The 143,534-nt window shown below is 46.6% G+C and overlaps 2 protein-coding genes across 2 annotated transcripts; both read right to left on the bottom strand.

The window, feature by feature from the left end:
- Positions 1 to 7,743: 7,743 nt before the first annotated feature.
- On the bottom strand, positions 7,744 to 63,757 carry NTSR1 (neurotensin receptor 1). The gene is made up of 4 exons (XM_054644661.2): positions 62,900 to 63,757; positions 25,557 to 25,758; positions 15,180 to 15,270; positions 7,744 to 12,505 (listed from the first exon to the last, which is right to left on the bottom strand). Exons 1-4 carry the CDS (start codon positions 63,563 to 63,565, stop codon positions 12,256 to 12,258), a joined length of 1,209 nt encoding a protein of 402 aa, XP_054500636.1. The 5' UTR covers positions 63,566 to 63,757; the 3' UTR covers positions 7,744 to 12,255.
- Positions 63,758 to 91,109: 27,352 nt separating this feature from the next.
- Positions 91,110 to 118,113, bottom strand: SLCO4A1 (solute carrier organic anion transporter family member 4A1). Its single transcript, XM_077187312.1, has 12 exons — positions 118,027 to 118,113; positions 105,922 to 106,915; positions 104,206 to 104,296; positions 103,193 to 103,314; positions 102,322 to 102,433; positions 97,870 to 98,024; positions 97,009 to 97,204; positions 96,286 to 96,451; positions 95,537 to 95,709; positions 95,073 to 95,137; positions 94,419 to 94,567; positions 91,110 to 93,627 (listed from the first exon to the last, which is right to left on the bottom strand). Exons 2-12 carry the CDS (start codon positions 106,763 to 106,765, stop codon positions 93,478 to 93,480), a joined length of 2,223 nt encoding a protein of 740 aa, XP_077043427.1. The 5' UTR covers positions 106,766 to 106,915; positions 118,027 to 118,113; the 3' UTR covers positions 91,110 to 93,477.
- Between the last annotated feature and the right edge of the window lie 25,421 nt (positions 118,114 to 143,534).

The raw sequence follows: 143,534 nt of genomic DNA on the forward strand, positions 1-143,534 counted from the left end.
AAGGCACAAGAAGTGCTGCCTCCCCCCTGTGAATCAGAACTGAGACATCACCTGCACAAGTAATTGTATTAGTTTTGAATCAACAATGAGCACAAAGGATAAACAATTATCTACTTAAGTTCTTCATCCTTTTTGGTAACATTATTGGGCAGAGTAATTGAATTACTGCTGTCTTCCCATTTGTCATGGGGTTTATGAGACACCCTTTCTTCCTGTCCCCCTGCCTGTGCCATTGTGTGCATGAGCCCTCAGCCCAAAGGGCCCCTGGCTCTGCAGGAGGGGTGGGAGCCTTGCTCAGAGCTGCCCTGGTCTCCACCTGCTCCTGGGGATGTCAGCTGCAAGCTCCTGGTGTAGCTTAGAAGGAAACACGATCCCCAGCAAGGGGATGGGAGCAGAGAGGAGAAATGTGGGAGGAAGGAAATGTTCATGCACCTGATGCCCTCCTGGAGCGCTGCAGGGCTGATACCCAGAACTAGAACTGGGCTTTTCAAAGGGATGCTGTAAAATGAGCTGGTCTCCTCTTCCTGGAGAGCTTTCCTTCAGGTGAGATCCAGCTGTGGCTGCACAATCCCCATGGTGGGGCTGCAGTGTCTCATAGCCCACACCTGGCTGTGCAATCCCAGCCTTGCCTGACTTGGATTTGATTTCTCTGCACCTATAGAAATGTTGTGCATCAGAACTCAACATGCATATATTTATGTATAATATGATATAAATAATGTGTATCATTTACATATATTTATATAACACCTATATAAGAATTATGTTTATTTATATAATATTTACATTCATTTTTGTAATGTTTATTTATATTATATTTATTTATAATATATTTATATATATTATATATAATACACATTATATATAATACACATTATATATATATATATATATATATATATATATATATATATATATATAAAAAATTTTTTTTCCACCACAGCTCATGAATTATTTGAAATGAAATCCACTTTTCTGCATCAAGGTTTTTCTGGTACCTCTGGTTATGATGAGGTCTCAGCATTTGACTTTTGAAACATTAGACTTTCCAGCAGCACAGAACAGTTTAAAGGAAAATAAGGACTCTCAGCTATGAATATTTATGGCTAGAGTTGAATTGTATTTCAGACTGCAAGTCATTATTGCTGGGAGAACAGGAGACAGAAGGCAATATTCAATTTATTAAAATATTTTCTCTTTTGTGCCTTGATCAGTGAGCACATTTATTTGAAAGTTGTGCCCGTTTAAATCTCAGTACTAAAATCTTATTAAAGCTACAGTCTTACTAAATAAAACAGAGCAAGGAACAAGGCTATCCACAGCACCAATAAGCCAGAAATATTTCTGCTCATAAACACTAAAAATGTACAGCTGACCCAAGCTATTTTATAGAGCAGATACTTTGATATGAACAGAAACACAAATTATTCTCAATTTCAACATTCATGAGGTAGAACCACAGCTGCTCAAGTGAAACTTGTACTTGTTAATCCTAAATAAAAGGAGGTGGTAGGAAAGATGTGAATATTTGCACCGGAGATGGAATCAATCAAACCCAACACGCCCTCATTCTGAGGGTCCGTGACTGAACATTTCTTCCAAATTTAATATTTGGAGCGTAGGGATGACCTTGAAAACATCTGTGATTGAAAATACAAATGTGGGAAGGTGGGCACTGGTAAAGATGCAGATTAAATGCTCTGGAGCTGTGTTTGGCAGCAGGAAATCCTGAAACCCTTCCCAGAATTGGGAGTTTGTCCCTCTCCCATGTATCCCACTTGTCCCTTTCTCCAGGTGAGTGTCCCATTGCTCAGCCTCTGCAGCTCTGATCCCCCACCTCTGCTGAGCCACCAGGAGTTTTTGCAGCTTTCCCATTGCTGGGCAGCTACAAGGGAGACTCTAAGGACAGGAGATTTCCTCAGGTGCTCTGAGGAGCTACCACCGAACTGAACTGAAGCAAATTTCATCTGAGCAGAAGGGAAAGTGTCCTCAGTTGCACTTACGAATAATTGCTCTACAAGAGAGTTGAGAACAGCTAAAAAATACAGAACTCTGGCCAAAAAGAGCCAGGGATTGTGGGAACAGGCATTTGCTGGGAGATGTGAGCAAAGTTAACTCCTTGCTCTCCGCTTTACTCTGATGCTTGGTGAGGGGGTGATTTACTGGGCAGGTTGGCAGGGTTGTACCTGTGCCTTTGCTTCATCCCACTGCAGTGGGTGATCCTCTGCCCAGCCCTATTTCCCCTCCTTTTTGTCACAATCCTATTCTGCATTTCTCTGTGCACAGTTAAAAACCTTCCTGAGAAACGTGATTTGTGTATCACAAGAAAAGGCTCAATTTCAAATAAACACGCCTTACCCTCAGTTTTAAAAATTTTCATTCCAACAAAGCACCTTTCCCATGACATCCTCTGATTCATTATTTCATTTTGGTCCTACAGCTCCTAATTCTGCAGCGCTCTGGTGCCAACCTCTAAGGAAGCCTGTTGGTTTCATCAAAGTCGTGCTGTGACTCATGGTCCCTTCTTACAGAAAACAGGCTTTTCCTCCTGATGAAGACAACCAATCTTCAAACCCTGTGGTGCCTTCTGGAGAGATGGATATGAAGCACAGGCAGATCCTGAGCCCTGGAGCTGATCTCCCAGGAAAATGAACAGCACCAGGGGATGAATTGCTGTAAACAAGTGGAAGTGAGACTTTGGCTGAAGAGAAAAGCTTTTAACTGATCTTTTAAAATGCAAAAATCAGAAAGGAGCAGAATGTATTTTTTTTTTCCTTTTCCATTTTCCAGTGTTTTCTTTTTTTGTTGTTGCACATTGATGTTACAACTGTATTCTCCCTGGGAAAATCTGTGAATCCTTTGGCTGACGTAAAGTACAGAGAGCAAATAGAATTGCCATTGTGCACTAATGGTGCCCACACTTTCTGAAGACATTTGAAATCCTCTGTACCTTTTATCCTACACCCTAAGCTGATATGGCACAATCTCCCTCAAAGCTGAGCTTTGAAAAGTCAGAGTTTTTGGGCTGGGGGGAAACCAAAGTGAGATACCCACCCTGCAGAAACCATTTCTGCCTTCATCTCCCTGTAGAGAGGTTCATTAATTTTGCATTTTCTGATGAGTGGAGCAGAAATAGCCCTCCCCAGTTTTTATTTTAATGTTTATCTCTGCATAGCTTTGGCTTTCCTGCTCACCACAAGTGTGAGGCTGCCACTCACACACTGACTCTTCGTTGAGCTCAGTGATGAAATGTTCTCCCAGAAGAATCTTCCCCAGGGATCAGAGGAGAACAACGTGGCTGATCTCCCAGAGATCAAATCACCCTAGGGCAAGGGGAGGGGAATTTTCACCAGTCAGCCATTCTAAGACAAAGACATTGCTCTCCAAGGCTCTTCATGGTGATGTTCTTCACAGCCAGGTTGGACAGGGCTTGGAGCAACCTGATTTAGTGGAATGAGTCCCTGTCCATGGCAGGGGATTGGAATGAGATGATTTTTAAGGTCCCTTCCAGCCCAAAGCATTCTGTGATTTAATCGTGAGGAGCTGATTGAGCATGAGCTAGTGTATCCTTGGAGTGAGACTGGCAGCAGGGCAGAATGTATTTTTCCCTGTCTCCAAAATTCCATGAAAACTTTTTAAGAGACAAAGTGAAATCTGCAAGTGAATGCCAGTGAGCTCCAAATTATAAACAACATATTAAAAGCACTGAGCCATGCTGTGATAAAAGCTCTCACCCCTGTAATATATACAAAAAGCAAGAAATATTGTCCTTTATTCAATAAAAATCAGTACCAAACTCTTTATTTCTTCCAGACACAATCTATGAACTCTTTTATGATGTCTCAATATACGATTTCTCTTTTAATCTGGTCAGCACCTCTGGCATTTAAGGCTGGAGCTGTGAACAGAATGAAGAGCATAATTTTCCCCTGCTAAACGAAATGTTTCAAAAAAAAACAACTCAGAAAAGAGAAACAAACAGAGCTAGGTTGGGTCACTTACAAACACAAACTAGGTTTCCTTGCAGATGCAAACAGGTTTATACCAGTTGTGGAGGTGGGCATTCATCAAGGCTCAGAAATGCTCCACGAATTTGTGTTTTGTTTCATCTCAGAAGCCCATAGGCTTGTGCTTACATCAGCCTCCTGAAGGGTGCTCACTGCTTTGGGCAAGAGGATTAACCAGTCTGGCTGCCTTGCTGTGGTATCACTGGTGACCAGCTTTAAAATCCCTGTACCATTTGCTTGCTCTGGTCTAGCTCAAGCCCAGAGGAAGGAGAGGGATTAAGTGTCAAATTCTGAGTCAGAAAGCACCAACCACAACATCAGGTATTTTCCTGGACTGATCACAAAGAATGGCATTTCATGCTTGTGTTGATGGTAAGGAGAAATTATTCATATTCCAATTGCTGGTCTGAAGGAAAACAAAAAATGATTGATTGCAGTAATGTGAAACTTTGCAAGAATTCATGCTCTGTGTGGGAGCTGTGCTAATAATGCTGTTGGCAGTCATCGCTGCTTTCCAGTTGGACAGAGGAACTAAAACATTGAAAATGTCAGGTGCCACAGATTTCCTTGCAGCTCCCCGTGGCACTGCTGAGGTCAGCCCCAGTTAATGGAGTTTGTTGCTGTTTGGGTGTTTTTTAAATTCAGCACACGGGGCTTCACCTCCTGCAGTGTGCAGGGAGCAGACCCCAAGGATAACAGGAGCACTCTGAGAGCTGCCAGGGGCTGTGACAAGGCTGCTGCTGCTGCTGTTGACAACCAGAGAGAAGCTGCCTTTTAATGGCTGAATGCTGGCATGTTTTGCTAATACATGTCTTGGAATGGAGGCTTAATATAGCTCATGAGGCACCTGCTGATGCTGAGTGAGGGGAAAGGTGGAGATGAGTTGACTGCTGGGAACGCTGGGGTTTGAGCCTCTGGTCTGCAGGATTTCATTGCGGCCCTTGGGTGAATCCCACAAGTTCCTGTGCCTGAAATCCATCCCTAAAATGAATGAGCTCCATTGCAGTGACAAAGGGATGGAGTGGGCTGGGTTGCTGAAAGTGTCTTAATGCTGTTAAATCTTGGTAACAATGGATACTACATCTCTGTTATGTTTGTGAAATTTTGGGGTGCTGGTGAGATCTAAATCTACCCTCCCTCCCATTCCCCCTTATCCTCTCACTCCAGGGTCTTGTAAAAACTGGAGTTTTTACCCTCTCCAGCTCTCTTGAAGCCTCCTTAAGTACTGAAAGGTGTTCAGAGTTCTCTCTGGAGCTTTCTTTTCTCCAGGCTTAACAACCCTGGAGAAACCATCATCCCAGGTGTGACTGCAGCACCCACACATGCCCCTATACACTCACTTTTTGGCCTTTCTCTTTCTCCTTCTTGAAGCTCCTGGCTGGCTTGGCTGGTTTACATCACCAGTGATAGGGTGTTTAGCCAACTTTGCTGCTTCTCTATTTAGATTAGATGTTAGGAAGAAATTCTCTGAGGGTGGGGAGGCTCTGGCACAGGGTGCCCAGAGAAGCTGGGACTGTCCCTGGATCCCTGGAAGTGCCCAAGGCCAGGTTGGATGGGGCTTGGAGCAGCCTGGGATAGTGGAAGGTGTCCCTACCCATGGCAGGGGGCTGGAATAAGATGAGATTTTAGGTTCTTTCCAACACAAACCATCCTGTGATTCCATGGTTGTGTGATCCTTTCCCCTTTGGCTGAGTGAGCCCAGGATGGGGCTGGCAGCCCAAGGATGCTGGGCTGGCTGCTCTGTGCTCCCCTGGCATGGTTTTGTTCCTAGAAAACAACCTCAGCAGCTTGGTTTGGCCACCCTGAAGCACTCAGGCCATGCCTGTGCCTGTGCTTTTGGAGGGGTTTTGCACTCGAGTGCCCAAAATCACATCAGGTTCTGCTTTGTGCTTCCCAGCCCACAGGAGGCCTGGAATAATAACTGTGATGTGCTGCCTTATTGCTTAAATGCCCTCATGAATATACTCCAGTCTGATCTACTGTTCCAACAAATTCAATAAGGCAGAGCAGGATTTAAAGATATTTTAAATAAATTAACTTCTGCATGGATGTTTATTAAGTTTTATGAAGCCATTTACTAAAACGTAACATTTTTTTCCGAAAGGTGCCTGAAATTTTCCCCTCGTGAACTATGGAAATTGCTTTTATAATTGAAATGAGAAATAAGGGCCAAGTTCAAAGCATTCCTCATGGCTCGAGGCACAGTCCTTGTGCCTTTCTAAAGGAAAAGAAGAATTATTTAACTCTCCACATTTTCTGTTTTCCTGCACATTTCTGGGGCGGGACGTGGTGCAGGATTGCGTGACACAGGGTGGCTTGGGAGGAATGGGAAGCTCAGCTTCCCAGGATTTGGCTTTTTCAGGGAGTCAGCCCTCAGCTAGACAAGTCACAAGCAGACAGCAATGTTTTGCACTCCAGCTTGAACATGGGCTGGATTTCTGCACAAACCATGGAGGCTCCACTGGGAGCCCAGCACAGAAATCTCCTGCAGGCAGGAAACAAGGATGCTGCCACATGCTGTGGATTTCCACTGCTGCAGACATGAGCTGTGAGCTGAAAATACACCTCTGGGCAGAGCAGGGCTGAATACCAAATCAAAGGATCCATAAAATAAATGATTTTCATTCTTTAGTGCTTGATGGTGTAGGGACAATAGAGGCTCCTGCTCTTCTCGTCTGGAAGCAGCACCAAAAAGCCTTTGGAGACCATTTGAGTTAGGTTTTAGAAGATGGATTTTCCAGGCATGAATAATTCCAAATATTTAAATTTTATTCTCTTGCTGCTTTCCACGCAACCTTTCCTTCTATCAGAAATCAAAACAAAAGGGTTGAATGGTTAAAAACTATGAAGATTTTATGGCTCAGCTCAGCTGTTGCACAACAGAACATTAACCAGGAGCTGCAGGGAGGATGAAGGTGACTGATTTTTGCTCATTTAGTGTAAAGACACCTTAATATTGTGGGTAATACCCAAGCATTCTGTCCCCACAAAATTACATTTGTGTTAGAAAAATAAATGCCAGGGAGGAAGAGGATCACACTAAAGATGGGAGGACAGGAGGGGAAATCTCACTGTTAAAACACAACAAACCTGCTAATTTTTCATCTTTCTTCGGGGTGAGGATTGTTTTGGTGTGCCCCTACAGCTCCCAGCCCCAACCTTCTCAGTTTTCTGGGCAAAGCTGCTGCAGAATAAGGGCCAAGATACAACATCTGTAACATCTGCCCTGCAGCAGGGAACAGCAAGCAGGGGAGACTGGCAAGGCAGGAGCTCAGACCCTGCAGTGCCACTGGGATCCCAGCACTTGGAGCTGCTCAGTCTGCAGCTCAGATCTCATTATTCCCACACTTCAGGCTCCTGCACCCCAATGCTCCAAGTCCTGGATGCTCCCAATTGCTGTGCCCAACAGCAGAGCAGGACACAGATCTGATGCTTTTAACAGATCCCAGGAAGGATTTTCAGGACAAACATCACTGATGGGAGCGCCCTTCACACCTAACCAGCCCCCCTGCTTGTCTGCTGAGCTGGTCAGAAGCAGCAGCTGATGTTTGGATGTGTTTGAGCTGCAGAGTGCAGGGACAGGAGCACCCAGGGCCCTTCTGCAGAGGAGCTGCAAATCCCAGTTCAAGGCCAATGGGATTCCAGCAGTTTAGACCCCAGGCAGGGTGTCTGTGCTGATAGCCAGGCTGTGTGATAGAGGCACACCTGACACTTCAAGCAAAAAACAACCCAAGCCTTAAATTTGGATATTTATTTCTTAGGATCAATAAATGACAAAATAAAATACCATACAGTACAAAGGCTATATCAGGAATTAACCATTTCAGTACACTTTGATCAGTAAATACAGTATCAATAATAGCATGTTACACTGAAAGAGTGTTTCCCATTGCCATACAGGAGGATTCCACACCCTCTTCTTTCCCTTTGTCACAGAAAATATCACAAAGTAGACACTGACACACTTTTAACATTCATTTTTTCCCCATTGAGCAACAGGCCACAAAAAAATAAAGCACATCAACATTTTGTATCTCAGAATAAAATAAAAATAAAAAGGTGCACTTCAAAAATATTTGCCATAAATACAATATGTGCAGGACTATCAGGTGGCACAGCTGGGGAAGGACTCTGGACCACAAAGCCAGGACACAGCATCATGAAATTTTGGATCAGCAATTTCTACTTTTTAAGCAAATCCAGACTGAGAACAGGAAGAGTGGGTGAGCTGTGATATGTGAAGAACCAGACAGAGCTCCAGTACACACAGCTTTGGTTAAAGAGTCACCAAAACCACAGCCAGGAGGACGCTGGGCTGACACAGCACACCCAGGGCTGCTTCACTGGATGCTGGAAATGCAAAGGTGCTGCTATTGCTGTGTTCACAGCACATGCCCTGCCAGCCCTCCTGGCTGGTTTCCCATTGAGTTCTCTCCTGAAAAGCTCGCTGAAGTGAGGCTCATGCACCTTACAAAGACAGACAAGCTCAGCAGAGCATTCCTGCGCTGATGGACTGGCCCGTGGTGAGACCGTCCTGTCTGGGGGAAATTTCTGAATAGCAAAATGACTTTATAAACCTGATTTCACACTCTGCTAAGCTGATGGCTCTGGAAAGGGCACTCTGAAGAGAAACAAAGCCTCAAAATAACGTTTGAAGGGGTCACTTGATGGACTCTCTTCAGAATGGAATTTCTCAGAATCCATCTGGCAGCACTTCACATCTGCGGGCTCCACAGATTTTAGTCTTTTTTTAGTCAAAACAAACAGCTCCAAACACAGGGAATTTGCATAGATGAGCAGAGGCCCCAGCACTCACCTCTGCTTTGGTGAAGAGTGCAGCCAAAGCAGGGACACAATGGATGGGAGTTCTTGTTCTGTCTAATGGCAAAAACCATTCACACCAGATTAAAATAAAAAACCTCGTTGAGTTAGCAGTTCAACCATTGTTGAAAGGCATCTAAAGAACCGTTTCTCTGGTAAATATGGGGCAGTTTGTACCTTTTTCTTCTCTACTGTATCAGCCTTCCTTTACAAGGCCGGGATGGACAGGGCTTGGAGCAACCTGGTCTAGGGAAAAGTGTCCCTGCCCACAGCAGGGTTTGGAACTGGCTTTGGGTGCTCTTTAAGGTCCCTTCCAACCCAAACTGTGCAGTGATTCTCTGGAAATCACGAAACCATCTGGTTTGCAATCAGCTATCCTCACTTCTTTGAGCTCAAGGGAGCCACACCTCTGAGCTGAACACAGCAAAATCAGGTGAGGATGGGAGAGAGGATAAACCAGCTGTAACTTACACTGCTCAGCTCAAGGTTGTCAGATTTGGCCAGTGGAAGAGGTAGCTTTGAGCTGCAATCTCAGATTAAGGCCATGGACCCAGGTCTGCTTTTCTGTCAAACTGCAGGAACAGAGCTGTAGAAGTCAGCAAACCCCCTGGGTAAATCCCCCAAATCCCCCCAGCTCTTCAGCACTCGAGTGGCCCAAGAAACACTGTGGAAAGAGTTTATGAGAAGTTCCCTTTTACTCCAGCTTTTTCCTGCTGTCATATCAAACAAAAAATAAACCTGCCAGTTTCTCTGAGCTGTGATCAAATATTCTGTAAGCTGCCTGTGTATCTCAGTAGTGAAAATCTAAACCAAGCATCTTATGTGAAAGAACAATTTTTGTACAGTGTCTTCCAAGATAATCAAGCACATTTCAGCAGGTTTGGTGTTGAACAAGTGTAGTAATAATGTTTAATATTTCAAAGCAAATGAGACATGCAGGGTGTTAAATGGTAATGAAAGTCAAAGCAATGCAGTTACAGCTTCCCTGGGAGGTTACAGAGAGCTCCTCCCAGCTGCTGGCTGTATTTAGAGGTGAAGTAAAAAAATGTGGGTAATCCAGAAACATTTGAAGTGTCTTGCCTGGAAGGCCAATGTTAAATGTGTGACATCAAGACTCCTCTTTCTCTCAAGGCAGATTTTTTCCCCTCTCCTGTTCATGGCACCTGGATTTTGCCACTAGGCAGGATGAGCAGGTCTTCTTCTTCCAACCTGCCCAAGCATTTCACACACACCATACACACAAAATACTTGCTTTTTTCACAGATTTCCTTCTGAAGAGATCGGTCTCCCTTATTCCTCTTTGTTTCAATTTATTTATTTGTGTGCCACTACCTGTTTTCTTTGTCAAAAAGGAGTCAACAGTCCACGAGCAACAAAAGTGCTTGGTTAAATATAATCTCTGCCCTCTGCTTGGTACAACCAGGGCAAGAAATCACAAGAAGGCATGACAGAACAGAGCTTGCAGTTTGGCTGAATCAGAAGGAACTGAAGCCCCCCTGGCTTTTATTTTGAGCCCTTTCTTTTGCAGGGTTTCTGTACTAGGCATTAAAATCACCTCCCATCCCTGGCAGGTGTGGCTGATGGGCTGCCATGGTGGCCAGCTGGGTACAGGTTCTAAATGACAAAATAAAATACCACACAGGTTCTAAATGCCCCAAAAGTTGTCACTCATCACCAAAACCTCACAGCAAATGCCCCCAGATGGGTGTTTCCTCTTTGTGCTGAGCCCAACAGGACCTAAACCACAAGTCCAGCAAGCTGGACTCAGTGATTCTTGTGAGTCTCTTGAGCTTGACCTGTTCTGTGACTCTGTGATGCAACATCTGCAGCAGGAGATGTCACCAGTGGTCCTGGTCTCCATCACTGTGTGACCCTCACTTGGGCCAGCCCTCACCTCTAGCACTGTGGCTCCAGCTGGGGACCACAGGTGCTCATTTGCTGAAGGGTGACATGGGCAAAGCCCAGAAAGCCAAACTGAGCTGCCTCTTCTGCTTTGTCACCTTTCAGAGGCAAGTCCTGCTCTCCTGATGACGTGTGGTACGAAAGGGGACACCAGGTCACCACCAGCACAGGGTGATTGGTCAGCTCCAGGTTTGTGCAGGTCACTAAAGCCCTTCAGCTTGTCCCAGAGCCCTGTTATTTCAGTACCAAAGACTCTGGAGCAATTTGTTATATCATATAAGGGGGCTGTTAGAGGTGGAACCATATGGGAGAAAAGCTCAAGCTCTCCTTACCTCCTCTCTCAAATTTCAAAGAGAATTTTCAGGTCTTGTTTCTGTTCCTCTGGCTTGTTAAAGGAAAGTGGGTTTAGAGCAAAGACTCCCCAGTTTAGAGTTTCTTATGCTCTGCATTTGAACTATGTAAATATTAGGGACACAGATAGGTGTGCCAACGGTTCTGGTAGCAAAAAGTAATAGAAGAAAAGGTATAACAAGAGGACCTGGTGCCTACAACTGCTATATATGAGATGTCAGCCTTGTGGAAATGGCAAGGAAACAAGTAAAACTGGAATAAGAATGGGAAAAATCTGAAGGTCCCACAGACCTGGGGCAGATTGCTCTTATCTCAGCAGCCTGGAGCCCTCATGAGCTCAGAGTTTTCTCAACTCTTAATGCAAGCCAGCAAACTGTTCTCCCCAGTAAAAAATAGGATTTGGCTGTATGGCAAAAGGAAGATTTTTCCATTTCTGTTCATTTTCAGCGCTCCATCTGGGCACAGCCTCTGCATTCTTGACTTTGCCAGAGACTCTGCTGCAGTGGTGCCAAAGCCAGGCACTGTGGATGCCCTAAAGCCAAAGGTGACACCTCTCCCCAGGCCACAGCCACCCCAGCCTAGGTAAGGCATCATCTGTTCTTATTTAATTTCAAGGAGCCAGAGAGGCTCTCTTGAGCACCTCAGTCATATTCCTCACAATGGAGATATATTTCTAAAATAACCACCTGGCTCCCTGAGTTTTCACTCCTCGTTCATTGAACATCCCACAGATGAGCACATCCATTCTCCAAGAACATCCCTTTCTGTTCAAACTTCTTTCTCCTCATCAAACTCTCTGCTTGGTGCCACCAGGAGATGTGATCTCAAACCCTTGGATGTGGACACGGCATCTCTGCACTGAGAAAAGGATGAAATGCAGAACAGTTTGGCCTAAGTTGAACACATTTTGGCTTCCCAGTTAACACCACATCTGGATTTATGCCAGACTGAAGTTACAATACATGTAGACATTACTCACAAGAGGCAAGGCCAATGCTTGAAAATAACCTCAAAGTTACTGGCAGAACAAAGCCTATTTTTTCCAACAAAAACGACTTTGCTAAACACATTTGTGTTAGGTGAATTTGGAGACCATGCATGAAAGTCACAGAGGCCTCTCTCAAGTTTTGACTCCACGATGAATTGTGTTTCTCCTCCTCCTCCTCCTTTGGCTTCAGTACGTAGTTTCCCTTGTGACCTGGCTGGAAAATGTGTGGTTGCTGGAGATGCTGTTGGATTTCCTGGTGAAGGCCAGTCGTTTCTTCTTCTTCCTCCATGGCAGGCACAGGATGGTGAGCGTGGAGAGGAAGATCTGGCGGAAGTTTGCCGACACCAGGTTGTAGAGGATGGGGTTGATTGCTGAGCTGACGTAGAAGAGGACATTTGTCAGCATGTAGAAGTAGTGGTAGAAGTTGTAAAGGAAACTGGAAGAACAGATGAAAGAGAAAAATCTGAGTGTGAAGAACTCAAAGTCACAAGGCTGAGAGAAACATGAGCTGCTTTCCAGCTAACCTTCCTAGGCTGCACACATGAGCTCACCAGAGGTGCCTGGGCCACCACAACCCACCTGCATCTCCAACTGGAACTGGTCAAACATGGACCAGATGCCTCTGTGAAGATACTGCCCCACTCACCAGCAGTTAGAGGCTTAGTTAAGCCCTGGATCCAGACAAGATATTTACCTCATGCTCTCATTTTTCTTTGGAAGCAATCATTCTGGAACCCAAGAAGCCAGATGGAAATTCGCTTCTGTGTCGTACATACACATTAGCTTGACTTTTTTGGCTGCAGTTCTGATCTACAGAGGTTGCAGAAGAGCCAAACTCCAGGAACAGATGCAGCTCTCTCCTCCCTCTGGCAGTGAGAGCAGCATCAGCTCATTCAATGGGTCCCTGGGTTGGGATTTGTCCATGATGTGGGACAGCATTTCCTGTTCTGGGGGCAAGCTGATGATAGCATACTTCTGAAACACATCCTAACCACCACAATTTAATGTTTTCAATTAGAACTGGTTGAAAATGTTTTATTATCTTTTATGCTTTTGGCTATATCTTTCCTTGGGCCAACTGAGAACAACAGCCCTGAGCTGGTAAAGCATTTATAAACACCACGGATCTCATTTTCAGGAAGATGTTCCTCAGAATCATTTATCTTGGTGAAAATTGCAGATCTTTTTTTCTAGTCTGAGCAGTGTCTAAAAAAAGATAAATAGAGGAGTGCTGGACTATGTTGCCCATCTCTCCACACCCCTCAGCACTGCCAAGGACTGCATGGCCCATCCAGTTCTTACAGAGTTTCTCTGTGTAGTTATGAAGAATTAATACTGGAAAAATTTCTTTTCTTCAGGGGCAAGGTACATGTGTTTATAAATGAACATGCCAAGCTGCTGCAAACTCTTGGTTAGCCACCAGACTGATAGTTCACTAACATTTTGTAAATTCAGTGTTTTCCTAAAATTAATCATGGTTTTAAAAAGAAGAAAAAAATATTATGTGAACACAGCCACAATGCATAAATTCCCACTAAATGCAGACAGACTTCTCTAAACCTCTTGCTCAAAGCAAGTGCAGTCATTACATAATTGAACAGTGCCTTAAGTGCTTTTCATATAGAAAAGCAAAGGAGAAACAAGAATTTGTCCCAGTGTGCGCCTAGAGCTCTGTTTTCATGCCTGAAGATAGATTTTGGATTTTACAGTGGCTGGATCCACAATCCCATTCAGCAGATTGCTATATCCTAATTTAATGTATTTCCAGTCTGGAATTGATAGAATTTTAGCTTTTTATTGTTGTTCTGCTTTTTGGTATTGTAGATTTTTTTTCTTTCCCTTGAAAGAAACATTCCTGGTCTCAGGGAGAAAAGGGATGTAGCATCATGGGAGGAGACACAAGAGAGCATCCCTTGGCATCTCAGCCTTCCTCAGTGTGTGTCCCCAGACAGCATTAGCTCTTAATGACATATTTAAAAATAATAATTAGTTTGGTGGCTGCTTTGCTGGAGAGCCTGGCCTGGTGCCTCAGAAAGGAGCAGGGGATGCCTTTGCACATCTGTGAGCAGTGTCCGTGCAATTATCCCGGAATTCTCTGACAATCTGGACATTTCCTAATCAGCAGCAACTGCTGGCATTTCATTTTGATCCACTCCCTGCAAAACCCAGTGAATAACCTGGCCCAGCCTCAGTAAATAGCACTGGCATTGCCCCACCTGTGCCATCTCCCCTGTCAGGGAGGAAATGTGGCCTCGTGGAGCTGAATTGTGTGCTGACAGGAGCTGCTGCATCTTAGGGCTGGGGATCAATATCTCTGGCACAGAGACTGAAATCCACTCTGGGTGTACCAACCCCCCTGTCCAAATGTCATTTCATCAAGGGCTGCCAGACTGAAGCCTGTGCTTGCAGCCCTCAGGAGGAGGAGGAGGAGGGGGAGGAGGAGGGGCTGATGATGCCTTTTGGTTCAAAATAATGCTTCCTGAGGGATTTAGGTAAAACAAAATTCTTAATTTCCCTGGCAAACACTGAGACATCCAAAAGAAAAAACAAACCAAAGCAGCAATTTGGTTTTTGTGATGGAGTTCACAAGGGTCTTAGGATGAGGGAAGAGAGGAGAATGTTGACTCCATGTTTCAGAAGGCTTGATTTATTATTTTATGATATATATTATATTAAAACTATACTAAAAGAATAGAAGAAAGGATTTCATCAGAAGGCTGGCTAAGAATAGAAAAGGAATGATAACAAAAGCTTGTGACTAACCGAGACAGTTTGGACAGCTGGGCTGTGATTGGCCATTAATTAGAAACAACCACATGAGACCAATCCCAGATCCACCTGTTGCATTCCACAGCAGCAGATAACCATTGTTTATATTTTGTTCCTGAGGCCTCTCAGCTTCTCAGGAGGAAAAAGTCCTAAGGAAAGGATTTTCCATAAAAGATGTCTGTGACAGGTTTTGAGACTTGAACCTCTCGGCTGGAGAGCGCCTTTGTTCCCAGATCCCCACCTCCACCTCCACACCTGGTTTGCCCTGGCATCCCCAGCCCCAGCCTGAGCCCCCAGCCTGTCCTGGCATGGGGGGACCATGTCCCCAGACTGTGACTCACTCTGTCCAGTGGCTGGAGGGGACATAGCAGAACATGAGGCGCCGGATGTGGTAAGGGAGCCAGCAGACCACGAAGGCAATCACCACAGCACCTGCAAGGCAGGAAAAAAAGCCTTAACTTTGTGAGCAACTCTCCATCAGGCTGAAAAAGGGACCTGTCTGCTTGGATTTAATTGCTGTAACTGTTTTCCTGCAGCCCCACTTGTTCTTGTGTTGCTGTAGTGCAAAGAATTGATAACCCTGAGGGACAAGCAGCCTGGAAATGTCTGTAAAAACAAGCAAAACAGAAGTAACAGAGAACATCACTAAGCACTGGGACAGGGACATGAGGAGCAGCAGAAGGTACAGATGAAGCACTGGCCATGCCTAGTTCCTGGCTCAAAGGAAACTCTGTTTGCATCTGTGTTTCACGCCCTTGTGGCACAGGGTATTTTGTCCATGGTACTCACAGGGACAGCTGGTGTATGTTTTCCATCCAGGTAGACAGGGAGCCAGGCCCACTCTAATCCCATTAGTTTGTTACTACTGGAGCCACTGGCCACAGTGCTGAGCATCATTAAACTGCTCTTTCTAGTGGCAGGGCTCATCCTTTTGTTCTGCATTTGTGCCATACCTGAGATTACAACGTGTTTGGGTCTGGACTTTGTCATAATAAAAATGATCAATTAAAGGGTAAGCAGAGAAAGACACTGTTGCTTTTTTCCTTTCCAGATTCTGAGGGACGTCAGACAATTGAAAATAAAATGCAACAACTCTGAGGCATAAAAGTGCTCTTGATAGAGTGCAGTTGTCAGTCTGGATTAAAAAGCAGATCTATCAGGCAATCGAGAGAAAGATTTGTTTCTTTTGTAATACGTGTTTCAACTTCTGTATGGAGCAGCAGGATTCTGGCAGAATCCTAGCAGGAAATAAGGAAATCTCAGTTAAAACGTAACACAATAAAAGGCAAGAAGAAAATAAAAACTAAATAAAATAATTAAGTTATTTTTGGTCCCAAATTTGCTCTACAGACAACAGGGACACATCACTCTTGTCCTTTATGTGACCTATAAGGGGCTGGGAAGCAGCAAAGCTCTGCTCCAGAGTAAGGTACCACAAGTGCAATCTGAATTTGGCACGTAGAACCAAAGGCTGAGGGTTTTCTGCCTTGGGATTGAAAATATTTATGTGGATATGTCCGAAACCCAGACACTGTCATCCCACAGGGACCAGGCTGTAGCTCAAGATGTGCTTCCTCTTGGATAATGCAGTCCAGGAGGAATAAGTCTAGCTGTGGCTGCATCTCCCCATCACTGATGCTTAGCAAAGAGGCACAGGAGAGCAGAAATTAGAAAATCCCTGGTGTCCAGCTCCCTACTCACACCCTACTCCAACTCCATGAGCTCCCTCTCTCATTAAACACACAGCTAACAGGGGAGAAGGTTCTATTCCATGATGCATGACAGCATCTTCCAGGAATGCTACAAAAGCCATTTATCCAATAAAGATTTAAGCAACTGAAGGGACATGTTTTGGAAAGAAGGCTAGAGGGTCTGTTTTTATTCTCTTGTCCAAGTGAATTCATTTTTTCAAACTGTTCTTTGGCTGCTCTGTGGCCACAGTGGTCACAGATGTAACTCATCACCAGACAGCCTGCAGCCCTTCGGATGCCATCAAGTGAATGAATCTGACCTGTGTCTGATCCTTCCCTGAAGAGGGGACTTTGATGGGACTTTGGCAGGAGAGCCTGCATGATGTGTGGCACAGGAGAGGTGGGACATCCCCTGGGAGCTCGGTGGGAGCGTGGCTGCCTGCCTTGCCCCTTCACATGTCTGCTTTTGGCCTCCTCCAGAAATCCATTTCTCTGCTGGATGGGCTCTTGGGTTGCCCTGGATGGAGCAGCCCCCCTGTGATTCTCCAGGAGATCCCTCCCAGGGGCTGCAGGAGAAGCAAAACTCTCCAGCCTCTCCTCCTACACCCGTCAGCCTCGGGCTGAGGGGAACGAGCCAACACCACAGCTCCAGCCCATCTGCTCTCCCAGTCCTGCCCAGCATTAGCTGCACTTTCAGGCTGCAAAAGCAGCTTCCCAGATGCCTCCAAACACAGGTTCATTCAGGCACATCTCAATTTTTGCAGAAACCTCCACACTCTGGCACTTCTCAGCTGCTCACCCCTGTGTGCAGCTCTTTAGGAACGGCGGGATCCAGATTCTTTCCACAGCCAATTATAAGAATCTCACACATCTGCTTGTTAAATTTACCAACACGTTAAATGAAAGTGGTTTTCTCCTGGTAAATGATCTCTGCTTCTTCTGCTGCTCAGGCAATGCCGTGCCAAATAATATGGATCTATAGTAACAAAAACACATATTGAGAGAAGTATCTGCTTAACATCAGCAATTAAGTAATCTGTGATAATTCTGTAATATCACACGCAATCACTCTACAATTAAATCTCTATTAAACATGTGAAGTGCACTGGAGACACTTGTGGTCTGATTTGGAAGTCCCAGCTGGGTGACACACTGTGCAGTTCTGTGCTGCACAGATTAGGAGATCCCGACCTGAATTTGTCACCCTTAATCCGTATGTTTTCATTTTGTCACACAAGGGATCAGGCAGATTTAGGGTGGCAATCCTGCCCTCCTGGCTCCTCTCCCCTGGGAGGAATATGAAACATGAGACTGTGTTTACTTTCACCTAATACAGAATGAAAATTCCCTTTTCTCCCAGATACCTGGTTCCTTTTCCTGCTGTTTTGTTCTGCCTGTCAAAATGGTTGAGCTGTAAGACAAATCCTGGGCATGCTGTCTGCCAAAATGATTTTTTATTGTTGTTATGAGCTCCTAGGATGTGTTCTTCATCATCAAAAGCCCGACACATGGGTTCCTTTGGTGAAGTAAGAAGGAGCAGATCAGCCTGCTGGAGCTGAGCGCTGCAGGGGAAGGGTTTGACTCAATATGTGATGGGGTCACTGTCCAGGATGGTGTTTGTGAGGTTGGAGATTTCCTGCCTTTATTTTTTGAACTAAAAATAAACCAGACACATCCCTCACTTCTAATTAATTCAATAAGGTTCTAATAGGAGCAGAGCTGCTCCATGAGCTTCTGATATTTCCCATAATTGAGCAAATGAGGTGCCAAACCTCAAGGCTGGGGAGTGGATGTGGGACCCCAGCAAGATGATCCCAGTGTGCCAGGGGTGGCAGGGAATGATCCTTCCACCAATGTATGCCCTCATTTCCCTTCTAAATCAAACTCCCAATTTAAATGTGTATTAAACCATGAATTATTACATCCTGTGTTTTTCTATTTTGTCTTATAATGGCTCTTTTCTCTGCCTGTTTGAACTGCATGCCAAGGAAGAAGGGGAGAGGAAGGAGGAGTGGCAGAGGACGAGCCCTGGTTTGTTTTTCCTTCAGGAAGTCCTGCAGAGAGAAACATCAATTCTGACTGACATCTTTTTCATTGTGAGGAGATTTAAACTGTGCCAGTCTCTGCTCTCAGACTCAACTGGACATGGCAGCAATCCTGGAAGTTAAATTTTATTGAATCACACTGAGGGTTTCATTTTGCCTTGTGCATACCCTGGGCTGAGGCTGGGGCCTGCCCTGCTCCAGGAGCTCCTCTGGGTTAGCGTGGGCACAGGGCAGGGCACCATGAGAGGGGAGGCCTTAGTTTGGCTGGTTTGGCTGAGCTCAGGAGTGGGCTCAGGAGGGGTTTGCAGCCCCCATGCCCTGGTGGGGCCATGTGGGGTTCACAGTGACTCAGAGCGCTGGGACGGTGACGGGTGAGGAGCCACAGAGCTCTGACTCACCCGGAGCTGCTGCGGCACAAAGCTGGGCTGGGCTGGCGTTCTCCTCCTCCTCCTCCTCCTCCTCCTCACTTCATCTGCTCCAGCCCCTCTGGGATGCTGAGTCACAGCCCTGCAGCCCCAGGCCGGCCCTGGGCGAGGGTATCCCTCTGTTCTGTCCTCCTTTCTCCAGGAGAGGCAGAAAAGGGAAGCTGCTCCTCCCTGCTGCTGCTAAGGCCTCCAGAGAGGCTCGGATCCATCCTCCCTTGATAGTTTTGTCCAGGCTATTTCAGCCAATTTATTTCTTTTTCTCTGCACTTGAAGGGGATCTGAGCCACATACAGATGTGGAGCAGCACAGTGGAATTCCTGAGCAAAGGCAGGAGCTGTCTGGGGAGGCCTTGGCACCCATGAACAACAGCTCTCAGCTTTTTGTGTGCTTCAGACTCATCCCCAACACTGCCCAGGGGGTGCACACCCACAGCTGGTACTAATGAGGTGCACAGAAGGTTATCAGGGTGGTTTTTGGATAAACAATCCTTGTATATCCCAGCCTCCTGGGCTTTATGTACTTACTTAGTTGATGCCATTACAAGAGAAGCTCTCCCAAAGAGCTGTTTGATCTGAGAGGTGGTGAAAGCTGGGCCAGTGCAGGCACAGCTGGCACTGCCTCCCTCAGCCTCGAGGTGCTGTTTATATTAACGTGATGCTCTACCTGACAGGCTCTTGGCAATATTTATATCAGCAGGCCCCAAAGTAGGGGTTGCAGGAGCCCAGTAAAATTAAGACTACTTATGCTGGTATTTGGGTCATAAGGCTGTGGAATAAAGGATTTCCATAAAAGTCAGTAACAATCAGCAGGGTTTGGGGACCACCAGCATGAACCAGGAGTACTCAAAGAAGAAACTGGGAGTAACAGTGAGCTTGAGAAGTCCTCAGCTCCTTTAAATACCACTGAAAGCACACAACATTTGCTGGATACAATCCCCTAATTCTCCTGAACGTATGATCAAAAAAACCCCAAGTTATTCTTTATTAGTGAAAGTGAGACAGCACAGAGAATGGAAAAACCTTTTGGCATTCAAAATCAACATATTTCACCCAGACTATATTCTCCAGTCCTGATTTTAATGGCTTCAGATGACAGATTTGAAAATAGATGTGAATTCCTTCCCCAGCTCACGCCAGTGGTTAAATCATCCCCTGGCACCTGTTCCATCCATAAGGGGCAAGGCAGAAAATACAGATTAAAGCTGGCCCATGGACAGGCACTAGCAAGCAGCACAGCACTGCTGTCCCAGTGCCTACTGGGGTCTCTTCCCAAGTTTCCTTCTAAGGTAATTATTCTTTTGGAAATTAGAGAAGTTGCTTGGTTCCATTTAAACTTCATTCATGACATTTCCCCTGGGGATGTCTGGATTTGATTTTTGGAGGAGAAGAAAAAAGGAAGAGAATTTCCTCTTTGAAAGGTAAAGAAGGGATTCCATTTTATCCTCACCACGTTCAAGTCTCTTTCTATTTGGTGAGATCCGGTGTAACCTGAACTGGCTTCCTCTGCAGCCCTTTCTTCTTTCCCCTCCAGTTTTGAGTTTCACATATCCTTTGTTCCTCCCAGAACAGTTTCTGCTCATCAGAGGGACCCTGGAGCTGTATTCACTGCATGCTTCCACACTGACTAAAGCCCTGGCCTGACTTCATGTTTAGAATCACATTAGTTAACTTTTTAAACACTCACACTGTCACGGCTTAACACCTGGAAAATCTGCTGTGAGGGCATGGCCAATGCTGGAGTTTTCTGCAGAGATGCAGCCACAAGAACCTGCAATTGCTGCAGGAATGCTGTGCCAGGCCAAGCAAAGGGACAGACACATCTTGGGAGAGGGGAAAAAAGAGACTCCATGCCCCAAGAGGTGCAGCCACCCCTGGTTTTGCTCCTTGGAGGGTGTTCATGGAGCACTCTGATGCTGCTCATTTTATCTCACTTGGCAGGCTGCAAAGCAAACCTACAACTACAAACATCTCTGGGAAATATATACAATTGCTAAATAGGTAATTTATCCTCCCAAATTTCAGTGTGACACTTCAGCTGTTAAAATCAGCTTCCACTCAAGCTTAATGCCGCAGGGGTTTTGCTGAACTCCACTTGGAGTTGCTCAGACTTTTTATTAGAGATACAAACTGCCGTGAATTTTGTTCCTTTCTTGAAAAGAAATGATTCATGAGCAAATAAATCTGCTTTCCTTAGAATACAGGAATTATGAAATACAACTGTTTAAGGAGTTTTAGACTGGTGCTCTTCTGTGTATTGTGGCTGCAAAGTATGAGCTATTCCTGTCTGTAGGCTGGTTAAAGTAAATCTCATGGCAATATTCTCCTCCTGAGATGAATAACTCCGACTTGGAGCATTGGTGAGGAGAAATGAATGGACTCTTTAAAGTGTTTGTTCAGAAGGGGAATTATTAATGCACAAATTAATGAAATACATGGATACATCATTAATTCTTGGCCTTTTTCTTGTATTACTAGATGAAATATAGAGGCCTCAATAATTTAAAAATTCACAGATGTTCAGTAAAAAATGCATCTTGACTTCACTTGCTAAGAGGCATTTTACTGAAGCATCACCCAGCCAGCTGTGGGAGACTGAAGGATATTCTTTTAATTGGCTAAACCTTTAAGTGCTTTATAATTGCTTTCACTAAGCAGCTTCAGTGACAGAGCAAACGCTACCTGGAACTGATTACATTTTAATAGGCTTAGCCAATGTCCCCCGTGCAAAGCCTCCCCTTGATGTCCATCAATTTGTCTCAGTGTCATTATCAGAGCTCAGCTGTGCCATCCAGTAACTCCTGCCTCCCTTCCATCCACTGGGAATGGTCTGACAGGCAGCCAGGAGCTGCTGAGGGCTGCCTGGAGGAGAAGGGGCTGCAGGCAGGGGTATTGGTGGGGGTATCAGTCCATGCCACCAAACTGCCCCCTTCCCAAAAGACATTTTGGCTGAACAGGGCTTTCATCCTGAGCCAAGCTCAAATACACCCTGATTTTTGAGCAGTAGAGAGAATTGGGGTTGGTCAGCCTGGGGCTGTTCAGTGCCTAAAGGAGCTCCAAGCAGGCTGGAGAGGGACTTGGGACAAGGGCCTGGAGTTACAGCACAGGGGAATGGCTTTAAAGTGAAATAAGGAAGGGTTAGACTGGCTATTAAGAAGAAATTCTTCCCTGTGAGGGTGGGCAGACCCTGGCACAGGGTGCCCAGAGAAGCTGTGGCTGCCCCTGGATCCCTGGAAGTGCCCAAGGCCAGGTTGGATGGAGCTTGGAGCAGCCTGGGATAGTGGAAATTGTCCCTGCCATGGCAGGGGTGGAATGAGATGATTTTTAAGGTCCCTTCCAATCCAAACCATTCCATGATTCTATGATTGTTCTGGGGGGTGTGTGTGTGTGCATGTGAGTATTTAAGGTTATTTAGAATTTTATCAAGTGATTGGCACATCAGGCTGTGCAATCAGAAAATGTTCGTACTTCTGTGAAGCATCACACAGCTTTGGGAGACTCAGCATTCCAGGGCTCCAGCATAGCCAAGGAATAGCAACACAAACTGCAGGTGTTTAATGGAAGGAATTGGATGGGTGAAGGAGGGTGTGCAATCTCTTGGTGGAAGGTATTTTTAACAATTTTGCCCTGATATCTTCAATAAAAAAGCTGGGAAGCTGTGGGTGCCTGGAGCCCTCTGAATTTGAATCCTCACACCTGAGCTCTGACAGCAGAGAGGGAATGGCAATCAGGAATCTCTTGCTTACTGACTTAATGAGTTGGCTCCCAGGCAAGAGGCCTGACACATCCCTTGATCCTGATCACCCTCATTATTTTGTACATGACCACAGTCAGACAGAGCCAAGAAAACACACAAATGCTACCAAAAGGGAGGAAAACACTGTTGTGGATGTTTTGAATGAGGCTGTTAGCCTGGCCACTTTTAGCTCTTATTTCAATGTAAACAAATACTTAATCCCAGTACATTTGGAGCAGGGAAGTTTTTTGCTGCTCTGATCTTACCCAACAGCTCTGCACACCATGAACCACAAAAAATTGTTTTCTAAGCACTGCTTTTACAGTTCTGAAACATTTCACCCTTAGACCTAAATCAGCCTTCTCTGTACCTCAGGCCAAAGTTCACTTTTGGAAATGGAAAATTCTTCACCCCCATGAAGCTCTGATACTCTGCCAGCAGTTTTATAGGGGGGGACAAGTGTCATTTTTCTTTTCTTCCATAAATGAGCCCAGACTCTGTTCATGATTTTGGCTGTCATGGATGCCAGGATAAATCATGTGAACCCTTGTGTATTCTTTGCTACTTTTCAGACAGCTCAGAGACCTGGGTTATCAAAATGTAACTCATGAGGAACAGGTGACAAAAGTGTGAACCAAGCACCTCCAGTAATAAAAAAAAAAAAAAAAAAAAAATTTGTATCTGAAAAACTGAAATGCACAGGATTTAACTCCCATTTGCTGGATAAAGAGAGCATTTCTGCATGGTGGAGTGAATCACAGACAAAAGTGAGGGAGGATTTTTTTATTTGCTGGATCTTGCTCAGCACAGAAATGCAGCAAACAGCTGCCCTCTCATTGCCTTCCCAGCAGGGAGGGGAGCTCAGTCCTGCTGCTGGGCTGGCCCTGAGGGGATGCCTGGAATATCTGGGCATCCCTGCACAGGGAGCCCCCATGGTGCCACATCTGACCCACTTTTGAACCCCCTCAGTCTCCAGACTGAAACCCTCACTTTTGCCAAATATTCTCAGCTTTTGCAGTACACAGCAAACCCAAAAATTTGCCTGGAGAAGAAAAAAGAGGAAGCAGAAGAAGATGAAAAAGAAAATTACGCTTATTGTTCAGAAAGTGAAGGGTTGTTTTTCAGTGCCTCAGAGGAGATGTGGACCTGTGGGTGAGGGGTGCACTTCCTCCAGTGCTGAGAAATGCCAGATGTAAATTTAGGTTTCTCTGCTATTATTCATGAAGAGCTCTCTCTTCTTGATGATCAAAGAGGATACAATACTAAAAGGAGAGAGAGGGAGAGGTGTGTGAGGTGGTGTAGTAGAGTGAGGAAAGGCAGCTTCTCACTTCGTGGCAGCAGACAGAAGTGTTAAAAAACAGAAAAGGATAGCAAGGAGCAGGGTCCTGGTGGGCTCAGTGGGGAAGCAAGGCTCCCTCCTCACCCACCCCTGGGAAACAGTTCATTGGGTGCAGAGACAGTAAACAAACACAGTCCAACGAGGTAATTGTGGGGAATTTAATGTCCCCTCTGTCTTTCTTTCCTTTTTCTCAGTGGGTGTTTTCCAGTTGGGAATGCACACGTGGCTCACCTATGGCACAGGCAAGGAGTGCAGCATGGGATGCATTCCTTGTGAAAAACAGCTGGGAAAGTGTCATGGAGGCTCCTTGTGCCTTCTCTAGGGATTATTCTCATTGGAAATGTGGTCTGAGCCAAAGCATTTCAAATACCAAGATGCCCCATCCCTGGAAGTGTCCAAGGCCAGGCTGGACAGGGCTTGGAGCAACCTGGGATAGTGAAAGGTGTCCCTGCCTGTGGCAAGGGTTTGGGACTAGGTGAACTTTAAGGTCCCTGCCAACCCAAACCTTTCTAAAAACATCAGAAAGTTTTCTGCTAACAAATTCTCCCCATCTCGTGTTTGAAATCACTATGGGCACCCTTTGTTAGATATTTTGGGTGCTATTTCTGAGCAGCTTTTGCCTTATCCTCTCTAAGGTTAAGCTACCAGATTCTTTGGTCTTTTCCTCAGTTTATTTAATCAAGACATCCACTACTCTGCAGTACAGCTCAATTCCTGAGTGCAGGATCTTTTATTCAAGCTCTGTCTGAACCAGAGCTATGCAGAAAAAGGGAAGTAATGAAACAACACAAGCAAGGCTTAAATTGCTGTCGACTAAATCATTAAAATGCTGGGTTGGTTTTGCTTTTCTAGAGTGAGCAGGTCTGCTCCTTGGCTTTGCAAACCAATGAGAGGAATAGTGGATTTGTCTTTACAAATAAGCTGTGGGTCTGCTGGTAGATAAAACCAGCACTGGGAGAAAAAAGAAACAATGGGAAGGATTCCACTGATTGATGAATGGAATAAGACATTTGCTTTTACAAATAAACTTTAGGTTTGCTGATAAATGAAATTAGACATTGAGAGATGAAAGGAACAATGGAGAAGAAAAACCCCTAAATTCAGTAAGAATAAAAAATGAAAAGGGAGGGTTATACATTAGAGGGGAATCTTTGGGATCAGGTATTCTGAGAAGTCTGAACCACTCAAGTACATCAGCCAATGGGGAAAGAGAGAGGGAAATTGGAATAAAAAGGGAGGCTGCGTCCTCCAAAAATCTGAGAGATCCCAGGGGAATGCCCCATGGCCTCTCCCTTTATTCGAATAAAGTAAAAGGACTCCTCTTTCTCCTTTTTGGACATAAACCTCTGGTGTTTGTGGATTAATTTTCCTAACACCAACAAGCAAAGACAAAAGGAGAGGGCGTTTTGGGCTCAAGTGTTTTCCCGTTCCCACCTGTTCCTCTTGCAGTCCCATCTCTTTATTCCCCAGGGAAGGCCATACTCACGCAGGACCCTCACGCCGTGCTTCAGGGCTTGCACTCTGCTGGGCTCCATGGACATGCTGAGCATGGTCTGCTGCCCGCCAATGGTGCACACCTGGTTCTCCTGGGCCGCCTGCCTGAACATCACCAGCAGCTGGTTGGCGATGATGGTGTTGAGCACCGAGATGACGACCATGGGGAACACGAAGGAGATGAAGGTGTTCACCTGCAGGGGAGGGATGGGGCACAGTCAGGGAGAGGAGCAGCAGAGCGGGAGGTTGGGTTTCATTTCTCAAAGCAACAGAGGAGCAGCCTGCAGTGGAAAGCTTTCCCTCCTCTTACTCAGCTGGTTTTGGAGGTTTGTTGTACAGAGGGAGAACTCGAACGCTGCTGACGCAGGTTCGTTCATGTCAGTGAACACCCAAAAAAGGCAAAATCATTCATGTCTAATCTGTGCAGATCATTCATGTATTTTCCCCTTTTCAGTGCAGTTCATTGCCAGAAATGTCTTGTCTGAAACATGCCATTGATCTTTTCATCTCACAACCAGCAGGATGCTGCTTAGCTCTCATCATGCATAGCATGACTTCTAAATAACAGTGTGTTATTGTGTTATTGTCTTTTTCCTGCATTATGAGCCCTCCTTGAGATCTTTTTAACTATCTTTTTTTTTGTCTTGTGTCCTTTCCTTGTGGATTTAATGACAGTGTTTTGTTACCTCATAACTACGTTAAATAAACCTTGTGCCTTAAAGGATTAAAATTGATCAGAATAAACAAGTGGAAATTGTAATGTTTTTAGTACAAATTATTTGATTACTACAGTTTTGATAAAATTAAATGGAGGATCAAATTAAGCAGTGATTGAATCAAGTGGAAGTCACAGTTCATGTCAAATGCAAGGCTTTTGGGCTGTTTAAAAACCCCAGTGGAATTGAGCTTGGCAAAGTGCAGCCCAGGGAAACAGAGGCATGTGTAAGGCTTGTCTGCTCATCTGCCATGTGGGATGGGAGCTGCTCTGCAGAGCCCCAGAGCTCATCCTCTCTGCTGGGTGGCACAGGAGGAGGCTCAGCACATCACTCAGCTGAGTGTGGAACAAATGAAAAGCCCTTCAAATTTTTAGAATTTCAAAATATTGACAAGAATTGAACCGTGCTGCAAATAGCTGTGGAAGCAATTGTGTTAGAAATGATAAAATGACAAAAAGATGGAACTGTGAAACTCAAGAGGGAATTTGCTCAGTGGGAGGGCTCCAAGGTAGGCCAACTTCTTCCCTAGACAGGGACTTATCTTTCACCTCAGTGATGCAGGACACAGAACAACCCTGCACTCCAAGCCAGCGCCAGGTCCCTGTGCACGTTGCAAAGCCTCACCTAGGGACAGGCGCTCCATCTGCTGGGATGGAGATATCCCCTCTCTACCCACCCACCCCTCTGGACCATCACCACGGTGGGCAGGGTACCCTGTACACCCCGTTCCTGGTGCAGATCTGTGGCCTCTGTGCTCTGGGGGGATTCAGAAATGCTGGAGGTGAATGGGAATCACCCAACCACACCCCCAAGATGCTGCAGGGCATCCGTAAAAGAAATGAGCAGCACATAAGCACAAGGGAGCAGAGGCACATCAGAAACACTTCATTTTCTTTGTCCATAGATCTGAAGCAGAAACTCCTCTCCTGGTGAAGACAAGCTTTGTGGTTGTGGCCCAGGTTTTCTTTGGATGGATCAAGCCTCTGTACAACCTCGTGCTCCGGAGCTCAATGTGTTAAGCGAAAGCACCAGCTGGGTTCTGTCTCTCTCCCGCATGGTGAGAACATCCTCTCCCGTTGATGCTGGTAATAACAGCAGAGCTCCTCTGCGGGCTGAGCGAATTCCTAGATACACCCCACCACTACAAGCTGCTAATGGCCTCTTTTATTAAGTATAAAGCAGTTTCCTATGCTTCTAAAAGATCTCACAGCCTCCCGTATATAAGGAAGAGTTATCTTCAGGAGTTGCCTCCACAGGCTAAGACAGATCATTCAGCAGTAAGGACCAACTGTTTAACCCTTGCACTGCAGCCAGGCTGAGCTGGAGCACATGGGGGGAAATGATTGCTCAGATTTACCAGGTCAGACTGAGACATGAACCCTGCAGCTCCTCACTCCAATTTCTGTGGCTTTAGCTGCAGAATGCCCTTCCTCTTCCCCACTGCTGAACAATGTCTGCACATCAGCAAAATGCACCACTTAACTCTGGAAATGTTTCACTCTGTCACCTGAGATTCAGGATTTATTGGTTTTCATTCTAAAATTTTGCCCTAGCTGTAAATTACACTTGCCTGATATAATTTTGCAGAACTCTAAAAGTCTTTTCCAAGCTGTCTTAAAAGCCTTGATTCATTCCATAGTTGCATTGTGAAGTCTTTTAAAGAGCTTATGAAACTGGATAGAATAGCATTGACTTTCCCTTTCAGGAATTGTTATGATAAAAGTGGGAATATTGCATAGTTTCCATCAAAGGCTATATTTAAAGATTTTTTTCCCTGCCTTGATTTGTAGCAAAACTCTCATATATTAAAAAAAAAAAAAAAAAAAAAAATCAATATTTTCCCCAGTAGCAGAATGTTTTAATTTGTTGAAAGAATTATGAATTATTTGCAAACACAAAGTCCCAAAGTACATAAGGGCGAGAAAAGCCAATTTTCCTAAGAAAACCATTTAAATTCCCTGTTTTTCTGTCAAGCTGCTTGCTGGGAGCCCAGCACACTGTGCACATCAGTGCAGCAACACTTCATTTTCAGGTGACTTTGCACACTGCTGGAGCTGGTGCCTCCAACAATTTCTCAAAGCCAGTGGAAAATTTCCCACCTGCTCAAGAGGAGCTGGTCTGGGGTCCCAGGACTACATACTCGAAAGTTCAGGAGAAGGAAGACTTTTGGAGGTGATTAATGGGATTTTTTACAGTGTCTCCAACATCAGTGGCCACTTTGGAAAAAGATGGGGTTGGGATCCCTACTAGAAGACAAAACTTTTTTTGTTAGATACATCTGAAGGCAAGGAGGGTAAAATTTGTGAGTATTACACCTGTTTATGGGTCACCTTTGCTCCCAGCAAAACTCCATCACCTGAGCCACCTGCAGCTGGCTGCTCCCATGGTCCATTAGCAAAAGATTTTGGACAGGCACAGAAAAGATGAGTTAGATCTTGGAGAACTGGTTAAAAGTAAACACACTGGGCTAAAGGCTCTTCTGGACATTCAGTGGCAAATTCAACACTGTAAGTATTTCTGATAAAAACAGCCAAGAATCAGAACCACTCACAACAATTTAATTGAAAGAGTTTTGATGAGAAAATAGAAAGTGTTCCAATACTGAGAGCATAAAAGATGAACACAGGTCTTGTGTTTTCCCTCATGCCTTTTTTCCAGATAAGTAAATAAAATGCCCCAAAGCCAGTGAGGCAAGAAATGCTGGTCCCAGCATCAGCACAGTGTAGTGCATCCCATGGAGCAGCAGCAGGAGCAAGGCCCCTGGAGTGGGCAAGGGGGCCAGCTGAGATGAAGGGACAATTTTAACCCTGGGTTGTGCCAGGGATTTTGTGTCAGAGATGAGAGATGTTCCCTTGTAGCCTGATGAGTGAGGGGAGAGCAGAGCCAATCCTTGCTCGCTGTCAGCTCAGCCTCTCCAGGGACACAGCCCCTTCCAGCACTGAGCTGGGATGCCCAAACAGATTTGCTCCCTTTCTTTCCAGGGCTGAGGGAAGGACAATTGAAATGGAGAGAGAAGTGTGGATGATGAGGAGCTGGGAAAATCTCATTTGTACCCCTAAGTTTCTGTCATAGCTCGTTTCCCCGTGCACACCTGGGGAATGCTGTGAGATGGCTGCAGCCTCCCCATGCTCTGCTGGGGAGGATTCTCAGGGCAGAGACTCCTGGGGAAAGGGGTGAGAAACCCCAAATGAGCTGAAAACTGACTCAGGAGGAGATTTGTCCTTGCTGGTTTCCTGGAAGTGACGAGGGAGAGGGCTGAGGATACAGCACATCACTTGATTTGTGGTTTTGAGCAGATCTATTAAACCACAGAGCCACACTTTAACAATATACCACATTCTGGTTCACCTCATTTCCAATGGAAATGGAAAGTAAATTATCCTCCCCCTGACTGTGGAGGCAGTATTGTTAGCATATGTCAATCAGGGAAGCACATTCTGCTACAACAACATTTGGCTGCCAAAAAATCTTATTTGACTAAATGTACTTTACAAAATTACTGGTTATCTCACTCGGTAGCCAGAATTAGCATTTTTTTAACCAGCCAGTGGATAATTTCAGCCATTAATAAGCACAGTACTGCATTCCAGGATACAGCAATCTGTGCAAGACAAAGCAGGGCAGGGGAAGGTACATTGTGTTGGAATGCCAAGGGGAGCATTTGGCAATGGCGCTCGTGTTTGATGTTCACAGGATGTGTCTGATGAAAAAAAAAAACATCCACAGGGTTTTTTTTCCCCACAGTAAATAAATAACCATGTAATTAACCCCACCTTTACATTAGCTCTCCAGCTCTCCATGCCAAGTGTCTCAGGACTGTCAGGTAAATGCCATTCCTTAGCTGCAGCAGGACAGGAGAGGTTAGTGTTTGTGAGTGATAGGAGAAAATAACCCTGCTTTTGGAGCCAGTAACTGGCATAGAGAAAAGCATGGAAGCTGGACAACTGCAGCCTAGTAAGGGAATTTATCTCCTCTGGAATTTTTTGAGGGGAGCAGTACTGCAATGTGTTGGCTCTGGTCCTTGCCTTGGATCAGGGCATCCTGGGATGGGAGCACAAATGCTGGGTAAAGAGGAATCTCTGGCCAAGTGCCAAAGCCTGTGTGTGTATCTGGAGCTCTACCAGTGCATTTGAGCTCGACCTTTGCAGGCTGCCAGGTTTCTCTGGGGCAGGTTTGCCTGTCACACCTCATTTCGGGCAGCTGCTCTCTCAGAGCCCTGACAGCGTGGCAGGGGTGACACAGCTGTCACCCTTGCCCAGAGGCTGGCTGCTGTCCGGGCTGGGGGGCTCTCTGTGCCCTCTGCAGACACTTTTGGTGGGGATGGTGGAATCCTGCATCCCTGCAGGGCTCCCTCACAGCACCACAGTGACACAAACCCCACTGAGCTCAGGTGTGTGAAATAACCCTCGCTTTTCCTCCCAAAGAGGGACAGGATGCAAATATCTGTGTAGATCCAGGATATAATAGCCCATTAGCTTAATGAATAATCAAAGAAAAGATACCAAAACCCAGCTATTATTTTTCTCTTTGAAGCACCTTGATAATTGGCCACAAAAGCCTCTGTTTGTTACATCCTGATATACCCCGTGCCTCTTCTACCCAGCTAGAGGTCAGTACACATTGCACACACGTTATCCAAGGTAACAGAGTGTGGCTGTGTGAATTGCTCTGATCTCACCTCAAAGAGCTGCCCTGTCCACCCCCTGGAGCTGCAGGAGCTCAGAGAGGCTGAGGAGCACCATCCCTTGTGCCTCGGGGAGACCTTTTCAAACTCGCTGAGTATCAAGCCCCAGACATTTCAAAGAAAGGTTACAGTGATGGAAAATGTGTAGCCACCAGTCACAGGTATTGATGTCAAATTGTACGATCAGCTCTGGGTTAAGAGGCAGAGCCTGAAGCCAGGACACAGGGGGTGGATGGCAGTGACAAGCAGCTGAAGCTCAGGAGCTGGGGCAGCGATGAGAGAGTGAGCATGAGCACAGACACGAGCAGGACAGCCAGAGTTTTTCATCCAGGGGGAAAAAATCCCCAAGAAAAGCCTGGAACACAAGCCCATCCTGCCCAATCCATTGCTGATTAAATAACTCAGCAGGTTTTGTTGATCTCAGCTGGCATCACCCGCAGGAGCTGGAATTGGCCAAAACTCTGTATTTCAGACCTCTGCAGGATCTCCAGCCTTGTCTCTGCTTTGGATGTGCTCTGGGAACAGGAGACTGCAGGTACTGGTGCTGAGGTGAAGAAAGAGAACAGATAAATCTGAAGATAAGCGATCAGATGGAACTTCTGGATGTTCTTGGGTCACTGGACTGGTTCCTGTCCCTGTGCTGCTGCTGCTGCCCTGCAGCCATTGGTGTCCCCGAGGCTGGAGATCCTTTAATTGCACAGCAAGGACAAGTGAGCATCTGCTCCTGACACATCCACTTACTGCTCTACTGACTGAGGGAAAACCCCTCCAAAGACAACCCAGAGGATAATGCACAAGGCTTGTTCTCCAGCTCTGGCTGCTCCAGGCTGTGGAGGAGTTTCAGGTTTTGTATTGGTAGATATTTATACCAGAAGAAAATCTGTGTTACTACAAGGCTTGGGGTGGCAGACTGCAATCTGTGCTGTGCTTGGAGATCTACAAGGTGCAGGTACCTATGAGAGGAATAGAGGATTTGTCTTTACAAATAAGCTGTGGGTCTGCTGGTAGATAAAAGAAACAATGGGAAGGATTCCACTGGTTGATGAATGGAAAAAGATCTTTGCTTTTACAAATAAACTTCAGGTTTGCTGATAAACGAAATTAGACATTGAGAGATGAAAGGAACAATGGAGAAGAAAAAACCCTAAATTCAGTAAGAATTAAAAACGAAAAGGGAGGGTTATACATTAGAGGGGAATCTTCAGTATCAGGTGTTATGGGAAGTCTGAACCTCTCAAGTACCTCAGCCAATGGAGAAAGAGAGAAGGGAAATGTGGCTGGGAAATTGGGATAAAGAGGCTGCATCCTCCAAAAATTTGAGAGATCCCAGGGGAATGCCCCATGGCCTCTGCCTTTATTGGAATAAAGCCAGAAAGATTCCTCTGTGTCCTTTTTGGACATAAACCTCTGGTGTTTGTGGATTAATTTTCCTAACACCACCAACCTGTTGCACAGCAGGAGGACGTGGCCATGCACAGGGTCCTCTCCTCTCTCTGTGCTGGCTGGGTGCCTCCAGAGCTGTCTCCAGCTGGATAACACCAGCCTTGAACTCTTCCAAAAGGCTTAATTTAGCTCAAGCATTGAGATCAGAGAGAGGATCTGCTTAAACTCTGTTTTCATTAGCATTTTGTGTCTGCTCCACAGTAGTGATGTTTTCCTGGCTTCTCTCCCTAGATCTGTGGCCATCGCAGAGAATAACCAGGCAGTGTGGATTAAGGTTTTAAGAATAACCAACGTGTACCATTTTGGAGCCTGTGTGTGGTCCCACACTGATGAACTATAATGGGAATGCAGAGCAGCTAATGATGTTGAGAAGTTGAGTTAATCACACACTCTGCAGGAGTTAATCAGATACAGAACAGATGGAAATAAATTGCGTACTGACAAAAAACATCCATCATATCCATGGCAAAAACATTCCCATTCATAAACTTCCCTCCTCGGAGAAAACATTTGTACATAAAAAACAACATCTGATGCAGAACAACTTAAATGGGCCTCTTGCTCATGGTGGGTTGGGAAAGATGTCAGAGCCCTGAATAATGGTGGCATTCCTGAGCATGGCTGCATACCTGAAGGATCATTTAACCTCATTTCTATGCATGGTTACAGTGCTGTGACCTGAACTATTTTCAGATTTATTTATTTATTGTAAGTAACAGCAAAAGGTGTGATTCATACATAACTGTTTCATATAAATCTTATTTTTCCTAATTGTATACAAGGGTAATGCCTAAATATTGAACTCCCTGGGGACCTCAGAGCTTTTCATTACCTCCTTAAATGCCAGAGAACCTACTCCATTATCACTGTTTTTTAGAGAAAAATTCCTCCTTTCCTGGCCTTTGCCCATAAAACTCAAACTTGAATGGCTCTCCTGATTCCTTCTTCCAAAGAGAAAGAAAAACTGAAATTCAGGAAATCCTGGGAATAATGGACTGGGGAATAGACAAATTGGAAGCTTCTAAGGTTTATCACTGTGCACTGGAAATACCTTGTATATGATGGATACTCAGCTTTTCCTCTTAATTAAACTGAAGGAAAAATGTTTATTTAGAAAAATGGAAGAGTAATCAAAAAAAGCCCAATGCCAAAGGAAAAAACACCCAAAACCAAATAACCCAAGATCTTTCTAGGATTGAGCTTGATGAAGGTGATGAATGTGGGGCCTTTTACATCTCACTTCACTTAATTTAGGGCCTCCTGCCACTGATTTAAGAGGGATATGTGGAATTTAAGAAGGAAGGGGTTTGGTGTGGGGCAGCTGCTGCCTTCCTGTACCTGGTCAGGGAGGACAGAGCAGCAGTGAGGATCCTCCATCACATCATCATTAACCCAAAGCTTCAAATCCTCCCCACCTCCTCCCTCAGGAAATCTGAGAATATTCTGACCCACAAGGATCACCGAGTCCAGCTCCTTCCTTCTTCCTTTCCTGAGACTGGCACAGTGAGCTACAAGGTAAATTAATTCAATTTAGCCAATTTTGCTTGCAAACAGGAATAAAGTCAATTCATATGCTGTCAGTTTGCTGGCCTCAGCCTGGCTGCTCAGATCCATTGCACTATTTAGGGCAATATTTTTGGTTGAACAAAAACTCAGTGAATAATGTTCATGCTTTTCCCTTTGAACACACAGGTCTTTGGTACCATTTCCCCCTCACCCTACCCAGCAGCTATGTTCTACTGAAGGGGAAATAATCCTTCAACTTCAAATGACAGACTGGAAATACACTTTAAATAATTTACCAGTGCAGTTGGATTTCAGTTCTCACTATCTGCTGGTATTTTGGTTCCTGCTTGTTTTTGCCAAAGGGATATTGCCCATTGCCTTTCACAAGACATTTGGGTTTCTCCAGCTCTGCTGCTTGTCATCCCTCTAAAGAATTTAATAAATGTTCACACAGTGCCTAATGCTCCTGACGGCTGAGTAATCCTAATCCAGATTTTGCAGTTATTTTCTGCTTATCCTCTTTTGGTTCTTCTTTCCCACTGGCTTGCACAAGTTGTGGGGGCTCATGGGTGGACATTCATCCAAAGGAAGTGTGCATGGTGCTCCCTGTGGAGCAGGCTGGTGCTGGTGTTGAGTATGGCTGACGATTTCCTTCTCAAACCCCAGGAAATCAGCTTCTTTCCTGTGTTCCTCACCACAACTGCAAGTGCCCAGCACATCTGACACTCCTGTGCGGCCTCTGCAGCCTGGGATGCTGCAGGAGGGGCAGCCACCACAGCCTTAAGGTGCAGGTGTGTCTGGGGGCACTATCACCACGTAAATAACTCACAGCAGCTGATTTTGTGAGCCAGCACCCAGATCCTTGCTGTCTAACCCGTGCCTGCTATTCCATTCTCCTTTGGCTCCTGCCTGGGATGGCTGTTGTCATGAATGAGACTGCTATGCTTGGATATTTACTCAAAGGCAACATCAAGAAAAATATTCAAACCCTGGTGACAGCCAATTATCCCCCAGCTTCTCTTGTTCTGGCAATACTGAGTCATTTCATCCCTCATCATCAAAATGGATGCTTTTTTCCCACACGGGTATGAAGTCACTTGCAGTGGCTGTTTCAGGATTCGAGCTGAACAGTCTGCTCTAGCAGGGGAACAAAGCCAGAGACACGAGCACAGGAGCAAAACAAGCAGAGATTTCTGCCTGTGAAGAGCAGCAAACAGTTGAATCAAGTGGTGCTTGCTTTCTTTCTTCCTTCCTTCCCACACTCTCCTGGTAGGTGGATCATGACAGAGAAACGTGTGGGTCTGTTTGGCTCACGTGGGGCTGTCACACTCCAGGTTTACACTTGCAATGAGTGTGTAATTTACTTGGAATGAGCGTGGAAATACAAAAAAAATACAAAATACAAAAAATTTGGAATGAGTGTGTAAATAAATGAGTGTGGAGCACTCGTGTCCCTCTCTGGGGACAGTGGGCAAAGCTGCAGTGGCTCCTCTGTCCTGCCCTTTGTGGGGAAAAAATGAGGGTGCAACCAGCAGCTGGCTGAGAGGAGAGCAGAAACTCATTAGAGCACAGGGTGATTATTAAATCAGCTCCATTCCCCAGGATGGTGCTGAAGATTTAAGATAAAGACTTTGTTATAAACCAGCCTTCAGCCTGATGCATGAGGTACACACTGCAGGACGATCCAAAGGAAAGTTAATTTAAACAAAACCCCAAAGAAATGGAAAGAACAAATCATTCTCCTATTGAAAAACACGTTAAACCCAATTCAGAACAATTCAAAGGAAAGTTAGGTTCAACAAAAACCCAAACAAATGGAAAGAAAAAATCATTCTCCTGTTGAAAAATACTCCAGACCCAATTCTGGTTTTGCATTTCTGCCAGGTGAGGTGGAGGTAGAGGAGGGTAAGAGATGCTATAGTGTCTGAGAGACAAGTAATGTCATGACAAAAAAAAATTTATCTGTTGAATTACATTTCAGGATCAATTTTTCTGAAGCTTTTTGTAATATTTCACATATGCTGAAAAGTCTCATTAATACAGCTGGTAAAATAACAGCTTGTCTGCTTAAAGTAATTAGTAGTTGACAATTGGGTTGAATTTTAAATCCACGAGGAGCTTTGGTTAGCACTAATAAATGTTGATTAAGGTAGCAATTAAAATCTAACAATCTCTCTGGGGGTCTGAACTTAAAAGCTGAAGTTTGGAACATACCTCACTTTACAGAGAAAATGCTACAGTTCCTCCCCAAGCTGCTTTATTAAGCTGTGGCAATGTGGATTTTTATTTCCTTTGGTTGCTTTTCTTTCCCTTTATTTATTTTTTTTCTTTTCTTTCCCTTTTTTTTTTTAATTTTTCCCAGTTTACACCAATTAATTGCAGCCTAAAGTAGAGCTTGGGCAGCCCCAGCACCTCTCCTGGCTGCCACAAAGACTTGGGGGCAGTGGTGACATTGAGCAGAGCGAGGTTTGAGCTTTCTCTCAGGAAATGCTGTGGGACCCTGCTGATGTCCCTGTTCCCATGGCAGTCCTTCCCTGCAGGCTGTACCTGTCTGTCCCTCTCCCCAGCAGGCTCTGAAGTGGGCTGGAAAAATCTCCAGCTCTCCTTCCACAAGTTCTGCCTGGCAAACCCAGCCAAGAGGGGAGGCCAAGCAGAGCTCATCCCTCCTGATCCCATAATCAGGGTGATTGGATCAGCTGCCAAGGAAAAGTATTGATAGGCAGAGTCTTGAGGAAGACAAAAATTCTCTGTCTTTGTTGCACTTGAGCGGGGTGAGCAAGGCAAATCACAAAGCACATTTTGTTTATAGGCTTCTCTTGCTGATTTATCATCAAGGCACTATTCATGGAGGGCTCAGGTTCTTTGTGATCTTACTTAGCCTGATACAACTTCAGTCACTTCCCTGCATTTTTTTCTATTTGGGAAGTCAGGAAGCACATTTGTATTTCATGGAGCACCTTCTTTATAACGGCCAAATCCTTTTGGTTGTTTTCCCTCTTGCTGTGGGCAAGACATAAACTGAACACAAAACCAGATTTGTCTTTATCACACATTAGCTCTGTGGCACCCATTAATTACACTGCATCCCCCAGTTTTTAAGATGAATGCCAGTGAGGGAAAAAATAGGAATACAAAGTGAAATGGGAGCACCTTGGTCCTGTGGTGCTCCTGGGAGTGTTGGTGTTGGTATTTCTGCTCTGCCCATGCCACTTAAATCAACAGCCTTGTCATTATATTGTTTCCCAGGGCTGCTCCTGCTGGCTTGGGGAGCTGCTGAAATGAGCTCCTTTTCCTGCAGGGTACTTGCCATGGCTGTGAAGGGAAAAACAGACCAGCAGAAAATTTGTGAACATTATGGACAAACCCAGGGAGTGTTCCTGGGGCAAGGCAGGGAGGTCAGAAGGAAACTGGGTCCCTCTGGCTTCCCAGGTCTCCTGCTGAATTCGGTGGCTGCTGCTTGGTCCTGCACCAGTCCCCAGCATCCCCAGCATCCTCAGGGGATGAAACAGCCTCTGGGAAGGAGCTTTAATAATCATCATAATTTTTAGGAGCTTTCTTAGCCCAGCCTGTGTGATCTGAGTGTGGCTGTTGGTTTCTCCATGGAACTGTGTGTCCCTGAGAACATTTCCTGAGTCCATTCATTGTTAGGATATTTACAGGAAAAGAGAGCTGGAGAACTGAAGATGTCAGGAGCTGGAGGAGGAAAAGAAATAAATCCAGAGGGTGGAAAAAAAGCCCATTCACTATCAGTCAATGTGTCTATCACTCTTTTTTCCCTTTCTTTTCTTCTGTGTTGTAAGGATGAAATACAAATGGCTCAGAGAAATGGGGAAAGGAATGCAAATAAAAGCTTCAGAGCCAGAGACATTCAGAGCCCTTTTTTTTCAGAGCAGGCTTAAGAACTGGTTGAAATTGTCCATTTCCATTTGAGTGAGCAATTTCCATGCCTGAAGCTTTGGGACAGGTCATTTTCTCTGCAAGATGGACACAAGGGTTGAACCAGCTGGGAGCTGCAGCCACAGAGGGGCACAAGGGTGAGCAATGGTTTGGGTACCTTGGCACTGCAGTTTTGGGGTTTTCAGGGAAAACAGCTGCTCTGAGAGGGTCCCCAGTGGGCACAAGTCATTCTGGACATCTCCACAGCCAATACCACCCTGCACATGGATGCACCTGTGCCCCAATGGGCACTCAGAGCTGTGGAGACATCACCTGGGCTCTGGGAACGTTATTGCATGGAAAGCCATGAGCTCCTGAGGAGACACCAGGGTGATTATTCATGCACAGGCTTTCAAACTACTTGAAAGGGCCTATTTAATATTTTTACAGTAATACTATGCACTCTGCTGCTCTTACGGTAGAATTACAGGTGTCATCCTGAGGAGGTGTGTGTGGGGGGCAGGTTTTTGGAGAAAAGCCACTTTGCCAGGGAGACAAGACAAACAAGGGGCTGCAGAGAGACCTGGCATCTCCAAGGAGCTCAGAGCATCTCCTGGTTTCAGGCTGCTGCCCTGCCATGGAGATAAACCAGCAGGGAAATGCTCAAATCCCCATACTAGGGACGGCATGGAAGGATCAAGTGACATGCAGAGGGAGAAATCCTAAATCTGGCACAGGTGGGGAGGAGAGCAGGGATGAGCCACCTGTCCCTGGTGGCAATGTCTCTGTTGGCCAATTAAAAGCCACTGCATTGAGCAGGTCAGGTCCTAATGAGCTGTGGGTCCAAAGTCTGGCTGGGCAGCTGGAAGACCCCATAACCCCAAATCCACATGGTCTTTCAGAAAATGAACCCAAGGCAAAACAGATCGAGGAGGTCACGGCTCTTTCCTGCAAACCACAGCACAGGCAAGCCCTGAATGCTTTCCCATTTCTCAAAACTGATTTTCTTTTTTCCAAATTAAAGTACAAAATGAACATGTGAGACCAAATGCTGTGGGAGCAGACTGCAAATGAGGCTAATAGGCCAAATGTCAGATTTGTTTCTGCTGAGGAGTCATTACTGAGCACAGACTTTATGTAACCTGCTTTGCTCTAAAGCATCATCCAGCCAGCTAATGACTGGCATGAGAAAGATGCTTTGCCTGTGGAGTGGCTTCTTTGCTGATATAAATTTCTCTGGACCTTACCCCAAAAGGTTGAGGTACCCACCTGGCTGTAGCCAGCATTTGAGGTTGGCTAAAAGCTCTGATGGATAAGGGGACCCTTAGGTGCTGGGTAGAATTCTTTGGACTCTGGATGGAGCAAAGATATAAACTGCTATTCCTCAAATCCAGATCCTGATTGCAGGTTTAGGAGAATCTCCAACCATTTCCCCATGGCACCTCCAACTCCTGCAGCACAGTTCACAGGCTTTTAACAGGTGGGTTGTTTTTCAGCTTTACCTTTCTCAAAACCACAGAGCTCCATGGAGGAATGGCTGAGAATGTTGACCTGGAGCAGGTATCAGCTTCCAATGTCCTGATCTGTGCAGTGCAGGAATCAGGAGCAGAATCTCTGCAGGCACCCGTGGTGCTGTCCAAGGCTCTGAGCATCCCCCCTGCTCACAGAGATGTTGCAGCTGCTGCTGCTGGCACTTACCTACACTGGCCTGTGCTATGCATTAACCAAAATAATTTCCTTTTTGAGGCACAAAAATTTCAGTGCAAAAATTGCTGCTTTTATCCCTAAGGCAGGCTGCCCAGACTCAAGGATGTCTCAGGTAGGAACCATTCCTGTCCAAACAGTTGTGGAGGCAGATTCCTTGCAAAAAAGGAAGTAATTTAGCAGGATGAAGTAATCACAGTGTCATGAATGCAACCAGGATTTCCCTGTTAATCACCTCACTGTTAATTAAGGGACCATTTTTTTATTAAAATTAATTCTCATCTTTTAAAAATGTATCACTTAAAAAGGGGATGTACAGAAGTGTTTATCACTGATACCCTAAGATGCTAATTTCCAAATGTTATGGCTTGTAATCAAGTTTAATTTTCTGACTTACCCTCCAAAGGAGAGGCTTTACACCAGTTTTGACATTTAAATTACCTTGGATTTGCAAGTCCAATACTGCCATAAATATTCATAGCCAAGAATCTACTATTTAGCCTTGGATTTTTTTAATATTTTTAATTCACTACCAGCTCCAGAGTGAGCTGAAGGTATGAAATGCAGCAGATTTTCTCTGGAGCATCTGGCTCTGCTACCCAACATGAAACCCAGCCGCGCTTCTGTTTGATGCTGCCGAACAAAAATTGACAGCAAAACCATCCTTTGATCCTTTCCCTTCCATCTCCTCACAAAAAGCTGCTGTGAGGGGAGGCTGCTGCTGCTGTTTTGGCCCATGCCATGTCCAGCCCTGCACAGGGAGGGCAGGCAGAGCATTCTGGGCTTTCACAGCCACACAAACACAGCAGCTCTGCTCCTGTGGGAATCAGGAAAACAGAAACTTCCCCCCAGAAATGGAGGGTTTCATCTGCAGCCTTAGAAGAAGTTTAGATTGGTGTAAAAATATTAAGCAAAAAAACCCCAAAACAACAATCTTTTATTATAGTTGTAGGTGAGAATATGCCTTAAGTAAGTGAGAGACTGTACTGATAGGATGGTGAAGGGTTTATAATGTAAGGGTGTGGAATAAGCTGAGAGTTTAGAAGTTATAACAGAAGCATCTGTGTGCATGTGAGTTAGAAGCCCATTAGATAAAAGTATCTGCAGTGCAGTAGAAGTAAGTAAAGGTGATAGGTTAGAAAAGCAAAATAAACCCTGTGGCAACTCTCTATTGGGTTAGAAACTTTATTGCCTTGTAAGAAAGAACTTGTGACTATTCTTGAGCTATGCCTAAATGCTTGCTCCTCTAAAATCTCACAGCCTCTGAAATTGATGTTTATCCGAGCAATAAATCCTTCTTAGCTTGAAAATAGCCCCATCCCTTCATTTCTAGCAGTGGCAATGATACACTCACCCTGAGCGTGGCCACAGGGAGGACAAAGCCCAGCTGTGCCTGCTGAAAGAATGCCAGGCTTGGGGCAAGGAGCCTTTCTGGTGCTGTCTGGCTGTGACAGGGAGCTCACTGTCCCTGCCCTGCCCAGGTGACAGCATCCCAGCCCTCAGCACACTGGCCTCAGCTCTCCCAGGTGAAGGCAGCAGGCTCCAGGCCATGGCAGGGCCCCTGTCCCCTCTGGCAGGGACAGCAAAGTGTCCTCCTGCTGCTGTCCTGCAGCCCCCACATCCATTCAGGCTGTGACACAATTTCAGGGACCAAGGAAAAGGCTGTGCTGGGGCTGGCAGCTCTCAGGGCTGATGTGCCAAACTCCCTTCTGTCACCGTGCTCACAGGGGTCTTAAGGAAGAGATGAGGATCTGACTCCATGTTTCAGAAGGTTTGATTTATTATTTTATGATATATATTACATCAAAACTATACTAAAAGAATAGAAGAAAGGATTTCAACAGAAGGCTGGCTAAGAATAGAATAAGAAAGAATGAATAACAAAAGCTTCTCTCTCGGACAGAGTCTAAGCCAGCTGGGCTGTGATTGGCCATTAATTAGAAACAACCACATGAGACCAATCACAGATGCACCTGTTGCATTGCACAGCAGCAGATAACCATTGTTTCCATTTTGTTCCTGAGCCTCTCAACTTCTCAAGAGGAAAAACCCTAAGGAAAGGATTTTCCATAAAAGATGTGTGTGACACCCTTCCCCTTCCCTGAGCAGAAACCCAGTGAGAAGCAGAGCTGAGATGCTCCAGCCCCTGCCCTTGTCAGTGTGGGTCTCTCTGGCTTCAGTCTCAATTTCTGTCTCAAAATGTTCTAAAGATGCTCCATTTTTTCTCCAGCATATTGTGAAAACGGGGTCAGTGTGGGATGGGAAGAGGGGCAGGATCAGCTCAGATGCTGAGCAGAGGGCTCTGAGAATCCCCTCAGAGCCAACTCTGGGGCACAGAGCAGGCAAACACCTGCACACATCAGTCACAATAAAGGGCAAATTGGCTTCATAATGAAACATTCTCCTCTTTTCAGTGACTGATGACTTCTTCAATTTTTTTTTTTTTTTTTTTTTATATCAGGTACACTTCAAACACAATTAGTTTCTCCAGTCTTTTTTCTTCTTTCAACAATAAGGCAGGGACAGAGAAGCAGCACTATTACTACCAATTTCTTAAAATAATTTCTATTTGCAAAAGGCTAATAAAAATTTGAGATACACTGTGACCCTTAAACCAAGGAATTTATTTTAATCATAAACATCTACTTCTGAGCTGAGCCACTGCCAGGGCTTTAACTAACACAAGATGGACTTTGACACTGCTTTTATGGCAGTTGGATACCCCCAGCTCACCTCCACCCCAGGGACAGTAAACATGTACCTCAAATGTACCTCTGCTGCTGCCAGGAGTGTCCTTGGCTTCTTGTGGGGGCATCTTTGCCTTACAGCTACACTGAGAGATTGATTTTCTGGTACAAAACTGAGGTGTCTGCTCCTACGTGAGATCAAAGAAGGACCTGCTTTCCCAGGAACTCACCCAGTTCTTTACTTTGTCCTTGTTTGCTTTTCATTTCAGTTCAGTATTTTAATAAAAGGTATTTACCTACAAAATAATAGTTCACAATGGATGACAGGCTCACTTCTGATATTATTTACCTCTTCCTTTTGAAAAGGAATTTTTGCAGTAAAGCCCCATTCAGTTGGGATCTGAGTGTAGCCTCAGAAACTCCAAGCTTTGAAAATGTGTGATGGACCACAGAAGACCAGGGATGCCAATTTCAGGTCTGTTTCTGCCAAAAAACCTAAAAAATGTTATTATTTGGTGGGGTGATATTCCCTCTGGTCAGTGCCTTGGACTAAATTTAATCCAGGACAGCAAAGCCCTTCCAGATTCACTTTCCATGAAGGACCAGACATGAGAAGGATGAGCATCAAAACTGGTGAAATGAAGCAATTCAGCTCTGAATTGTTCACAGAGACTCCACAATGGTTAGAGAAGACTCATAAGAAAACCTGGACTTTGTTCTCCCAGATAACTCTTGGCAACGTAGAGGAGATGATCCTGTGTCACTCTGGTAGGAAAAAAGACATGACAATGGCCTGAAACTTCTTGATTTTTGATTCAGTAAAATCTGAGAGTCTTTTAAGTGACATGTTCTCATAAATAATTCCATCTAATGGAAGATACTTTGGTAATTGCAGTATTTTAATTTCAACCCTTTAAGTGCAGAGAATTCTCATTAGCACTCAGCATTCAGGTACTGCAATGAATTTTCATGGAGAGAGAGTAGCATGCACAGTGCTGAAATGGTGGAGCTATGATGAATTTATGCATCATTTTATGGACAAAGATATTAAGTGATTCATTAAGCAAAACCATCCATTCCCTTCTGGGCACAAGAAAGTTTTTATTATTCCTGTTCTTCAGGTAAATAGATGGAGGCAGAAAATTACTAGGTCTGGCCTAAACCTCTTCTGCCCAAGCATTTCCACAGTGACTTCCTCTGGTTTGTAGCAAGGTTTATTTATAAATGAAGCCTCCAAGTGACCTTGGAGAGTCTGACTTTCCATGCCTCAATCTAACTCCTGTGCAATATTGCCTTGACTAAAGGCAATAAAAACATCCACAGGGGAGCTGAAATGCCAGGCTGGCAGACTGAGTGCATGAATATTATAAATGAATGAAGCAAAATTTGGATTTCAGGACAAAAACTTGCCTTTCCACCAATTCAGGGAGAACTGGGCCTTGTCATGGTTGTTCAGAGGAGTTTTCAGTATTTTGGAGAAGCGACTCCTCTGCTGCCGAGTGCTGCCAACTTGGAAACCAAGCCATGGAAATTAAAACATCCATGTTCTCAATTGTTCCACTGGCACTGGAAGAGCTGAAGGAGGAGGAGGGATATCAAATAAGGGTGTGCAAGAACAAAAGTGCTGGTTTCACTCTGAGCTCTGAGCTCTCTTGTGTAGCAATGACTCACAAAGTCTCGGGCAAGCGGCACTCAGCAAAGGTGACACCGTGGGCAAAGAAAGAAGAATCATGGCACATTTTCCTTCTAATTGGCTCCTGTCTTTAAATTGGCTTCAAAACTAGATGTTAGCAAGGAGATAAATGCTGCTTCCTTCATCTAAACTGCAATTAAATGCTGGGAAAGGTGAAGCACTGCAGGTAAACCTGGTGGGAATCACAAACTCACAGACTGGTTTGGGTTGGAAGGGACCTTAAAACCCATCTCATTCCACCCCCTGCCGTGGGCAGAGACACCTTCCACTAGATCAGGTTGCTTTGAGGTCTGTCCTGGTTGTGGGCACCTCCAGGAATGGGGCACCCACAGCTTTTCTGGGCACCCTGAGCCAGGCCCTCACCATGTGAGAAATTCCACTCAGGCTGTGCTGAGTTACCAGCTCAGAGAGGCACCACTGGGTTTTGTCTAAGATAGAAATTAAGCATTCCCCAAAGCCAGCTGCCTGCTGAGCTGCTGTTTGCAATCAGCAGGTGGGTGATGGAGACCAGGACAGTGGCCAAAGGCTCAGCCAGCCCAGGGGAATTGCAGAGCCTCACTCCTCACTGCTGCAGGTGTTCTCCTGTGGGCATGGGCAGCACACGCTGCTGCTGCTGCCTCCTCCATTACTCACAGCTCTCAATCACTCCACCTTCTATTTCCTGGCACTGCTGCATTTGGCTAAAATGCTACAGTGACAGGTCTATGGCAACTTTGACCACTTTTTCAGGTTCACAGCTTACACAAGAGAGTTTAGAAGGGCAGGTCCCAAGGTTGTGGGCATCCAGCTCCACACAGGTCACTGCAGCTGCACTTGTTAAAAGCACACAAAGCTGTTGCCTCTGCAAAAATCCCATTTCAGTGTAATTATAAAGACATTTTTGCATGAAAAAAGGTCGTTTGTATGAATACATGCATGGACCAGCTTTAATTCTAAAGGTAGAGTTCAAACCTAATTTGAGTGTGTCAAAACTTCACAGGTGAGGACCTCTCTGTTGCTGCATAGGCATTCAGAAATTCTGCTTTTCTGCACATCTGTAGGATCTCTGCTTTTTGGTAAAGCAGAGATCCTACAGATGAAAAAAAAAAGGGATTGGTCTGATCTTTAATGATACAGCCAGCCTCAAAACCTGAGAACCAAAATAAACACAAAGAAGGAGAGACAGCAGCCACTTGAGTGCTATTTGGATTAATGCATTTAGAACAAATTAGAGACCTTATTAAAGACTCTTCCCCCAGGACCTCTCTGGTCTATACCTGAAACATGCAAGGAAAAATGTTTGATCTTTAGCAGTGAAGGAGCAAAAGCAAAATAAATTTCAAAAAAAAAGACCCACTGAAGACAGATACTTCAAACAAAATGAATCAAGAAGATTGTGCCTAACTTCTAGAAGTAAACTTCTAAGTATCAGTTTACTCATTTATTATGCATTAATTAAAATGCTTAAAAAAAAGTGGAACCTGGCTCAGGGAGTGATGAAGCCAAATCAGTTGTGCTTTGACTCATCACAGTGACACAGTGAAAGCTGTACAAAAATATTACCAGGAAGATCTGTTTGGAGAATTTAAGATCTTAGTGAATTTAAGGAGTTATGACACGCAGTTGTAAGGCAATGAAAAGTACAGGGACTGAGGAGATGTGAGAACACAGGTTACAAAAGCAACTGAAAAATGCTTTTGTCCTGTAAGAGGTTTTTAATAGCTGAAGCAGTTCTCATTGCCTTGACTAAAGGCAATTAGGAAAAAAAAACCTAATAAATGAAAAAGTGAAAGCAAATCTTGTGGCCCTAGAACACTCCTGTGCCTGTGTCATGAGCTTTGAATATCTGCTATAACTCAGAGCTGCTCTAAGAGCTTTTGCAGTGGTTTTGGACCCCTCTGCAGAATGAAGCCTCTAAATTGAGGGTAAAACCCTGTGCTTGTACTTCTGGAGGTGCCTGGCTCCAGCTCCAGCAGCTCAACCAGTCACCCATGAAGGCAGAAGGTGAGGAGTTACAAACCTGGACACAGCCCTTGCTTAGGAATGCAGCAGTTATGGACAAATAATCTCCTAAGAGAGTGGTGAATTTGATGCAAAATGAATTTTTGGAAGGAAACCAAAAGCTATAGGTCATAATTCAATATACAGTGCAGCCCAAAAGGGGGGAAATGTTGAACTATTTCAGTGTTTTCAAATAAACACTTGTTTTCTCCCTAAAAACACCAACACATTTTGTTTCAAAATATTAAATAAGAAAATATGTTGATCTCCTGCTTTATTTCAGAATTGTTCTAAGCTAAAGCAGAAAGAAGAAAAAGATGGGTTTTAATCCCAAAATGAAGCAAAGTGATCCACCCCAGCTCGAATAGAAGCTCAATTTGCCCACAAAGTGCTGTAGGTTTAATTTGATAACCCCAGATTAATTGCTTTGTTTGACTCACCCCTGATAAATTTCTTAATTCATTCTTGGTTTGACCCGAGATCCTTTTTCTCCTTTGAAAACAAATTATTTCACCATGGAACCACAAGCCCCATCATCCTCCCACGTGCAGGAGGAGCATCTCCAGTGCAAAGGGAGGAGGAAGGAGGGATGAAGGCTGCAGCCCTTGGGGATCCCCCACCTGCTCTGATGTCATCTGGAGCCTGCTTGCCCAACATTGCTCTGGGTTCCTGCCACAGCAGAGAAGGTCAGGATTCCTCCCAAAGCATTTTGGAGAGTGCTTTTGTGAGCCCAGCATTTGGGTGCAGGGGTTGTGACAGCAAGAAAACTTTGTTTTCAAGCATGAGCCACCAGTGCCTTCAGAGCACTTTGCCTCTCCCGCCCCCATCCAGAAAACAAAAACTGTAGAAATGAAGAAACTTCATCTGGACTGAAACAAAGGAGGAGGAAACAGCCTGTCCTTTCATTTTGATGGATCTTTCTCTGCAGGGAGTACTGAATATCTTCATTTTCCAGGTATCATTTGGTCTCAGATTAGTCATTCTTGACACAGGCATTTTCCAGCCAACAGATTAGGCTTCTCCTACTGGGTGCAAAGTATTTGGATGTTGTCTTGTAAAATAAGTAATTTCCTCCCCCTCCTTTTTGCCAGAGCAGTGATTACTGCTCACTGGTTTAGGCAGTGAAAGAGTGGGTTATTCTAGAAAGAATGAAAAAATAAAATAAAACAAAATCCGGGAACATTTCCATTTCCCTCAAAGCTTGCTTAACTTGTTTTAAGGTTTTATTTAAGGCACAGAATGGTTGACAATAAAATTATTTCTCTGAGCTAGGAGAGGTAAAGCAGATTGTTACACACAGGGAGAGGGGAGCTGACTGCTCTCATAAATAAGTCAATGTGTTACTCCTGCAAGACTGGAAGTGGAATGACAGCTCCTCCAGATGCTGATGCTCCAGTTCTCTGTGACCCTCAGGAAACTGAAGTTTGCTAAAAATACCTTCCAAAAGCACACGTGCTCCAGGGCTGCACAAACCCTTTGGAGCAGGGGAGGTTTAAATGGGCAGATCCCAGCTCAACCTTGGGAGCAGGGGAGGTTTTAAATGGTCAGATCCCAGCTTAATTTTTGGAACAGAAGAGGTTTTAAATGGCCAAATCCCAGCTCAAACCCCTCCATCCCCAGCTGGGCTGGGTCTCACACCTCTGCCCCCAGCTCTTGTGCCCAAACCTGCAGGAGCATCCTCCCATAGCTGGGGGCTTTGTGGCCAGAGAATGGGGAGCCTGAGCTGCTGAGCCTGCCCAGGGTGGTGGGGATGGTCCCTGCTGCATCCTGGCTCTCTGGGGAGCAAATCTTTGCTCTGAGGTGCTGCTGAGCCATGCCACCTTTAATGGAGATTATTTCAGGTTTCCAGTAGGGATGTTTCCACACGTGCCCAGCCTCACTCTCCTCTCTGCCCTCTCTTGACACAATGAGGAGGCAGGTGATAAAACACAGCAAAAGTTAAAGGCAAGAGGAGATGGAAGCCCATTAAATTCTAAACGAGAGCTGTGTTTTGGGATGAACATTCCTTCACTCCTCAAAATGCAACCGGTGCCCAGGCAGTGGGCAAGGACATGTCACCTTCCCCTCCTGACACCCAGCAGAAGAAATAAATCAATGTCATCTGTTGTCATCAAACCCCAGCCTCTTTCTCCCCTCCCTTTGCAATTTGATGTCTGAGATGCATGAGGAAGAGGAAAGCCCAAGTGTGACAGGGTGATTAGTGCTGATCTTTACTCACACAGAGAATAAGTTACCAATCAGCCAATCTGTCCCTATCTCCTTATTTAAAATGCAAACTAACATGAAGGAAACAATAACATTTTAATTAGATGGAAATAGAAAAGCTACAGGAGAATGCCATTGTTGCAGGCTGAGGTTCCTGAGCCACATGTAATTACTTTGATGGATCACACACTAAGGGGAGAGTTACACAGCACAGTTTCCACAGCACTTTTTGCACCATCCCCTCTCTTCTCACTTTCAGTGATGCAAGCCAGGGACAGCTAGGGAGGGAAATGATTTTCCTTCCAGTGCAGCAAGGAAGCCTTTTGGGAAGCAGACCCAGCCCACACTCCAACCCTGCCTGTTTTGCTTTTAAAAAAAAGAAGAAGAAAAAAAAAAAAGCCTCAGTGCTCCAAACCAAGAGATGCCCAGAAAGCATCAAAAATGGAGAAGAACATGTAAACCATGATGGAAAATAGAGCAAAAGAAAGGGAAAACTGGAAGTAAAATAACTCACGAAACTTTTCACAAGTATAAGGATGTGCTCTGACAAGGAAGGCTGTCACAGACTGTCACTGCACTCTGGTGTGGTCCAGGGCTCAGCCTGGCTCCCCCAGACTCAGAGCAGCTTCAAGCCCAAATTTTGGAGAGGCACAGCCCAGAGCATCGAGGCTTTCGAGGCGGGGCCTGCTGCCAACACAAAATGTGTCACTGTGAATCATCCACACACCAGTTCCAGACTAAAAACTGTTCCCTGAATCATGGGGAAAAGCACAAATGTTCTGCTCTGAAACAGAAAATTCACTGACTCCTTCTTGAGCCAAAAATAGGGAAAAGAGTTATGTAATTCATTTACTTTGAAAAATAAGCATTTCAAAGTTATCTAAACAGCACTAATAACAGGGAGATCTCTGTTTATTTAATCAGTCCACTTTTTGCTGGGCTTGGTGCTGGTGCTCCAGGCAAGTTTGTCTCGTTCACCTTAAAACAACTTAAACACAAAACCTCACTCAACAGCTGTGAGAGGCTGGCAGGGCAGCAGCTCCACTTCACATCTACATTACTGCCTCAACCATGTGCTCCTAAAACCATCCCAGCTTTTGTTGCACACCACGCTGTGAGCAGAAAGAGAAGCTGGAAGCATTTTGTGAGTAAGTCTTGGAACAAGCTGTTTTCTTAGGAGTGACCAGTCCACATTTTTTTTCCACTGGTTTGCTCCATTTCCAGCCCAATCAGCTTGGATGGAGGCAGATTTCTGACAAAGTTGCAGCTAGAATTATAAATGAAAAAGCCATGATTATTTTCAGCTGAAATTCTTGTCTCCCTGGATAAGTACTCTACTTCCCTCAGCAGTCTTTGCAAATCATTCTTTGTGACCAGACACAAAAGCCCTGTTTTCTATGAGATCACTTATCTCCAGCAAAGCTTCAATGGAATATTGAATGAAGGCATCAAAACTCTGTCAAAACAACCACTGCCACAGCCTGGAAAGTAATTTTTCAAGGCTTCTTTCTTGATGTTTGCTGGTAATAATTTTCATCAAGTTCATTCCCAGAAAGGGTTGGGGGATTTTGTCCCCATCAGTCTCTTGGGATGTTGGGCACAGGGTGGACAGGGCTTGGGACAGCCTGGTCAGGTGGAAGTTGTCCCTGTCCACAGCAGGGGGCTGGAATGAGATGATCTTTGGGTCCCTTCCAACTAAAATCATCCTGTGATTCCATGATTTACCACTGGTGAAGAGGTCTTTGATTGCTAAACCCATTCCTGGGCGATTCCCCAGCAGCTCCATCCCCCTGTTGGGGACTGCTGGCTGTTTGTAAGGGAAGGCAGCCAGGCAGAAGGAACCTTTCTCCACCTGAGTGGTTTCCCTGACCTGAGAGGCCCCAGCCAAGGGTCTGGGCAGGAGAGCAGCACTGCTGCTGAGGGTGCTGGATCTGGAGAGGAGGATGGGGTGGGTCCATGGGATGGCTCCATGGAGCACCAGAAGGTTCTCCAAGTGTGCTTGGAAATTTGTAGGACATAAATAGAAGGAAATCTGGTAACTGTTAAGGTTTTCATAGAATCACCATTGCTTAGCCACTCAGTATGGGAATTTTCCCTAACATCCAAGCTGACCCTCCCCTGGTGCAATCTGAGGCTGTTTCACCTCATCCTATCACTCATTGCCTGGGAGCAGAGGCTGACCCTCCAAAGTGTAAGGAACTGAGGTGTGGACCAGCCTCCCAAAGAGGAAAGAAGCCCAATGCTGGAATGGAATTAATGCCCAGAAGATTTTTAGCTGTGCTTCAGTCTTGTCTCAATGGTACCCAGAGGTCACAAGTCAAGATCATCTCCACAGCCCAATCAATGCATGTGACCTTTGAAGCAAGCTCCTCTCTGCTGCCATGAGAGTCAGGAAAGGTGTTAGAGCAAATCCAGATGGAAAATGAGGCACTGCACCCTGACAGACACAGCCCCAGCAAAGGGCACCTGGCACAGCCACCCTGCGAAACTGGGAGGGGAAAGGAAGGCTTGTAAACCACCTGAACTCCTTCTCCTGAAAAAACACCTGGAAAGTTTTAGGTTTTTGGGTTTTTTTCCCTCAAATTGGAGAGCAGAGCTCTGGTTTGGAGCCCCAAGGGAAAGCATTGGCTGTCTCTGCTGCATTCAGTGGGGAGGAAGCCAGGCTGTGTGCAGGCGTGTGGCTGCTGCGTGCAGCTCCAGCTGCAGTTCTAGAGCCCCAGTCAATAGCTGCTTTACAGAAAAAACAGTTTTGTTTTGCAGGCACAAAGACCTCTTCTGTCCCTACCCAGCAGGAGGTTTATAAAACTGTCATTTCTTGCCCTGTTTCTGCCCTTGCCTCTTTGCTTCTACTTCTTGCAGGCTGGCAATGGGTTTCTTATTGCTTTGGGTGCTTTCTTTTAATTGAAACTGAGTAAATTTCATTCTTCCCCTAAATAGTTGATGAGTTTAACAAATTTTTCCATTATATCATGGGGGTAAAACCAACAACCTTTGGAGCAGAAAACAGAAACATTATTTGAACATGGTTTATGCAAGAGCCCAGAGATGTAACCTCACAATGAGGGGGCAGCTCCTGAGGGCCCTTAACAGCAGCTTTTGCCTGGGCAATATTTAAGGGATGAAGTTCAGCAGAGCTCTACATGATAGGAGAAAACCTCTGGGGTATGACCAGCGATTTTCCCTTTCCCAAACACACTCTATTTTTAAAGTAAAAAAGAGTTTATTTATTTCTGGTGTTCACTATATTTGTAACAGTATTTCTTGCAGCAGCTCCATTGATAACAGGGGCAAGAGGGAAGATAAAAGCAATCATGAAAGGGAAAGACCTTCTGCCTCCTGTCCCTCTGATAAAGCCATTCCCTGCAGATCACATCTCCAGCCCCTTTGAGAGGAACTCAGCAAGGCAGGGACAGGGGTGGGAGATTCATTGGCTGGGGAGAGACAGAATTGCAAAGCAGTAAAGCAGCTGGCATCTCATTCTCAAAAATAAATGGCTCCTGCCATGCTTCATCCTCATCCTCTTTTCCTGCAGGACCCCTAACATTAATGGCACTGAGCAAGAGGCCTCTTCTTCCTCATAAAAAAGCAGAGCAGCTCCCCCAGGCACAGCTCTATCCTGAAGCCCCATCCCTGGTTTTAAACCTGAAACATTTCTCTTCTTTCCAAGCATCTCCTTGAGGTTCCAGCCTGCCCCTCATGCAGAGGGAGCCACCCTGCAGAGGGGGAACTGGGAGAGCAGGGATTGCACCAAGGTGAGACCTTGTTGAGACAGAATGTTATGGGAAGCACCAGTGTGTCGCAGACATCTTTTCATGAACAATCCTTTCCTTAGGATTCTTCCTCCTGAGAAGCTGAGAGGCCTCAGGAACAAAATGTAAGCAATGGTTATCTGCTGCTGTGGAATGCAACAGGTGGATCTGTGATTGGTCTCATGTGGTTGTTTCTAATTAATGGCCAATCACAGTCCAGCTGGCTCGGACTGAGAGCCAAGACACAAACCTTTGTTATCATTCATTCCTTTCTATTCTTAGCTCAGCTAGCCTTCTGATGAAACCTGTTCTTCTATTCTTTTAGTATAGTTTTAATGTAATATATACCATAAAATAATAAACCAAGCCTTCTGTAGCATGGAGCCAGATCTCTGTCTCTTCCCTCAACACAAGACCCCTCTGAACACCATCACCCCAGTGGCACCTGATGGGACCTGGAGGAGCAGGGAGGGTTTGTGGCTGGGGCTGAGCTTGGGCAGTGGGTGCTGGGAGCCACAGCCTCTCTGTTTTGCTATTATTGTCCCCTCTCTGGCCTGGCCCCTTGGAAAAGCCCTTTTCTTTGGGTGGCTGAGGTTTTGTTCTCACTGGGAGCACTGCCCTGGACACACTGCTGGTGACACCCCCCTACTTTGGCTTGTGATGAGCTGAGGGAAAATGCACCCATAGTGGAGCTCATCTGGAAACTCCCTGAGCTTTTTGCTGCTCCCAAGCAGGGTATTCAGCAGTGACACAAAGTCTAAAAGGCTTCTGCTGCTTCCTTTGACTAAGAAAATGCCTATTGCAGCTGCTGGTGCTCTGTCTTCAAACAAACTCCCTTTCTTGCTGGATACTGAAGAATAAATGGTATTTCCTTGGCTCCAGGGTGCTCTTGGAAAACAACTGTCAGCTCAGGCAGCGTTTCTGGCCGTGCTGCCATTGCACTGACCCCTGTCCACTTAAAGCTGGGCTGGTTGTTCCCTCCTGATCCTCCAACCCTGCCCTGGAGCAGCAGCTGCCCTTGGCAGTCCCATCACTGCTTGACTCCCCCTTGGAGAAAGGAGGGGAGAGGTTTCCCTTCCCCTGTGCCACAAGAGAAAAGCTCTCAGCAGGCAGCAGGGGCAGCAGGGACAGAGCCAGTGTCTGTGTGGTGGCACAGGGAACAAGTGGCATCACTCTGGTGGGGCAGCAAACAGCTTTGGCCACATTTTACAGCCTGCTGTTGGTCACATTTTCCCTCCGTGAAAGGTGAACAGAGGAAGGAACAGACCCAAAACCAACACAAACCCTGCTAGAAAATTCCATAATGAGGTGCTGGGCCCATGGCATTTCACCTGACAGATTCACCAGAAAAGATCCAAAGGAATAAACCGGCTCCAGACAATCTCAGGGCATGAGAATATGATCAGTATCACCTTAAACTTGGGGAGGGTAATTTTCCTGACAGCCTGTTTAAAAGAAAAGTGGATTATATGATTAAAAGCAATAAACCCCTCTCCAGTGCCCTGTTGTGTGACCAGCAAAAATAAACTTTCTAGGTTCTCACCCACCTGGATGTCAGCATTTCCCAGAGGTTTTCATGCCTCCAGCCCTTTTCTTTGGCTTTGTGGAATCACAAGCAGGCTCTGGGGCACTGATTTTTGCAAAACAGCAGGTTTAGGTATAGATTTCTGGATTCAAGTATTGCCAGCACTTGCCTACAAAGCATAAGGCACAAATCCACAGTGTATAAACCAGAGTAATGGAAAAGCCAGGCTGTTAATCTTCATAATGTGCCTCTCAGTGGGGATTTCACTTGAATGTTATTTGCATTAAATATGATACTGAGTGGTGGATATGCAGCATAAATAAATGAAAGGCCATATTTAAGTCCAACACTGTCCCCCTGTTGTCTGCAGCCCCAAGTGTGAGAGCTGCTGACAGAGGCCAGTGCAGCTCTGTTCATCTCCTGACCTGCTGCAGGGAAACGTTCCAGCACTGGTGCCCTTGGAAACTCTTTACTGGGGGAAAATTAACCTGTTTCCTGAGGTTAAGGGTGTCAGCCCAAGCTCTCTGAGTGCTGGAAGCATTGTGGACAGTTTTACTTCCCTCTCCCCATGCCCACACTCTGCTTATGGATTTTCTCCATAAAGGCTGAGCAGGCTGTGCTGGAGCCTCCCCTTGGGCTGCTGGGGATGGCAGCAAAGAAAATTCAATTAGACTTTCAAAGGAGAAAAAAAGGACTTATCCCAAAGGAGAAGTGAACTTCTTGGTTACTTTATTACTGCTTTTCCTCTCTGTTTTTCTCTGCTGCAGCTCCTCTCAGCCTCGTGGAGCCTCAGGTATTACAGGGTTTTTTTTCCTGGCATGGTTTGATCTCCAGGCTGTGTTCTGAGTGCCAGGCTGGCCATGTGCCCAGCTCCTCTGGACTGCTGCGCTCTGAGACACTTGCTGATCAAATTCCTGCCCTTTCTTGTTTCCCTTTCAAGGGATTTTTCTATCCTGCATTAGCCAGGAAACACCTGCAAGCAGTCAGGGAGACAAGCCTGAGGCAGAGTTTGCTCCTTGGCTTAGTAAGTGCAGTCTATTAAGTGTTTGGGGCATACACAGCTCCCCATCATGGTACCTTGAGGTCAAATAATCTCTTTATTAGTCTAAACCTATCCTTCTTCTGCCTACAGTGCTTTATCAAACTTGACACACTTGGATTTAAGGAACAAGTATGACAGTGTCACAAGCCCATGACTGACAGCAATAAAAAATGAAACATGAGAGACTCAAAGGATTGAGTTTCTTTTTTGGAATTAAATGAGAATATTAAACTGTATAAATTACCCCCGTGGGGATAAAATGTAAGGTCTTTGCAGGAGGAATCAATAGTGATGCCAGTAATGAGTTAAACTTTCCCAGCAGCTGTGTGAGCTGCATTTTTATAAGATGGTTTTGAAAAAATCATTGAATAGGAGAGGAAAGTGGGTTAATTTCTTATTGAACATACTCAAATAGTTATGGACTTATTAAACAAATTCTCCAAGGGAACAAGGTGGTACGAAAGTCCTGCCACATATTAAGGCCACATTTGCTCATTTCAGCAGTGCAGACACCCTTTGTTCTTGATTAAGTTAAAATTAATAGGATGTGGCATTGCAATGACTGCATTAATTAGCTCCTTGGAGCCCTGATCAAAAGTAGGGGTCTCTGCTGAGCCAGGTGTCATCCTGCACCCCAGTGCCCATGGCACACCTGCAGCAGGTCCCTGCCCCCAGCTCTGGGATGAACCCCTGAGGTGATGAACCCCTAAGGTGATGAACCCCTTTTCTCAAGGTTAGAGGGAAAAACCCGGGATGGTTGAGGGGTGAGATGGCTCCTCCCCTGGCTGCCTGACACCTCCCCAAGCCCTGAGAGCAGAGCAGGGAGCACTCAGGCTGAGCCTGGCAGGAGGGGACCAGCAGCAGGACCTGCCCAGGAGGAGAAGGCAGCAGGGACACCCATGGATGGGCCTTGGCAGCGAGGGGCTGCTCCCCTGCAGGTGACAGCCCAGCATGGGCAGTGCCACCCAGCCCAGGGCACAGCCATGGCACAGCTGCCCCTCCTGTGCCTCCCTGATTCAGTGATGCTGCTGCTCTCTCCAGGACTCTGCATAAAATAGATGCTTTTTCTCCCCTTTCAAATATTAGGCTTTATGAAAGTTTACATTTTTTTCTTTGTTTTGTTTTTTTTTGTTGTTGTTTTTTTTGTTTGTTTTTGTTTTTGTTTTTTTTTAAATTATTTCTACAAGGAGAATCTCACCTCTTTGATTCCCGTCTTCAGCTGACAATTGCCCCTAGCCCGTGGGAACACAAAAGCTTCAGAGAAACCTCACTGAACCTTTCCTCAGAGGAAAAGTTTCAGCCACAAAGACCTTATCCACTGCATCTTTCTCTCCCTGGGAGAGGAACAGCCCCCATGGAGCCCAGCAGGGCTCTGTGCACTGAGAATTCCTGAAGTGCAAAGCCACAGGAGATGAGGAGCAAGTCTCACATGCTGAGACCACCTGCAGGCCAGCAGCTCCTCCAGCCCAGCAGGTGCATCCTCTCCAAAGGCTGAGGGTGAGAGTCACACAGCCCAGCCCTGTGCCACAGCATCCCTGTCCTGGCACAAGCAGGGGGGGTGGTGAGTACCTGGTACCCCAAGCAGGGAGGAGGAGGAGGAGGATGGACCTTCTCAGACAAGGCACCTGAATAATGGGATACAAACTTGTATCACTATTTTCCTCCCATACACAGAAAACAAGAGAATGCAGAAAAACCCTGGGAATGAACTGTCAGCTCAGAAATGTGCTCCCCAGCCAGGGTCAGTACTCCACCATCACCACCTTTTCTAAACCCAAGCACTTTTTTCCCCAAATAACTCATCAGCTCAACTGATTTATCATCATCATCATTATGTGTCTGGGGTTTTCTGAACCCCACACCTAAGAGAATTTGCAATTGGATAGGAGAAATGGTGTCCATGGGAAGCAAGCCACGGGGGAGATGTCACTGGAGCACTGAGTGACATCCCCATTTGGGCACTGAGGCATCTCCAGCTTCTCACAGCGAGAGTGGCCTGGCCTGGAGGGCAACCAGACAGCCTGGGAATGTAAAAACCCAGATTCATCTGCTTAATGGGAGGGAAAGGAGAGGTGTCAGCTCTGGGACTGATGGCTTTGGCTCGTTTAATGCTCTCTGCTTTAAGGCTCAGACTGCCCACCACGTCCCCCAGCCCCTTCAGCCGCCTTTGCTCCCTCTCTGTCCCCTGGCCCTCAGCAAGGGGCAGCTTCACAGCAGGGAAAAAGCCATGGGGACACCATGGAAGCCCAAATTCCCCACCCAGGCACCCCTGTGTCCCACAGAGGGGGTGCTGCACATCCTGCCTGCCTCGGGCAGGACACAGAAGCTTTTCTAAACGTCAGGAAGCAAAAAAAGCCATCTGTGAGTCTGGAGCAGATGCTGCACAGAGACAAGAGTGAAAGTCTTTAAGGGAAAGGAGGGGGGAAGCAGGGAGATGACAATTAAATGGCTGTTTTAAATGATCTGAAAGATTAAAGGCAGATGAAGGTTTTTGGATTTTTTTTTTTTTCTTTGGGACAAGCAACTACAAGATTACCTTTGTGTCTTCTGCCTTCACTAGCTGCTGGTACAAGGAAAACCTAAGAGCTGAATCAATCGGCCACATTTCCTCATTTTTTTATTATCTCTCCAGCTGACATCTTGGGAAGGGGGAGGGAAAAAGAAATCAAGTGAATTAAAATCAATTGGGGGGGGGGGGAAAGACAAGAAATTATGTAAGAACTGGCAAAACACAGCAGGCAAAGCGGTTATGTAAAGCAATGAACACAAGAGCTTATTTAAATTAGATCTAGCTGCGAGACAGAGCAGGGTGTAAACGGGCTGGGATTAGGCAGGCTGGGCTGTCGTGCATATGCTGAGTTAAAGCCCTGGCTTCCCTGAATAGCCCTGGGAAAAAAGGCAGCATTTTAGGGATGCTCTTACCACAGTAGAGGGGATTGCTGCTGGGGTCCCTCTCCACCCCTGTGGAGACCAATATCCTCATTTACACACCAATATCCTCCACTGTGGAGACCAATATCCTCCATTTACACACCAATATCCTCATTTTCTTGTCTCCCTGAGGGTGTGGCAGCACCACGACCCCATGGGACACAGTCCTGCCACAAAGGTGCCATTTGTGAGGGGTGAGTGGCACCCAGGACTTGTCTGGAGCAGTGAGTGATTTAGAACAGCTCTGTTATTAAAAGCCACAGTAGGAGTTTGGCTGTGACTTAAGGAAGAGAAATCAGCTTCAATTCCTTCAGTCAATACCAGTATAAACAAGGATTCCTGGAGTATTGACTAATCCTTGATAGGATTTGCCAGCAAACCTGGAGAGAATTCAGCCACTTGGTTTTATGGCTAGCTATTTTCACATAATATGGAGAAATGCTTGTCATGTTTATTTACCCTGCATCACAGATCTGACTGTGGGCAGGGCCCTGCCTTCCACAGCACCAGCAGTGAGCACATCCCACCACCCTGCCAAGGTGCTCCTCACCAGGGGAAAGGGCAAGGGAGCGTTTGCAACATCACACATGGAATTAATAACTCTGTGAGCCCCTCACACAAATGGAAATCAAATGGATGACCTTGGGAGAGTGTGTAGAGAGCATGGCAATGGATGTCAAGACTCCTGGTCCTTCCTTTCCATCCCCTTCACACATGGTGCTCTTTGGCAGGTCCCTTCAAAGGCATTGCATGAAGAAACGTAGGCAGAAATTTTGGATTTCTTTTCTTTTCTGGGACAAGGAAGTACAAGATACCAGGGGAAAGTGCAAGGGAGCGTTTGCAACATCATGCATGGAATTAATAACTCTGTGAGCCCCTCAGACAAATGGAAATCAAATAGATGATCTTAAAAGAATGTGTAGAGAGCATGGCAATGGATGTCAAGACTCCTGGTCCTTCCTTTCCATCCCCTTCACACCTGAGGCTCTTTGGCAGGTCCCTTCAAAGGCGTTGTATGAAGAAATGTAGGCAGAAATAAACCTGAGGAGCCACTTGGGCAAACAGTTGTTTAGTGTGCAGAGTTATTTACTCTACAAATCATCCAAACTGTGAGCAGGCTTCATAAAACATAATAAACAAGGGCTCTGGAGGGATGGGGGAGCTGCAGCCACGCAGGCTGGGCTGATCCACGTGGAACAGAGATCCTCCCAAAGGGTGAGGAGGGCCAGAGGAGTTCCCCAAGTGCTGCCCTCACAAATGAGCAACTTGGAGCTGCTGCTGGAGCTGTGGCAGTTTCTGGAGGAGCAGGGCCTGCTGCCATGTGTTTTAATAAATGGGATCACACCAGCTGTCTGTGCAAATCAAACATTAGCATGTGTCAGACACTCTCCAGGCACTTGCTGTGACTTGGGGGACATTTTGCAGCAGAGCCATCCAAGCACAGGCTGTGCCACACCAGTGGGAAAACACCTTCCCCTGGGAATTTTGGGGGGCCAGGAGCTGCTGACACCCAGCTCCCCTTGTGCCCAGCCCAGGCTCAGATGAAATCCAGGGGTGTTAGTTTGAGGAGCTCTGTGTGTGGGGACTGACAGTGCACCAGGATTGGAGGGTGAAATCCAGGGGTTTTAGTTTGGGGAGCTCTGTGTATAGGGACTGACAGTGCACCAGGATTGGAGGGTGAATTCCAGGGGTTTTAGTTTGGGGAGCTCTGTGTGTGGGGACTGACAGTGCACCAGGATTGGAGGGTGAATTCCAGGGGTTTTAGTTTGGGGAGCTCTGTGTGTGGGGACTGACAGTGCACCAGGATTGGAGGGTGAAATCCAGGGGTTTTAGTTTGAGGAGCTCTGTGTGTGGGGACTGACAGTGCACCAGGATTGGAGGGTGAATTCCTGGGGTTTTAGTTTGAGGAGCTCTGTGTGTGGGGACTGACAGTGCACCAGGATTGGAGGGTGAATTCCAGGGGTTTTAGTTTGAGGAGCTCTGTGTGTGGGACTGACAGTGCACCAGGATTGGAGGGTGAATTCCAGGGGTTTTAGTTTGAGGAGCTCTGTGTGTGGGGACTGACAGTGCACCAGGATTGGAGGGTGAATTCCAGGGGTTTTAGTTTGAGGAGCTCTGTGTGTGGGGACTGACAGTGCACCAGGATTGGAGGTGTTTCCTTCAGCTTTCCCTCTTCCCCAGGTTCTGCTGTGAACCTCTCCAGAAAGCAGGGATAAGATAAGATAGTAATAAGCAGGAAAATCAATTTGCACTGCATCTGACCAGTAAAATTCAGAGCTTTTTGAACATCAGGGCTGAGGCTGTGCAATGTTTATGGCACACAGGGCTGCACATGGTAGATCAGGACACTCAGTGGGACCCCAGTTTGAGGAAGTTGGTTCCAGAGCCAGCCCCACAGGCACAGACTCAAAAATGAACAAGGAAAACCTCTCATCCTGCCCAGAACTCTCATATCTATTGCTGCCACAACAGGGAGATTTAAAACCTCCCCCAGCTGAAGTGCCATGAAAACATGAATTTACTTGTATGGCTTTAAGAAGTGTTTAATCTATGTGGAAAAAGAACCTAAAACTGGCAGCAGTGCTTTTCAGGGGATGTCTGCCAGCTAAAGGGTTTGCTAGACCTAAATAATGTGGCTATAATGGAACTTACTCCTGGTACCAGATCCCACGTGGATGCCAAAATCCAAAGCAGACATCCCTGACTGGCAGAAGCAACATGAAAACTTGGCAATGGAGAATGCATAATAAACCAGATCCACAGGCTGATTAAAGCAGCTGCAAGGACAGTGATGAGCAAAGCTGGGAAATGGTTCTAAGAATTCTATTTTAGAGGCCACACAGGGCTTTATGCCTCGATGGCAAGAGGTGAGGTGTGCCTGGTGTAGGGATGGTGGGGACACACAGTGTCACCCTGCAGAATGCCTTACCTGCTGCTCTTCCTGATTATGTGCTGCCCTGAACAATTTGTAATTGCTAGAAGAATATCAGTCATTACCTCTTAGAGTTGTTGTGGAGCTTAAGTGGTTCAGGTTAATACGTGCAAGAACCAAATTTCATGAATGTTGTTTGAATAATTACTTTTTTTATTTTTCTTACAAGGAATCCTGATTGTTCACATTCAGTCTAATTCCACTCAGGAATGTCCACTAAAATTTGAATACTCAAAGCAAATACACAGGAACTTTTTCAAAACCAGAGATGTTGAATTACTACAATCAAATAGGCCCTTAAAATCCAGAATATTCTGTGATTCTGTGAAATACTTTTTCCAGGAAGCTTGTTCCAGTTCAGAGAGGATCATTCTCCTGTAATGATCCCAGCAAAACCCTAGCTCACACTGGTCTCTGAGGGTACAAGTGGTTACAATGCCCTGTTCTGGGACAGAACTTGAACTTCTTTCAATCAGTCAACACATAAAACCACTTGGAGAACTAATGGCTTCCAAAAAAGAAATGCCAGTTTGCTTTAGACAGTTTGCCAAACAGGAATAGGAGTGAAATGTGTTGAGTGATTTATTACAAGTGATTTGCCAGCTCGAGCAAGTGCATCACTGCTCTCCTTAATTTAAAGACAGAAAATGAATTCAAAGAGATGCAGAGATGCTCTAAAGCAGCTTGAACCCACCACGAAGGACCAGGGCTCCAGATTGCCACCCAGCAAGACCTCTGCACGTCACACTGCACATCAGCACTGCCCTTTCTCTCCTGGCTCTTCCATCATTTGTCTTTTTTTAAACCTCTGCGCAGCTCGGGCCGGCTCACACGCTGTGCCATGGTTTCCATTAACGCACTTCAAACCTGACTTGCAGCTGCTTTGCTTATTCACTCCAGAGCCCTCCCCGGCCCAGGGCCCTGCCTCACGTTGTGTGATGCTTGCCTGTGCTCAGAGGAATGGAGTGAAACCATGAAACAACCTTCGTGGCTTGGCAAAGCCGCTTCTGCAGCCAGATCCCCCGAGAAGGAACAGATTGGCACAGTTTGGGGTTTGGTCCTTCCTTCTCCCCCAACAGCTGCCTCTTTCTTTTAACTTTTAAATTAATCCAATAGTTAATTAAAGATATATATATATGAGGAAAAGCCCGCAGGTGAACTTCACATACACATAATATATTCATGTCTTCCTACTCCTGACTTGGCTAATGGGATAAGGTATAGCCTGAATAATTGCAAGAGTCTAAGGTACACTGGGAATTGTTTAAAGTGTAATCTCCAAAGATATGGTTGGGAAATAATCCTCTGGTTTTAGCCCTACCATGGTAACAACGAGCATCAGTTTAATCCTAGAAGGAAGATGAGTGGAAATAATGCATTTCAGTCCCATTGTTCTCAAATCAGATGGCCCAGCCTCCTCAGAGAGCAGAGAATTTGGGTTAAGTACACTGGGCTGCCACTGACAAAACCTTCCAGGCATCTACAGGAGAAATGCAGCCCTCACCACCTCAGATGAAAGTTAGGGATCGTGATAAAATTCAGAGGAAATCCAGGGCTTCTATCAGGGCTTGATTTTGGTTTACTTGAACAGTACAAAGGGGAAACTGGGAGAGTTATGTCTAAACATTTCCCGACTCTGGTCTTAAATCTAAATGCACATACCCTCACCTGCTTTTAGTGGGAAGGAATGGTTCTGATTCATTTCCATTTAAGTTCCCTCCCTTCAAGTGTGGGAACAACCCAGCGACTTCAGTACCCATGCAGCTTTAAAATCCAGCTGCCCGCTGATTAACCCCTCCTGAAATTCATGTTCCAAATGAAAAATTGAGCAGCTATCACATGCAAGCCTGGCAGCCAAGGGGCTATGGAGATTGGTGTCTTGCTCTCTTCTGTCCCTCCTTCCGTGTCTCTTACATTTTTCAAGCTTAATGCTCCAGTAAACAAATGCCTCAACCCGCCGGAGCACTGGAGCACGGCAAGTGTTGATGCTGAAATCCCTTCCACGCATGGGTGTGTTGGATTTAGCACCGTGTGGGGAGCAGCAAAGCCGTGCTGAAGTCAGGAGGGGCTGCTAAAACCAGCTACGGATTTCCCCAAAACTGCAAAAATAGCAGCCTCTGGCTTCCACCATGCAGCTCCTTTTCAGAAGCCTGTGCTACACCCTGTGTCCAAAACTTTCTGAAATTAGGAGCTGTCACTACACTGAAGAAAAGGGCTCTGGATCAACACAAAGAACGGGGAGAGAGGGTTTTATTTCCCCTGAACTTGCTGGCCGCTTTCCAGCAGAAGGGGGGAGATGCAGAAAATGCGGGGAAAGGGTGGAAATTCGGGGGTTTCTGGCCATGATCGGCCACCAGGAGCTGCGGAGCGGGACACGGGAGGCTCCGGGCACGGGAAGGGGCCGGATTTAGCACGGAGCAGGATTTTCCCCGGTGCAAGGTCTCTGCTCAGAGTGGCGGGGCAGGAGGGGAGCAGCGGGCAGAGCCGAGACCCCCACAAATCCCTCCTGAGCGCTCCCCGGGCCGGTGCGTCCCGCCAGGGCTGCCCGGGACATCCCATTCCAGACATCCCATGGCCGGGACATCGCATCCCGCTCCAGCCTCTCCCTCCTGCCCCGCCCGGCTCCGCAAAGTTCGGCCAGCCGCGGGAGGAGGCTCCTCACCTGGATGACCGTCTTGAGCGTGGAGGTGTCCACGATGGCCGTGCAGATGAGGGAGTCGGGATCCCGGTCCTTGCCGTAGATCTGCCCCATGGTGAAGATCATGGGGATGGCGAGCAGGAAGGAGGCGATCCAGATGCAGCTGATGAACTTCTTGGTGCGGCTGCGGGACATGATGCTCTTGGCTTTGAAGGGGTGGCAGATGGCCATGTAGCGCTCCACGCTGAGGCTGGCGATGTTGAGTGCCGTGGCATAGGTGCAGGCGTCCCGGAGGAAGTAGTAGCCCTTGCAAACGGCCCCCCCGAAAGCCCAGGGGTGATGGACCCAGATGAAGTTGTAGAGCTCGATGGGCATGCAGAGGAGGAAGATGAGGAGGTCGGAGAAGGCGAGGCTGGCCAGGTGGTAGTGCACGGTGCTCTGCAGGTTCTGCAGCGACTTCTTCCTCACCAGCGTGTACGCCGTGATGGAGTTGCCCACGGTGCCCACCAAGAACAGAGCCAAGTAGATGACGGTGACCATCACTTTGGAGTAGATGTCGGTGTTGACGTCCAGGTCCTCCTCGTCGGGCACTTTGGGGAGCAGGTCGGAGCGGTTGCTGGCGTTGGCATAGCTGGGCTGCGGCTGCAGCGGCCCCGCGGGCACGGCCGGGGCCGTGGCGTTCGGGTGCATCCCCGGCAGCACCGCCCGGAGCCGCCGCTGCCCCCGGCGCGGAACTTGGCCGCTTTTAATGCGGCGGGAGGAGCCGGCGGTCCCGGGGCTGCCGCGCGTGTGCGAGGGCGAGACGCGCCCCCCGCTCGGTGCCGGTGCGAGCGGCCCCGGATCCCTCCTCCCTCGCTGCGGCTCCCCCGCACACCACGGTGTGAGTGTGAGTGTCTGTGTGTGTGTCTGTGTGTGTGTGTCTGTCTGTGTGCGTGCGTGTGTGTCTGTGTGTGAGTGTGAATGTCTGTGTGTGTGTGTGTCTGTGTCTCTGCGTGTGTGTGTGTGTGTGTGTGTGAGTGTGTCTGTGTCTGTGTCTATGTCTCTGTGTGTGAGTGTGTCTGTGTGTCTGTGTGTGTGTCTGTCTGTGTGTGTGAGTGTGTCTGTGTCTGTGTGTGTGTGTGTGCTGCGCGGAGCCCCCGCACCGCATCGGGACACCGACAGACCGACACACACACCGGGACACGGGCACGGACAGACCGACACACACCGGGACACCGACACACACACCCGGACAGGCACACACAGCAGGACACGGACACGCACACCGGGACACCGACACACGCACCGGGACAGGCACACTCACACTGGGACACCGACACACACTCCGGTACACACAGACTCACACACACTGGCACACACACCGGGACACGGACACACACCCCGGCATGCACACTCGCACACAGCCCGGTGCAGGTGCACACACACCGGCACACACGCACCGGGACAGGCACACACAGGGACACCGGGACACACACACCGGGACAGGCACACACAGGGACACCGGGACACACGCACCGGGACACGCACCGGCCGCCCCGCACCGCCGCGCCCTCCCCGCCGCTCCCCGCCGTGCCCCGGCCCCGCTCCCCAGAGGGGTTTTGCAGCCCCAGCCCGGTGCCCAGAGCCCGGCCCGTGTAGGGAGAGAGGGAGGGAGGAGGTCCCGGGCCGGGCTGCACAGCCACTCCCCACTGAGGCTGCCCCACATCCCTCTCTAAGCCGGGCACGGCTGGAGGCTGAGGCTGGTAAGGGGCTGCCCGGGGGGCTGAGCCCCCTCCTGCATCCCACAGGGTGAGGAGAGGGATCAGGGCTGCTCTGACTCTCCTGTACAACTGCAGGTACTGATGATTCCCAAACATCCACTCAGCTCCTGCTGCTGCTGGGATAAATGCCTGTAAATGAAGGGGAAAACACGTTTATAAATACCTACCCGTGCCCTGACCTGCTAGGGCACCCTCAGTGCCATGGCACAGCTGCTTTGCTTTGGTCCCTATCAGCGACTTTTCCCTTAATATCTTCATATTTGGGGATGTGGGGTCCTCTATGAGCTTCCCTGTTGCTGGGACAGGGGCTGTGGAGGTGTTGTGGTGATGCTGAAGGTGACAAATGGATCCTCCACAGGGAAAGGTTCCCCAAGGATGGGTGGTCTGTGATGGGGTTACCCTTTCAGCCACCCTGTAAATCTCTGGGGAGCTGTTTGTCCACTCACTCACCTCAGAGAGAAAAATCTTAAAAAATGAAGAGAGGAGATGGAGGAAAATCCCACTCAGGGCGTCACTGGTTTATCCAAAGATGGCCATAATTTTCCCTATTCCTTAGCAGATGCTGAGTAGCTTGTTTCCAACAGCCAGTGGGCTCTGTGTTCACCCAGGCTCTTACCTAGCTGAAAGATATCTAATTCTTCAGTCAATCAAATAAGCTCATGAATACAACAGCAAACTTTCCCTAGCCATCCACCAAGAGTAAATATTCCCCCCAGTTCTGCTCCTCTTACATCCATCCAATAAGAGCGCCATGGAAGACTAACCAAAATCAGATTTATTTATTCATGTTATTCATACCAATTTAGAGAGAAATATTTTCCGGCACTCATCCCACTCTAGTTTAGAGAATGACTAATAATCTCTTAACACCAATGTTCCTTCCATTTAGGCTCTTCTATTAGGAAATTTCTATTAGTTGAGAGGAGTTTGTCAGAGCTGCTGTTCCCAGCTGGTCTCCCCAATTGCTCCTGAGCCTTGGACAAGGTCTTGGGGTGGATCAAGAGTATTTATCCTGGAAAAGGAGAGTGGGACATGAGGTAAGTTGGTGGGGTGTACTGAGGGAGAGCTGCAGCTGGGATGCAAACCTTCTCCTGGCTGCCCCCAGCCCTCAACCCCCAGGCTGGGGGAGCTCAGAGCCCCGTGATTAAACCACAAACCCACAGTTATGGACTAAAGCAGCTCTCCCACAGATGCAGTGAGCGAGTTCCTTTGGGATCTTCATCTGTAACGAAGAGTTATTGTCCCTTCTGGTGCTGTAACTTCATTTTGGCCTGGTGAAAAGCTGTTGCTATTCCCACAAACAAGATACCCATCTGCTGGTCTAATTTTGCAGTGTGGATGTGCACGTTTATATCAATAGCTGTCTGCAGAAATGCTCTGGTTTGGGTTTTGCTGCCTCATCTTTGTGCACTCAGGAGATGCTCAGGCATGGCTACAAGGAGAGAATTGCCCCAGCTGAGTGCTCCATGTGCTGCCTCCTCCACTTTCCCTCCATGCCAAGCACTGGCAAGGAATATCAAGAGATATAATTTAAAACTGATTCTAATTGCAAACTGAAAGAGCAGGTACCTGGAAATAATGTGGCTGTTGATCTACAATCAGCACTTCAACAGGCTGGTGCAGTTTGTACTGGCCAAACCTCTCCTTTCCTAAAAGTGCACGGGGAAGGTACCACCCCAAAAGTTGGTGGGGATCACCCCAAAAATGGGCTGAGTGCTCCCATCAGGAAAGGCCTCAGCAGCACATTTCTATCAGCTAATTAATTTAGTAAACTCTAGTAATTCCTTGTCAAACCTGCCTCAGCCACACAGAAGGATTCTCAAGCAGCTCTGGTTCTCACAGGCAGGGTGCTGAGCACAGAGCTTGTCCTCCAGGCAGGGACCAACCTCTCTCCCCCTTTCCACAAAATGTTTGCACAGGCAGGTTCTCCCTTCTGTCCTCACTTGGCTCTTACAGAGCTGGGCTGGTCCAGCCTGAGGCCAGCCCTGCTCTCCCCTAGAAAGGCACCCAAAATATCCCCCCCTTTCCCACCCCACACCCCTCTCCTGCCCCTGCTGTAGCGCCTCTTTTCTCTCCCTGATGCCAGCGCATGCCCTGGGGGGATTTGTGAATTCCCTTTCTACAAACTGAATGACAAAACCATCTCTTCTCACCTTCACTGCTGCTCCCAGCAAGGTTTTAATCCACGCTCCCCTCCCAGCCAAGGCAGAGGCGGGGATGAACCGCTTCCTTCTGGCGCTCCAGAGCCTCCACCATAAATCCCCAGTGTTTGTTTCGGAACCAGCCGACCTTTCAGCTAATCTGGGCTCGTTTTAATATATTTTGTGTGTGTGTGTCTGAGGCTTAAAAAAGGAAAAGAATCATGGAAACTAAAAAAACTCCTGATCTCAAATGTTACTGCAAGGCATTTACTTAAAATCTTGCAGGAAAATGTCACCCAAAGACCTCATCTATTTAAACTGCCTGGACTTCAAGCCAAGGGTCCCACTGTGCCTCAGATGTGAAGCCTCACTCCCCTTTTATGGAGACTCAAGTATTTTTCATCTTTTCTTTTTCCAGGTGATTCCAGTCACTAGGAATTTTTCAAGTTAATCTTATTCCTGCCTGATTTCAACAGGAGGGAATTTTCTGAAGGGCATGGGAAGCAGCAAAGGGAAAGCTCTGCAAGAGGTTGGTGCTAGGAGACAGCATCAACCTTTTTCCCATGGAGCACCCAGCCCCAAACCCCTGTTGGAGCAGGTTTGTGAGGCAGGGGATGCTGGACTGATGGAAGCCTTTAAAATCACTTCCCAGTGGGCTCACTATAGACAGGCTCTCCCCTAAAAGTCGGGAGTGTCTAAAGATGAGTTGGGAAGGTAAAATCATGGAGTGTACAGGGATTTTTTTGGGGCATGCTGTGCCTGTAAAGCAAGGAAGTGAGGGAGAAAGGGGTGGTAGAAAAAAGAGACATTGATCAGCATTGTTGGTGGCAATATTGACTGGATCATTACTTACAGGCACTCCTACACTCAACTTATTGCAAAATAAAGTGTTGGTTTGGCTGAGCAATAAACAATATTTACTGCCTTTGGCTGAACTGTTTTCAGAAGAGTGTTTTAAATCAAACCAGTTGATACACAGGAAATTTATTGACTCTGGTTTTCATGGCAGATGCACCCGCTGAGGCTCTGCAGTGTGAGCACGTCGGTGTGTGGGTTGGCAGAGTGGACTGACATGCCCAGAGCAGAGCAATGATCACACACCCCAGCATGTGTGTTCTTGGGCAGCTTCAAAAAAGAAAAAGGCAGCCCACAACCCAGAACATGCTGTGGTGTGTATGGTGCTGTTGGAAAGAAAATCACTCAGAAGCAGGATCAGTCTCTGGGGAGGAAGAACTGGGAAATAAGGTGTCAAGGCAACTTTTAGAGGTCCCATATTCTGTGTGCTACATGGTCAAATTCAGTGCTTTGTTCAGGCAAAACCCCTTCTAAGATAATGAATGTACTGGCTGACAGACCCAGTAGTGTTTGTCTCAAACATCAGAGAGTGATGCAGTAAGTGGACACACACAGGAGATATCAACTGCTTTAGTTTGGAGATAAAGGAGTTTGGGGTCCCTTGGGCTGGTACTGCAACAAGCCCAAATCTGATTCCTCATAGCAATAAATGCATTTTGTCGTTATATATGCAGTACAAGTGCTCACCACACAGACAGTCGTGCTGCACACAGGGTTTCTCTTTGGAAATCCTGGGGTTTATTCCACAACAAATACCAAAAAAAAAGGGACAGAGGAGTCTAAATGGAAACTTTGCACTCTCTGTGGCTGAGACCCTGCATCGCAGCCCCAAGCAGGCACATGCAGATGGGCTGTTCCTGGGTTCCCCAGGGTTCAATCTGCTTCTGCTGTGGCTCTGCCAGCTGTGCTCCCAACAGCTCCACGCAGCGGTGCCGGCTCAGAGCACAGCCCTGCCTGCCAGGAGGCTCCAGCCCAGCCCCTTCACACACCACACCAGCATCCTCCAGGAGGTCTCAGCACTCAGTTCTCAGATTACCTCATTTTCTCAGCCCTGCTCTGTAGGAGCCGAAATGAGAGATGTGGGACTCCAGGAGCTCTCCAAAATGCAGTTTATTCCATCCAGGATGTCACAGCAGTCCAGGGTTGTGGGTGACAGAGCCTGTGCCTACAAGCTGTCAGCTCCAGTGGCTTACAAGCCTGGAGACCCTTTGGTTTTGGTCACAATGCATTCTATACTTTTCTTTTGGTTACAGTGCATTCTATACTTTTCTTTGATGAGCATCTTAATACAGTAGGGCCAATCTATACCTTAACTATTATCTATAGCCTATCATAACTACTGTAATTACCATATTCATATTACTATTCTCCAATCACTAATCACACAAGTTAGTACATTACAGTTTAAGCTAGAAGTTGCTTTTCAGTTTTCTTGCAGTGGAAAATTCTGAGACTTTTTTTCTACTGGCCACATCTGCAGTCTTGTTTGTCTGTGCTATCTTCCTGCTTGGTAAAAACATCTTCTTGTTTGGGGTGGGTTTATCCTGTGCTCTAGGTCATAAAAACCCCTTCTAACTAACACACCCTTTGCCTCCTTGGTTACCCAGTGAGACTGGCTCAGCAATTCTATTCTTCTATATCAAAACTTGCTTCCATCTCTATTCCTTCATCAGACTCTACATTTAAAAATCTTTCTGATAAGCACACATATCTGTAAGACTTTCTTGTCAAACTTTCATCCTTCCCAACAGTCCTCCAAAAAGTTGATGCTGTTTTCCAAAATTTCAGTGGGCCTGGCAGTTGTAAAATGCAAAGGAAAAAGCAGCACAGCAAAAATCCCTGGCAGCCAAATGCTCTTTACTGTCTCTTCCCAGTGACCTTCCCATGTGTTTGAAGTGCTCACAGATCCTGATTAAATGCCTTGGATTTCAGGAAACACAAAAAGCACTGGCCATGCTTTGTGCTCTTTCCTGGTGTGAGCTTTTCTATTAAATGCTGGAAATGCCATGGGCTGGAAGAGCTTTTTCCTTGGCTCTATGTCACCAAACAACAGGATGTGTTCAGACACCCTTCACCCTGGTCTCTGGCACCCAGCAAGTCCCTTTCCTTTTCCAGGGAGGCCAGCACTGATGGATGCAGCAGGCTCAGCACCAGAAAGATTCCCAGTGGAAACTTTTCTGGGATTCCCTACACTGGCTTCAACATTTCAAACTCAAAATCTTGGCACTTTGTGTCTTCCAAAGCATGCTGTGACCTGTGCAAATGCTTATTATTGGTTCTCTGTAATCTGGCTCGTTCCTGCTATTCTTCCTTTTAAGAGCCCACATCCTCCTATTTTTCCAAGCACTGGCACCCTGAGCCTGGGCTGCTCCTGGGCCCAGCCTGGCATCCCCATCCCTGTGTGAGCAGAGGGTGCTGGCACTGTCTGCAGCCTCTGAGGGTGTGACCAGGTCCCTCCTGACCATCCCCAGGAGGAAGAGGGACCATGACCCAAGGCTCTGCTGAGGCAGCTGAGCTCCATCCCTGCCCTGCAGCTGCCTGGGCACAGCCTGAGCTCAGCCCAGTTTCTGTCCTGCCTCCTCGCTGATGTCACTGCAGGAGCTGCTGCTCTGATGACTCAGAGGATGGGTTTATTCACACTCCTGTGGCCAGGAAGCTATCAGGATCACATCATGGGCTTGCCTGGGCTGCTTTGTTTCTGAGGCAGGCGCAGTCCTGCTGACCCCAGCAGATCTGCAGAGGCACCAGCTCCCTGCCCTGTGCCCATCCTGATGCCTCCCAGCCACATCTCACACCTCAGGCTCTGCTGATTTCCTTCCTCCCCTTGGCCAGATTGACCCAGACACTTTCTCAGTTCAAGCATCTTGAACCAGGGAGGACAAAACCAGCATTAACCCTGTTGGAGTGATCAGAGAGCCCCTGGAGAGGGATTTTCATTTCCTTTTTCTGATGTGGCTCAGAGGTTGTTGCACCCAACCCAAGGGAAAAGGCTCCCATAACCAGGTGAAAGCCCCAACCCCAGAGGCTCTATAATGTAGAGCAGCCCTGGGACTGCTCTAAATTAAACTCTAAGAAAACAACCAAAGGATGCAGGAGATAAAGAAAAATATATTTACAAAAAAAAAAAAAAAAGGCCAGGGAAGTTCATTCCTTTCATCCTGTGTTAGAGAGGGAGCTTATTCAGTGCCTTTCAGTGCTAACCGGGGCTGCATTCAGTGCCTGACATCTTTTTTGCCCATAAGGCTCATCAGAGGTGTTTGGGGAACTGCAGGTACTGAAGAAATAAGGGGAAAAAAAAAGAAAAAAAAGAGCCCAGCTTGTGGGAAATAAATCTTTGGTTGATTTAGTGGAAAGATGTTTACTGAGAAGGGGAACTCTCTGGACGATAGCTATCATTATAAAGATTCTCATAAATCACAGACAAACTGTTCTGACTCCAAGGGAAAATATTTCCAACTGTTTCACTGTTAAAAAATAAGTTGGATTTTTTCATCTTACAGAAAACAATGTCTGCTCTCCAGCATCTTTTCATCTTTGCTTCTAGAGACTTCCCTGCTCTGCTCCTTGTCTTGCCTAACCTGTGAATATCATTCCAAAGCATTATGCCAAAGCAAAGGGGTGATCCTGGGGTGTCTTTGCTAGAATTGGTAAACTTCTGTTTACAAAGCCCATGTGCACAGATGTGGAAACCAAAACAAGTTCATTTTTAGTGCAGTACAAGATTTTACAGCAGAACAGAAGAAGTTGCCCACCCAGCCTTGAATCCAGGTCTGAGTGCCCGAGGAAAAAAGTCTGGAGAATGATTTGGGTAGAAGGGTGCATTCATACAGGAAATTGCTAAACATCAGCAAAGCCACACTGGTGACAAGGATGTGAAATAGGTTAGAAAAATTAGATGGAGTCCTTCTTCCTCAGTAATGTCACCAAAGGAAGTCATATTTCACCAGCTGGCAAAGAGGAATAACAATGACAGAAACTTCCACAAAGCAGCTGTGAGATGAACTGGCAGGCAGCTGGACAGAGTTCAATTAACAAAATTATTTCTTTAAATGACTTGATTCTCCAGAATTTGCTCTGATCCCTCAGCAAATTTTGCAGCCACAGGTCAGCTTGGCTCTGATATTGTGTTCAGAGGTTCACTTAAAGCCCCTGTCTTACCTGGAGCTATGCTGGCAAGACGAGCAGGTTGACCTCAGCACAAGGAGAAATGCTCCTCTGCAAGGGAGGCACGAGGAGGCACAGAGCTATGAAATTCAAAATTAAAAGCCAAAAGTCAAGCTGAAGTCAGGGTGGCAGGATCTGCCTGAATTTTGTTTGCATAAGTAATACTTCTAGAGGGCAGAAGTCCACAGGCAACATTTTCTGACACCTCTACAGCTTAATTTGTACAGCAAGGCCAATGCTTGGAAATGATTTTCCAATATTTGGGCCCTATAGCAATATGGGGCATATAAAAAATGTGGGATTTTCACCATAAATAGCAGGAGTTATTTTAAAACAGTTTTAGAATTATTTTTAAAGCCTTTTGGAGTTCTTCACTTGTCCCCAAACAACCTCATCTCAAGGGATGTCTCATTTGAGTGTCTCCCTGGAGAAAGAGAGGCACTTGAGACACCTCAGTGGATCATAACTGGAGAATAACAAATTAACAGCACTGATGAGCCTCTGAAACCACTGACAAATGAGCTGAGCGAGCAGCAAGTCCTAAATTCATCTTTGTGAGGACTCAGCTTTGGATGCATTAGGAAGATGTGTAGCTCCCACCTGCTTGTATCTGTACCTTAATGGAGATCTTCACTTCCCAGAAGCCCCTCCAAGGAGCTCAGAAATACACCCCTGTCCTCTGTGAGCCTCTCTGCTTCCCTTGATAAGTATGCAAACACATTTTATTATGAGCCTAATATGCCAGCTAGAAGGAGAAATTGATAGTCTGCCATATAAAGAGATCCGAGATACGCTTGAAAAAGGGCAAACCTGCAAGAAATAAAATCCATCTTGTGTTGCAATATGAGGAGATCACTTTATCTGTTCGTCTTTTATTGGAATAAAAGGGCATGTGTGGGTATTGAATTAGCAGCGTGACATGTCACAGCCTGAGCTCAAAGTATAAAAAGAAAGATTTTGATCAAATGCACACTTGCTTCAAGATGTAAAAGGGAGGATGTGAAGAAGCAATTCTGCGAATTTAAGCGAAATTGGTTTAGAGCAGATTTTGACAGCAAATAGAGACAGAAAATGTGACAATCTCACCCCCAGCCACCAACCTACCCACAGCAAACCCATCTGCAGGGCCTTGTCACAGCTGGTGCCCTCTGTCCTGCAGCCCAGGAGGGGAGCACAGCACTCTGCTGGAGCCAGGGCAGTCCCAGCCCTTCGCCTCAGCCCCAAAGGAGGAGAGGAGAGAGCTGGAGACAGGGCTGGCTCCTCATCCTCTTTGGCTTTTGAACCTAATCACAGAGGATCTGGGAGAAGGTGATGCTCCTAACCCTGGAGAGGTCCAATAGTCTCATGTTCACTTCCTGACAGGCTGAAATTCTTCTTCAAGTGCTAAAAATCAAGGAGATAAGTCAAACCCTTTTGTCTTTAGATTCTCAGTTTGGCTAATTGCAGACTTCCTCACAAGTGCCATGCTCATGGAGGACTCAGAAGACATGAAGCTATTTTTACTCTTCGTTTAACTCTTCTCAGCCATTAGCAACTGAGAAGTTGTGATTAGTGCTGCGAGTTCTCCTGTAAAACAGTTATCCAGTGAATCACTCTTCACTGACAGGGCCCTGCCCATCTTCCCACCAGCCTCACCAGGTGATAGCCTACTATTATAACTCCTCCAGGAGACAGTGATTTCATGGAGAAAGCACTTTTCTTCCTCTCCTGCCTGGGAGGGAGCTGCTCTGCTCAGCTCCATGGCAAACGGGAGCTGGAGGGGATCCTTCCAGCCAGGGTATCCTCACAGATGGGGCTTCAGCTGCTCACACACCAGAGAAACACAGGGAATGGTCCCTGCTGGTTCCAGGGAGCTGATTAAGATGGAAACAAATAAATGTCACCCCAAGTTCCTGGAGATCCAGTGTCCAGGATGGGCAGGAGGATCTGAAATCATGGTTCTGGTTTATGAAGAGCAGAAGTGCCCTTGCTTTGGCCACCTCCAGCTGCATCAGGAGGGCATTCTCCCCAAAAACGAGGGCTCCCCTCCAGTGTCTGGTGCACACAGCACTCCTGTCCCCCATTCCCTGCTCAGCTCAATGCACAGCAGTGCCAATCCAAGCTCAGCAATCCGCAGGGTCTCTCCTGTGCTGTGTTTCAGCAGCAGGAGGGAGCAGGAGCAGATCCAGAGCTGCTGCCCCACCTTGCCCTGCTGCCCCAGGGGCTGGGCTCAGCAGGAGCACTGCTATTGATCATGGGCAGGCTGTGCTGCAGGTGACAGCAGCAATCATCATCATTCTTACTGCTTTATTTGATCACACAGACAGAGCCCAAAATGTGCCGATAATAACAGGAGCACCCCGTGAGCGTCTTTGATTTTCGCTTCATGAAATCACGCGTTTCACTGTTGTTTCTGAAAAAACATTAGGTGGGAATCATTACAAGGCAAATTAGGTTTGAATGTTGCCAGTTTGTGGAGAGAGGATGGAGAGACAGCCTCAGTGAGCCCCTTTTCTGCCCAGAGTCTGGAATCAGTGGCAGAGCTCCACATCTGAGTCTGATCCTGCCTTCCTGACCTGCACCAGAATTCAGGAGTTTCTGATTTTTGCCACATCCCAGCTGACTAGGAGCTAAATAACAGGCTGGGTGCAGATATCACCACAAATGTGTTTTCATAGTTCCATTAAGATTGGTCTTGATGAACCTGGAGGTCTTGACCAACCTTAATGATTCTATGAGTCTACGCCACCACCTAAATAAAATGGAGTGGAAAAACAACAGGGCCAAAATCCACTCCCTCCCTCTAACTCTGCACTCATGTGTTACTGTCTCAAGCTAATTATTACAGCTTGTGTTTATGTGGATCTTTTTGCCAACCTATAAAATAGCAGCAAATCCTCATGCTCGGTTTTGGCACTGAGCAAACATCTCAAACAAACCTCTCTTGGTTCCTGCAGCCCGTGGATTTGTCCTCCAGGCTGTCATGACAGTGAGGTTTGGTCCCAAATGGCTTAAATGACATTAAGTGGTTTTCCCATTACTCCAGCAGCAAACCCCATTCACGGGTGCAATTTCTAACCTGGCACAGATGAATGAAATTAAATTTGTGTGCTGATATCCAGAGAAATGTTTTTGTTTAGGAATAAATCAAGGAGATGGCTGGTGGTGCAGGTTGCAATGAACCTGCAGGAAACCTGCAATTACTGCTCAGAGCTGCCACTCCTGGAGCCAGGCTGAGCACCTGCATTGCAATAAGGCAGATTAGGGATGCAGAATGTGTGTAAACATCATACATAATGGGGTTTGGCCAGCACATGTGCATTTGAGCCCATGAAAGGAGCAGCCTTTTCCACTTTCCTTCCCCATTCTGCCCACTGAGGATTTTCCTTGACAGAAATAGACACAAATCCCAAGGTTTATAATCAATTCTGAGCGTGGGGTGCGAGGATGTTCAATGTTAAATGTTTAAATTAAACACAGCAACTTCTGCTATTCAGGCAGGAACCCACTCCCTTGGGAGGCTTCCTCGTAGGTGTGTTTAATGGGACCAGCTTTGCAGCAGCCAAAATCAATGTTGAGTCTGCTACAGCACAACCACAGGGCTGAAGCTGGAGAAAGTTGGCCCATGGGTTTTGTTGTGGGCTCCCAGCTCAGCCTGTACATCCCAGAAACTCCAAGGCAGCTTCTTAGTTAAGGATTAAAATTTTCCAAAGTACTTTGCTATAATTGCACACTATTCCTTAAATTAAATGCTTGAATAATTCTAGAAATTAGCTTGAACTAGAAAATGCTTCACCTCTAGCTATAATTTGCTAGGAAACAGGTTAAAAAAAGGAAGAGCTCAAGCAAGAATAAGTAGCAGAAGTATAAAGAGGTTTGGGAGAGAGGAATTAAGTGTGAATATGAATCAGCAATAACTTACATTTATGTTGCTGTCACAGAACCCTGAAAATAAAATCCAAGTACAAACAGGGATAAATATTAAGCCAGCATTTATGTTCACTTTCATTTCAACAGTGCAAATACTTCAACACATTAAAAAAGATTTAGATTTTCTGGATACTCAGAGGTTTTGTAGGCACTGTCAAATTTGATTCAAGTCGATGAAGAAGTCTGAATTCTCTGCATAAACATGCAGCTCAGTAAGGCTTGTGCCCAGCCCAAAATGTAAGATATTTTTAAGCAGCAGACTAGAAATGGGATCCATACAGCGTCCTCATGATTGCTCTGGAAATTTGGCCACAAAAGAGAAGCTGCACGGGAGTGTGCAGGGGGTTATAGGCTGTGCTGAAGCAGAGGTGGGAGAACACAGCTCTCCCCAGCAGAAAAAAGACATTTTCCTTGCAGGGTGCTGGAGAAGAGGAGCCAGGGACCAGCCAGGTCCAACCAAAGCCCTCCCTCCAATCTGACACATTTCTGTGTGGAATCATTTGGCAGCTCAAGCGTGACCTGGGGCTGGAGGCTCAGCAGCTGCTGAAAGATTTGTGATGTTGAGGCTGCCCAGCTGCAGAGGGCTGGGTGCCCATGGGCGTCTCCTGGCCTGGGCACTCCAGCCCTCAGGAGCTGCTCAGCTCTGTCCTGCCCTTCCCATGGCTGAAAGAGATGAGACCTCATGGGGGAGACATCCAGGGCAGGCATCACCTCCTCCCTGAGGCAGCAAGGGCTGCTTGGAGCCATGGATTGCTTACAGTTTGAAAATGAGATCAATTTAACCAGTACGGGACTTTGCAGCACAAAAGGGGTCCTGAGGAGGCTGCAAGGGGCTGTGTGCTTGGGCAGCCTCAGCACAGGGGAAAATCCACATCCACTGAGGCTTTGGCCACTGATTCTGGAGCTGGGAAGAAGTGACAGCATCGGGATTGACCAGGGTGATGATTGACCATGGATGTTGATGCTCTTTAATTTTCAGACTTGTGAACGTGGTTGCAAACTTGGGACTTTGTTTGACTCACGACTAACAGGAACATATGATTATTACAGCATTTGGGCCCAAGAATCAGTAAAAAACAAAAGCAGCATATGAGGCAACATATGGCAAATATGTATTTAGAAGCACAGAAAGTAGACAAACTCATCTGGGTCAAGATTTAATCAGATAATGTTTGGTTTAGACTCAGCACTAATGCTGCTTTGGAAGCATATTACATTTGGAGTCAGTATTTAAAACTCTGTTACAGGCAGATGAAAATAAAAACTAAGAGAAAAAAAAAAGAGTGGCAAATTCATGGCATATTTAAATTTCTTTGGCAACCAGAAGATCAAGTCTAATTAATCCATACCCACCCACTTTCCTTATACTTCTGGTACAAAGGGATAGCCTGGGTGTGTAACACAGTTAATAACTCATTTCCTTTTGGTCTATTACTTATTAATTCCAAAATCCAGCTAGACCTACAAATACCATCTTAAACTCTGAAGAAGCTCCTGAAAGAAGAAAAAGGAAAGCTCTGATAATGCTGGAACTCTTTTATTTTTTAAGGAAAGTCCTTTTGATTCAAGAAGTCCTGCAGGTTTTTAGACAAAATATTTTCCCACAAAGTCAACGAGTCACAAAACACAGTCAGTGCTGTCATGGCTTGGGGTAATCTTCTAAGAGCTCTGTGGTCCTATAGATGTGATATCATCTAATGTTTTTCCAGTACCTTTATAATTTCCCAATTCCATCTTATTCGACCTTTGGCAAGCTCCATAATTTTATGTCGTTCCAGCATGCAAAATGCACTGTTCACATTCAGATCTCTCTTACTCAGGTGGAGACAGTGGAGCAACACCATTATCTGCAGGCTGGGAAAAAGATCAGGACCCATGCAGAGTCTTTTCCTCAGCCAAATAGTTACAGCTTCAAGCCATGAATAACACAAGATATGTGAAAAGCCAACATGAGCATGCATGAGACTCGTAGCACATAAAATTGCCTCTGAATCCTGATGGATGCAGTGGTCCAGCTCCATTCTCCAGCACTTATTTCCCCACAGACCATTGCACTGCACAGAGCCCCTCGAGGATTCCCTGTACCAAGCCAAATCCAGCCACCAGCAGAGCCTCTAGCACCTGCTTTCCATCACCGGCTCCTCGAACACTGCATGCCTTGGCACTTTTCATTGTTCTTCCATTTGATTAAATATTCACAAAATCTCTCCCCCATCAGGTACAGGGTACCCAATTTGCACTCACAGGTATGAATTTATTCATTTAGTGAGAACTCAGGTGGGGACACAATAAAGATCAGGGGAGAAGAGCAGGCACTGCACAACAGTCGAAGTCCAGGACAAGAGGCTTCTGAGCAGGGTTGCCTTTCTTTGGGAGTCAGGTTGAAGTCAGGATCAGGCATTTGATGTGGTCGCTGAATTTCCTGCATATTTATGACTCTACACATGAGAAAAGTTGTCAGCTTAGCAATGAGATGAGAACAGTTTGCTGCTCCCTCCCCGTTTAACAAAGGCACCAGGTGGCTGGCAGAGACGCTGGATTACTTCATTAGCAGCAAGCAGAGCAGAAGGCTGGCTGTGAACAAGCAGTGCTGAAGGAAGCCAAGGAGATGAAGCTGCAGGATGGAACCCCTCCAAGTGCTGATAGGAGAAGGGAAGATGGGCCAAGCCAGTGAGAAAACCCTGTCACCTCTTCCAGGAGCTCACAGGGCCCTCCAACACCCCTTTCCTGCATCTGTGAAACCATCCCCTGCCGAGGCACGCTGCGCCTCAGCCTCTGTGCTGCCTTTCCCAACAAGGGCTGCTGTCCGCAGGACAGTGATTGCAGCAGCCCCTCTGGGAGCCATAAACCACTCAAACATATGGCCCTGCTCCTCCACATCTGCTGGGATAACTGCTGCAACCCCTCTCACCCGAGGTACCCAGCAAAAACGGAGATGTGCACTAGCGGTCCGTGGGTACCTACGGCTGTGGAGGGAACCATTCCACTCTCCTGGTTTTTGGGCCATCTCTCCTAATTCCATCAGATTATGGCATTAGTGAGGGTAGGAGAGGCAATAAGCTAATGCATCAGCCTTTCAGGCTCGGGGGGATTTGCTACCCTCCTTTTCCTTATCTCACAGAGATGTAGCGTGGTTTGACACGGATACTGGGAGCCAGCCCTGAGACTGCAGCTGGGAAGCAAGGAGCTTCTCCTGGATTCTGGAATGAATGAATTAATGTGTGCCTCCCTTTTAAAAAGGTACACAAAAATATCAGACTTCTGGGGCACTTGAAAATTCTGTTACCAACAGGTATTAAATAGCACATGGCTTGCTGCCTGCCAAGGACATCAGGGAAATGAGAAAGGAGTGAGTATCTCCAATTTTAGCTGAAGAGAGGACTCAGATAAAGGATCACAAAGCTCTCTGACAGGGCATGCTGCCCCTCAAGGTGCTGTAAATAGCCACAAGCCAATGATAGCAATTATTGGAATGTTTTCCCTTTCCTTCTTGGTGGAGATGCAACCTGGCAGTACAAGTGACATCGTGCATTGTCATTAGCAGCATGGAAAACTCAAACACAGTTTTCAGGGCCTTACTTGTGCTAAACACAAGACAATCTTTCTCAAAGCACTTGCAACCCCTGTGAGCTCCAGGGAAAATCCAGAAGCTGAGTTTATTCTATGATTTCTCCTAGTTTTTTTTCAAGTAAGGATTGCAGCAGGAAAGGTGAGGCTGCCAAGCCTTTCTTTGGGGCCAGCTTGGGTGTCTCCCTCCCTCTGTGCCCCAGCTTAGCAGTGATCTTGTGCTGATCCCCCTGCCCATTCATCTGCTGTGCCTTCAGAGCTGGCACTGCAGACAGGGTAATCCTCTTTGGTGCCTCTAACTTTAATTAAAACATCACTTTTTAAACTCCAGTGAGAAGAGCCCAGTGGTCCTTTCTGCTCGTCTCACAAACCAAATTAGCCATCAAGTCACAACTGGGAAACTTAGCATCTCTTCACACTGGTGGTAATTAATCACTATTGCAGTTTAAAGGACTCTCTGGTTCACCCAGGACAGCAGCACTGAGGGAAAGGCAATACCTGAGGGGCTTTGAATGGGGAACTTAATACAAAGTCATTGTCAAGTGAATGAAGCCTTGAGAAACATTTACAGACTTGAAACACAAATAGAAAAAGATGGAAAAAGAGGAAAGCCACATCTTCTTCATGGCAGTCAAGTTCTGCTGCTGGTTTGAACTGGCATGATCAAAAGGACGGAAGACTGGTAATATTCTTGCATTATAATCCATGTAATTGTGTTTCTGGAGCAGGTCACTTTGAAAGTCATTCTCTGTTTAAATGTTCAAAGACAGGATGAGTTGGCTTTGAGTATGAACACAGTGTAGAGAGTACATCCTCCACCAAAAACTCTCTGTCATTCTTCTCCTGCCCATGTGCCACCAACCTCAAGGTCTCATCCACCAAGACATTTGGTGAGCAAGGACCTTCCCAGCTGCCATGGAGAGGAGTGAAACCAACAGCCTCTGCTTGGTGAGAATAACACAGGAAGAGCAGGGCTGCTAAAAACATGGCAAAATGAGTAGCTAAAGCCACAGGGACCATTTCATAATTCCTCTGGAAATGTGGAGCTGCTCGCCAGTTTTCCCTCACTGCTATTTCACAATGCTGGCTGATTAAATTTTGCTGTCTGGTATTGAGTCTAAATAACAATGAATAACTTATGAGGAGCTCTTCTAATGAGGCACACTCTGTTCCTGCAATTCACTCAGCGTTGGGATTGTTGCTCACCAGACCCAGGGGAGCCAGTCAGGTCTCCTGCCCATTTTCCATAAATCTGGACAACATTTGCTGAGTACCTGTAGCTGCTGCTCCAGTGCCACCCACAGATGGCTCCCAGCTACATCAGGCCATGGATGGGACCCCAAGCTTTGCTCCCACATCTCTGGGCATCATGGCCAGCTCAGGAGATGAGTTGACTGGTGAAGTGTCCAGGGAGATTACAAAACCAAAATCCCACCATTCAGCCTGTCCCACCAGCTCTTTCTTCTTATCCAGCTCTTGTCAGGATTTTATTTTCTGCTGAAGGCAAGTCTCCACCAGAATGAAGTGCCGGACAAAATATTTTAAAATATTTTGAATCCTGAAATGGGTTTTCGCTCTCCCAGCCCCCATTCCTAGTGGAGGGAATTTGCACCCAGAAGTGGTGCAAAATGTCCATTTGCTTTGCTTAGTTGAGGCAGCAGGAACTCCACCACCATTCACTCTGCTCTGCCCCAGGTAGGGGTGATATCACAGACACATTTTATGAAAAATCCTTTTGCCAGGATTTTTTCTCCTGAGAAGCTGAGAGGCCTCAGAAATGAAATGTAAACAACAATTTTCTGCTGCTGTGGAATGCAACAGGTGCATCTTTGATTGGTCTCATGTGGATTGTTTTTACCTGATGACCAATGACAGCCATCTGTGTTGAGGCTTTGAGCAGTCACAAGATTTTATTATCATTCCATTCCTCCCTTTGCTAGCCTTCTGATGAAATCCTTCCTTCTATTCTTTTGGTATAGTTTTAGTATATAATTTTCTTTTAATATAATATATATCATAAAATAATAAATCAGCCTTCTGAAACATGGAGTCAAGATTCTCAACTCTCCCTTCGTCCTGGGACCCCTGCGACCAGCACCACAGGGTGATGCTTAAACCAATTCACTTGGATACAAACCAGTAGAACGTTTTCCAAAGGCAGCTCTGAATTCCCCAGGTTGAAATGCACTTAAGCAGCAGCTTAAGTGCAGCTTTAGCTCTGATGATCCACGATCAGATCAGACAGGGTGGTGCAAAGTGCCTGTCTCTCCTCCAGACTGGGAGGCAGCAATTTCTCAGCCCGAGTGCTGTGAGTGCATCCGAAATGCATGAGGAGCTGTTTAAGCACCAGTTGCCAGAGCCTGCCAAACAAGAAATAGATTTGCCTTCTCCATTGAAGTGAATTTTTATTTTTGTCAGTCCTGCCACTCTTACAACATGTCCCCCTGTGAAATGTGTTGAGCTGAGATAACCGGGCATAACGCATCCGCGGGGATTTGCAGTGGCAAGAAAACAATCTTGATATTCATGATGAAAAATGTCAGGCAGTTTTGTAGTATCAAATGATGATGGTTTTTACATTCTGTCTGTGGAGAGTAAGCTGAGGAAAAAGCCAGGCTGAGCGAATTTATGTACTCGTGTGTATTTACTGCAACCACGGATCAGATCAAGAAAGCATTGAGGAATCTCAAACAAACCTCATTGTTTTGCCTACACACTCCAGGACTCCTTTTCTTTCTGTGGGTTTTTTCCCCTACTAATTACAGTGATGCTATTACTCAAATTAGCAGCTGAGAGCACAGCACACAGAAAACCTTTTCAGGACCAGGTGTGATGGCAGTGAGACTGCCACTGAGACCCGGCAAGATGCTGTCCCAGGCAAGAGGAGAACACACAGGATTTGGGGAGTCCCCTCTGCTCCCTGCAGCTACAGGATCCCCCAAAGAGGTGGTTCTTTGTTTATTTAGCCTTTGTGGACCACAGTCTAATTGCAGCTTAGAGTTCAGAGCACCTCTGAAGAGCCCATGTGTGGGGAAGGCAGTGGCAGGAGGGTTTACCCTCCATAGGGGATTAATTAGGAGAAAAGCAGCTGGTGGACATGGGATGAATAAGAACTTAAGGGTATAAATGAGTAAGCATGAGATAAGAACATTTCTCTCTCAGCTCCTGGTTCCACCATGTGTTTTTGCTATCTGCCATCTTCTCCAGCAGGGATAGTGCTGTAAAGCCTGAGTTAGTGAAATGAAGCCTATTTTCCCAAACATGTGCTGCTGGCTGGGAGGTATGATGTGTGTTAGCTCTGTCTCCCTCGAGTGATTTTCTAAAATGTCAAGTGAAACTTCTTAGTTCTGGGAAGATTTGTGCAGAAATTTCAGTTTAGGAGTGGGCCAGAGGTGGGGCTGAGCACCAAGACCCTGCAGGGGTTGAAGCCACCTGGATTGCTCAGGTGCTGAGCAAGAAGATGTAAGATCCACCCCTCCTTGGGTTTTGACTCAGACCTAAAGCTCCTAAAATTAAGTGTTTGCACCAAAGTTTTCATGATCTTACCTGAATTCAAAACTGAATCTGTCAAGGTTTAGCAGCACTTGGGTCTGGTACAGAGTTTTAAGCTAATCTACCATTGTCATCATGTTATATTGAGTCAAAATTTAACTTTTTTTGTCTTTTCCAAGATCCTTTCCAGTCTGGGTAGGTTTAATGTCATTACCCAGGTATGTAATACCTAACTGGGCAGCAGGACAGCAGAAGGATGCAGCTCTGGACTCTGTGCATCATCAGGAGGCTGCACAGGGTGAATTTCCCCACAGCTGCTCAGTGTCACTCCTTGCCTGTGTGTGAGAGAAGGGAAAAAGCTCCAGGCAGGGAGGTGGGGAATGCTGTGGAGCAGAGGGAGGGAAGGGAAGCCCCAAACATCACACTTGTCAGCCAAAAGGTTACCAGGAATGATCTGTCCCTGGTGCCTTCCCAACCACCTGCTTCCAGAGACAGCCTTCAAGTGGCTGCAGGAGGGAAAGGATGGATTTCCACTACTTCCACAGCTGCTGAGGAGTTTTAATTACACCTGGCACATCTAGAGAAGCTTAAATCAAAGCACTTGGCATGGGGGAGGTTAAATGTTGCTCTTTTCAAGCTACATATTGTTTTTGGTTTTATCTCTATAAACAGAATATTATGGAAGCAAATGTGGCAACGCTCAGTGAGCGCTCCCTCCTTAATCCACCTCAGCATTTGCCTGCTCTCAGTTGGTTTCTGCAGTAATCACATTTCCTTTATCTTTAATTCATAACCTGATCTTTCATTTAAAGCATTTCTTTCTTCCTCTAGCCCTGTGTATGCATATTCCTGCAATACTCAATGTAACCTAATGCCAGAGGGAAAGTGAGGTGAATTTTTGCAGTGCAAAAACTTCTGAAGGAGGCTGACATTTGAGAAGGGATCCAGGTGCCTGAGCACACGTCATGTGCTGCTTTGGAACCCCCCAGGGCAGCTGAGGCATCCCCAGAAGGGCTGGAAGACGTGACAGGGACCTTTTGGGAGGCCACGTCCTCGTGGGGACCCTGGTCCCCAAGGCTGGCTTAATAGAGCAGACAGAAAATCCCAATGTCACAGCAATTACTCCTGATGCTGAGCCAATCCAGGGCCTGATGAACACCTCCTCTCTGGCTTGTTTTATTCAGGGATCTTGAGGAGATGTGGGTGAGAGATTTTAGCCTTTGCAGTGAGCCTGGGGAGGGTTGTCCCCCTTTTTGGGCCACAAGGGGACCCAGGGGCCCTGGCCCTGCAGCCCTGGAGGGTATAGAATGCTCAGATCTGCCTTTAATCTACTGACAGGATTTGTATAAGAATTCTACAAAATCTGGTAACTAAAGCTCTCAAGAGGTAGAGGATTTACTGTGATCCTGGGTGGAATAAGCTAAGATGTTATTTCTTTCAAAACCTAATCTGGCATAGATGTGGGTAAAATCCACAGAAGCCCTATTTTAGGCTGAAAACATGCAAAAATATGTTTTTTAAAAGAACTGGACTCCAGGTATAGGATGGGTGCTTTTTCCTGAGCTGCAGAGACATAAAAGGAGTTTATTTTAATAAACGTGGGATCGCTTCCTTGCACTGTGGCTATGGAGGGCATGTGGATGGGAGAGACCCCCAGGGCAGCTGTTTGGAGGAGGAGGAGGAGGGTCAGTGAATCCCCTCCCAGAGCTGCTGCCCCTCTGTCCCATCTCTACTGCACTAACAGGACTCCTCATCCAGGTTTCCCTGGCTCTGGCTGCCCTGAGCTGTGTCCCTTTGGAAAAGGGAAGCCAGAAAAATACAAGAATAAACCTTAATAACCTGCAGCTGCCCCTTGGCACAGGGCAGCATTTGCCGTGGGATCTTCTCTTAACATCTTGAGCCTTGGGATGCTTTGTCCTGCTGAAAGGAGAAGTGTGGGCGATGCCAGGCGGGCGAGAGAGAGGAAACGAGCAGCATGGAAGGAAAACAATCAACAAATGCCAGCCCAAATTAGCAGCAGCAGTCTGGGAAGTGGGTCCATTGAGCAGTTTATCTGTGAGTCAGATCACAACGGGCCTAGCTCATTCCCACTGCTTTCCCCCAGGAGCCCACGAACACAAAAATAATTCTGTAAATACAATTATTTGCTTCTTGGAAGTGCCTTTTTCTCCCCTGTAACAAACAGAAATAAAATTCCAAAATGGCTCTATAGGAAGAAAGCATGAAACTCAATTAGTTGCATTAATCTGCTTAGCCTTTTTTTTTTTTTTTTAATGTGCATTCCTGAAGAATAAACCCATTTTTCCCAGCTGGAGAGGGGCTGTCCTTGAGCAGAAGCCACAGCACACACAGCCTGTGCTGCTCCTTTGTCACTGTCCTGGTGTGACCCAGATTCACAGGGGATTTGTCACCACTCTGGGCAATGAGACCAAGCCTGGCCAGTCCACATTTAGGGAGGTTTTGTAGCACTGGCCTCACCCTGGGCTTTTATTTGCCCTGGATGGGCTCAGATGGACCATGTGTAATTTAGAGACTCATTTCTGCTGCTGGGGAAAATTGGGGCAGGTAAATCCAACTGAGTAAAAAACAGAAAAGCAGTTTTCCCTCTAGGAAACAGGGCAAAGCTGTCTGAAAAAACAGCCTCTTGGTCAGTTCCCTAAGAAAGTCTGGAGCTCTTAATATTTTTATAACTTCTTTTATCCCTCTGGTAGGACAAGAAAAAGGGAAAACACGACCAGAATTTGCATGTAGTTGTTTGCAAAAGGAATAATTTGATGGTCTAAATTTAATTCTGCTCCTACACCCAGATCAACTGCTGGAGCCTGGGAAATCCAGTGTGTGTCTGGCAAGAGACATAAATCATCTCACATTTATCCTTCCAGGAACTGAAAATTCCTGGTATAAGCAAAAACTAATATGCAGATATTTATGAAACAGAAGGGAAAAAAAGAAAGGAAAAAAAAAAAAAAAAAGAAAGACCTGCAAAATGAAAATTTTGAGGTCTGATTCATTCTGATGGAAACAAGTTGTACAGTTCCAGGTTTTCAGCTTGCTGAAGCCCCAGTTAATATATTTTTTTTCCCTATGCAGAATGTAAAATCTTGTTGTCATGTGTCGGGATAGGAAAAAAAAATATGTTATTGTTATAAGATTGAAAAAAAAAATTAATAATCTTTCTGCCTTTCACTGTTAATGAGGCACAAAAAGATAACAAACCTTCATTGTGCAAAACCCTCCGCTGTTCCGTAGCCGGGGGTTTTCCCCCATCTCCTCCCTTTGCCCCCATCGCTAACAGCCCTGTAAAAATGCAAAGCACTTCAGCAAGGCGGGGAGGAGCTGCTGCCTTCGAGATAACACAAAACATTCGCGACTCGGGGCGAGAGGAATTCGCGGCTCCCAAACTCCGCTAATGAGAGCAACCCCGCGCTCAGCGGCGATGTTAATCAATTAGACACAGCGAGTATTAATGATGCTCTTTCGCCTAATTGGATTAGCAGAACACGAGCACGGCCGCTCGGGTTTTCCCCCTGCAGCTCACCCATCCGGCTGCTGCGGGATGCTCCGGAGGGAGGCGATTCCCCTGCGCCCGCCCTGGGGACGGGCAGCAGAGCAGCCGGGGATTGTTCCTGGTTGTCCCCACAGGTTTTTAAGTGTTTGAGGCTGGAGACAGAGGTTTAGCAGCTCCAGGTGTGTCCCGGGCTGCTCCCAGTGCCCATGGAGCTGGAGCTGTCCCAGCGGAGCTCAGGGAGGAGCAGATGCTCTCCAGCTTCACAGCATCCTCCAGGAATCTAAAACCCACTCCCAGGAGGCACCTGGGAGCTGCTGGGATCTCCAGGATAGCAAAATTACAGAGCTATGGAAAAATGAGAGGGGCCTTATCTCCAAGAGAAGAGCATCGTGAGATGTAGAGCAAGACAAGAAGCAGATAAGGCGCCGGGAACACTCACAAATCCACTGACCTACAAAGTGTGAGATGCCCGAAAAACACTGATAAATTGGGCCTTCATCAGTTTTCCTCCTGGTTATCTGATTTATGCAGATGCAGGTAGCACACTGCTGAAGGCCCAGCTCCCAGCACAGAGAAAATGAAAGACACTGCAGTGCCTTAATGAGGGAATATTCTTAGAGCAGATCCAGCTGAAGTGCTACAAGGGTTGCACAAATGATCTTCCCAGATTGCTGGTGGGGAATTGGGAATTATCACATTTAAAAAGAGAAAATTGAAAAAAAAGAGAGATAAAAATACGGTTTTAAGGTATTGTTAAAGAAAGATGAATCACACCTCAGAAGGCCCCTGACTGGGTTTCTTTAGCAGCTTGGGCTGTCTCTCAAGAGAAGTACAGGGAGCAGCAAATTTTTGAGAAGTTAAATGGACAACCCTCAATGTTTAAAAACCAAAAATCCATCCTTTTATTTTTTTGGTGCATCAAGCTCAACCCTACGGATTTTATTTTCCTCACAGAGTAAAACAAAAGTAAGTTTTCTACACCTCCCAAGACAAATCCTCTGCCAATCCCTCCTCTGGAATGAAAGCATGCAGAGACAACAAGCACTTCGCTTTTTCTATTAAAAATGCTTTCATTGCTATTCTTTAGGTGGTACGTGTACAGTTGGAATTGGCACTCTGGGTGCCCAGAGCAGCTGTTGCTCTCCTGGATCCCTGGAAGTGTCCAAGGCCAGGCTGGATGGGGCTGGGAGCACCCTGGCACAGTGGAAGGTGTCCCTGCCCATGGCAGAGGGGTGGAATCAATGATCTTTGAGGTCCCTCCCAACCCAAACCATTCCATGATTCCATGATTCCATGATTCTATGAACTACAGGGCAGATTTTATCTGCAGTGCCACAGAAGCTTGGGTAGCTCAGGATTTTCTGTCCTTCCCCCTGCTGAGGTGCAAGGCTTCATCTGTGATTTCATCAACTTTCAGAGCATTGCTCCACTTGGAACAGATTTTGTATTTTTAAAGCAGAAAGCCAGAATGGTAAGAGATCACATTTTTCACATTAGTTTGAAGCAGGGCACATTAGTATGTTGAACACTCATGTCTGGAGCTACAGTTTCTATAGTTACTCGTGCATCAGGGTTTCACTGAACTACTGCAATATTCATTTTACAGCAGCTCTGCTCCCCTCTTACTAGAAGGAGAGGTTTGTAAGAGAATTTGTGGTGAGTCCTCCCTTTGTGTGCACTTCTAGATTTCTCAGAGGACTCTCTTAACTGAGAGAGTGTTACTTGGTAATGAAGCAGGCGAGATGTAACACCTCGGAAAATTCGAATTTAATGTGAGATTCATTTTTCTGTGCCTCTCTAGGAAACTGGATGGTGGGCTCCTGGCTGGAGAAGACATGCAGCACCTCATTAGAAGGAGAAGAATGGTCTCATTTTCCTCTTTTAAAATTGCTGCTTGCAGGTCAATATCAAAACTTGAGGGAAGACAAAATTCTGGCATTTATTCTGTTCTAAAGAAAATTTTTTTTGGCAAGAGAAAATGCCAGCCCTTTCTGCTTCCTCAAATTCCCTGGAATTGTGTGAAGGAAACTCAGCTTTGCTCCCTGGCAGAGCCACAGCCACCCCTCACACCTCCTGGCCACCCTCACATTTGCTGGGTTGAGGTTGCCCTGGCTGGTAAAACACACAGATCTCCCTTAACCTACCACTCCTCTTTTTTTCTGTTTGATTTTAAAGCAAGTTAGATCAATTATTAATTATGAGCCTGACCCAGAGACCACTGGGCTCAGTATAAGGTTTACCATGGAGTTCCACCCGGGCCAGAGCACCTGGGATTATTCCTGTGCTCCAAACCAAATCTCCTTTTAACTTCAGGAGAATCCAGGCAGGCTTGTCTCAGAGTGAGGTGAAAGGATCAGGCTGACAGCAACCCCAATTACAACAACTGAAGAAAGAAAATCAAAATATAAAAACTTCCCTTTTTATATGAATGACAGCTCAGATCCCTCTATCCCTGCTTGGGAAGGGAATGCTTGAAATACGAATTTACCAACTTTTTGTAGCAATAACACAGCTGCTCTGTTTGAACCCTCACCTCTTGCACAGCTTTCTGCTTACAAGTTGTATATTTCCCATGGAATAATGTATCACTAGATACTAACATTTTACTTTTGGACCTTATTTGGATCTCATAAAAGGTATTTGTGGTTTGGCTGCTGCAGAGCTGGAACGGAGGGCACGGGCTGGATTTCCGTCCTTTCCTCAAGCAGCCGGTGCCATGGCACCGAGCTCCATTGCCATCTAGTGGCACCTTCCCAGCCCACCTGGCCCTGCACAAACCCACCCCTGACCCACGGCACCAGCAGGGGCTGGCCCTTGGAAAAAGAGGGGGGTTCATCCTTTTGCTGAAATCACATCATGCCAGTCACCTTCTGTTTGGTTGGTGTTTGATTTTTCTTTCCTGTGCTATATGAAGCTAAGTATGCAAAGTGAATAAATTATCGGCGTTTGCTCCCATTCCTGCCTCTGGCACCAAGGCAGAGCTGCAGGGATGGGGCAGGGAAGCCAAAGGATGCAGGAGCTGGGACAGGGAGGAATGAGGCTCCCCGGCACATCAGGCCTAGGAGAGGCCGAGGGCAGGGGGCTCTGCACAACCATCCGTGTGTCACTCAAAGCTTTTATTTACTGGCACTTTCAAACCTCCAGGAAGCTTCCAAACAAACTCCTCAGCAGAGAGACACGGCTCATTGACTGCCTGGGGTGCTGCACAATAAATGCCCTGCAGTTCCTGCTGCCCGCCCTGCAGTTCCTGCTGCCCGCCCTGCAGTTCCTGCTGCCTGCCCTGCAGTTCCTGCCGCCTGCCCTGCCCCTGGGCGCTCATTTGTGTCACTTCCCCGCGACTCCGCTCAGCACCGACCCCGTTTGTTTGCAGTCCCCAAGGGCGTGAATGGCCCTGAGCAAACCACAGGTGACGCTCAGCTGCTGATCTTCACTTACCAGAGCAGGGCAGACACTCCGTGGCTTCATCAGGGCTGGTCTGTGGATGAAGAAGGGAAATGATTCTTCTTTCCCCTCAGGTTTTGTGTTGCTGAAATGGCTCCCAAAGTATTGAAAGTCTTTTTTTCCCAGCCCTGCGACCGAAGAAGAAGTTGAGATTCCTCTGCTCTGCTCTTCAAGGTTGTTTATTTTCTCTTTTCTGTTACATTCTTTCTCTGACCTGCTGAGATCTGTCTGGCAGGTCAGTTTGTGGCACACTGACCACCCTTGGGGTGGTGTTAGCTTTTTATACTAAGAACTATGTGTACTTTATTTACAATAATTTTCCAATACCTATCACCTATGTTAGACAGTCTGTCTCTACTCTAAACCAATCCAGAAGTGTCACCATCACAGCAGAAGATGGAGGACAAGAAGAAGGACAGCACATGCCCAGATTCCTCCATCTTGCCTCCTGAACCCCCATTCTAAATCCCCAAAATTCTACTTTTTCACCCTGTGACAAATTAACTATCATTCTACTCAAACTCTTATGGCTTGTAAATCTTCACACAAAGTCAGTAATTGTTTCCATGAGTTAAAATCGAAGGCACAGGTGGTTTTGATTCCATGCCAAGGTCTCTGAGCCCCTCACCAGGGTCTCAAGTCATCCAGGGCAGTCAGAGGAATGTGCTGGGTTCCAACACTTCCCCAGCAGCCTCAAACCTCTTTTTGCCTCCAAAAGCAGCAATCCTCTGTCTCAGGAGGAGAGGGTAACCCAGCAGGAGACACCAACTCACAGGGCCTCAATGCCACCTGTAGCCCCACATTTCTCTTCACAGAGAAAAGCAAGGCACAATCCTTCCCAGGAATATTTCTGGGTTTCACATTCTCTGAACCTCAGAGAAAGGAAAAACGATTCTTATCATTTGCTGTGCCTGTGTTTGTGCCAAAGTAGAATGCAACATGGAGATTGTTTACCCACAGTGATGGTGTTTGTTTCCTTGGCCTGTCAGGGCCAGCTGTGTGTGTGAGTCGGGACTGTTGGGTGACAGTCATGAAATTCTGTGCAGTTGGGTGCAGGGTTGAGTGCTTGGCAGATTCAGTTTAGATGTAATGTAATATAGTATAGAATAAAATAGCATAATAAAGTAATTATTAGCCTCCTGATAAGATGGAGTCAGATGCATCATTCTCTCTCCCCTCATTGGGGCTTCCCTGTGAATTTCAGAGTCACCTGGTGCCTGAGGCTCCTGTAGCCATGAGGGGCCTTATTAATGCTACAAATTAAGCACAAACCTGAGTTCCAACCTTCCTCCTTGGAGATGCCACGATGGCTCTGCAGCAAATGGCACCATGGATACATCCCTGCCAAGAAGTGCAGCTGGGAAAGGGTGACAAGTGATGAAAAACACACACACAAGTACCTGTGAAAGAGTGGTTATATTTCTATGCTTTTATAGCAATATAATACTTCATATCAGATTGGGAAACATACTTCCAAATATTTTAAATTACCTGTACACCTAAACAGCCTGGTTATGGAACAGGAATGCCATGTTGCTGCTTACTAAAATCCTTGAATTGCCAGTCCCACAGCAACATAATAAATGCCCATAATTCCAGGAGCTTTAGTTTAGCTCTGGAAACAACAGACTCAGATAAAGCTCATTTTATAAACACTAAAATTGCATTGCAATATCCATGTACATATATATATATATACACACCCATACATATATATATATATATATGAAGAAAAAACTTCTAACTTTCATAAATACATCATACATAAAATAAGCTCCCAAAATACATTCATGCATTTCCCCATCTAAGATCCCTGCTTGTACCCAAGGTGTCTAGGCTGGGAAGGGCAAGGCCTGGAGACAGGCTCGTGCTTGCAGGTGGCTCCAAACCCAGGTGAAGGTGTTGGGGCAGGGCTGGGGTTAAATCCTGCAGCAGTGGGTCTAATCCTGCCTCTCTAGAAAAACAGGGCTCTCCTGCACACTATGCCCCATCAAAGCTGCACCAGCTGCCCTTCCACAAGCAGCCAAAAGCCACCATCCATCTCACCCTTATCACTTTTAGTTTTTCCAGCAATTACTAGAGATAGAAACAGAATCATTGAATGGTTTGAGTTAAAGATCATTTTGTTTTGATCCCCTGCTGTGGGCAGAGACATCTTCAGCTAGACAGGTTTGTGCCAAACCCCACCCAAGCTGGCACTGAGCACTTCCAGGGATGGGGCAGGGGGTGCACAGTGTGTCCCAGCACTCACCAGGGGCTGGGAAACAAGGGCTTTGGAAGCAGATAGGTCACCCTGTGGCTTTGGTGGAAGGGGATCTGTAAATGGAAGAAGCTGCTTTCCTCCACTGACCTGAATATCAACTCCACTCCCAGCAGCACCATCCCTGCCTGCAACAGGAACACTCTGAGAGTCAGTCCTCTGCTAATGAAGGAAGCAAATGCCTATCCTGTGTCCATCTGTGGAAGCATAAATATACAGAATATACAAAAACATCTACAAAGCAATTCTGAGTGGGAGCTGGCAGGCAGGAAGTGCAGTTGTGCAGCTCAGAGCTGCAGGTGCTGTCCTGCGACCACGGTGACACCAGGCAGGACTGCAGGGGCTCCCTGTGCCCCCCTGGGCATGCACCTGCACCCTTGGCTGTGCAAACACTGGCACACCCAGCACCAGCCTGGCCTCATCTGCACTCAGAGGGGAGCCAGACTCACACGTGCCCCAGTTCCACTTCTGCCCCTCAGAAAGGTCCTGATCCATATTGCAAAAGCACATTCAGAGGTCGTTTTGGGAACGCTGCCCTCTCTCCTTGCAAGAGTTACAAGCCAGCATCCCCCTTGCACAAGGCAAACCCATCCCTCAGGCTACTGGTCTAGAGACAAACTAAATTCACTCCAACCTTTCTGTTTATCCAAACCCACTGTCTTTACAGAACAACCCAAGATAAACATTGCATAGATCTGTATCTCACGTCCTCCCACGCCCAGCAAACAGCAAGAAGTTCAAGTTTTGCACAGTATATTACAAAAGGGATCACTTTTAAACAACACAAATAAAAAAAACCAAGTGTCACCACGGTGTAAACCCTGCAATGAGTGAGGCAGTGAGCGTACAGTGCTTGGCAGCTCTGGGAATGGCTGCCTGTAGTGTACTGATGGATTTGCTAATCAAATCTCCTCTCTCAGTAATAGGAACTTGCATAATGAGAGAAGCTGCTCCTGAACAGAGTGACTCTGTGTGCCATGGGAAGGAGGAGGACACTGCCAGGGCTGTCTGCTTTGCATGCAACAGTTCAAGGGCCAGCTGACCCCTTTGCAGTGCAGACTGCAGAACAGCAGTGCTCCTCCCCAGCTTGGAAGTCCCAACAGGAGTTTTGCTACAGTTGGCTTTACAATTGAGATATTCAATACAGTTGGCCCAGATCCTCTGGTGGTTTAAACCCCACATGCTCCATTGGAGTTACCAGTGATTACTTCCACAAGTGGAGAACGTGATCCTGGCTTGTCACAGACACAGAATAAAGCTATAGTAGCCCTTTCTTTAAATAAAATTAAATAACTGCACGTGGCACCAGCGCACAACTTCAAATGTGCTTCTGCTGTTAAGAAAATAGCAAAGCACACCAGTGGTTACTTAAATTATTTATCTTCAACTAAAAAAAGAATTAAAATTTAAAATATTACTGTTGATTTAAAAACCCCTTGGGAAACTGCATAATGTCTTCTCGTGGTATTTCTCAGTTTGAAAAAGTCTCTTGCATGTGGACAGCACTATATATCCTCTTCAGCTGGCAGTGAAGGCTTGTGCTCCTGGAGGTCACTGCTGCCATTTTCAGATGCATCCAAGCTGCCTGGAGGTGACTCTGGAGGTGGGGGTTTGTAGAGTAAACAGGCCACTATAAAGAAGGTTGTCCCGAGGACCTGCAACCATGGAGACACCCCGTTACTCTCTGCTCTCCCCTAAAACCAGGAGCCCACCCCACATCTGCAATGAGCTTTGCTGACCAAGCTTTGGGGGGATGATGTTGGCCAGCCTGGGAAACAGAGCAGCACTCAGAGCCAGAGGGGGTAAAAATCTGAATTTAGCCAGCCCCATAGCAATGGGAATTTGGAAAAGTTCAGCCCCACACAGACACCTGGAGCACAGTGCTGCAGGAGCCAACACTGCCTCAGCCTTTTGCTGGAAGGCTTTTGAAAACCCCTTTATCACAGCAGCTGCTAAACACTACTATCTAGGGCAAGTGCTTGTTTGGGAGCAGTTAAAATGATGGTTTTCTGCTAATAAATAAAGCCCACAGCTCTAAGCTCTCTTATTTTCTAGCAGTGACTGGGGAATGGTTATTTACAACCTGCCCACAATGCCATCCCTCACTCTCACTAATACACTGCACTTGGATATTTTACTCCATTTCTAGCAAAAATCACTTTGTTTGCTGTTGGAAGGAAGTATTTCATATGGTGTAATAGAAGCTGTAATCCTAGAAAATAATGGGAATTTAACAGAATGATGGTGTCTGGAGCACCATTACCTGATGAGAAGCTAACAGGGCTTTTGCCTTCCCTGAGAAATTTCTTGTGTGAAAATTTAATTTTGTCTGGGGGTGGGCCAGATCAGGGCAACCCAATTTTGTACAATTCTTTCCCAGAGCAAAATATTATGTCCTAAAAACCTGTCTGCTTTACCAGGGAGTGGAGATAAGCAGCAGCATCACCTTGTAGACCAGTCCAGCGACGAGGGTGTAGCGGCTCATGGCTGAGTTCTGGTAAACGTAGCAGGAGCCCTGCTCCCCACACTGGTCCTGCCACAGCAGGCAGGATTGATCAATCATGGAGCCAAAGGCAATGGGGCCAGGGATGCCTCCTGTGGGCAGAGAGAGGGGGCACCTTCAGTTTGGGCAGCACCTTGCAGAAAAGCACCAAGCTCTGCTGATACCATGATTAAGAGAACTCATCCTGCAGCATCCAGAGCTACCAGGTATCAAAAATTTGCTGGATTTCAAGATCTGAGAGTCCAGCAGGTCTTTTGGCCATCCTGACCTACACATTGCACAAGAGCCAAAAGACGCTCACAGGAGCTTCAACACTTCTGCTCCTTCTCCTTAAAATTAGGGCACATTGGCAAGACATTGAACCTCTGTCACCTGTGATGTGTTACAGAACCCTCCATTCAGTTTGCAAATCACATGCAAAGGGAATTAGGTTGTCCTGGAAGACAGCAAAAGAAAGAAAGCATCCTCCTTTTCAGCAGTGTGTGTCCTACTCTCTTCTTTTCCAACCCAGTGTGTTTTATTCCTGGGTGACAGCTTGGCACACACCTCCCAGAGCCACCAGACCTTTTTGCTGTGCAAATTCCCTCTGCTCCATACCTAAGGTTCGTACCACAATCCACTGGATCCCGAGTGCAAAGGACCTTTGTCTGTCAGAGACACACCTGGGGAGGGAAAGGGGATTGTTTAAAAATGCTGCCAGGCTGCATCACCTCCCTGCTTCACAACTCCTCGAGTTGTGAAGGTCCTCGAGTCCAGCACATCTGGGACCTCCAACACACCTGGGACCTCCACCCCTCTGGAGATTTAGGATCACCCCAGTGCAGTGTCCCTCCAGCTCTGCTGTAAATGTGTGTGTCCCCTGTCACAGGACAAAGCTCCCAGTGCTGAAAGTTCCTTTCCCAGCTACACTGGGACAGAACTAGTCCTGATGTCTCTAGGCTGCCACCAACTCAGTGGTTCCCATCACACCTTTCCCATGCTTGATCCAGCAGGATAAAGCAGAGAGGAGGATATTGAGGCTTCTTGCAGTGCTGGCAGAGGACGAGGCCATCCCTGCTTACCTCAGAGTGGCAGTCAGGGCAGGAATGCTGCTCAGGAAGGTGAAGAGGATGACCACAAATATGAAGCACAGGAGCAAGGGCTTTCTGGCACAGGAGGAGGTGCATTTCCCTGCCTCTGCTTTGCCAGAGCCAGGCAGGAGGGCTTTGTCAACACAGCTGCACTCTTGGTAGACCTGGGAAAGAAAGGCTGGTGGGAGCTCTGCTGAGGAGAGCATGGTGAGAGTCAAAGCTTTAAAAATAAGAAATTCAGGGAGGGCAGAAAGCAGCTGGTTACCCAGAATGAAGTCGAAATCAAGCTGCATTTTTGACACACCTCTGTTTCCAAACAGGTCAATCAAGCAAGGGAAATTAACTCTGCCAGGCAGCTGAGTATCACCTCTACCCTCCCCAAGCCTTTGCCTGACTCCATGAGCAACATGCTGGAAGGATGAGGAGATGCATCACGTTCATTCAAGACTCAAAAGGAGCACTAGGAGAGAAATCAGGGGCTTACCAAGCTCCCTGCCTGCCTGGGTGATTTTCCATGGATTTCAGCACAGTTTGACCCAGAAAGAGGCAAAGATGATTGGACACAAGAGAAGCAAAGCAGGGTGACCTCCTGCCTTCATCTCACATGGTACCTGAGAGCATCCACCCTGCCCTGCCTGATTTTACACTGCTTTGCAGCAAAGCTCAAACCTTTTTGAGCCAGCCAAATCACTCTGGAGATGTGCCACCACCCTGCTCATGCACGGTGCTTCCAGACCTACCTTCTTGCCATTCCTGAGGTTTACAGACAGACTTTTGCAGCCAGCATGGCAGGGGGAGTAGTACATGATGCCATCAGTGCCACAGACAGGGCTGTAGGTGTCCTGCAGGCAGCCACACTGGGCATTGCAGGCTGCTGTCAGGTTGAGGTGCCCACCTGGCAAAGCACTGAGGGAAACACAGTAGCAGTCAGTGAGCAGCTCTTCACAGGAGGAAATGGGGAGAGCAAGGGACAGTGGGAGTTGTGATGGATCCCCAGGTTTGGAAAGGCTTTCATCCCACCAAATTTTAACCATGTCCTGGAGCTGTCTCTCCCACAGTCACCAAGGTAGTTTAAGTTATCAGCTCTTAGGGTGACACTTCCATTCAGAGAGGAGGCTCCCACTTTTGGTCCAGTTTATCCCACTGGACAGAGATGGAGGCTGCTGCAAAGGCAGCTGAAGGGTGGAATATCTCCCACTCTGGTGCTGCTGATCTTCCCTCCCTCACTAACTAGGGAGCCTCTTCCATACACTCCATCTCACTGCAAAACTCAGGACATCTATCTGTGTCACCCCTCAGGTGTCTCACCCTCTGCCTGTAGGACTGACCAGACACCAACTTCTACCCCCAACACATCCACACATGACTGCCACCAGCACTGTGTGTTTGAGTTACCCTGTTCTGAGCAGAGCCCCTCAGGACAGACAGACAGACAGACAGGCAGACAGGGTGGATGTTGTTACCTTCCATCGTACATCTGGGTTACTCCTGCCATGGGCATGTTAGGGCAGTGGATAAAAAAAATGAATATGGCCAGCAGACTTGACACTGTGCAAAGCAAACACAGCTTGATGATTCCTGAGCAGCGCAGTTTAAATTTATTCACGAGGAATCCTCCCAGGAATGTGCCTCCCCCTCCGGCTGGCACCACCAGATAACCTGAAAAAGAAGAGGAAAAAACCCACAAGTGAGTTTAGAAATGTCAGCAAGGAGTTTTCAGGTTTGAATACATTAATTGCAGTGTATTTTGCATATAAATGACTCCTTGCTTTCTGTGTGGCTTCTTGGTGGGAGTTCAGTGGATGTTGCTGTAGTGGGTGGCCCTGTGTAACAGCTCAGGTAATTTGGCATGAGCCTGTTAAGGCAGCTTTTCCTATCAAGAGATCTTAAACCTGGCTCTTTGAGGAGTGTTGATGCTTGTTGGACACCATTCCTTGGTCTATGTTACAGCACTTAGTGAGGATCTCCCAGTTTTTGGATGCTGACAAAATATCCCCCCAAGCTCTGACATCCTTCCTCAGAGGAAATGTTTAGCCAATGTTTCCTGGTGATGCAATAGGAGGAATTACAATTATTTTGCCTTCCTCTAGAGGGTAACAGATGGCTACAGAAGTGACACATTTCCTCCTGATGTCAGTGGATGCAGCTCTGGAAACGCACTGGGTGTAGGTGTGCTGATAGGAAATGATCCCATCCAACAGCTGAAGGGGATAACCAGTCCATAATTAAACTGCAAAGCATCTGTCTCCATTCTAAATGAGCTAAAAGTGCTCTTCTATTTGTTGGCAAAATGGGAAAACATTGCAAAAACATGTTTTCCTTACCAAAAAAGGTGGCAGCTTCAGAGGCACTTAAACTAAACTGAGACTCCAGGAATTTGGGTCCAAAGGTGGACATCCCAGCAATCAGCGTTGCTTCAGTTGCTCCTGCTAAGCAGAGGAAGATGAAGGTGGGGTTCTTCAGAAGTAGCAGCACTGACCTGGAAAGGACAAATATATTGGAATTGAATCACTGATTTCAGGCACATTTTGATTTCAGGTCTTCCAAGTCAGAAGGATCACATACAGCATCCCATTATCCTGCAACTCTTTGAAAGGAAAAACACCAAAAGGAAGATAATTGGGGTTTGAAGGAGCTTTTCCAGTCAGTGACACAGTGTGTATGTGAGTGATGTAACTCACACTAAGGGCATCCACAACTTCTACATGGATGATTTCAGCAGGAATTTTCCAACATTTGGGGTCAGGCTGAGTACTTTGTCTGTTTCAATGGGGCAATACTGAGAGGACATTACTCCTCACCAAATCTCCATCATTTCAAGGCTTTATTAGTGCCTGTTGGCAGATATCTTGGGACTCCTGATTTAACCAAGAGCAAATCTGTGCTACATCCTCACATACACACGTTACTTGTGCACCCACACTCTCAGAACAATAACAACCTCTGATAACCAGAGATGTTTTGTAACTCAGGGGAAATACCAAGCAAGCCTTTCTATATGGAGGAAACACCTCCAAGACACCTGAAAAACAGAAAGCAATCTTTCTGCCACAATCTAAGCCCAGTTTTACTTGAAGCTTAACGTATAAATTGAGTAATTCCATTTTACTTTGACCCACTGGGATTTAGGAGAGAGCCACAGATATGCCTGAGAAATTGCCATGTGTCATTTATATGCAGATCCAGCAACAATTCCATCCCTGAGATGCAGAAAGGCCCTCAGGCACAGGGAATGGTCTCAATTATCTCTCACTATCTCGGATATTGGACTAAGAGGACTGACATTGCTTCTCAGGGGATGTTTCGTAACCAGCTTCAAATTCTGCTTCAGACTTCCCCCTAGCCAAGCCCAGGCCAGTGCCATGGGTTATCCCATTTCTGGGATGGGCACAAATCCTGCAAGAGCCATGCCATGGGATGCCCACAGAGAAGAAAGGAACAGTCACCACCCCCTGCTCTGGTGGAAATGTGAGATCAGAGAAAATCTGCCTTGGTACGAGCAAGGGAGAGATGTGCTGAGGCTCAGAGTCACATTTATGCAACTTCACTCACATGGAGAATTTCATTACATCAAAAGAACAAAGAAGCTGAAAGACAGAAATGCCACACATTCCTACACTTTGATTACAGGGGGCTTTACACTGCCTAGCTCTTGGAATTAGTTTAATGTACTATTTTATTTTCCAGATTTTTTTGACTGTGCTTAATTTAGAAGCATAAAGCCTAATATTTTAGTGAGAAAATGCTTGTAGATCTTGTGGCTGAGGCAGAGAACAGACAGTGCCTTCACCTTTTTACAGAGAAGAGTAAAAGAGAGTGCTCCCTGGCACTAGTGTGACTTTGCACCCTCTGCCCAAAAGTTACAGGCTGGACTTGCAAGTAGGAAAATGCAAAGGAATTCCTCTCAGCACTAATAATAAGGATTTACTCACTTAATTTAATCTGCCTGAAGACAGAAGATGTAGTTGTGAGCAGCTATGGCACATAAAACCTTACCAAAGGCAGCACAAACTTTTTTATTACATCAGCTTTACACACACCCAGGAATCACCTAATTCTTGAATAGTCTTGGCAGTGCTCAGTTCTTGCAGCCAAAGGATTTCAGGAGGCCCAGAACTGCAGAGAAGAATCCCACCAGCTAAAAAAGCTGACCCTCCAAGGCTTTACTGATATGGGCACACACAGGAACTCTTTCTCACATAATGGTTCCCTGAGTAGGTTGGGACCACCTGCATCATCATCAGAGCCTGCTCCTCTGAGCATGGCATGCTCAGAACACCCCACAGAAATGGGTATTTCTCCAATTTTATAGCATTTGAATGGGGCTTTTCCAGCAAAAAATGACACCCACTGTTACCAGCACCAAGGGAACAGAGGGTACCATGTGCACCCCACAGGAACATAAACCAACTTCTCTTTGTTCCATTTCATGGCTTTTTTAAGTCCCACCCTGCACCTAATCCAGCAGTGATCAGTGAAATACTCCTCATGCTGAAGATCAGGGCTTGCCAGGCCAGGCAGTGATCCTCACAAACTGCACCCTGCAGCTTGCAGGGACAAAGCCTCCTCTTGGTACAGCCCTACATGCCCTCCCTTTGAGCCCCTGGGCTCTGACAGGAGGGGTTACTCCATGACAGCAATCATATGGAAGCAGAGAAAGGAAAATGCTGTTTCATCAGGCCTTTTCAACCCAAGAGTTAATACAGAAGTGTCTCCAGGGCAGAGGATTAGGCTGCATTCCTGTAAGCTCTCGGGCAGCACTGTGAATGCAGCAACTCATGAACCTCACTTAGAAAGGACCTGATGGCATGGAACAGTATTTTACTTCATCAGTATTTCTGCTTATCTTTGTGAGACTGTTACTGCCTGTACTGTGAGAAAATGTGTGGCACACAGTCCCTGACCCAACAAAAGGAACAGGGAGTGTGCTTTGGCCTCACCCTCCAGCCTGGTCCACGTGTCCCCAGGAGCTGCCTGCACAGATGGGATCTCCTCTTTAATGCAAGTTTCCAGAGCAGAAAGCCTTGAAGGCACTTCCCTTTCATTAATCAAAACCAGGGACCACAAAAGTCTGTTGGGTTCCTGATTTCAAAGCACACTGAGGTCTGGACTGGTCAGAATTGCCTGATACAAATTCCCACCTTTGGGGATTTATTATTCAGAAACAAGGAGTGAAAGATGCTCCTGGAGGAGGATCGTCTCTGTTCCTGCTGTCAGACAGCACAAACAGTGGGAGCTTTGCTCCAGACAAGCAAGAAAAGCATCAAGCACTGAATTTCATCCCTCTCTGCTGCCCTGTTTGTGTTGGTTTTAGTCACAGACTTATCGTTATTTAAATGCAGGTTTTGAATTCAATTTCCGTGAGCAGAACAAGCCGTGACCTCGGAAAATGGCACCCAGTCAAGAATGCCATTTAATAACAGCACTGAAGTCTGTTCAGTGTAATATTCTTCATACAACTGCCTTAACCCCTGGTAAACTTCCTGCAAAGTCTCCAAGCATTTCAGATGGGTGTGAGTCGTGTTGACACAACACAGCTCGACTGGTGCTGAAAATTCCTGTTCTGAGCACCTGTTCTGCCTCCATCCTCCTCTGCCAGCACAGCAAAGACCACAGCTAATGCTCAGAAGTGATTGTTGGCAGCAGCCTGGGGTTTAGCAACATCTTTGCAGGGAGCAGCCATCACACATAGATAAAATCTCCTCCCTAAAAACAGTCCTGGGAGAAATAAAAAAAAAACCATAAATAAAAAAAGAAAAGGAAAATCTCAATGGTGACAGATCCCCTTATTGACTGCAAGCTCCAAAAGGAATCAATATCCAGGTATGTCTGCAACATCCAGAGCCTCCATGCCAGCTAACCCCCTGCAATAAATAAAGCAGCACCTCTCTCCCTGCCCTCCATTTCAATACAACTCACCACAACAAAAAAAAAATCATTAAATATTTCAAAAATCTGTAACAAAAATATGTGGTTAAAAGATCACATTTTATTTTGGCTCCTGCTTTGTTCCCATCACAGAGCCCAGCAGCAGCTCAAGATTAAGCAAGTTGCTGTGTCACTGCCTTGCTGGAGAGATAAGAAGTAGTAATACACAAAAGGTGGCTGGAAGATGTGAAGGCAAAAGAAAAAAAACGGAAACCAAGAATAAAAGAGAAAAGGAACTGAAAGTTACAGTGTGGTATATTTTGTTCCCTGGCTTTGGAAGGGAGCTGTGAGAATCACAGGGCCTGTTTCATCTTGTTTCTCATTAAAAATGACAAAACAGGGATCTAACCCAAGTAAAAATAGAGGAAAGGAATAAAGCCTCGAGGGGCTGGGGAGGAGGAGCTGTTGGAAACACGCAACTGGGCCAGGTGAGGCCAGGCAGAAGCAGACAGGCAGAAATAATGCTGCTGGGGAGAGGGAGGGAGCTGGCAATGCCTGGGCATCTCCCATCACCCAAAGCTGGGCATCAAGCCACTCTCAGTGAAACTCAGTGTGTGGCACAGCACTGCAGGTGGACACGAGCTCCTGAAAACCCAAATGGGACCAGCCACGTGTCCCCTGCTCCCCCATGGGATCCCCAGCACCAGCTCTAGCTCAGCCTCTTTGCCAAGAGCTCCCAGACCTTGACAGGACCAGGCACTTGGACACCTCCTCTGCAAGAAAGTGCCATGGCCTGAAGAAGGGCAACACCTTTGAGCTGGCAGGGCTGAAGGAAGCTCAGCTGGGGCTCATCACTCTCCCTCCCCTTTGCAGAGCTCCCTAACCTCTGTGTGGGGTGCTTTTCTCACCGAGGCAGATCTTTCACTGTTTTCCCAAAGTCTGGATCCAATGTTTTTTTGTGGCTGCCATCCTTCAGCTGATGAGCCTCTGACACCCTCATGACGATGTAGCGCTGGGACCCTACATGAAAAATGAGGCAAAGGGAACGAGGAGTGTGTCAGACACGGGGTGTGGGTGCTTCTGAAACCATGGATTTGCAGGGGGAAAATGCAATGTGACATCCTCCCTCCACCAACAGCTGCAAGGGACAAGCAGTAATGAGAGGCAAAGGGAAGGAGGAGTGTGTCAGACACAGGGTATGGATGCTTCTGAAACCATGGATTTGCAGGGGGAAAACACAACGTGACATCCTCCCTCCACCAACAGCTGCAAGGGACAAGCAGTAACAGAGGCAGATGGGGCGAAATCCATTTAGCAATTCCAACTTAAACACAGGGAGCTGTTCCTTTGCTCCCATGTCCCCAGCTAGACACGTGCAGGAGGATGGATGGAAGCCCCAGGGTGAGCGGACCACCGTGCAGTCCCAGCCCCAATGCCCAGCCCAGAAAGGAGCACTGTGCAGTCCCAGCCCCAAACCCCAGCCCAGGAAGGAGCACCGTGCAGTCCCAGCCTCAAAGCCCAGCCCAGGAAGGAGCACCGTGCAGTCCCAGCCTCAAACCCCAGCCCAGGAAGGAGCACTGTGCAGTCCCAGCCCCAAGCCCCAGCCCAGAAAGGAGCACTGTGCAGTCCCAGCCCCAAACCCCAGCCCAGAAAGGAGCACCGTGCAGTCCCAGCCCCAAACCCCAGCCCAGGAAGGAGCACTGTGCAGTCCCAGCCCCAAACCCCAGCCCAGGAAGGAGCACTGTGCAGTCCCAGCCCCAAAGCCCAGCCCCTGTGTACCTGGGAGGCGCTGGGGGTAGCCCAGGATGGGGATGGAGATGAGGAGGGAAGCAGCTCCAGCCCCCAGGAAGCCGATCCACCAGGCCCCCACCCACAGCGTGTTCTCGGGGGCCATGTCGGTCCTGCAGGAAGAGAAGGCAAAGGGACAAAGGGACAGAGGAGATGGTTGGGGACAGAGCAGGGCAGCCCCGTGGGCCTCTCCCTGTGGCTGGCAGGAGCCAAAGGGTCATGGGGGTGACAGCAAAGGACACTGAGTGATCTGATGGGGACGCCATGTCCACCATCCCTCCAGCCTCAGCACAGCACAACACAAGCCCAGGAAATCACACTGTTTCATTCTCATTTAATCTCAGGTTTGCACAATCACCTCACTGCTTTCCAGCTGTGCTTTGAGGGTTGGCAAGATCCTTACTCCACCCCAAAAACATCCTTTGCAAAAAAACTGGTGGAAATAACTCATTTCTTCCCCTGCAAACCCATTCCCCCTTTTTAATCCCTTCATCTGGTCTAGTAAATGGTGTCCCTGCCTAAGGCAGAGGGCTTGGAACTAGATGATCATTAAGGTCCCTTCCAACCCAAAGCATTCTGTGATTCTGTGATCTACCAAAGAGCCTGGAAGGAAAGAAGAATAAATCACAAATATCACAAAGCAAGGAGGGACTAAGCATCCTGGTGGGATGAGTGGGAGGGCGAGCAGCACTGCTGGGAGCACCACCTCATCAGGGAACTCATTCAAAAATTTCACCTGCTGCTCACAGCCTCATTAGCACAGGCAGTGCAGCGTGAGGAAGGATTGAAGCTGACAGGTTTGTCAGCAATTTCCCCTCAGCAGCAGCGCTAATGCAAACCACCCTTCCAGCCTCCCTGCCTGCAGACACACCACCCCACACCCCAGGCACACTCCCACCCAGCCACCAGATCATTGCTCCAGATCATTGGTATTATTTTTTTCTACCCCAAAGGAAACACAGAGCAGAAAGGGAAAGGAACAAGATTTTTTTTTAACGACTTACTCTCTGCCAATTTCAGTATAAATATTTAGAAACATTCCTCCTACCAGATAACCCGCTGCAGGCCCAAGGATTGCAGCAGTGTAGAAAACAGCTGAAAGGGAAAACAAGTCGTGTTAGACAACGTCAGCCAGGGATCCCAGTGTGATTCCCTCCTGGATGCAGGATGCTCAGCCTCTGGCTGCCTCACACCCTTCCCACTAAACCACCAAGACACAAACCCAGATCGTTCCAACAAGTTTTCCTCTCATGCTTCTGTTCCAGGGAAGCTTTTGCATCCAGCCTGGGAAGTTTTATAGTATGGGGCAGCTAAAATTGGTTTCAGAATGAAACCATATTTAGCAGGGATGCAGCTGATCCCACTGCCAAATCCTGACTGCCACAGCAATAAGCAGCAGGATTCTCTCCCCACTGACAACACAAAAGGTCTACACTAAACACAGCAGCACTGGCACTTATTTCAGTTTGCTGTTTAAACCATGACACATGGAAAGATCAACTTGCTGATGATCTCCTTGTGATCTCCTTCCCACACTACACAGCCTTCTGATGCAGCACGGGCAGACTGACACATTTGGAAATTGCTAAAAGATCACCCTTTGGCACTTTCACCAACAGGACTCTGAGTGTTTGGCGGCTGCTGAGTGACCAGTGATGCAGAGGAGTGAGCTGAGCCTCTTCTCTTGGCTGTGCTTTGCACCAGCAATAGCTGAGCAGCCCAGTTACCATCCCCACTGTGCTGAGGCCTGAAGGGATCATAATCTAAAGATTTACATCAGATATAAATGATGGTGATAAAACACTGGCACAGGCTGTCCAAACAGGTGGCAGATATTCCATCCCTTGACAAGGTCAGACTGGATGTGTCTCTAAGCTGAGTTGAAGGTGTCCCTTCTCATTGGACTAGGTGAACTTTAAAGGTCCTTTTGCCCAAATCATGCTGTGATTCTATGCTCCCTTGCAGGGATATGGGGTATGGCCTCATGGCTGTCTGCCAGTGATGCTAATGCCACATGGGCTGGCCACATGCCAGGAGCAGGAGGCACTCCCCACCTACAGGGCACAAACTGTGGAAGGAAAAACACCCAACTGAGCTCACAGTTTTCCTCCTAGTAAATAATCAAGAGAGCTGCCACATCCCTCTGACTCCACCTCGCCCCTCAAGTGGAAGAAAAGGCTGAGCAGTGTCAGGAGAGGTGCTCCCAGTGTGGGCTGGGAGATGATTCTCGGGGTCTCTAGCTGGTCAGAGTGACCCTGAGATAAGTTAGAAAGTCTCTTTTCCCAGCCTGGTGGTTGAAGAAGGAGTCAGAACTCTTCAGTTCTCAGTCTCAAGGTTGTTTATTGTATCTAATCTATAAAATTCTTTCTCCTGACTTGCTGAGGTCCATTCAGCAGGACAGTCAGAGGCACTCTGCCTGCCCCCGGGGCAGTGTTATCTTTTTATACTAAAAACTACGTGTACAATATTTACAATTACTTTCCAATACCTATCACCTATGTTAGACAGTGAGCTTGGCAATTGTTTTTTCCAAGGGCTAAATCAAAGGCACAGGGGTCTTGGGCTCTCTGCCAAGGTCCCCAGGCCCCCTGACAAGGGTCTCGAGCCCTCTAGGGCAGCCAGAGGAATTTCCTGGGTTCCCACAATGATGAAGGCCCATGACCTCTCCCTCCCAGCACCCTGCTGCTAAAGGGCTGGAGCTGCCCTTGAGCCCCACTCACCAATGTACACAGGGGAGTAGTTGGTCTTGACGTTTTCATCCAAGTAGGTGACGCCGAGTGTGTAGAGCGGCGTGGCTCCCATGCCGTGCAGGAACTGCCCCAGCATGAAGACAAACCTGTAGCCAGAGAGGCTGGAGGCGGCCTGGGAGCAGGGCAGGCTCTGGTTCCCCCCGCAGACGCCCACCTGGGCCGCCGAGCGTGCCTCGTAGGGGCCCGTGGTGAAGTGTGGCAGGGCGAAGAGCAGGGAGCCCAGGCCCATGAGCAGCACCCCCCAGCCCAGCCAGCGGGGCTTGTGGCCATTGCCCCCGAAGTAGCTGACGAAGGTGAGGCAGACGCAGGCCGCGATGTCGTAGGAGCTGGCGATCAGCCCGCTCTGGTAACTGCGCAGGTCGAAGCGGCGCTCGATGGAGGTGATGACGGTGTTGATGAAGCCGTTCACGGTCATGCCCTGCAGGAAGGAGGCCACGCAGAGGAAGAACAAGACCCCTTTGGATGTGTTGCAGGGCTGCAGGCAGCCGGGGGTGAAGGCCCCCCAGCCGCAGGCCAGTTCCTCCCCTTCGGCAGACACGTATTTGATCCCTTCTTCGAGCGGCGTCTGGTCCTGCGCCGGGCTGGGTGCGCAGAGGGGCTCGGCAGAGGAGCCCGAGGGGCTGGGAGCCCCTGAGGGGCTGGGGGCCCCCGAGGAGGCCAGGCCATTGCTCAGGGGGGTGCTGCGGCCATCGCCCTCCCTCGCTGCGCCCAACGGCCGGCTGGCCTCGCCGCCGTGAGGGGATGGGCGGGAGAAGTCCAGGGGCTGAGCGAAACAAAAGCCATTTTCTCTGGTGGAGTTCTGGGGCATTGCCATGAACGGGAATGCAGAGTCCAGTGGCACTGAGGTGGGCTGGTGGCCAGGGTGGCTCTGTGGGGCAGCAGGGACCAGCCTGTCCAGGAGATGCAATTTTCAGCACTTACTTCAGTAGGGAGACGGTGAAGTCTGAGCCAAGACCATTCTGATCTGTGCAAAGAGAATTTTTACACGCCTTTATACAAAACCATGCTCAAATATTCAAACCCCTCAAATATTCTTTTTCTTTTCCTTTTTTTAAATTTTTTTAAGAAGTACAAGCATTTCACTGTGCAGTTCACCTGGTCACATGCCTTCCACCATGGGATGTGCTGGTACCTCAGGTGTCAGGGCATCACTAACATTACAGAAAAGAACAAAACATTCAAGAGCTTTAAAAGAAAAGCACCTCTAAGGCAGTGTCCCCACCGACTGAAGCCCCTTATCTCTCCTCTGATAAAGATCTGCATCTCCCTTCTTCCCCCTGCAGAGAACAGCCCACACAGCTACAAGTTTCCCACTGCTAGAAGTCCTTTGGTCTCTCTTTCACACTCTGCCAATAACAGTTTATAATTATCCTGAAAAGTTTCCACAGTCAGATTGATTTTATTCCAAGCCCTCAGATCTGTTTACAACTATTCAGTAAAATCCTTTCTATAACTAATTAGACTACATGCCATTTCAGAGCAGGCTGGAGGGCAGAGGCAGCTGACTCTAACCTGATTACCAATGCAGACTGCCTTCTCTCACCCTGTTCCTGTGCATTGCATCACCTGATCCTGCCAGCAACCAAGAGTATTTTTCCTTAAATGCCTTGGCTGAACTATAAATGATGAAAATAATAAGGTTCTGCCTTGAATACTGGTCTTAAATATGCAACAAATGCTAAGCGAGAACTGTTTAATGAGAGAGCATCCTCAAAGCATCCTGTATTTCTCAATAATTTTGCCAATATCTGTTTGAGAGGTTCCCACAAAAATGCTCCCCCTAAGATGACAGCCTCATCAGCATGGAAGAGGGAAAAAAGGCTTTTTTTTCCCTGATAAAATGAACTATGTTCAGATGGCTGTAACCTGGGAATATTGCAGCCTTTGGTGAAGACTTTAATACTTATCTGCGTGTTGCTGTAAAAAAATGATTGACATTTGCTAAATAGATGTGCTTCTCTGTACCAGCAGATCTCAGGAGGACTTGGCAGAAAGCGATGCTCAGAGCACCACCAAGGTTCTGCTCCTACCCCAGAAGGGCAGAGGACAGCCCACACGTGCCACCAAATCTTAAACATTCATGTCAGGAGCGCTACAACACGTCTGGTCAAAGTATTGGGCCTCATAAACAAATGAGGTCCAACTTTCACTTGCAAATAACTTTATCTCAATTACCCTGTCTGGGGAGCAGTGTTCATGGACTATTTCCTATTTCAAGCTCCAGATTCCAGCAGAGATTTGATGACAGAGCAGGGCAGGTGAGCCTGGTGGGCAGGAGGGCACCACTTTGCAGCTCCACGCTGGGCTCCTCCAGGTAACTCCTACCTTAGTTGGCTGAGTACAGCCAGGTAACTTTGATCTGTAAAGTGTAAATGCAAAAACTGACTGCAGGGGTTGAAATTTTGCTGCAGAGACAGACTGTTGTAATGTGCTGGCACGAAAAAATGATGCCTTGCTGCAAGGCTCTATTTTTTCCACTTTTTTTTGCCTCTCCAGTGTTCTTATGACTCTAACAGCTCTAAATCTGTTTCTCATCTTTGGATGCAATATTGGAAGCAATAAATAAGCCTGCTTTAGCACTCTGTTAAAGTCAGGAGTGATTATTAGGTGCTGAATCAGGCTCTAAGGGGCGGAATGGTTCATACTCATGTAAATCAAACGCCTCCTTGCACAGCAGCCAGGGCTGCAGCTGCACCCTCCTCCTATCAAACTTGTATCAGACTCATGTCTGATGTTACACTTGACTGCACTTGTAAAGAAGGTTTCTTGGCTGGGGATTGATTTTGCTCTCACTGATTACAGCAGACAGAAGAAGCACATCTCTGTTATTACCTGATACGCAAGCAGGAGCCCTGAGCTCCCCAACTGGCCCAGCTTCACCCTGGAGGAAAAACTCCTTTAAACACTGGGATCTCTCCTTTGATACCTCATGAATTTATATTGATATTTTGGTATTTCATGAGTCAGGAAAGAGATTACAGCTCTTCATCAAAGGTTTTCTTTCCTTGGTGGCAGCAGTCTGGGCCACCAGACCCAGGTGACCACATCATCCCCTCTTCAACTCCTGCCACTGTTAACACCAAACAGGGTGAAACATTTCCAAGAAAGCAGCCAGCCTTTCCTCCAGGCAGCAGATGTTTCCCCCCACCCAGAAGCCTTCTCAGCCCCAACATCCCCTCCTGTACAATCCCAGTGGACCTGGGCTAATGACTCGTGCCCAGGTGCCGTGGGCAGGGAGCCCACTCCCGCTCTGTGTGCCCCCCGAGCTGCTTGGCACCTCTTGAAGTATTTATAAACTGGCTGTGACACCTTCACTGTGGGTATCAGCTTTCACAGGAGCCATATGCCACTTTAGAGGACAAAATATAATCTTCAGGGGAAAAAAATCCAAGCAACTTCATGCACTTCCTAATCATTCATATTCTTCTGAGCCATCCATTTATTGCCTCCCATTCATCTCTGTTTTTAATGACTCAGCGGGTGATTTCTTGCTTACACTGAATCAGTCCCAATGCTATTATCTCTCTGCCATAGATTTCCTCATTTTGCTGCAGGATTTCTACTTTTTTTTTTCCACTGTACAGCTGGTTCCAGAGTGCCAACATTATCGAGTCAACACAGCAGAAGTAGCAAGGCAATGAAAGCATTTGATTTGTATTTCCTGATGAAATCTGTAAAGACTTCCCCCCCCATAATATTTAGCATTAAATCAATAGTAAAACTTACAAGCTTTTCATCAGGTGATCATTTAAAAAGTCACAGGACCAATTAAAAACATTTTGTATTTCTGCCAAGGACTGCGATGAGATTAATGTTGCAAATTAACTCATAACTGACATGCAAAATAATCCCATTTGCTGAAACATGCCCAATAATAGTTAATCTTCCCTTCCACATTATGGTTTTTTGACTTTTATATGGTATTATTGTGGCAAATAATATCTATACATAACTTCTGCTTTCCACAGCTGAGCACAGTTTATGAGTAGACTTAGCATTTTTTTCAATTCTATTGCATACATGGAGATATTTCCTAATGAACAGGGGTAAGGGATTAAAAATGATCAGGAAGTGTACTGCAAACAGGAGAGCAGCAGCCCCAGGCAATGCTTGGTGGCTGTGATGGGTCTCCTCTATTTTTATTTTCCTCGATGTGTGAATGAGCCTGGAATTACTGATCAAGTACTTAGAATCTGGTCCATATCCAAGTACCATATCCAAGTCCATATCCAAGTACCAAGCTCATATTACTGCAGCAAAGGATAAATTCATCTGGGTTTGTCCATTTAACTTCTCTTGGTAACACAGTGAATTTTCCTCGGAGAGTTTGGCTTCAGAGGATTAGCAGCACTCCTTCTGTCGTGGCTGATAAACACCATATGGATCAAGTGTAATCCACTGGCTGCTTTAGGAGTGGGGAAGCCTCCCAGAAGTGAGATAAATCCACATCCCAGTCCCGTGAACAGGGCTTGTCCTTAGGCCACTGGCTCAGTGCAAGGGAGATAAAAGCAAGAATGGGATGAGTGAGCTGTTCTGAGTAACACTGAACTGGTTTCCTGGCAGCTGAGGAACTTCACCCAGCTCACACCAAGTGTAAACCTTACATTTTTAGCCCAGTTTTTCAAAGCATCCCTTTGGATCAGCAATACAGAGGATGCTGCTATTGTGGGATTGGCACGAGGACTGGACTGGAGCCTTTGATAAGCAATTCCTGTGGGAACAGCGTGGTCCTGCACACATGGAAAAGTTTCAGGAATGAGAAACACACCCGGAGAGCAGCCAGCTGACCATGAGCTGAATGCTGTGCTCACCCTAAGTGCTGCAGGGACAAAGGGAGGATGAGGGAGGAACTTCCTAGGAATGGGGGCAATAGGAATATCCTGACCCACCCCTCATGTCAGAGACCTGCTTTCACATGATTAGCCCCACTGGAGTCTGAAACACGGAAGAGAGCAGCAAACGCTGGCTTCGAGTTATCACACGAGCAAGGACATATTTTTAATTACATAAATTCCAAATAGTAGAGCTTAGCACTCACAAGCCCTTTGTATGTTTTCCAAGTGCTTTCCATTCACCGGGAAATTATTGCAATATATGCAAGGAATCAGGAAGGTGGCTTGGATAATTTTCAATTAGCTGCTTGAAAATGCTTTGAAGATACATCTAGCCAGATTTTCTGAATCTATTTACTTGTTCCAGCTTATCTGTGCAAATACAATTGGCTGCAGCTGCCTCAGACCATCTTTAGAAACTTGCAGTGCCAACGTATAGAGCAGATTTAACCCGGACACTGCTTTCTGCCATAGCACAGATTAACCAGACAAAAGGGTCTTTTATGCTATAATTCCTAACTTCCCCCTCCCTAATGCCACTCTTGCTTTAATGTCTTTTTCCTACCCAAACATTTGGCCAGTGCTGGGAAGGTTTTCACGCTGGCACAGCACTGTGCCTTCCATCACTGTCACTGCCTATGGAGCTGGGTGTTTCCAGATCCACCACCAGCATTTTCCCAACCCCTAGCCCTGCATGGTGTTCTTTTCCATCATTTGGATTCTTACAACCCAATAAAGAATGTTCTATATTCAGCACTCTTTCTGCATGAGCTGCTGGTCAGCTCTTCCCAAGGATTACCAGTTAAGTTCCTACAGCTGTCCCTTCTCTGTTTCCAAGCAGAAGATGCAGACTCAGGCAAATCCTTTATGATGTAAGAAATTAAACGAAATTAGCAAAACCCAAATAAAGAACATGAAACACGTGATTCTCTGGTGCTTCTAAAGATAGAGGCACTAGAATGCAAAAAATGCAACATCCTGTGTTACACAACTCAGGGATGTTGAGAATAGATGTATTTCAATAATAGATGTATTTCAAATAATAGATGGATTTCAGTATTATTGAGATTCAATAATCTCATTTTGACATTTACCATGGTTTACAGGCACTTACAATTTTTTATACTTACGGTTTGATCAATATGAAGGTAGAAACCAAAAAAGAAAACCAGAGGGAATGTTACCATGAAACTACCTAGAATTCACTTTTTCTTGAGACACAATTGCCTTCCAGCCCCTCTTCTCTGCACTACAGGGACTTTCTGGGGAAATCATGTACCACAAGGTCATTTTGCTCTACCAGCCAAGGACAGACTTTAGCTTGAGCTTTCTATGACAAGTTCTCCAGCTCAGCCCTGTGCTGGTGGGCTGGATGCCCACACATTCAAGTCCAACCTGACAACACAGAGCTCAGTGGAGTACATTAGGAGAGCTAAAATCATCACAGAAAAAGAAACTTGCTGTTCATCAGCATCTCCTGTAACACTCACCACAGGACAACATGAGATGGGCAGGTGGAAACACAGAGCCTGGCGAGATTTGGAGAGACACACACCAAGGATTCAGCTGATGGAAGGGCATTTCCCCACAAACCCCCTTGTTTTTTATAGATCAGCAAGTTACAGCTTCCCCAAACAGCCCTGGGAGCCTGAGCTCACCGGTGCACACCGCTTAGCCTGGATCTTGTTTAACATCCAGTGATGCTCCCTAATCCTCTTAGGTATTAGTCTTGAGATTCCTGCCAAGCAGGGGAACAGCAGAGCCTCCCAGACAGCACTTAAATGAACTCACTGCTTGAAATGTGCAATGCTTCAAAATGCAGTAGAACTCCAGCTGTTCTACTTTGGTTAACCTCAGATTAGCACCTTGGAGGTCACTGCGGCGTGCAAAAATGCAAAGTTAAATCACCTCCATTTCTGTGCCTCAGGTGACTCCCTGGGAAGCAATTCTGCTCTAGGACTGCAATTTTTTGTCTCATAATGACTTGTTTAAAGCTAAGTACCTAATCTGAGTTAGACATTCCTATTGTGTCTCTGCTGCCAACTGCAAGGAGATCATCTCATTCAGCTTACCCACAGCCCTCAAATCACAGAATTGTAGAATGATTTGGCTTGGAAGGGAGCTCAGAGACCATCCAGCTTCTGCCCATGAGCAGGGACACCTTCCACTATCCCAGGCTGCTCCAAGCCCCATCCAACCTGGCCTTGGACACTTCCAGGGATCCAGGGGCAGCCACAGCTTCTCTGAGCACCCTGTGCCAGGGCCTCACCACCCTCACAGGGAAGAATTCCTTCCTAGTATCCAACCTAAAACTACTTTCTTTCAGTTTGAAGCTACTCCCACTTGTCTATCACTCCATTCCCCTGTAAAAATTCCTTCTCCAGCTTCCTTTAGGCACTAGAAGGGTCTCTAAAGCCTCCCCAGAGCCATACCTTCTCCAGGCTGAACAACCCCAGCTGTCAGAGCCTGTATTCCCCACAGAAGTGTTCCACCCTCAGTCCTCTCCCTGTCTCCACAAGGATTATTTTGCGTTGCTAAATCACCCAGCAAATTATTGCAGATATGATCTGGAGAAAGAACAGGTACACAATCATATTGCTGTTGGATTAGCTGAGGATATTACTCCCAGCTTATCCTGGCCTCATGTTGGCTACCACAACAGAAACAATATTTGATCTAGCACAAAGCCAGATGGTGCAAAATTAACCCATTCAGCACAAATCTGATGTGGCACAGGGAATTTGGTCCAGCATTGGCACAGGCTCACATGGCTGTAAGACTTCTGACATGGCATCTGCAGCCTCTAAGTTTCCTGATACCAAGTACTCCCCACCCATCTCCTAAAGATGACCTAAACAGGCATCACACTTCATTTTATTTCATACTGTTAGATAAACAGAATGTCATCATGCAGATAATTTGCATCTGCTCATGCAATACCCTAGATCTTGACAGGCTGTGGTATATTGGGGGATTTCTCTGAAGAGGGCAGATCCCTATTTGTGTCATTAAGAGGAAATGATGAACACTTTCAAAGGGATGACTTGTCTTCATTCTCTGACTCAAAATCCCACAACCAAGAATTAGAGCAGCTATGAAATGAAGGGCAGGAACTCAGGGCCAAAGGGGAATTGGGGCAGAGCACAAGATCAGCACAGTGGCAGCGTGCAGGGCACTGCCACCAAGGATGGGTGGGAAGAAGCCAACCTGGCATGCTCAGATCCATTCCAATGGCAGCTCCTTGTACTGCAAGCTCCAACAGAGGGTGCAGCAACATCTCATGCAGAAATCACTGAACATCTCAAGCATGATGCCCACAAAGCACAAGGGGTTGTAAATGGGCAGGTGCATCCTGTCTGTGTTGTCCGTGGCTGCTGGCTTCTCCCATGGCTGGATGCCTCTAAGTAAACAAATAAATATCCCCTCTGATCAGAAGAGGTGAGACTCCATCAACTCCTTTGAGAGGTGGAAAAATGCTGAGCCATATCCTTCAGCATTAAGAGAGCCCCAGCTCAGTATGAAACAGCAATTCCACACACACACATCAACATCCACACCAAGGGACAGAGATAGAGATGTTCAGAGGTGAGGGCACACGCCCTGCAAGCACCACAGGCCCTGCAGGCGGCCACATCCTTCATCTGAGATTCTGGCTGAGATTCTGTTTCCTAGTGGGCTTTTAAAGCAAAAGAATATTGAATTAAAATTTCAAATCTGATTTATTTGGAATATGGCAAGCTAAAAAGATTGATGCAGTTTTTCAAGGAGAGGCTAGGAGAGAAAAAAAGTCTAAAAGAGCTCAAGACTTTCAGATATTTTGGGGACTATTTATTTCTGTGTCATGGATTGCTACCATTTACCAAAACTCTAAAATCTAAATGTTTTTTTTTTTCCTCTCTTAATCCCATCCCAAAAAATAAACCCCTATCACAGAGGATATCCAAAGTACTTGAACTGACAAATATGAAGCTATAAAAATGACAAAAAGTACTTTTTCATGGATTTTTTGTTCAGCCAGAATATTACAAAATCAAAGTATTTTTTAGGGAAAAAAAGTGTTTGATCCTGCTTTCTCAACATAGAAATGACTCCCTAGCTCCTTCAAACCATCAGCCACAGTAAAACAAAGCTTGTCAGCATTTCTTTTTTCTTCTTGAAGAACCAAGCCAAGCTCTGGGAGTTCCAGTGACTGAAGATTATTGATGCCATACAGTAATATGCCATTAGCAATAGCAATTAAATTCAGTTTTATTATAACTCTACAGATGTCAGTGAAGTAGCACAAGTGAATAAAAGGGACTTCACGGCTCCAGGAATTTCAAGAGCTGCTGGAAAGGCTCAGCACTTTGCTGAATGAGGTGAACTAGGATAAACAGAGTATTTCCCAGTGCTAACGTATGCCCACTGCTCAAGTGGGCTCATTTACAATCTACAGGTGGAATTGACACTATTTCTGGCAGCAGCAACATTGCAGAACCCCAGGTTCAGGGGGTTCTGCCTGAAGAGAGATTTAAGGTTAGAACAACACTGCTCTGCTAATAATAAACACTTCACTGCCTCATCACACGCTCTCCTCTGTACTCGAGAGAGCTCTGACATAAAATCTAATAAGTTAGTGGCCCTCTCTGAGCACTTGTCTACAATCACTTAGCCCATCCATTGAAGTGGGTGGTTTTGTGTGGGATTCACAGAGCAGATGAAGTCTCTGGCTCTGTGGGAGCGTTTTCCCTGGAGCGTGTGTGCAGGAACTCTTTGTTCTCCAGTCCCGCCGTCCAGCGGCTCGCACGCCACCGGGTCACTCGGGGCCAAGATGGAACAAAACTAATCCTGTGGTGGGGAGCTCTAGGAATAAATCAGGGTTGAAAACGAAAGGAGAGTGGCTGCAGGAGAGGAAATCCCACAGGCACACAGGGCTGGAATAGCTGGGCACAGGTGCAGGGAGAGCCATGCTGCCGCTGACTGTGGACAAAGCCCCTGATCCTGCCTGGGGCCTGCTCTGGGCTGCTCCAGCTCCCAAATTCTGCTCCTCTGCACACGGATCAGTCCATCACCAGACCAAGACAATGCAGTTTTTACCTGTGCTGGGGAAGCACAGCATCCTTTAGGGTGGCCAGAGAAACCCAGGCCAATGCAGTTCATCACACCAATAAGAGCCTGTGCATGGTTAATAACTCTTATGTTGCCTTAACACAGTGACCTCAATTCATTAAGCACAAAATCCAAAGGGGGAACCTTTCCCCTGAAATCATCCCCAGCACCTCATTAACCCACCAGGAAAAAGCTGCCAACTCTGTTCCGTGGGGGCAGAGTCTTGCAAAACTTTTCCACCATTCACTGTGATTATGCAAGATACAAATGTCCCAGGCTCTGAATAATCAACTTACAGGCGACACCTCAAGGAACACATGAGGAAGACAAAAAACCCAAATGGTAAAGCAGAATGTATGGTGACCTGCATATGAGCACCTTCAGCCGTGCAAAGTCAGGATTCTGGGCTTGGCACACCCAATTAAAATAAAGAAAAGCAAAACAAGTGCTCAGTGATGCTTTTTGGGGTGGACTGAGCAAAATGAGCAGCATAAAACAGAGCAATGATTCCCTGCTACTGCAGGGTGTAAAGCCCCAAATGGGAGGGCAGGATCCTCCCCAGCACGTTCCGTGCTGCAAAGTCACACACACAAAAAAAGATTAAAACTGCCTGGAGGAGTTTGCAGTCATGAGGCACCGAGCAGCTGGATGCTGATCTCCCTAAGCCGGTGGGTATTTCTTTTGTTAGTGGCTGATCCCATCTTCCCCCGTGCCTGCAAATCTCTAATCTCTGTAAAGACTTCCAGCGAGTGCTTGCTCAGGTAGTTCCTGGTTTCACTGGCCAAGAATATCCAACCCAAGCAGGAATCGCTGCTTCCCAGCCTCATCCCTCATCCCAGGGTCACACAGGTGACAGTGTTCCTGCCACTGTCACCGAGCAGGTTCGCCCCATGGGCAGGAGAAGTGAAGGGACTGTCAGAGGAGTGGCCACTTCCAGGGCTCCAGGTGGCACTTGTGACACCTGAGCACCTCATCACTCACCCAGGGCTGTGATGGAGTCCTGGCAGGGCAGGTGGCTCTGATCTGTTCCCCCCAGCCCGCCCAGGGCACAGAGCTGCTGCTTCAGTTTCCGACCACTTTTGGCAGTTTGCAAGCCAGACCTCTTTGCATATAAATAGCGACATTTTTTTTTCCTTTTCATTATTTGACTAACCCGTTCCCCCCCCCAGCTTCATCCTTTCTCACGTTTACAAGAACTCTGACACACTTTTCTGAAGATCTCCTTTGTGATTATTTCTGCCCCAAATGCTATTTTAATGTCTGTTTTTACAATCAAGTGGCACTACAGAAAGTAGGAGCCCAGAAATATATATATATATATATATATAAAGAGGTGCCAGGCAGGGATAACTTCAGGTTTGTAGTGTGTTGCCTGGTAAAATCAAACAGACTATAAAATGGTAATAAAATGTTAATGCAACAAACTCATGTGATTAAGGTCCACTTCTGCTGAGAGCTTTTAAGGCTCTCAGAGCTAAAAAACATGGTTTTATTACAGCAGCTTTTGATTTGTATATTCTGAACAAATGGGTAATAAAAGTAATACAGGGCAAGTAACTAAAGTGCTCTGATTCCACCCAGCATCCTGCCCGCTACTAACTTCAGTTCTACTCCTGTGAAACTGATTCATTTATTATTAACGTAACATTTTTTTCTTCGTATTCGTAAGGATCCCGCCATGCCACTTTACTACCTTTACCCACTTCTAAAGGAAATTAGCATCTTTCAAATTTTCTGTAGCAAGACACGGTCACGCTACTAGGAAAACCCCAAACCGCAGTGATTCAGTCCGAACACAGCTCGAGGCAGGAACCCAGCCTTGCAGCATCCTCTCAGACCATGGCAAAGCGGAAAACCTCAATGACTGGGGCCATTTCAGTCACTCTCCCCTCGTGACATCCACCGGGCTGTTCCCAGCAACCAAAAGCCCCCGGCGCGGGGCTGAGCCCCGGCTGAGCCCCCCGTGAGCTCCGCATCCCCATCCCCATCCCCGCGCCCTCGGGGCTCCCCCGCAGCCGCGTGGGCTCCGCCCGGCAGGTCCTGCCCAGGCTGGGGAGGCTCTCCCGGGCATGCCCCGGTCCCGCATCTCTCCCCGCACCCCGTGCCCGCGGCAGTGCCCGCTGCGATGCCCGCTGCGATGCCCGGTGCCCGGTACCTGCCGCTGCCGCCGCCGCCGCCGCTGCCCGCGCTCCGCCGCCTCCGCTCGGCGCTGAGCGCGGGGCCGGGCCGGGCGGGCGGAGCCCTGACAGACGGACGGACAGACAGCTGCTCCAATCGCCGGGACTGCCGCCGCCCGCCGGGCCAATGGCGGGGAAACAGGGGCCAAGGGAGGGAGGGACGGGAGGGATGCGGGGAGAGGGACGGGGATGGGAGCTGGGGAGAGGGTTCTGTGTCTGGGGCAAGGAAAGGAGGAGAGGGATGGGGGAGCGACAAGAAGGGGGTGGGGACAGAGCAGGGGTAAGGGCTTCGGCATCACATCAAACCCTGCTCATTTCCCGGCCCCCTGCGCACCTGCAGCCCTGCAGCCCCCAGGCTCGGGCTGCCCACCCTCGTCCGGGGCTATCCCAGCCTCCCTGCACCCCCGGCCGGCTCATGGAGAAATTCTGGGATGAATCCCTGGCCCAGACCGAGGGCAAATCAGTGCTGGAGGAGCTGCACCCGCGTGTGTGGCGGCAGAGAGCAGCGACAGGACTTTGCTCTTTCCTCCAGCTATTGCTGGAGCTGAGCTGGTGCAGAAGGGAAGGTGGAGGAGCCGGTGCAAGGGCCTTATTGAGCCCGGACAAACGGGGTATCGTGGCACTGTCTGCATGGCACCATGCCCTGAGTTAATGATTGCAGAGTTAGCCACTCCAGATTTGAGGGAGTTGAGCAGGAAAGCTGTGGGACACCCCAAACCCCCTGCATTTGCATTAACACATTTGTTTGAGCGTTTTTCTTTGTATTTTGGAGACTCACCGTCACAGTGGTTGGTTTGTGGCACAGAGGTGTCTCTTGAGTTTCACAGAAGAGTCTCTGGCTCAGAACCCACACCTGAGCACTCCACACCCTTCAGTACATAAACCACCTGGGCAGGAAGAGTCCCAGAGATGTGATGTGCACGTGTGAGGCTCTGACCATGCAGCTCCTCATGCCCACCCATGCAGCCTTTGCATCCCCTTTTGCATTTCTTCCAAGAGCTGTTCCACATCACTTGGGGATTTGGCTCATTTCTGCACACTCACAGATAAATAATTCAGGCCCTGCATGTTTAGCTCCTGGAGTGCAATCAGTGCTCCATTTCCCAGAGTGCACAGGATAGCCTGGTAATGGAAAAGCCCAGCTAATGCTGCATGAGGCAGAGAGGAGGGCAAAGACGTGGGCAGACATCTGACATCAGCTGCCATGCACCTGCCATCCCCTCTGTGTGCAGTGCAGGGACAGCAGTGTCCAAGGACAGCAAGGAACCAAGAGCTGGGGCACGGGCTGGGGCAGAAGCAGACCCAGCAGCCCACCAAAGCTCATCTTAGGGGTGATGTGGTGATGTGCTGTTCACATCATTCCTCCTCCTCATCCTCTGTGGCTCCAAGATAGAGCTGGAAGGTGCTGCCTCTTTGTGCCATCCTTGCTCACCTTGGGGTCCTTGTGGGGTCTGGTTGAATTGGGAGCTGTTGAATCTGCTTTTAAAGTAAAATGAAGAGTAAGAGAGCCTGTTGTTAACAGCAGGCTGTGGCCAGAAAAACTAGGAAACATTTGCTCCATGTATGCAAACTGATATTGCTTTATTATATACAAATCATTCCTTACACAGCAAAGCTGGGGTACTGTTTTGGCTGGTGCTGTGCAGTCACTGATGAATAAGGCCCTGTTTCAAACCCTTTTTATTCTAAATAAGCAGGGTGGAAAGGACAATAAAATGTGCAAAGGTGAAGCAGTGCATCAAAGGCATCTGAGCTGGGGAATGCCCCCACATTTCCTGTTCCACGCTGCAGAGCTGAGTGAATAATTTTTCCTGGCTGCAGAGGGATGCATCCTGCTCCTCAGCTCAGCTCAGCTCACTTCTCCACATGTATTTTGGTCCATTCTGCCTTGGCTGAAGTTGTCCTCAGAGGGGCAGAGTAATTTTTTTTACTTGGTTTTTAGTGATATTTTTTTGTTCAGCATCTTGAAGTAGGTTAGCTCTTGTGTGAGGAAAATGTAAACGTAAGGAGCTTGCGCTGTGGATTTGCATGAGCTAATAGCAACTGTGATAAGATAACCAAGGGGGAAGGTGTGGCAAGGCAGGACAGAGGTCTGGTAGAAATCTGTCTCCTACTAAAATCTTTAAGGGATGCTGGGCAGGCACTGCAAACCAGCCTTGCCATCTCTGCTATTCACTTGTAAATAAAAAGGAGCCTGTCCCAGGGGCATGTTTGTTTAAACTCCAGTTTCCCCAACCCTGGGGCTCAGCATGAGCCTATGCACACCTTGCTGTGTGAGTGGCAGAAAGAGCCTTCCCCAAGACTTATCCCAAAGATCTTGGTAAATGTTCTGAGGGATGGGGGAAGCTGGAATCCATTTCTCAAAGCACAGAGGTTGTTTCTCAGAGCATGGGGCCCTGCCTGCCTCTGTCCATCCTTGGAGCTGAGAATTATGAGGGCAGTGGCAACAATGAACAATGACAAGGAGACTGGTATCTCTATTAGTAGTGTTATTACAAATATTATAATTATTATATTATTGTTACTAGATTTGTTATCTTCTTGGGTTTGGGGCACACTGACAATTTTAGTTAGTCTGAATCCCTGATTTTATGGGTCATGTTAACACTTGCAGATATGCCTGCACCAGTTTTCATTCAATATTTCACACCAGGATGGATTTATGATGTGTTATACTCCTGTCAGAAGCTTTGGGAGTGTCAGCAGCTCTGGGCTGCCATTTTTTATAAATCTCCATAAATCATTAAAACTCTGGGTTTAATGAATGCAAATTCAGGGCCATGGAAGGGAAGTCACTGGCTGCAGGCACTCCTGGAGCTGGAATTGCTCTGTCATGAGCAGATGTTGAAGGAGGTTTCTTCAAGTTCAGTCCTGTGAGCCACGTGGGCCCTGAGATGATCGTGACAACCTTTTGGCTAAATCTGTGCAGACATCAACTTTTTCAATGACCATCAAATCTTGTTTTTCTGAGACCAACAAAGCTGACAAGGCAAAAAAGGGGAGTTGTTTATTCATCATGTGAAGTCCAGGTCTGGGAGCATTTACATTTTTAATATAGTTAAGTGTGCATGTATTTACAAGATTAGATTAACATAGCAATTAACAATTTATTTAAAGCCATAATGTCTCACGTGGACTCCTGGTGCCTGAATGATCAGTTTCTAATACTGCTGTTATTAATAATTCCATAATTCACATCTCCTGTTGCAGAAAAAGCAACGAATCTCCAGGAAGGCAGAACAGATCTGGATTTTTTTTTTCCAAAAGCAGAATTTTTTGTGTTTTATTGTAAGTCTAATTTGAGCCAGAAATTAATTACCAGGAAAGATATAATAAATAGCAAATAAAGATGGCATTTTTCAAGACTGTTGGTGCTGGCTTGCAGTGAGATTAGCACTTCTGAAAATCCCCCCTGGGATTTTACCAGATTTTGTGCTATCCTGTTGTGAGACCCTGTTGTCTTTGAAAGCTGGACCATCAGAATCTGTCCTGCTCAGGCCTGTGAGCTGCATTATTACAGCAGCTGCATTACTGCAATGTTCCTTCATTATTACCAGAGCAAAGGTTCCTGTAAATGTAAAGGTGAGGTAGGAGGTTTGAAGTAACCACTGATTAAACAATAGCATCTGGTGGCAGAGGCATCACAGAGCTGCAAGTGTGACTGTGTTTAAGGAAGAATTGTACGAATTCATGGGTGACACGTGCTTTGGTGGCTGTTAAACCCCATAATCTCTGTGAAAACCTCTAGTTCAGGGTATCCCTGAGGTGCTGGCTGTCCCTGGCCAGGGGAGTGAGTGTCCTGCTCTCACCCTCTTTGTAAAATAACAGCACTGCCCCACTGGGCCTGGAGGTTATTGGAAACTGTATTAGGAACTTTGTTGCTCAACATGTGCAAAGTATGATTGTTAATTTTAAAAGAGATAAGGGAGAGCTGGAGCTTCTCTTGGAAAGATTTCTGGAGGGTCTGAGCTCTTTTCCCTCAGGTCTTTCCCCTTAGGTGATGTGCAGACACTGCAGCCTTCCTTTCCTAAGAGAGAAACAGAAGTGAGTTCTGGCACTTCACTTGAGTTTTACTGGGAGGAAATACGACATTAAACTGTCAAGGATGATAGCAGAGTCCAAAGTCCATCATCTGAAGGGAGCCCAGGCTGAAGCTGAGTGCAGCAGCTGCAGGCCTAGCCCTGCAGAATCTGAGCAGAGCGTGGCACCCGGCACCTCTGCGTCCCCACCAAGGACATTTCAGCCTCAGCAGTTAAAAGGGAGATTTTCACTGTGCTGGTGATGAACACAATGCTTTTGTAACTGTTGCTTTTTGGCAGAAAGCAGCCCAGATCAGCAGAGCCACACCACTGCTGTGTTCTGAGTGCTGTTGCCATCATCACCCCTGGCCCCTCTCAGGTCTGGGCCCGCTGTCAGCAGCTCCAGAGCTCCTTCCTCTGTCCCAGTGTGCACAGGAGCTCCTCAGCTGCACGTGGGAGTGCTACAGGAGTGCAAACAGAAATTAATAATAGCAATATTTACAATCCACATCATTGCATGAGTCGTGTTCCGCTCCAAAATTTGAATTCTTTAAGCATAACCATCGTCCCAAGTTCTTATTTAGGAGGGACTACAAATCATGTCTTGTCTCCTGAGATGAGGGCTGGGACAAGGCATATGCTGCACCTTACCTCCATGGGCTGCTAGACACAAAAATACACTCCAGGATGAGGATCAAGCCCTTGGGGAGCTGTGGGAATCCAGGATGAGGATCCCCAACTTTGGGAGCTGTGGGAATCCAGGATGAGGATCCCCACCTTGGGGAGCTGTGGGAATCCCCCAGCTTGGGAGGCAGTGAGGGCAGAGATGTGCCCCAGTCCTGCTTTTCCTCTGTTCAGTTCACTAGAGGGGAAAAGCTATGAAGAATAATCAGAGAAAAACATATAAAATCAGAGCAAACACTTTGTGGCACTGTGACGGCTCAGAATTCATCACATTCTTGTACCAAGCAGGAGTGCAAATGGGAGTGTGGGGAGAATCCCCTGCACCCAGATCTGAGCTCCTTCTCCTCTCACTGTGCTGTTGGCACCGTGTCCAGTGGGAATATTTAGTCCTCATTTAGCAGCAGCAGAAGCTCCAGCACAGCAAGGAAGAGCACACTGAGCTCTCACAGGGCACGAGGGAGGCAGCAGTGTCTTGGAGAGGATCCTGGCAATGCCTGCAGTGTGTGGGAAGTGCTGGAGAGCACCAGCACAAGGATTTGAGCTCTGGTTTCCAGCTCATTTGCCATGGTCAACACAGTGTGTTTGTACAGCAAGAGGAGATCTGCTCATCAGAGCAACACCCTTCCTCTTTACGTGTGTTTCTGAAGTGTAATCACCATCAAACTGCCCATTTAACTCTGCTTCCCTCTTGCTAGGAAACGAGAGAAGGAGGTTATTTTCAGTCACCAAAGGTTCTACTTTTTATTTTAATAAAGCCTGATGAAAAAAAACCAACATTATAGCTAACACATGGACTTGTAATTACTTTATTTCATAATAGTTTTTTAGATTTCAGTTGGACTAATTCAGTCTTTCAATTTTCTTTTTTTGTCATTGGCTTAAAAAGCTGGCAGAAGCATTGCTCCAGCTCTCAGCAGTTTTCTCAGCCCAATGCCCCCTGTAGATTTTGGTAAATGCTGCTGCTGCAGTGCAATGAGGTACAGGGGTTTACTGACAGTGATATCATCTGGGATCTGGGAGATGGTCAGGAGCAGCATGTGTTTGGGAAGAATATATTCCAGCATGATCTCTAGCATGCTTAGTTGGCCATATTGGAAAGATTTCCAGATAGCTATCGATTTTCCAGTCCTGTAATTAGTTCAGAGATTATAAACATAGAAAATATCGCTCCAGAAATTGATTTTTTTAATTGTTCATAGCACCAAAATATGGTGTGACTGCAAATCACATGCTTCCTGCAGAGGAAGACTTTGAACTTTGGAAAAATATTATCCCTGCAAACATGGAGAAGAAATCATGAGGCTAATTCTACCACTATCTCAGGTAAGGTCTTGATCACACCAGTTCTGCCTGATTTTAAAAATCCTAGGCTGGAATTCATTTTTGGTTTTTTTTTTTTCACCTCTAGTGAAAAAACCTGAAGTTCTAGTGAACTGAAGGAAGATGTGTCCTCTTTTCTCTGGAGGGGATTTTTGGTCTTCCCCTGGGAGGTGAGTGAGCTGGTCACTCCTTCATGGTGACTCAGTGGCCTCGTTGCACATCCAGGGTGGGGTGGCTGTTGGTTATGGAAAAGAAGAGTAGATACATCCAGTAAAAACCCAGAGTTTGTCTTCTAAAGAAGCTGTTATTTCTGCCTGGCAGGATAATGTCAGATATTTCCTGTGCTGGCAAAGTCAGGAGACCCCAACGGAGGCAATAAGGGAAGTTATTAGAATTATTTCATCCCATTGCCCAACTATGCCAGGCATTAAACAAATAAAGATGAGTCACTTCTCTCAAGAACTTGCAAATTAAGAAGGTTGGGTGGAGGGCAAAACCCTCCAAAAAGATAATTTCCACTTTACAGGGATTGCATCTTCTGATGTAGTCACACAGGCAGTTGGAAAAATTGTCTACTGTGAGGTTTCTTGCAAAATCTGTGAAAATCCCAGGAAGCAAGATGTTCCTTTTTAAAGCCCCAAACCTAACAATAATAAAAATAGCCCAACTGGACAATCTGATTGGGTTGAGAAACTGCTTCTGCAGCTATATAATTCCTAAATAAGCCCAGTCTCAGCAAAACCTTGGGAAGTCTCAGGAGCTGGGAAGTGCTGCAGTTAAAGTAAATTTACTGAGACATTAATGAACCAGGGGCTGCCCCTCCCTCACCCACAGCAGCTCCCGAGGTGAGTGGTGTCCGACCAAGGCATGAATTCTCCTCCTGCACATGCAATCATTGCAACAGCACAGTTTTATTTTCTGCAGGAAAACGGTATCACTGGGAAGATTCTCCTTACACGAGAATCCTATAGGAGAAAGAAAATCCTGTAGAAGGAAAAGAGAAGGAAATGCTTTATTTCTATTTACCTGTTGGGTGTTGAACAGATGATCCCCAAAAGACGCTTCCAGCCCCAACCATTCTGTGATTCTGTGACTTTTTAACCTCTCCAAACAATTTTGGGGTCATCTGGATTCCTGGGAAGCAGGATTTGGGGTACAGATGAGAGGAACGAATTGCAAGTGCTTCCCCTGTCTCCCTTTGCTTGAGGACAGGTGGATTTGAGGAAAAATATCAAGAGTTTCACCACAAGAATTATATCCAGACTTTGTGTAAGTGAATCCCCCTTCCATGAGGGCAGAGTGGGATCCACGGGGTTCCTGGTATTTTGGGAAGGCACCAGGCAAGTCTTAGTGCCCCTAACAGTGCACTTCTGGGGTTAAGCAGCAACTGGCCATTTTGGGAGTTACCCGATGCTGAGGTGGGAGGATTTGTGGGATGACCTTCAGGCATCTCTCAGGTCTCTTCTCCCCTCGGAATTCCTACCGGGATAAGGAGGGGAGCAGCTGAGTTAGCCCAGTCTCACTCTCCCATCTAGTGGTAAAACAAGGAAAAGTGGTCCAGGCAGAAAAAAATAAACTTTTGCTGTTTGGAGCCTTTGGAAGGGTGTCATTGCAGGCTCAGTTAAAGCCATAATCCCCAGCAGGCTGAGGGGTGGGAACGTCACTGAACTGATCCAGAGGGACACACAGCAAAGTGCAGAGGTGGCTCTGAGTCCTTCCCCGGGTCCAGTGAGGTTTGGGGTGCCCCTGCTCTGGGAAAGAGCCATGAAGCAAAGAGGTTTGCACACTGAGGGTACAGCCCAGGGGGAGCAAAAGTAAAAGCACAAACTTACCGAGCAAAAGAACCCCCTAAAACACTCATGGAGAATGAGAGGTGGAAAATTTTGCAACCACGAATAATCTGTTACAGACAAATAACCACATGTGAGCCTCATGGCTGCTCCCCTGCTTTCTCAGAAAGGCCTCTGTGGTCCCCCAAAAAGCAGGGTGGAGGCACAACCCACAAAGGCTGGTGCACAGGCAAGGTCAGGGACCCGCAGGCATCCTCGCAGGAAATGTGCTCTGACAGGTGTGAGCTGGGGCTGCCCTGCTGTGCGTGGGCTGCAGAGCCCGAAACCTCTGCAGTGCAACAGCCTCTCCTAGGAGGGGAAGTGGGAAGTGGGTTCCTCTGGGCTGTACTCTGTACTCTGGCTTTCAGCCAGATACACCCGGTTGGAGGGGAAGGGTTTCATGTCTCCCACAAAAATTTAAGAGGCTCAAGGTGATTCAGCAAATTCTCCCCTCCCTTTTTTTCCAAGAGGAACTGGTGCAGAACCAGCTCAGTAAGGGCCAGCCTCATGGGGATGTTTTTCCCCGGGTTGGGGAGGTGCAGGGGCTCAGGTTCAGCAGCCCTGGATTCAGGAGGCTGAGATTCCCACTCCAGTGTCCACAAGTGGGTTCCAGAGACCTGAGATGCAGAATGGACGAACCCTTACCCAAGATTTATGTTCTCATGTCAGATAGAAGATTTGTGGTATTTCCTGGAAGTCTGGATGATGTTTCACTTTCAGCAAATAAGGTCAAAATCACAAAGGGGAAAAAAAAAAGTAATCTCTCATGGATCAGCTGTTTGCCAGCCCCAGAGGTGCCAGAGTTTGTCTCACATCTCTGTTCATATAAAAACACTTTCCTGGAGCAACGTGCTGCTAAACGTGGCTTTGCTGAGGGTGTCGCCCACACAGTCTGCAGCACAAACAGACTCAGCTGGGAAAAGATAACTCAGAGGAGTACGGGGTTCACACCTACACTACCGGATTAGAAAAACGAAATGAAAAGGAAGGAGGTGCTGGGCAGGTTTGGAAGGGCTGGCATCGATCAGGTAAAAAGGAAATCAGCAGGAGCTTCCTCAGGCAGCATCCCTGTGATGCCAGAGGGGGATGCAGGTTGGATCCAGCATCAGAGGCAGGCGGTGATGGGGCCGGGCACCTCGGGGGATGCCCGAGGCTCTGCGGGGCTGTGCCCTGGGGCAGGACAGCGCTGGGCTGGGCTCGGTGCAGGGGAGCAGGGTGGGCTGCCCGGGGATGCTGGCCCGGCTCAGCCACCGCATCCCTCGGATGCCGGCGCGTCGGGAGAGGGCAGCCTTGGCCACAGGCAGGTGAGGGCGGCAGGATCCGCACCCACCGGCCCGGGCCAGCCCGAGGGAAAGCTTAAAGGAGAGTGTTTAAGCGCCCAGTGTGGAAAAGGGGCTTGTTCATATGAGATATGAAGCCGCTGGTGCTGCCGGAGGTCAAGAGCTGTCCCGTCTGCGAGGATGTCCCAGAATCCACATGTCCGAGCTGGGGGGATGAAAGCACACCTGGAGCAGGGCTCACCGTGACCTGCTGCTCCAAAATCCCCTCTCCACCAGACTGGTAGACATAAAACACAAAGTTTCCTTTCCTCACTGCAGACCACCAGGCTCATCCATTTGGCCGCAACAGCGCCACATGTGCCGCAGCCTGGGGACCCACTGGGACATCCTGGGCTTGCAGCTCCAGTGACTCACCCTCAAACCCTCCCTGGAAAGCGTGTTCCCTGCTACAGCACAAAATAAAAAAGAAAAAAGTTAATGGAAAGACAAGCTGGAAACCTAGAAGCACAGTTAATGCTACTGCTGCGATGCTTCGTTTGAGCTGCAAAGAGAAGATAAAGTTCTAAAGTTTTGCCTCCCACCAGAGATGTCACTGGGGAAAATGATTCCTGCCTTCTCTAAATGGCATCACATTGTTTCTTCTTTGTGGCTTGCTGCCAGCTTGGTGTCACAGCCTGTTTTTCCAGGACAATAATCCAGTTATCCAGCGGTAGTGGTGCCCTCCATCCAATCTCCCCGCCACCCTCCCCAGACAAGATCACTACAAAAGATATTCAAAAATAGATTCACCTAGGAAAGAAGAATAAATAAGAGTTGCTCCTCGCATGTGAATAGCTAATGAAGACCCACTTAGCAGTCTCGGCAGACTCATCAGCCCTGGCGGCTGAGCCTTGATTGTGTGTCTGCAGCTCCGCTCCTCTTCTCTGCTCATTAGAGCCAGGTCAAAGGAAACACACACAAACCGTGGCAGAAATGCTAAGAACCAATGGAGATGGGCATAGTTGTGACCCATTCCAGCTGGAAAATTACAGGTTGGGAATTTTGATTGCCTGGTACATGGAGCTGTTTCATCCAGCAGCCAGAGGGAGGTCACTCCTAACCCCCAAGGGTGAGATCCAGCCCATCACACTGTCCCACATCTCTTGTTGACCTGGACAGTCCTGCATGGGGAGCACTGGGGAACATTTTGGGGTTGTTCAGGATCCAGCGTGCTGGGTGCAAAAGCAGCAGGCGAGGGTTGGAGGGGTGACACATCTGCTTGGCACCCATCTCCTGGGAGCAGCTCTGGAAGTGACTGCGACCCTCATTGATCACTGCACCATTCTCCTCTGCCCAGAGAGACTCTGTAGAGTCCTGTGAAGCTATGGTGAATAACATCCATGAATACACTAGGAGTTCTATAAATCCTCTGACAAAATTTTCATCTTAAACACTTTAGGGCACTGATTTCTCCTTTTCCTGAAACCAAACCTGGTCAGTCACTCGGGCACTGTATGATGAAGTTAGTTTTAATATTATGTTTGCTAATAACCTGGGAAATAAGAAAGGAAACAAAGTAAGAAAGAGCAAGGCAGCCAGCTCCTGCCTCATGCTGTCTTGATTGTCTGTCACTGAATTGTTGCAGTGCATGAGATGGGAGAGGGATGCAGAGGTGTGAAGCACCATTGCCAGAGGATTCTGCTGCAGTCTGGATTTTGTTGGTGTAAAATCTGCTCTGTTCTACTTGTCTGTGCTCTGAGACCTCCCTGACAGTGATTACTCACAGAACATTCCATCTTCACTCCTCTCTGTTCCTAACCTAACAAACCATCCTTTTCTCACCAGTTCTGGGTCAGAGGAAAATGTTGTTATTAGGTTACCTCTATTTTATGGTCTCTTAATTATTTCCACCTCTGTGATTACACTAATTAGCTAACTGGTTTCTAATGGCTGTACAGTAGCTTGCATTACACTTTCATTAATCACAGCCTTAGCCAGCCTAGTTAAGAGTCCCTGATTTCTTGCATTATGATTTGAAATTATTAAATGCAAAAGTAATCTGAAGGGGAGAAAGGAGTCAATAGGAGTAGACACCACCTTCTCCAGCAGCTTGGCAAAGAGCCTCTTTGATATATTTAGAAATGTTATGATTCACAAGAACCTGCCAACCATTTGCTTAGTGACTATAAAAATAAAAAAGAAAAGGTAAGTCTGAAGTTTTCAATCACAACTGTTAAAGGCTCCTTCTCACTTCCTTTGATTCGAGGCAGTTGACTGACACATTCAAATGGGATCAAAAATAAAACAACTGACAACACATCTCCTCCATCCTGATGGCTGTGACCAAGCAGGCACCCAGGACAAAACAGACATGAAAATCAAAGAGGAGGTTGAGTTTTCACTGCTGGGAAAACATTGCTCTGACAGCTCTCAAGACCTTCCTATAAATCCTTGCCTAGGGAGATTATTTGATGTGCTAAAGGACTTCTTCAAATAATCAAAATTAAGAACAAAGCATCTCCCACTGGATAGCTTAAATACCTGCACAGGGGAGTGTTGATCATTGGCTATGATGGAAAGTCAGAATAACAATAAATATAATAATAAGATAATGTTTTTGTTTTTATTGTCATTATTGACACTTATGTAACAGGAGAAGTTCAAAAGGCTGTACAAACACCAATAAATTAATTCTGCCAACCTGCTGCATATCAGGCACCCAGTTCAGTGAGGTGCTTGACTGCAGCACAGTTTTAGTGAGTAAGTAAAATGCTGTAAGGAGATGGGAGAAGGGTGACGATGCTCTCTCCTGCCAGGGTGTCTTTGACAAGGAGTGAGAGGCAGAGAACCTTCATTTCCTGGAAATAAGAGGCTGAAGAGGCCCCATGACAAGCAAACCATTAAATAGGGAAAAAAAGTAACAATAATACAGAGCAAAATTTTGCTTCAGGGAAAAATTTCTCCTTGGTTTTAGCACAGATGTTGATATTGCACACTCAGAAATGGCTGTGTGGAAGCACATTATTAGATGGTGCACAAAAACAGAGAGCTGGATTTGCAAGGGAGGAACTAAAGCATTTAAAAATTAAAAGACATTTTAAAAATGCCTCCTGAAAGGCAACTTCTCTCTGAAGGAGAAGTTATGAGTAGAGAGACTGAGCTTCCCCAAATCACAAAGTCTTGAAGTCAGAGCCTGTCGAGCACTTTTCCAACACTGCTTCAGGAAAAGGGAGCTCTGGTGGGAACTGCAGATCCCCTGAGGGCTCCTGTGTGCCTGGCTCAGCACTCAGGGCCAGCGTGGGTGGGACTCCTGCCTCACCTGAGCTGCAGTGTGTGTCCGTGTGCTCAGGAGCACACCTGGAGCAGGGATCTGCACCGTGCACATCTGCCCAGGGCAGACACCCATCCTGCACCTCTGCATGGGAATCCCACACAGCTCATCCACACAGCACCCTCAGGAGCTCCCAGGGACACCCCACAAAGCACAGGGACATGCTTTTCAAATGAATGAATGTCATTTCAGAGCCCACATCCCTCGGGAGGAGGGAACCCTGGCCCTGTGGGCGGAGGGAGGGGCAAGCCCAGCATTTTGGGCCTCATGCACGTGGGGGTGGCACAAAGCAAGGCTCACACACAAAGGTGATCGCTCTGCACTCTGCATATTCCCTCAGTGCACCCGGCTGGGATTTTTCATTTCATCCATAATTCATGGTTTGCTGCAGTGACTCCACAGAGGCAGCGCAGGACCTCAGCCCCGCTGATAACAAGGGAAAGGCAGAGCTGCTTTTGTTGCCACAGTGCAAACTGTGGAGCTGGGCCCCTCCACTTCATCCCAATTAACCTGTGGGCAGAAGTGTGAAGAAACAGTGGAATAAAGCCTATTTGCCCCTATAGATAAGTAGCTGCTAGTGGCGACTGCCAGCCCCACACTGACCCCTCGATGTGGGCTGTTTGTAGCCAGCAGAGGCTGGGCCCAGCACAGCACAGGGCTGGTGCTGCTCCTTTTTTACATCTGTACATGTGATTGCTAACCCAGCTCAGTGTTTGATGCCCCTGCACTGCTAGATTTTGGGGCCAGGCTGTTTTTTGATTTTTCACCTGGCCCCAGCAGTGCTGAAGGGTGACAGTCCTTGCAGTCACTGTCCCACTCAGAGCAGCCCACGCTTCCTCCCAGGGCTATAAACCTTTCTCCTCCAGCCCTGCTGCCTTTCCTCTCCATAACACACAGACCAGAAAAACCCAGTTTGTCAGAAAGGAAAGTGTTTGGGGACATTAAAATGTAAATGTTGCACTTGGCTTTTCAAAGGGGGTTTGATATTTTACTTGTGAGTCTGCAAGGAAATAGATTTTTGATAACTCTGTGGAACTGCTGCTGCCCAGCCACTGCTGCAAACAGCCAAGACCTTAATAAATAAATTCTCTGTCAGGCAGCTCTGAAAACCAACTTGCTGGTGGTTTGAAGAAATATTGGGAATTTCAAAGCAGTCTTGCACAAGGAGACCTGTAATTACAGCAGCCTCTCCTACACTGCCTGGGTTTGGGAGGAGAGGGGGAATGCACAGTGTCCTCCGTGACAGTGCTGGCAATAAACACTGTATATTATTTTTCACTATGTTTATTAAGTTGAAAATATGGAGAAAGGGCCATGCCAGGTGTCGTGCTCTGCACTAGGTATCACCCATGGATGGGACATTAAAAGGGAATGTGAAAATAATTCAGACAGAATTCCTGCCTGGCTTGGCTCTGGCTTGCAATCTCATCTCCTTGGAAAACCTGCAGAAACATCCTGCCTGAACCCAAAACTAGGTCCTTCCCGAGGCAATTTTTTCCCTTAACTTTATGTGATGGATCCAGGTCTCTTTTCTTTGACTCTCTGAGCCTGCAGAACCTTGCACCACCCTCAGCACCCAGCACCATGCAAGCTCTGGCTCTGTGCTAACAGACAGACCCATGACACCATGGCCTGTGCATTATCCAGGCACTTTGCTGTAAACACTGGGGAAATTCAGGGGAAAAGTAATTAAAAGGAGTTTCCTGACTTTCTCCTGGCTACCAAAGTTCCTGTCCCCCCACCTCTGTGGCCAGAAGTGAGCTGCTGGGATTTTTGCCTCCCCAGTTGGGACATATTGAAATAGTTGAACCTCAGTATAAGAAGTTCTTGGCACAAGGCTCTCAGTAGAAAACTATGACCACCTAAATATTCACTACTTTGTTACCAAAAAGCTTGATGAGTTTAAATTAACCTTTCTTCCATGATACATGGAATAAGCTGAATATGACCGCTGCACAAGTAGACCAGCAGTGCTCGGAAATGATCAGCAAGGCAAGAATCACTCACAGGATTAATCTGGAAAATAATTTCAAACAATTGAGATCTATATGAAAATGAACAGACCACACATTAATAGAGCCTGAGCCTGCTCTGTAAACTTAGCTACTCACTTTTTATCCCTTAAGTAAACTAGGAAGAGTAATGTATTTATAGCCTCTTGACGTAAGTAGCCTCAGTGAAATATTGTATGTAATAAATATTCTGCCATCCCCGAGAGCCTACAGGACAAAGCGGTACCAAGGTACTGCAAAGGCAAACTGTATGTGGCTAACGAGTCTTGGTGAGCTGCCAGCCAGCTGAAAACACTGAAATGAGAGAAAGCAATGAAAATATAGACTTTATTAGTATAGGAGTGAGTTTTATTAACACAACTGCAATGCAAGGTCAGTGGGTAAGGATTTTTCCCTTTCAGCTCTGCAGGGCACCTTTAATCATTGCTATCAAGCATCACCTTGGAGTTTAGTGAGCTTTATGCCAATGTTTTGTTGTTTGTCAATCATTTTCTCCACTGTTTTTTTCCCCCTTTCCTTGCTGATGTAAAGACCATAAGATCTTGGCCCTTTTTCCCTACCCCATGTTGCCAGCATTGCTTTTTATCCAATTACAAATTACACAGTGCATCTGCATTAAACCCAAATGTGTTCATCACTAATTTTAAATAAGGATGTCATTTGTAAATGCTTTATTCATAATTAATGGAATTATTACTGGGTGCAGCCACATTCTTCATCCATGTACTGTAAGATATGTTGTAAAGTGCATTAGTAAAAAGCTTTATAGATGAGGATATGACAACCCGACTGTGAAGCACATTACGTGATGTACTGTGGCTATTGTTGTAACAATCTTTATGCAAGATTTTAAGCTATCAGTCAGCCAGGGGCTGATTGATAGTGTAAATGTTAATAATTAATAATAGGATAATGTTGATAGCTGTGATTCTATGATGAGTATGGATTTTTTTAGTTAGTATTATGCTAATATGCATTATTCACTGAATCATAAAATCACATTAGAGATGAGAAGGTCCCTCTGGCTTTCCCCATTCATATCACTGATGAGTCAGTGCTGCTCCTTCCTAACATTTCCAAAGCAGCTTTTTTTCTCTGCCTTTCTGCATGAAATCTCTAGATTAAGAAGTGTGTTTTAAAACAAATTTAGAGCCCTGAATATGTGCTCACCAGAGTAATGTGTAAAGGTATGGCCTTCAGGAGAGGAGTACAACAAGCTGCCTGCTGTTGGCATGGGAGACAGAGAACATGAGGGACCTTCCCTATGTTTACAGTAGTTTAAAATGAAGGAATTGCCTCTGCAAATTCCTTTCACTTTGGCACTTGAATCCTCCAGCAAGTTAAAACCATCAGGCACACGTACCTTGTGCAGTGGCTACAGGAAGGGCTTTGGGCTGCTGAGCAACAGGCAACACAGGTGGGATGTGAAGATGGAGACACACGAGAGAGAGAAGCAGAGAGCTGTAAAGTGGCTCAATAGTGATGTCATTTTTTTTTTTTTTTTCAGCTGACATTATCTTTTTTAATATCCACTAGACAGGATGAAAACAGGCATTATGTCATGCCGGGGGAAGTGAATGTCGGTTTGCCGCCGGGCACAGACTCCTCAGAGGATGTGAAATGCCAATAGCAGCCTCCAAATCAGGATTTAGAAATGGATATGGTGTAATGGTCCTGGGGACATGCTGGGTTCCAAGGTTCCCAGCAGGGAAATCTCCCCTCTCCACCCAGCAGGATTGTCTCCATCGCCCGTCTCACGGCCGCCCTCGCAGGACCAGAGATATAATTTTGCCTTCTCCAGTTTCAAAGCCTGAGATTCAGGAGAGCTCCTTCCTGGTACTCAGCTGGTTGTAGATAACCTAAGCCAAAGGCATCAGATACGCTGAGCTCACTGGCATTTTCCTGCTGGCATGGTGTCCGACAAGGAAGGCTGTGCTCCATGCACCCCCTTAATGACATTTTAATTCCTTAAATTGTGCTAACACCCACCCAGCTCTCTGGCAAAGCAGGAACACAGCTTATGGACTAGTGTGAGAGCCATGTTCAGGGAGAGAGGAAGTGCTAGTTAGTGCAGGAATTCTCTTATTAAGGAAATTATTAGTGGTAGCTTTTTCTTAGAGAGATGAGAATGCTCGGGGCTGATCACTGATTACCTTTCCCACCCCTGCTCCCTCCCCACCTCTTGGACATCATGTTTGGCTTTTCAACGTTTTTATTTCAGACAAATCTGCAAGCACATTTCCAGGTGGATGTCACCAGGATCCACTTCCTCCCAGCCCACAGACAGTCTGTCTCTTATCTCACTTACATTAGTATCAATTATTTACAGCAGGAATGCTAAATCATGAAAACCAAGTTGCAAAAAAGCTCTGCCTTGGCTGAGTACCCCACACTGGTTGCAGCTTCCCAAGCCCCTGTGCTGCTGGTACTTGGCCTTGCAGAGCAACAGCCATGAATTTCTTTTCCTTTTAGAGCTGCAGAGAAGAGCAGTGTCTGGGCACCCACAGCCCATGTTCTGCATGGAGATAAAAATCACAAGGGCATGCATTGGACAGCATGTCTATAGGGAAAGCTTCTCCATGGTCACCAGGTTTTGGAGCAGCACAGTGCTCACCAGAAGGGTTTTTTTGCTTTTTGTTTTCCCTCCTTCCACAGATGCTTTGTGACACTTGAAAGTAACGTTTAGGGGAAGGACCATCTCCAGTCTATGGGTGATGGAGCTGGCTCCCCAAAGCCAGCCTGCCTGGAGGCTCACCACCCCTTTGTGGCACCACACAAGTGTTATTGCCAATTCCTTCCTTCTCCTTCTCCTGGGTATAATCTCCCTTCTGGGAGCCCATAATCTGGAGACAAGAAGCTCCTTCCCCATGAGGTTTGAATGAGGCTCTCACATGCAGTCACTGATGAGTTCCTTAAATGACTGAGTGCATAAAGGCTTTTTAAAAAATTTTTGATTAATAGTATTTAAACATGACTAACTAAAATCTCCATTAAATGGGGGTGCTATATGCCTTAGGACAGTATAAATGCAAGCATCTGGGCTCTGTTCATGTCTTTACTCTTTAGACACAGAACAGCAGCAGTGTTTTACCTCTGTTGCAAAGTTCACCACTAAGTGAGGTGATATTTCCACCTTTGACCTTGGTTGAGTGCCTACGTTTAAATTTCCAGTAATTCTCAATATTTTTTCAGCTATATCCATGCTTGCTCCAGAGAAGCTGTATTTTCCTAGGTTTGGCTCCTTACCTTGCACATTCCCACTTTGCTCATTACAACTCACAAAAGTGAAAAGAAGCCCCTGAGGAAAAAGGGACTCTCCAACCACCAGTGGCCAGTTCAGCTCTGGAGGGATGATTTTGGGCACCTTTGAGCCTCCTGACTAAGTGCAGTGGCTGTGGTCCATGATGTGGAGCTGAAGGGCAGGACTTGCCTTGGTTGGAGTTTTCCATAGCTCAGCAGGTGCTGCTGGCCATGGAAACCTTCAGCCAAAGCAAGTCCAGAGCCCAGCCCCAAATGGCCCTTAGCTGGTGCTTTGCTGTCACCCACAGGGGTGATTTTGGGGTTCACAGGGATCACTCCTGGAGGGGAGGATGGAGAAAAGGAAGGGTGTTTTAGTTCCAACCTGCTGTAAGTCACTTCATTAGCCCTGACCCTGTTTGACCCTTTTACTGTTATATCAGCCTAACTGTTTATTTTCCTCATAACAGTAAAACCAAATCGATTACCTTTGTCTCAAAGCCCTTTATGTGTCTCGGCGCCCAGGACCAGCCCTGCTTTTAGCAAGGGCCTGATGCAAATGAAATCTCTGGGAAATAGGGACAGTTTGGAGCAGACACCAAGCCAACCTCCCCATCTTCCTCCTTTTTTTACCTGATTAAGCTTAACCTATTGCATTTAAAAGAGAAACTTTATTTCTTTTTAAAATAGCTATACAATGCTATCTCTCTAAATGTGCATGGTGTGTCTTTGTTGTATACATCTATGCAATCAATATCTGTGTCTTGCTGGGGATTTAAATATTAGTCTTCAAAATCCAGGTCTAGAGCACCAGATTTATTTGTAGGAAAACATACCCTTTCCTGCTTAAGGAAGGATATTAGTTATAGATGCAAACCCATAAATCTTGTGGCTTTAGGTGAGATATTTGCTGGATTATAAATATGAATTGGAGATGAAGGTCCTGCTCTTCCTATTATTACTATTATTATTATTACTTACTGGTTATTATTTTCTGTACGATCCATATCTTCAGGTGGGTCAAACACCACTGGGGAATGGGGAGCTAAGCCTTCAAAGGGTGCACACATGTTGAATTCATTAAAAGGTTTTCTCTCCCAGCCTTGCCCTGCGCTGCATTTCTCAGCTGGGTGAGTCATTAAACACCCTGTTCAGGTGCCTTCCCCTCCTCTCCAGCCTGCTTTTGGTACCTCATTTCGTTGTGCTGCTTTTTCTGATCATATCAAACCCCTTAATGTTTATTAATGTCGCCCTCTGCATCCTATTGAGAATGTGCTATTGTTTCCCAGGTTCTGCTTCAGCACCAATCTCTCAAAGCAGCCAAGCCAGGAGCCACGGGGGACCCCAATATCACCCAGAGCTTTGTCATAGGTGACAATTTTCTTCTCTGCCATTTGTTATGGCACATCTGGGGACATCAGTAATAAGCCACAAGGGCTGGATTGCCCAAGGAGCCGAGCCCCCGGAATATCAAGTGGAGGATTTGCTTCAGGCAGGGTGTGAGAGCTTTGATGTGACAACTGGGGACAGTCCTGAGGCTGCTCAGCACCTTCAGGGCAGGGCTGCAGGGCCCTCACCACAGAAATGAGTGTCTCTGCTTAATTCAATATCATCTGAGTCAGGGGTACTTTGCAGTGGATCCCCCAGACTTTACCAAGTGCTCTGAGTGCCATTTAATGAGAGTTAGACTGAAGACATCACTGATGACCCCAGTGTTGCTGATTTGCCTCTGTTTCCCTGCTGCTCCAGCCGTGCTGGTCACTCTGTGTCACACCAAGGACCAAACCCAGCCAGGTGACAAATGCAAAGGGCTGGGTGCTCACCAGCAGCAGCAGCAGCAGCAGCAAAGGGCATGGAGCAGGACTGGTGTGCACTGGGAGGAATTCCTGAAGGCAGCTCTGGCAGGTGCAGCCCCACAGCAGGCTGCTGACCACAGGAGAACACGTACTGGGATCTCAAAATAAATCCATGTAATGCACTACCCTGAAATTAATAGGCTCTTGTATGCCAGGGCTGTAAAGACAGGCCTCTGTATAAGGTCTGGCTTTTTTTGAATTAGACTCCTGTGCTTAAATAAATTAAGCGAGTTGTCTGTATATTAAATGATTTAATGCCTTCTTCGGTTTTGCAGAGGAATCCTAATGAAAATACTCTTCAATATAAAATGCTGAATAAATTAAAGGGTGAAGTATTTAAATAAATGGTGTGTTGTTACTGTGAACCACATTAAATTAGTGTTTGCCTCTATGGTAATGATGCTGCCCTGGCTTTAAAAGACTTTCTGCTGGTTCAGGCTTTTTTTCTGACAAAATGTGTTGTGCTTAAGATGTTCAGTTCAAAAGGATCTGCACTGTTCTTGGGCCAAAACCTGATATCAGTGAAAGTCTTATTGGCTGGCTAACAAGGAACTGGATTAAATGGCATTAGGAGCAAAGGGCTTTGGCAGGCTGAATTGAAACTACTGAAGAAGTTTCTGGGTGATGGCCTCTGCCCTGAGCAGGAGGCACAAAGGGGTGTGTGTGGGGAGGGGGTTTAGTGACTGTGGTAGGACATGTCCTGCAGTGCTGCCCCCTCCCCACTCACCGATAATCTGGATTATCAGCTCTGGTGACAGCAGCAGAGAGGTGGCAGGTGCTGGGGACAGCAGCAATGGCTTGGATCATGCCAAAGGTAAATCCAGCACAGCTCAGGACCCACAGATGTGGTCCCAGATGCTCCTTGGTGTGGGCAGAAGGGAAGAGGCAAGGTTCCAGCGTCCCAATTTACACTTGGATTGATTCTGCAATTGAAGAACCCCACTGATATCATGAATAAGCTGTGGAGGGCCTTAAAAGTCTTTCTTTGCTGATCTCATTACAAGATAAGATAGCAAAGGACCTCTCTTTTCTCTCCTTTCTATAAGGTACAGACCTGCTTTTAAAGGTAAAGACCTCACCAGAAGATAAAGTCCCATATATAGAAATCAATTATGAAACAACTTTAGTTGTCCAGTTTTTGGATATCAGCTCTTATCTAATCACTTCTACTAATCACAGTATTTCTTTGGAAGGAAAACTGTTTGTGTGACACTGTTTTCTGAGCTTAAAACACAGATACAATGGCCTAGTATCCAAAGGAAAAAAATATTATATATGTATATACATTTATACCTGTTTGGTCCCCAAGTACATCTGGATGCACAGCAAGACATCAGCTGGATCTTTCAGACAGTCCCAGGAGGAGTCCATGTGTGGCTCCTGGAGTTTCCTCACTGAGGGATCTGTAGCTGGGACTTCTGCTGAATATTTTCCATGGAAGGGGAAATTTCAGCAGCTTCCAAACCAGAGAGCAGGGACGTGATGGAGCTCCTGCTGCAAGTCCCCAAGATTGCAGCACTCTCTCATTCTCTGTTGTCCTGAGTCTGTTTCATAGGTCTGTTATGAAACTGCACCTTTTCCATTCACAATTTTAGCAACTCTTAAGGAACAGGGATGTGCCATTTCCCTAAAAGTCCATCAAGCTATGGCAGCAGATGGGGATCAGCAGGATTTTGCTGAACCACTGGAATGCACGTTCTTCATGTACTTTGAGCTTTGAGCTGCTCTCTTTGGCACTGCATTTGGCACTGCATTTTGGGTTTTTTTAATAGCAGGGGGATTGCTGGGCTTGTTTTATGGGGTTTTAGAGGACTTTTCCAGCTTCTGCACTGGCAAAGATGAAGCATCAATAGCACTGAGGTGTCTGCATGAGTGCCCACCAAGGCCAGATCAATAACTCTGGGAAAAGGGAATGGTTCCACTCAGTGCTTGAGTGCTTGATGATGGCTTAAATACTCCTTATTAGGAAGATTAAAACCCCTAAAAAGGCCCATCCCATTCATGCAGTGTGAGTGCGTTGTTTCACAGTGATTTTTGGTGGATCCAGGATATGGCTTAAAAAAAAAAAGAAGGAGAAAAGCCAGCATGAGTTTGAAATGGCCAGTGATGATGAAACCATCTGTTGGGAAGTTGTTCTGGTGTTATTTCTCCCAAACATAAAGCACACCCTTCCCAGATGGAATTTAACAGCGTCAGCTTCCAGTCACCAGCTCTTTTTATCGCTCTGTCTGTTAGATTGAAGGGCTCTCCCTCTCTGCATCCCTGTACCCTGCCTGAATACATCTGGGTTGTCATTAAGCCATCTCTTCACCTTCCCTTTGTTAAGCTAAGCACATTGGGGTCCTTGAGGCTGTCACTATAAGGCATGTTTTGTGACGCCTCAGTCATTCCCGTGTGCCCTCTCCCGTTCATCACCATCCTTCTGGAGTCGCAGGCACCACAAATAGCTGCACTGTCCCATTAGGTGTTGCACCAGAGATATTTCACTCCACTGTTTTATCAAGTTTCCAGCGCTGTGTGGGAGGATCTCAGCTCCCTGCAGTGAAATCCTGGCTCCTGGAAGCGTGGCTTTGTGTTAAACCAGCTGGAGTTCACTTCCCTCTGGTTCAGGAGCAGCTCTGAGGCACAGACCCATCCACATTCCAGCCGTGGGCTGACTCCAAATCTCATCAGCAAACTTTGACTGTAATGAGTTTTGATTTTCTACCGTTTGCTAGAAGTGATGAACAGAAAGGAGGCTGCTTGGGATGCTCCTCAGATATGTCTAAACCTATCACCAGGGTCCTCATCCGTTTAGCACGGGCTGTGTTGATTTTACATTGTTTTAGCTTCCTAATAAATGAGACAACATTAAGTTAAATGCCTCGCTGAAGTCAAACGTAACAGTGTTGATGAAATGTACTAAATCAATCAAATCTATAATCACATTCTTGAAAAATTATATCAATTTCATTTAATAAGATCTATTTTCCATTAACTCATGTTGATTGTAATTAGTTATTCTCCTTAAATTGTTATTAATCAAGTCCCTTATCAGCTCTTCCATTATTTTTTTTTTCCCCACAAAATCAACATCAAACAATCAGATTTATAATTACGCAAGTCATCCTCCTCATCGACATTTATTCCTTGGCTCAAAGTCAACACCGCTTCAGTCTTCTGGAAAACTCTGTGCCAGCCTGGGGCGCTCCTGGGACAGATTTTAAAACTCTCAGGCACTGAATATTGGGAGCTGCTGATCAAAAAAAAAAAATCCTCTAGCTGTAGTAGCAGCTGTTTAACATCCTGAGTTGGAGCAGAAGATATTCCACATCATCATATTACATGGCTATTTCACTCAGCTTTTTTTTTCCCCCAAAATAGTGAAATTAAATATTTAGTGTCTGCCTTTTATGTATTCTTTTTTTAATGTCTGCTATTCTGTCTAGACAACTACTTTGAGTCTCTTATATCTAAAGAGCACATCCCTGTTGCCCTCAGCTCTGCTAGCCGCAGGTTTCACCTGACAGCCTTCTGCTTGGGGCTGATTTATGTTCATTATTATTTACTTTCCCTTCCTTCTTTCTGGGAGTTTACCTACTTTCACTGTCCTTTGAGCTTCATTTTTCAGCCAGAATAACCTTCTCTTTCCCAACCCTGAGGTTTGACTAGATTTCCTAGAAGCCAGAGCTTCTTTAAACAAGGAGTTGCCCCAAAATACCACTCACATTTTCTGTTTAAAATCCTCCAGGTGACCTGGCTCACAACACTGAAAAGCAGAGGGACCCACTGTCAGCTCAGGCTTTCCTGTCTGTGCCCAGCATGTACGATTGAAACAGGGTCACCTCTGTGCTGGCTGGAGCCAGTTGTGGGGTTTGTAAGCAATCCTGAAGCTGTCAGGATGATCCTGTTGAGGATCCTCCTGGTTTGGGTTAGGAAAATCTCTTCCAGGACATTCAGAAAATCCCAAAGCAGCCCTGTGACCTCTGCAGCTCACATCATTTGAGTTGAAGTTCCCCAGCACAGCACAGGGAAATTTTCTTAAATATTACAGATATGTGACTAAGAAGTGAGTAATCCCTGTTTTCTAGTGAGAGTTAGTGGTCTGGAGAAACTCCTTATTTTGGTTTTTATTTGTATTTGAGGTCACTTTCTCTTCAGTTTCTTGTGGTGCTTGGAATGCAGCAATGTCAATTCTGATATTGATTAACCCTCCTGTGCCTTCTTCGCCCACTCAATTCTTTCTAAATAGGTTAAAACTATTGATTTTAATATTCCAGGCACATGGATTTTCTCCCCAAGTTTAAGTCATACTCTCCAGAAAGAATCTGTACTTATAAATTAGTTGTTCCCAGTTTTCCATATTGCTCAGACTCTGCTGTACAGCCAATTAATGTTCCTCTCCTCCCTTCTGATGGTGTGTTCATCAGCTCTTTTCCCCACAGCTTCATTTCTTACTTGGACAAGCGGTAGGAATGGATGCTGGAACATTTCTGTGCTTCTTCACACTCCCCAGTGCCTCTTCCTGCTCATCCACTGCAAGTTCCCTCCTTCCAGAAGGGTCACCAGCCCAAGCTGCTGTCTCAACAGAGGGCAAAACCTCGGCCCAGCCCCTGCCAGTCCCAGCACAGGCTCCCCATGGCAGTGGATGCAGGGTGACTCAAGGAACAATCTGTCACCAGTCTGCTCTGACAGGCTCCAAACTCACAGCTGCTCCTCGCAGCCACTTCCCATGTTCAGCTCCAGCTGCTGCCACCTTTCCCCAGGCCCACAGAAGTGCTTTTACTTGGCTTCCATGGAAAGATCACATTTGGGGGAGAATCTCACTTGCCTTTTGGTCCCCAGAGGATTTCCAGAGGTTTTGTTGATGTCAAGCCAGGACAGAGGAAGAGTTTTGCTTGGGGCACTGCACATGTGGCTGGAGATCTGAAGGTTTCCTCTCACCTCCTCATCTTCTGCCTTTGGCCTGTGCTCCAAGGTTGTGTTGGCTTGAACCCAGCTCAGGACAAGCTGTGTTGACCCCATAGGACAGAATGCCAGAATCACAGAGCCACAGACTCATAGGATCAGAATTGTTCATGTTGGAAATAACCAACCCACAGCAGCTGTCTAGATTTGGCCATAGCCAGGCTCTGTGCCTGAAGATGTGCCTATTCCCAATAGCCCCTTCATCTTCTTTAATCCATCAGAGTGTTTAGGGCCAAATCTGTGAGTAGAGAGGTGATGAAGCACAGGAGAAGAGTGCACAAAGTCTGTAAAATAAAAAAAGCTACAAAAAGCCTCTTGCTGGCTCTGAACTTCATATCTTTCCTTTGGGGAGATGTCTTTTTATCTCCTTCTGGATACTCACCTCCGTTTTCTGGGATGCCTCTGCTGTGGGTTTATGGTTACATTTCCATCCTTTACACTACATTTCCATCCCTTTCACTGCCTTTTAAACAATTTTGTTGCTACCTTTTAAAATTCAGAACATGGAGAGCAGTATGGGAATGGGAAAGGGAGAAATTGTCTGCAGTAGAGGTCATGCCTGCTCCAGGACAAACATCATCCCAAACCCCTCATGGTGGTTTCCTCCTGTTTGAGCCCAGGAAAGATGGAGCCAGGAGCTTCACTGGGACAAACTGGGACCCCCTGCCTCTTGCAAAAAAAACCCTGGGGGCTCTTCTGGGTAAAAGCCTGAATTGCTTGTTTCCTTAATGCAATTGGCACTCTGGTCCATTATGAATTCCATTTATAAATTGTAGCTTCCACTTTTTTCCTTCCTTTTTTTTTTTTTTTTATTAAAACTCTAAATTTCATTAGTTTGCACTTACAAAAATAAGCCTGGCATCAACTAGTGAGCTCTCCTGAGATTGTGTCATCAATTTACCCTGCCACTGATGCAGCCCCGTGTCACGCCTGGCACGGTGACAGCACCCAGCTCTAATCCTGCTGCTGCCTGAGTCACCTGCCCTGCCTGG

This window comes from Agelaius phoeniceus, chromosome 17 (assembly GCF_051311805.1).
Source record: "Agelaius phoeniceus isolate bAgePho1 chromosome 17, bAgePho1.hap1, whole genome shotgun sequence".
NCBI lineage: Eukaryota > Metazoa > Chordata > Aves > Passeriformes > Icteridae > Agelaius > Agelaius phoeniceus.

Bases quoted from the DNA above. Each gene is read 5' to 3' on its own strand.
- NTSR1 (XM_054644661.2), bottom strand. From the start codon at position 63,565: ATGCACCCGAACGCCACGGCCCCGGCCGTGCCCGCGGGGCCGCTGCAG. The intron at 25,759-62,899 runs GTGAGGAGCCTC...CCTCCCCTGCAG, and splicing joins CGCTCAAGACGGTCATCCAG to GTGAACACCTTCATCTCCTT. The intron at 12,506-15,179 runs GTGAGTCACAGT...CTGTTCTTCCAG, and splicing joins CCCTCCAGCCACTGGACAGA to TTTCCTTTACAACTTCTACC.
- SLCO4A1 (XM_077187312.1), bottom strand. From the start codon at position 106,765: ATGGCAATGCCCCAGAACTCCACCAGAGAAAATGGCTTTTGTTTCGCT. The intron at 98,025-102,321 runs GTGAGAAAAGCA...TGTCCTTTCCAG, and splicing joins ACAGTGAAAGATCTGCCTCG to GTCAGTGCTGCTACTTCTGA. The intron at 94,568-95,072 runs GTATGGAGCAGA...CTCTGCCCACAG, and splicing joins GATTGTGGTACGAACCTTAG to GAGGCATCCCTGGCCCCATT.